Source organism: Melospiza georgiana, chromosome 15, assembly GCF_028018845.1.
Source record: "Melospiza georgiana isolate bMelGeo1 chromosome 15, bMelGeo1.pri, whole genome shotgun sequence".
Classification (NCBI taxonomy): Eukaryota; Metazoa; Chordata; class Aves; order Passeriformes; family Passerellidae; genus Melospiza; species Melospiza georgiana.
Genome location: NC_080444.1, coordinates 1713139 through 1834857, shown reverse-complemented (window position 1 = coordinate 1834857; position 121719 = coordinate 1713139). Strand labels below are relative to the sequence as shown.

At 59.1% G+C, this 121719-nt stretch overlaps 5 protein-coding genes across 5 annotated transcripts; 4 read left to right on the top strand and 1 right to left on the bottom strand.

Moving 5' to 3' along the window:
• The first annotated feature begins 6457 nt into the window (after positions 1-6457).
• Positions 6458-52080, top strand: ABLIM3 (actin binding LIM protein family member 3). Its single transcript, XM_058034920.1, has 23 exons — positions 6458-6735; positions 34162-34299; positions 37278-37461; positions 37548-37660; positions 39787-39913; positions 40000-40093; positions 40839-40926; positions 41370-41428; positions 41677-41748; positions 42082-42237; positions 42942-42971; positions 43390-43519; positions 44193-44291; positions 45835-45885; positions 47176-47295; positions 47735-47799; positions 48066-48213; positions 49507-49536; positions 49900-49958; positions 50759-50819; positions 50988-50995; positions 51445-51525; positions 51825-52080. The coding sequence occupies exons 1-23, from the start codon at positions 6723-6725 to the stop codon at positions 51936-51938; spliced, it is 2040 nt and encodes a 679-aa protein (XP_057890903.1). The 5' UTR covers positions 6458-6722; the 3' UTR covers positions 51939-52080.
• Positions 52081-54781: 2701 nt separating this feature from the next.
• Positions 54782-74739, top strand: AFAP1L1 (actin filament associated protein 1 like 1). The gene is made up of 19 exons (XM_058034838.1): positions 54782-54823; positions 67090-67218; positions 67602-67685; positions 68028-68125; positions 68251-68362; positions 69124-69222; positions 69586-69797; positions 70129-70308; positions 70904-70990; positions 71204-71297; positions 71417-71569; positions 72022-72233; positions 72473-72618; positions 72911-72989; positions 73224-73338; positions 73460-73624; positions 73786-73964; positions 74244-74372; positions 74596-74739. The coding sequence occupies exons 1-19, from the start codon at positions 54808-54810 to the stop codon at positions 74617-74619; spliced, it is 2313 nt and encodes a 770-aa protein (XP_057890821.1). The 5' UTR covers positions 54782-54807; the 3' UTR covers positions 74620-74739.
• Positions 74740-76882: 2143 nt separating this feature from the next.
• On the top strand, positions 76883-87961 carry GRPEL2 (GrpE like 2, mitochondrial). The gene is made up of 4 exons (XM_058034909.1): positions 76883-76963; positions 80889-81057; positions 82126-82207; positions 84136-87961. Exons 1-4 carry the CDS (start codon positions 76896-76898, stop codon positions 84492-84494), a joined length of 678 nt encoding a protein of 225 aa, XP_057890892.1. The 5' UTR covers positions 76883-76895; the 3' UTR covers positions 84495-87961.
• Positions 87962-90324: 2363 nt separating this feature from the next.
• Positions 90325-93265, top strand: PCYOX1L (prenylcysteine oxidase 1 like). The gene is made up of 6 exons (XM_058034908.1): positions 90325-90439; positions 90692-90898; positions 91329-91503; positions 91582-91793; positions 91882-92022; positions 92535-93265. Exons 1-6 carry the CDS (start codon positions 90325-90327, stop codon positions 93191-93193), a joined length of 1509 nt encoding a protein of 502 aa, XP_057890891.1. The 3' UTR covers positions 93194-93265.
• Positions 93266-94438: 1173 nt separating this feature from the next.
• IL17B (interleukin 17B) lies at positions 94439-95021 on the bottom strand. The gene is made up of 2 exons (XM_058035015.1): positions 94765-95021; positions 94439-94643 (listed from the first exon to the last, which is right to left on the bottom strand). The coding sequence occupies exons 1-2, from the start codon at positions 95019-95021 to the stop codon at positions 94439-94441; spliced, it is 462 nt and encodes a 153-aa protein (XP_057890998.1).
• Positions 95022-121719: the final 26698 nt, after the last annotated feature.

Sequence of the window (121719 nt, the reverse complement as noted above, 5' to 3'; positions counted from 1 at the left end):
TTCACCTCTAGAAAAGGAGACTTCCAAAATATTTAATATTCAATTTCCCTTTCAGTCTCTATTTTCTGTATTATCCTCTGCTCAACCCTGGTGTTGTTTTGCCACTGGAACAGAAATAAACAGGACAAGGAGAAGGAAAGATGACAAAGTGAATTTAAATGAACCACTCCATGTAATTCCCACAGCTCAAGCTCCAGCTTAACCATCCAGTGAGGGGATCATATTTAAAGAAATCTTTGGATAGAATGGCGAAAATCAATATTTTTAGACTTCCCTCTGGAAGAAAAAGAGAAAATCTAATTAAGAAATTAATTGCTTATGCTGAACTAGGGTTTTTTTTTTTTTTTTTGAAGTGCTTAATGATCCAAGCTTCTTGTAAAGGTGTTGGTCTCGATGCCATTTCCTTTTAGAAAGCAACAAAGCAGCTCAGCGAGGCTCAGCATCTTGTTTTGATATTTCCAGGCTGGAACATTTTGATTTTTCAAGTTCCAAAGCTTTGCTGCTTTAATTTTTTGTCCATAAAGCCGAGCTGAAATCAGAATGAAAGCTTTCAGTTTAAGCTAATTAATCCAAACACTTTGAATCAAAGCCTGGGATGTTTGCACAGTGGTGTTCTCTGGGAATTTATTTTCAGGGTCTGCATTCCATTTTTAGACTGAGGAATAGAAAAAAAAGAGTGAGGTTTCCTAGAAAAGAGATAACCTGCTGCTTACCTGGGGCGAGCCATTCTGCAGCTTAGAAGTGGAAAAAGAAATTAGCTCTCCTTAATTACAGCATTTGGCCTCCTCCTGAGGACTGGAGACCTGGCCTGAGCTCCAGTTCCTGGAGGTGCCCTAAATTCCCCCAGAACCGCCCTGATTCCTGGTTTTCTCATGGAATAATTTGAGGAAGAAAAGGAAAAGCGAATTATCGTGACAATCCCACCGCAGCAATCAGAAATCAGCAGCATTTCCCAGGTCATCCTGAGCAGGGGTGCTCCCTGAGGAGCTCTGGAAGGAATTGCAGGAGTGCACAGATCCCAGGGCTGGGCTGGGCAAGGCTGTCCAGACGGTTCATGCTGGGCAAGGCTGTCCATGAACATCTCCTGATCCCAGCCCAGGGGGAGGAATTCCTTCTGCCAGCAGCCCTCAACGCTCCAGGGCAACTCAAAGAGAAAACCAAAACGAACCCCGACGTCCCCTGCCCTCCAGAGGGGTGAGAGCAGGGCAGGGACCTGGGGCTGCAGCTGGAACCGAGCTCCCCGTGCCAGGAGGAGCTGCCAGCTGGGCTCAGCAGGGCGGCTGTGCCCACAAAGGGTCCCAGTGTGGCACACACGGGCAAATGGGACAGGGAAACGGGCAACAATTCCTGACACAGCCCTGCTGTGGGACACAGCAACTGCTCCTCCTTTTCCAGAGGGCTCCAGGGTGAAAGATTCACAGGTTTTAGGAAAAACACTGATTTACAATGCCCTGAAACCTTTGCCATCATTCCTGCATCAGTCTGGGCCATGCAGGAGTGATGGCAAAGGTTTCCGGGCACTGAAACCTGGACACATCTCCTCTCCCTGGTGTCCAGGTTTTTCAGGGGGGAATGTGGACATTCCTGATGTGCAGAGCTTCTGCAGGACTTGCCTTGACTCACCTGCTGCTGGTTGGGGAATATTTGTTGCATTTGACCCAGAGGCAGCCTTGGTGAGGATAAGAAGGAAGGAGGATGCAGGAGCCAAGGATGGAGCCAAGGATGGAGCCAAGGATGGAGCCAAAGGATGGAGCCAAGGATGGAGTCAAGGATGGAGCCAAGGATGGAGCCAAGGATGGAGCCAAGGATGGAGCCAGAGGATGGAGCCAAGGATGGAGCCAAGGATGGAGCCAAGGATGGAGCCAAGGATGGAGCCAGAAGATGGAGCCAAGGATGGAGTCAAAGGATGGAGCCAAGGATGGAGCCAAAGCATGGAGCCCTCCCTCGGTGGCTTTGCAGGATGGCTGCAGGTACAGATGGGCTGTGGTGCATCAGCTTTCCCTGGAGCACATCCAGATCCCACCCATCCTCCACTGCCTGGGTGCTCTTTTCACTGCCTCTCTTTGCACAGCACTAAAATTAATGCTGAAAATGAGAGTTTGCTTGAAAATAATCTATCATTTGATTATCACTTTAATGCAGGCAGCCCGGGGAACATCTGCCTCTGCCAGGCTGTGTCTCCTCCTGCTGATGTGGGGAATTGCTGGGAAGGGCTGCTGGGGAAACTGGAAGAAAGCCAAACCACTGGCAAATGGTGGCTGTGAGGAGGAGGAGGAGGAGGAGGATGAGGATGAGAGGGGACCTTTGCTGGACGAGGCCCCACTGCCCAGTTCACTGCCTCTGCTCCCAGTTTCTCTGTGGTCCAGGGACTCAGAAATTAAAATGTTCATCTCCATCACGTGGGAAATAATTCTGCCATCACTGGCAGTGCCAGGCTTTGCACTGGGCAGTGGGCAGCAGCATCTGCCCACCCCTGACCCTGCCCCTGCCAGATGCCACCTCCCAGGGGACCCAGGGACAAGGAGAACGGATGGGAACTGCCCAGCGAGGCAGAATTTGCTCCCTGCCATGCCACAGCCCATGTGCCATGGTAGAATGGGGTCTGCAGCCCCCTTAGGCTCCTCTGCTGCCTTTTGGGAACATCACAGCCCCGGACTTTGAGGCTTTTTTTGGAAAATGTCACCAGCTTGTGATGAGTCAGCCGCGGCCGTGCGCAGCCTGCCCAGCGCTCCGTGCGGGGCGTGGGGCTGTCCCCAAGGCCATTCCCGCTGCTCTTTGCACTCAGATCATCCCGGGGACACGAGAGGCTGTGCCGGGCAGGGGCTGAGCCGGGGGCTGGGCTGCCAGGGCCGTGTTTGGCCGGCTGGAGCCGCGGGGGCAGACGGACACATGGGCGCTGCAGCTGCCATCCCCGGCAGAGGCATCTCCAGCCCGCAGCAAAGGCTGCGCTCCCAAATGACTCCCGGTGGAAGGGAAGGGGCCGGGGCAGCGCGGGGAGAGCGCTGGGAGCTGTGCTGCAAGCAGGGATGAGTGAGAGGGAAGTGTCCAGGTGTGATGGAAGGGACGATCCAGCTCCGAATAAAGCAGAAACGCCAGAGGCTGCTGATGGACCGTGCCCTGTGCCGCCAGGATTTGTGCGATCCTTTTACTCTCCTGACTCTCTCCCAGCTCTGCCATGCGAAATTCCCCTTGCAGCCTCGCCATTCCTCATCTGTCCCCAAATCCCACGGCACTGAGGAGGGATTCCCTTCCCTGGGAACTGCCCAAAATCCCTTCCCAGGGACAGCCCCACATGGAAACACGCCACACAGACACATGGAGCGTACTGAGCCTGATTTCTCACCATTCCTGCTGCAGGTGTGGCACAGGATGTGTCTGAGCCCAGCTCCCGGTGGTTCCAGGTACAACCAGAAACTCCCAGCTCCCCAGCTGGCATCAGGCAGGAACACAGTGACTGAGCAGGTGGGGGAGGTCTGGTTCAGGTGACTCTCAGCATCTTATGGAGGAGGGATAAAAATCCCAGTGTCCAGAGAAGGAAAATTAAATGAAATTAAATTAGCACCTTTTTGTCCTCTGTCCTTTTATGTCCATCACTCCCGTGTCCCTTCTCACTGGAGGGTGCAGGGTTCCCCTTCCTCTGCACAGCCTGAGCTCTGTGGGACCTGCGGGTGCTGAATGGAGCAGGAGCCTTGTGGGAAAAACACATCCAATAATCGCTGTGAAAATTCATGTTGCAGCGCACAGACACAAAGGGATGAAAGGAGGCTGCCTCAACATCCTGACATTTCCTCCTCTCTGACTCCTGTCTCAGGCATCCCCAACATCCTCTCGCGGCAGCTTTCGCCGGCAGCTCCCTCAGACAAAGGAAAGGAAATGGGATTTCCAAAAGGCCCTGGGATGGTGCTGAGGGGCTCGGAGCAGCGCCCAGGAGCTGCTGGCTGAGCTGGGGAGGTGACCAAGTGTCACAGCTCCTTGTGCCACCTCCCCAGCACCAGCACTCCTAGATCCCACTGCAGGGAGCACCTTGCCCACCTGGCAGTTCCCTGTGCCTTCCCCACAGAGCACCTCTGGCACCACCCAAGGGCAGAGGTTCTGCACTGGTGCCTCCTGAGATTCACCAGATCCACCCATCCTCCTGTGCAGCCCTCTGCATCCCCAGCCTGTCTGTGCTGGAGATTTCAAGTTGTTCCAAAGGCAGCAAGTTAACAAGATTTGGAAACCAGGTCAGCGGAAGGAGCTCAATTAGCTGCTGAACCGTGGGGACCAGCTCAGGTCCTGGCTGCTTCATGGACTCCTCTGATGGGGGTCATCGACACCATTCATGTCAGTCTGGCTGGGATGGGGATCTTCCCTGAGGAGGGCACACCTGGACAGGGAACTTTACAGAAGGCCAAACTCAGTGCAGCCTGAGCCATCCCACCGTGCTGTCCCATAGAATCACACAGAATTATAGAATGGCCTGGGCTGGAAGGGATCTCAAAGATCATCCACAGCCAGGGACACCTTCCATTAGCCCAGGTGGCTCTGAGCTCCCTCCAGCCTGGCCTTGGACACTTCAGGGATGGGGCAGCCACAGCTGCTCTGGGCACCCTGTGCCAGGGCCTCCCCACCCTCACAGAGAGGAATTTCTCCCCAATATCTAATCTAACCCTCCTCTAAGGCCACTCCCTCCTGTCCTGTCGCTACACGCTCCTGTAAACAGCGTCTCCCAATCTTTCCTGTATCAGCAGCTCTGCTCCCCCCAGCCCTGCGGGAACCTGCAGGCTCCCACTCCCACTGCTCGTGCTGCTCTTCCCTGCCACCTCAGGGGAGGGCACAGCCAGAGGGGACAGGCGGCAGGGCTGGCAGGGAGCTGGCAGCACCAGCACAGCTCCCTGCTACCTGTCTTGTCACGTCAGCGCCAGCAGCTGCTGCAGATGAAGCCGCAGAGGCAGGGAAGGCACAGGGGCTCTGAGCAGCTCTGCAGCCCCAGCAGTGCAGGGACACGGTGGCTGCCACGCTGCGTGACAAACCTCTGTCATTGTGGCAGGGCTGAGCTCACATCCTGCAGTCACGGCGAGGATCACAGCCTGGGAGGGCAGCACGGCGGGCAGGGGGCACAGCCTGGCTCTGTGGGCACCCAAGGAGGGCAGCACGGCAGGCAGGGGGCACAGCCTGGCTCTGTGGGCACCCAGGGAGGGCAGCACGGCGGGCAGGGGGCACAGCCTGGCTCTGTGGGCACCCAGGGAGGGCAGCACGGCGGGCAGGGGGCACAGCCTGGCTCTGTGGGCACCCAGGGAGGGCAGCACGGCGGGCACGGGGCACAGCCCAGCTCTGCAGGCACCCGGGGAGCAGCCTGGGCATGGCTTTGTTCTGACGAACAGCGTTTCAGCACAAAACAAGGGGCTCAGGGAGCCCTGCAGGGATCCTGAGGTGCTGCCAGCAGAGCAGGCTGCTCTGATCCCGAGGGAAGGGCCCCTCTCTGTCCCACAGCCCTGCAGACACCCTCAGCTTCCTGATCCTGGCATGGGACAGACGCCCAGGCTGCCAGGAGAGCCGGGGTGCCAGCCCAGACAGCTGCAGGAGGGAATCTTGGCACGGGAGGAAATCCAGCACAAATCACATCCCTCTGCCCCGGGACAGCGTCTCTGGGATGCTCAGCTGGACAGCGAACAGCTCAGGGCAGCGGCGGCACCCAGGGCTGGGCAGGAGCCCTGTGGCACGGAAGGACCAGCCAGGGGCTGTGGGCAGGGCAGGGGCTGAACACAGGGCAGCTGGAAGGGCAGGACAGTGCAGTGGGCAGGGCTGGGCTGCGGGCACCGACTGCAGCCAGGGCAGGGCAGCGGGCAGGGCTGGGCTGCGGGCACCGACTGCAGCCAGGGCAGGGCAGCGGGCAGAATCGCAGCCAGGGCAGGGCAGGGCGGGGCAAAGCTGGGCTGGGCTGTGGGCACGACTGCAGGCAGGACAGGGCAGGGCAGGGCAGGGCAGCGGGCACAAGAGGGCATCGGGCGGAGCAAAGCAGGGCAGGGCAGGGCACTGCCAAGGCTGAGCATCCTTCGGCCGCCTCCGGGTCCATACAGGGATCCGTGCCCGCCCCGCCCGCTCCCACCGGCCCCGCCCGTGTCTCCCGGGACTGTCGCTGCCCGCGGGCGGCACCGGGGGGTACCGGGGGGTACCGGGGGGTACCGAGACGGTGCCGGGGCGGTGCCGCTGGGCCGGGGCGGTGCCGGGGCTGGACCGGGGGGTACCGGGGCGGTGTCGCCGGGCTGGGGCGGTGCCGGGGCGGTGTCGCCGGGCCGGGGCGGTGCCAGGGCGGTGTCGCTGGGCCGGGGCGGTGCCGGGGCGGTGCTGCCGGGGCGGTGCTGCCGGGGCGGTCCCGGTGCTGCGCGGCCCCGCCGCCGCTCCCAGCCGCTATAAGCGGGCGGCCGCGGCCGCGCTCCGCAGTGCATGGCCGAGCCCCGGCCGGCCCCCGCCGCTCCGCCGGGACCCTCCCCCGGGCCGGGACCCTCCCCCGGGCCGGTGCCGTCCCCTCCCCGCCGGCCGTGACCTTGGCATCCGCCGGCCGCGGGGACGGCGCCGGGGACAGCGCCGGGGGATGCGATAGCGGCGGATCGCACGGGAATATTCTCCGGGGAGAGCGAGAGCGGCAGCCTCCTCCCGCGGCCGGGGAGCGGCACGAGAGGCGGATTTAAGGAGCATCTTGGCCCCTTTGTTGGGTGAGAAGGACGGCAAGGAGCGGCAGGATGAGCACCAGCAGTGAGTACGGCGTCCTCTCGCCTTGGCTGAGGGAGTGGGGCTGATACCGCACCGAGCTGGCTGGGAGCAATTGGAAAGAAAATGTCATAGCAGCGCTGACAAGCCCAGTGGGATGGATTTTGGGTTATTTTCCTGCTCGCCTGCTCTCTGACAGGCTCTGGCTCGGCCGTGTTTGATGTGGGCTGAGCCGCGGTGCTTATCTCCACGGAGTACTTTTCTTGGCTTGGATTTCTGGGGTTTTGGAGGGCAGAGCATCGACTGAAATGTCGATACGCAACATGGTGAGAGGCAGCCAGGAGCGCTCTGACAGGCACAGCCTCTGCCTGGGCAGAAATGGACGCGAGGGGATGAGGAGAAAGGTGAGGAGACACCCAGAAACCTGAGCGAAGCACAGGTGCAATCCTGGGGGAAAAAAATAAAAGCCCCCAAAGCTTCTGCAGCTGGGGATGTGGGTGTTGCTATTGTGCGTGTGAGACAGGGACGGAGGCACTCATGCGCCGTGGATGAATTTCTAAAGAAGCAGAGCTCGGAAATGTGCTGCATAAGATGAGAACTGGCACCAGGCTGCTCACTTTGGATTCTGTGCCCTTGCTGGAAAGTCTGGGAGGATTGATCAGGGCTGAGCAAGTCACAATCAATTTCTTTTTCCTGCCTGACGTGCTGTGTGACAGCTGTGCCCACCTCGCTGGCACGGCTGTGATCCCCGTCTGTGAGTCCCTGCTGAAGGAGCTGGTGCTGGTGGCCACCTGAGGGGCTTCCTGCTGGCCTGGCCCCTCCAGGGCGGCCCCCCTGGCCCTCCGTGGGTGCTGGAGCTGTTTGGGGAGCAGAGCCCTCCCCCAGGCACGGAACAGCAGAGCAGCAACTTCTCCATTGCACTGGCGTGCTGAGGTTTCTCAATCCGAGGGCTTGGGGTGGTTCCCGAGCAAAACACCGTGAAAAATGCCTTGGCACGCTGCGAGCCAACAGAACAGGTGATTCCAGCTCTGTTGGGCTGTGTCAGAGGCGAGGAAACTTCGCAGGTGCCCTGTGCCCGAGCCACACCTGGGGCAGCGGCGAGGAGCCCCCTCCTCCCGGGTGGGAAACAATAGGGACTGATCCTTTCCGAGCCCGCAGGATGCCCGATAACAAAGGGGCCTCCCTCTGCTCCTCGGGGGGAGCAGCCCGGCTCTGTGCTCAGCCCTGCCGGGGTCTCCCTGCTCAGGTGGGACTGCTCAGCTTCCTCCGGGCCGCTCTTGGCGAACGCCTGTTGGTTCCTTTTGGGATTCCTTCCCGGCTCTTAACGGCAGCCCGGGCTGCTGCTGGAGATAAGGGCTGCTCATGGCACTGCTGTGTTCCAGCTATCTGATGGTGCTGCAAAACTCCCTCGGCTGTGGCCTCCCACGCCCATGGAGGTGCCAGGGAGCCAAACCCTGCCCATGGAGGTGCCAGGGAGCCAAACACTGCTACTCTGCCCATGGAGGGGCCAGGGAGCCAAACAAACCCTGTCCATGGAGGTGCCAGGGAGCCAAACACTGCCCATGGAGGTGCCAGGGAGCCAAACACTGCTGCTCTGCCCATGGAGGTGCCAGGGAGCCAAACACTGCCCATGGAGGTGCCAGGGAGCCAAACACTGCTGCTCTGCCCATGGAGGTGCCAGGGAGCCAAACCCTGCCCATGGAGGTGCCAGGGAACCAAACCCTGTCTGTGGAGGTGCCAGGGATCCAAACCCCCCTGCTATGCCCCCTTTTCTGCCCTGCCACACAGGGGAGGCCCCTGGGCACAGCCAGGAGTCCTTGGGAGCTGCTCCTCTGCCCCTGCCCAGCTCTGCGGCCCTGGGCACATCACTCAGCAGTGCCAAGGCTCTTGCCCAGCCTTCTGGGGGCTTTGCAGTCTGTGCCTAAATTGCCATTCCCCCGTTTGAAGTAGCAGCTCTGTGACGTGTCCTGGTTGGTGGTTTTGGGTCCCTGGAGGTGCCTGGGGAGCACCCCAGGGCTGTGCAAACCCTGCTGGGTGCTGGCTCTGCCCTCCTGTGGAGTGCTCTGAGCAGGGCGGGGATGCCCAAACGCTGCTTCCCCTCTGTTCCAGCTCACTCTGTGAGCCAGGCTGGGCTGTGGGGCCATCTCTGCCATCAGCTCCTTCTGGGACTGCTGTGAGCACTGCCAAGAGCTGCCTCACCCACCTCTGGGCATCCCTCCCCAGCCTGTAGCCCTCCAGTCCATCCACGAGGCACAAACCCCAAATCCTGGCAGCCTTGTGCCAGTGCCACCTCTGCCCTCCAATCCATCCACGAGGCACAAACCCCAATCCTGGCAGCTTTGTGTCTATGCCATCTCTGTTTCACCCCCTGTGATGCCCCTGGCACTGCCCTACTCTGGCATTTCACCCCTCTGCTGGTGCCTCACTGGAGTTTGGTGCCCCTTCCCAGCCCTCCCAGCATGGGCAGAACTGCTGCTTTGATTTTTTTTGGCTGTTTTCCCCCCCAGGACAAGGGCTGAAGAAGCCAGATTGTGCACAAATTTATGATGCCCAGGTGTTCCTGTGCCTGCAGGGCTGAAATTTTGGGGCTGGCAAAGCAAGGAGAGGCACAGCTGAGGACAGAATGGCACCATCTGATCTGTGAGCTCCCACCACTGCTTCCCACCGCTCTGGGTGCGTTTTGTTCGCGCTCCTCCCCTGCCTGAGGCTGATGTGAGGCAGGAAACCTGTGGCTGTGGGCCATGGCTGGCCCTGGGCCACGCTGTGAGCAGATCTGAGAGGCCTCCAGGAGCTCTGGGCAGGATTTGTGGCTTCATCCCCGGAGATGCTCCATGCACAGGAGCCTTGCTGAGGGGACAGGGGGTTTGCACCCTGGATTTCGGTGTCACCGTCTGTCCCACAAGGAAGGCAAAGCCAAATAGAAATTGTGTGTTTGGGGTGATAAAACCACTTGATGCCAGGTGTAAATTCCTGTCCTGGGGCTGCAGAGGAGCTCAGGTGGCCCTGAGGGTGCAAGGTGGGCATGTGGCCTCTGCTCCTGGGCTGGCAGTGAGGGTTTGGAGGGCACAGTGCTGGTGTTTACACTCATTAGGCTATCAGTGCCTCTCGCTAATTGCTCACAAATGGATCCCTACCTTAGCAAACAGCTCTGTGCTGCTGCTTGGCATTCCCATGGCAGCCTGTAGGACAAACCCTTGGCCAAGAGAACATCCCTAAAAATCAGCCCCTGGAATGTGGAATGTGCTCTGCGGGCAGCCAGCACCCCCCTGGCATGACTGATGCTGTGTTTGTGCTGAAAGGGTTAAAGCTGCCCCTGCCCCCAGGATCTCAGCCCCTGGAGTGAGTGGGAAGGATCCTTCTGCTGCTCTGAGGGAGCCAGCAGGGCTGGGTGCTGCAGGTCCCTGGAGTGCTGCTGTGAGTCACCCGTGGCATCTGCACATCATCCATCCCTGCTGGGGTGGCACGGGGGCTGTGCCAGCCTGGGCACTGCTTGTTCTGGGTGAGAGGAGAGGGCTGTGCCAGCCTGGGCACTGCTCTGGGCAGCACCAAGGTGCCCCTGCTTGTTCTGGCTCCCACCCAGGACATGCCAGCCCCTGGGGGTGCCACCCTGGGCAGCTCTGAGTTGGGCAGGTCTGGATCAGTGTGGCACTGGGTGATGGGGCTGGCTCACACACCTGGCATCTTCCAGACTCCCTCCTGTCCCCAAGGTGGGACAAATGGCCAGAGTGTGATGGCAAACCAGCTGAGGGCAGGCTGAGCCGTTTTTCCCCATCCTTGGAGCAGTGGGAGCCTGGTGGAGCACAGAGGGATCCCAAAGCAGGTTTGGGATGCCAAGTGCAGAGTGCCATCCCCATCCCTGGCACCCCTCAGATTCCTGTCCCTGCTCAGAGAGGGAAGGCTGGGCAGTGAAGGATTTGGGAATGAGGTTTCCTGGCAGACCCTGTGCACGCAGCATGTTTGCCTGGTTATTTTTGTCCTCCCTCAATCATGCTTCTCTCAGATCGTGATCCTCTAAGCGTGATTACCCCGTAATCTGCAGGCACATGTGGCTACAAGGTGTTTACCAGCAAACTCCATTAAGGGCTGTGTAATTAAAGAGGAATCTCCGGGAGCTGCAGCTCTGCTCCTGGGGCAGGTGATTGTCCCCACCCAGCTGGGAGGGTTTCCCATGGTCAGAGATGCAGGGAACCCAAGGGATCAGCGTGTTGATGCCATGAGCAGGGAGTTTTCCACAATTTGGGCACTCCCAGACTGCCTGCCTGCATTTCAGTCCTCTCAGTGCCCTGACAAACAAGCAGACACAAATCACTCCCTGTTTTCCTGGGCAGACTAGCAGAGGCACAATCACCCATTGCATTCAATTTGCTGCCAGAGAATTCCAATGCCAGGCAGCAGCTCTGTCCCTGGGCTGGTGGATGGGCCCTGTCCTCTCACCCGGGCTCTTTCAAACCCTCTTTCCTGGCAGCTGGCCCTTGGGGGAGCAGGAGCCACGGAGCCCTGCAGGCTCGGGGAGCGCGTGCTGGAAGGTCAATGGAAGCACTGAGTTCTTCTGAGGGCCTGGCCTGCTCTTCTCGAACAAAAAGCACATTTTCTAATCATCAACTGGCCCTGCTCGAGCAGGATAACAGCTTTGGGATGGGGACAGGGGCCCACGTGCTGCTGCCTGTGCTGGGAAGGAGGGAGGGAGAAAATCCCACCCGGCTCCTGGCAGACCCTGCAGCCCCGTCGGGCTGGGGCCATCACGAAGCGCTGGGAACACCTCGTTGGGTATTTTTAGTTGTGAAATTCGTCAGAGCCTGAGCTGGGAGCGCCGCAGAACCTCCAGAAAGCATCTGGGGGTGGAGTGGTCATGGCAGGAGCTGGGCTGAGGAATGATGGGGAGGGAAGGAACAGGTGCCTCAGGCTTGGGGATTGTGGCTGTGGGCAAGGCTGGCAGGGCATTGGAAGCCTGGAGCAGGGATTGAGGCTGTGGGCAAGGCTGGCAGGGACTGGAGCAGGGATTTTTGTTGTGGATGGGGATGGAGGGTCTGGAGCAGGGATTTTTGTTGTGGACAGGGATGGCAGGGTCTGGAGCAGGGATTTTTGTTGTGGATAGGGATGGAGGGTCTGGAGCAGAGATTTTGGCTGTGGATAAGGATGGCAGGGTCTGGAGCAGGGATTTTTGTTGTGGATAAGGGATGACAGGGTCTGGAGCAGGGATTTTTGTTGTGGATAGGGATGGAGGGTCTGCAGCAGGGATTTTTGTTGTGGATAGGGATGGAGGGTCTGGAGCAGGGATTTTTGTTGTGGATAGGGATGGAGGGTCTGGAGCAGGGATTTTGGTTGTGGACAGGGATGGAGGGTCTGGAGCAGGGATTTTGGTTGTGGACAGGGATGGCAGGGTCTGGAGCAGGGATTTTGGCTGTGCCAAGTCCTCCTGTGCCCAGCCCCTCTGGGGTCGGGGGCTCGGTGCATCCTTTGGGGGGCAGAGCAGCTGGCATGCCCTGAGCCCCACAGCCCGTGGGCACTCGGGGAAGGCTCAGGAAAGGTTTATCAGGCCCAAGGTGATCTCCCCCAGGAGCACACTCAGCTCACAGGTGCCGTTTATCTGCTGGTGGCTCAGGTGTTTGACAGGACCCTGTTTGTGGGTGCATTTTTCAGCTCGGGTGCATTTCTGTGGGTGCTTTATCAGTATCAGCCATGAGCCCTGGCCTGGGGATCGATGAGCTCTGAGCGCTGCCTGGGGCGGGAGCAGCAAGGAGAAGGAGCGGGAGCTGCTGCTGTGCTTTCCTGAGCCAGCCTGTCTGACCTTCCTTTCCTCTTACCCTTGCTGGCCGGGCAAGGGCTGCAGAGCCCAAGGATCATTGGTTTTCTGTTCATGGACATTTGACTGCACTTCCATTTTGAATCAGCTTCTCCCCGAGCCCTGGGAAAGGCTCAGAGCTGGGGAATTTTGTGGGGAGTTTTCTCTGGGGAGCAGGTGCTCGAGGTTTGGAGCCATCCCCTTGGCTTCTGGATTTTCTTGGCATCAAGTGGCGCGTTTGGAGAGCTGGGGAGCAGGAGAAGCTTTGCTGGTGCCCATGCCAGCCTCAGAAACCCTTCCTGAACCCAGGCTGAGTTTGGGCCCCACGGTTTGACCGGGAGCAGGGAGCTGTGTGAGTGTTTCCCAGCAGGATCACACAGCCAAATGCAGAGCAGGACTCGCTGGGGGCTCCCAAATCCCCTGCCAGGCCCTGTGGAACAGCCCCCCTCAGAAACACCTCCCTTGTGAGAGCCCCTGGCCTGTCCTTCCCAACACCCCTGCTGTGCTGGGCTGCCAGCCCTTTTTGGGGATATTTTTGGGGATATTTTGATTTTTTTAATTTATTTTTGGAATATATTTTGATTTTTTAAATTTATTTTTGGAATGTACTTTGATTTTTTAAATTTATTTTTGGAGTGTATTTTGATTTTTTAAATTTATTTTTTAAATATATTTTGAATTTTTGAATTTTTTTATTTATTTTTGGAATAATTTTTGAATTTATTTTTGGAATATTTTTTTATTTATTTTTGGAAATTTTTAAAAAAATTTTAATGGATTTTTTTCTGTTTTTTTTCTTTTTTTTATTTTTTTCAGGGGGGGGATTTTTTTGTGGAATTTTTTTGTGGAATTTTTTTGTGGAATTTTTTTGTGGAATTTTTTTGTGGAATTTTTTGTGGAATTTTTTGTGGAATTTCAGGATTGCCGGGGCTGGAAGGGCCCTCCAAGCTCCTGTAGCACCCCTGGCATGGCAGGGGCACCTTGCACAGAGCAGGGCGCTCCAGGCCCTGCCCAAGCTGGCCTTGGACACTTCCAGGGATTGCTCCTGCTGCAGAACGGGAGCTATTTCTGAACCCCCCTGGGGACTGGGTGGGTCTGGGCCTGGCCCAGAGGCTCCTGCTGGGACACGTGGGGCTCTCCCAGTGCCAGCTGCTGCCAGGGCAGCCACAGAGGGCACAGGGCGGGGGGGTGGCCCAGGGTGGCTCTGCTGCACCCCCTGAGCAAAGCCCTCAGAGCTGCAGGGGAGCAAAGCTGAGTGAGGAGCCCCTTCCTGAGGCACAGCAGGAGCTGCAGCCCCTGCAGGGCCCCCTGTGCCCACACCTGGCTGGCACTGGGGTCACTGTGCCCACACCTGGCTGGCACAGACAGCTGGCACTGATGTGCCCACACCTGGCTGGCACTGGGGTCACTGTGCCCACACCTGGCTGGCACAGACAGCTGGCACTGGTGTGCCCACACCTGGCTGGCACTGTGGGTATCCTTCTCCAGATGTGCCAGCCTGCTTTAGGCTCGTGCCGGGCTGTGCCAGGGTGGCAGGTGGCACCGGGGGGTGTCCTTGGGGTTTGTGGCCAGACTTTGGGACAGAAGGGGGTGGCAGCTGTTCCACAGGGAATAACCAGGTTTAGGGGGGCAAAGAGGGGATTGTGGGGCTGCTGCTGTGCCTGTGGGCATCAGGGAGCCCTCGGTTCTCTCTGTCTGTCTGTCCAGGCTGTGCCTGTGGGAGCAGGGAGCTCTTGGTTCTCTCTGTCTGTCTGTCCAGGCTGTGCCTGTGGGAGCAGGGAGCTCTTGGTTCTCTCTGTCTGTCTGTCTAGGCCATGCCTGTGGGTATGGGAAGCCCTTGGTCCTTCTGTCTGTCTGTCCAGGCTGTGCCTGTGGGTATGGGAAGCCCTTGGTCCTTCTGTCTGTCCCACCAGGAGGGCAGTGGGCTGGGCTGATCCTTTCCCTCTGCAAAAGGAGGTGCTGGATGAGCTGGCTGAGGGATGGAGTGTGGATGTGTGGATGTTCTCCCTCCCCTGCTTCTGAAAAAAACCAAGGAAAGGCAGTGCCTGTGTGCTGAGTTATTGCTGATGACTCCTCCTGATGGGCTCCACATAAAATCCCTGCCTCCCTGAGGATGCTCCCCGTTGAAAGCTTTTATGGCATCTTAAAAATAGCCCCAGAGGGGGGGAGAGAATGAGAAGACGAATAGGTAGGTGGATCCCTAATAAGGAGAGGAGAGGAAACGGCTCGGGAGGGAATGGAAAGACTCTGGTGCACGGCACGTGAGTGGCTGCTCAGGGAGGGGACGGGGTGGCCACGCTGGGCTGTGCCCAGCAGGGGCAGGGAACCCCATAAAAAGCCTGTCTGGGGGGTCTGTGCCTTGCACAGGGGCAGGGAACCCTATAAAAAGCCTGTCTGGGGGATCTGTGCCTTGCACAGGGGCAGGGAACCCTATAAAAAGCCTGTCTGGGGGATCTGTGCCTTGCACAGGGGCAGGGAACCCTATAAAAAGCCTGTCAGGGGTGTCTGTGCCTCGCACGTGCTGGGGACAGGGCTGGGCTGAGCAGCAGCTCGGGCTGTGCCTCCCCCAGGCTCTCCCTGCATTCTACAAGTGGCTGTTAAAAATAATCCCTGCCTTGGCCATGCAGCTGCTGCTCCTGGGCCATCCCCAAAAAGTGCCCATCCCCTCCCAAAAAAAGTGCTCATCCCCAAAAACGTGCTCGTCCCCAAACTGCTCATCCCCAAAAAAGTGCTGAGCCCCATCCCCAAAAAGGGCTCATCCCATCCCCAAAAAAGTGCTCATCCCCAAAAAGTGCTCATCCCCAAACTGCTCATCCCCATCCCCAAAAAAGGGCTCATCTCCATCCCCAAAAAACTTCTCATCCCCAAAAACTGCTCATCCCTGCTCGTCCCCTCCCCGCAGGCTGCAGCTGAGGGATGGGATCACCCCTGGCTCTCCCTCAGGTGCCCTTTCCCCTCTGGGCTGTGCCCTGGGGATGGTGCTGGGCCCCTGAGGTGCCATTCCCCCACTGGGCTGTGCCCTGGGAAGGACCCTGAGGTGCCATTCCCCATCTGGGCTGTGCCCTGGGAAGGACCCTGAGGCTCCCTGTGCTGAGCTTGTGGCAGCTCTCCCCAGCACTCAGGGAGCATTTCCCAGGGTGTCTCCAAGAAATGCTAATTGCTTTGGCTTCCCTGGGTACAGCACAGCCACTGGGCACAAAGGGCTCTTAGTCAGCTCAGGGATCTGCCAGATCCTTGCTCTGGATCTCCTGGAGAGCTGCTGGGCTCTGCTGTGGCCATGCTGATCCCCACATCCCCTCTTGTCCCCAATTTCGGGTGGCACGAGGCACTGTGAGCTCTCTTTGGGGTGTGACACCCCCCAGACTCAGCCCCTGGCAGGCACAGAGGGCTCAGATGCTCCCCTTGAGCTGTGGGAAGGGTGGCTGGAGGGGTGACAGGAGTTTCCCATCCTGGGGATGTGTCAGGAGCCATCAGCTGAACCCTGGGGTGCCACAGCCCAGCCCAGCTCTGCCCTTAGCAGGGAAAGCTCCGTGCAGGAGCCTTGGTTTGGTGCAGGCAGCTGGAAACTCTCCCTGGCTTTGCCCCTGCTCCAACTGCAGGGAAAAAATGCTGCTAACGAGGCTCCAGTGTCACAGCCACCAGCCTGTCACATCCAGGCCATCTCCCTTTGCTTTCTTGCCTTTTTTATCCTTTTTTTATCCCTCTCAGCTAGACAGGAACCCAGGGAAGCAGAGGCTGTGGAGGGTTGGCAGTGCCCATCTGCAGGGAGCAGTGGAGCTGCAGAGCCCCTGCCTGGTGCTGGGGGTGGCTCTGAGGCAGCAGCACCTCCTGGCTGGGGTGTCCATCCTCCTCCTCCTCACCTGCAGGGCTGCAGCCTGCTCTGGGCTCCAGCACTGGCAGTGTCCAGCCTGGGGGAGAGAGAGGAGCTCTGGGATCGCCCAGCTGTGACCTTCCAGTGCCTGAGGAGATGTGGAGAGGGAATTCGCCAGCGATGGAGTGGCAGCACACAGGGCAGGGCTGCACGCTGCCAGGGAGTGGGGTCAGATGGGATATTGGCATGGAATTGTTCCCTGGGAGGGTGGGCAGGCCCTGGATCCCTGACAGTGCCCAAGGCCAGGCTGGATGGGCTTGGTGACACCTGGGACAGTGCCAGGTGTCCCTGCCCATGGCTGGGAATGGGATTAGAGGATCTTTAAGGTCCCATCCAACCCAAACCATTCCGTGATTCTGCCCCTGGTCCCTGTTCCCACCTTGCCTGGGAGCATCCCCTGGGTGTCCAGAGGGAGAGCTGGCCAGGATGGGGACACTGCAGCAGCCCAGGGTGGGGACACTGCAGCAGCCCAGGGTGGGGACATTGCAGCAGCCCAGGCTGGGGACACTGCAGCAGCCCAGGAGGGGACACCTGGAGCTGGTAAGGGTGGGGACATTGCAGCTGCCCAGGGTGGGGACACTGCAGCAGTCCCAGCCCTCTCTGCCTGCTGGGTGCCCCAGATGTGACCGTGCTCACCGGGGTTCTTGGATGAGGGAGGAGACGAGGATCTGACTCCATGTTTCAGAAGGCTGATTTATTATTTTATGATATATATTACATTAAAACTATACTAAAAGAATAGAAGAAAGGATTTCATCAGAAGGCTGGCTAAGAATAGAATAGCAAAGAATGATAACAAAGGTTTGTGGCTCGGCTCTCTGTCCAAGCCAGCTGTGATTGGCCATTAATTAGAAACAACCAAGATGGGCCAATCCCAGATGCCCCTGTTGCATTCCACAGCAGCAGATAATCAATGTTTGCATTTTGTTCCTGAGGCCTCCCAGCTTCTCAGGAGGAAGAATCCTAAGGAAAGGATTTTTCATAAAAGATGTCTGTGACTCTCAGGTGGCAGCAAGGCTCCAGTTTGGGACACAATTCACAATTCGGGCAGGCAGGTTTTGGCTCTCCTAACCAAAAGCGCATCAAAGACCACGCTCATTTTCCCCCTGCTGAAAGGGGACTTGTTCCCGGAAAGTGCCAGCGCTGCCGGGCCCATTGATTGCCCGTTAATTGTCGCTAATGAGGAGCTGGTGAAGTGGCATCCAGAGGCTCTTGGGGACAGACTGTCGCTTCGGCTTGGGAGGGACAGCTCAGCGGGGAAGGCAGCCGTGCCCTGCGTGGGTGAGCTGAGCTGAGCTGAGCTGCATGAATGGCTTTGTTAACGAGGAATGCTCCAGTTCCGTGCCGGCAGCTCGCTTCAGAGGGTCTTGGTGCTGCCCTGTCCCCTGATGGATTTATTTCCACGTGGAGAGTGGGATGGAGAGGGCTAAACCCACCCATGTTTTAAGTGATGCTTTAAGTTTGAGCTTTCCCATTTTCCAGACTCGGTACTGCGTTAGTTTATAACTCTGCACTCCCTATAAAGTATCAGCAAGTTCTGCTCCCAGCTCAGTCCCACAGAACAATCCTTTCCCAGCCCCACAACCAAGGACACCGCTGCAGCTTCAGCCCCAGGAGTGCAAACAACAGGGAATGGAGGGGAGCAACCTGGGAGGGTGGGACTGCATCACCTGGAGCTGGGATTGGACACCCCAGCATGGAAATGGACCCAAACTTATCAGAGTGTGAGAACTCGTGCCCAGGATCCATCTGGGGTGGAGCCACGGCCGGGCTCTGGCACTGCCCAAGGTGTGTCCTGTGAAGGGCTGTTAACAAATCCCAAATTTATTCCTTTACCAGTCCAGTCTCTGTTCTGAAGGCACCAGCAGGACTCAGTCTGTGCCCAGGAGCTGTGCCAGGGCTTGGCCCCTCGCCTGCAGCCTGCCCATGGAAGGAGGGCTGTTGTTCCCCAGCCCCACGAAAGGCACCAGAGGCTCTCAGCAGAGCCAGCCCTGCCTGCTCCCCCAGCCCTGTCTGCCTGCCCAGAGTCCCTCTGGATTCTGAACTGGGGAGCCCCGGTGTGGGCAGGAGGAGAGGAGGGAGCTGGGGGTGCTCAGCCTGGAGAAAAGGAGGCTCAGGGGTGCCCCCATCACTCTCACAGCTCCTGAAAGGTGCCCGTGCTCAGCTGGGGCTGGGCTCTGTCTGCAGCAGCACTGACACAACCGGAGCACACAGCCTCAAGGGAAATACAGGTTGGATATCAGGAAAAAGTTTTTCACAGAAAGGGTGATAAAGTTCTGGAATGGCTGCCCAGGGAGGTGGTGCAGTCCCCATCCCTGGGGGTGTTTAACAAAGCCTGGATGTGGCACTGGGTGCCAGGGTTTAGTTAAGCTGTTGGGGCTGGGCTGGACTCGATGGTCTTGAAGGTCCCTTCCAACCCAGTGATTCTGGGAATTCTGTGATTTCTGTGTGAGTTCTGTAATCCCATCTGTGCCAAGCCCCTGGTGTGCCATGGCGGTTCACAGTTCCAGGTGTGCCTGTCCTGCCCCATCCCTGCCCTCCCCAGCCAGGTGTGGCCCTGCCCTGCTGGCCCCTCTTGCTGGGCACCCCCAGGTTCCCCAGGTGAGGCTCAGGATGGGTCTGGGGCTGTGGAGCCCCCTGGGAGGGTCACACTGGTGCAGAGCTGTGGTTTTACCTGTGGAGATTCCTCTCCCACTGCAGGATCTTCCTGGGTGCCCATCCCTGCCCCAGCAGCTCCTTGGCACCTGTGCCACTCACCTCGGTGGCTCCTTTTATCTCCTCTGTGCTAAAATGGCTGAGCTGCCTCACCAGGCCCTTTTCTGGGTGTTCTCTCTGTTTTTCTGCCACTCCTGCCAGGTTTCCATGGACCTGTGTGCCTGTTCTTGTTCTCACAGCAAGAGGCTGTGTCTGATTCCTGCTCAGCTGCAGGCAGGGCTGCTCTGCAGAGGGGATCTTCCCTCTGGATTTGTTATTTCTTTAGGATAAACAGCCAAGTGGGATGTTATTTTCCATTCCTGCTGAGAGAGGTTGGAGCTGCTGCTTTCTTACCCATCCCTGACGTCTGGTTTTGGATTCTCTGCCTCTGAAGTGGGGAGGAGAAGCAGGAGTGGAGAATGTGGATGTGTTCTTGCTGTACCAGGGATGGGTGGCTGCACCTCTGCCTCCCACCCTGGCCCTGCTCTGGGGTTCAGGGGAGCCCTGAGCCGTGCACAAATTGTTCTGGACTTTGTTTTTCCCTGTTTCCAGGCTCCTTTCACAGCCAGCCACTGCTGTGGATTTGGGACTGGTTATTGTTTTGTTCTGACCCCTAAAATGCCTTTTATGGGGCTCAGGCAGCCCTGCTCCACTTGGGAAGCAGCAGGACAAGGAGCTGGCACAGCTGGGCTGACAAATGTGCCTGGGGCCAGAAATGGGGCAGAGTGGGAGAGGCCAGAGCTGCTGTGATGTGTGAGCTGTGCTGTGCCCCAAAACTGAGCCAGCATCTGTGCTGGGACAGGGAGAGGTGCTGGATCACCTGGTCCATCCATCCATCCATCCATCCATCCATCCATCCATCCATCCATCCATCCATCCATCCATCCATCCATCATCCATCCATGATTCCATCCATCCATCCATCCATCATCCATCCATCATCCATCCATCCACCCATCCATCCATCCCTCCATCCATCCATCATCCATCATCCATCCATCCATCATCCATCCATCCATCCATCCATCCATCCATCCATCCATCCATCCATCCACCCATCCATCCATTATCCATCCACCCATCCATCCATCCATCATCCATCCATCCATCCATCATCCATCCATCCATCATCCATCCATCCATCCATCCATCCATCCATCATCCATCCATCATCCATCCATCATCCATCCATCATCCATCCATCCATCCATCCATCCATCCATCCATCCATCATCCATCCATCATCCATCCATCCATCCATCCATCCATCCATCATCCATCCATCCATCCATCCATCCATCCATCCATCCATCCATCCATCCATCCATCCATCCATCATCCATCCATCATCCATCCATCATCCATCCATCATCCATCCATCCATCCATCCATCCATCCATCCATCCATCCATCCATCCATCCATCCATCCATCCATCCACCCCCAGGCTCTCTGGCACTGTCCCCTCCTGTCCCAGTCCCCCTGGCAGGGGACAGGCCATGTCCTGGAGGGGTCCTGTGCTGGGACAGTGGCAGGACACCGGGGATGTCCCACTGGTGCACTCAGAGGGTGCCTGTGTCAGGGTCATCCCACGGGGAGCAGCCTCCACCCTCCACCCTCCACCACAGCTGATTTCCCTCCCCACAGCTCCCTCCTGCCCCATTTTTGCTCCATGGCTTTTTGCCTTCCCCGCTTTTTCTTTCCCCACCTTCCTCTTCTCTTCCCTCTGCCGTTTCTCTGCTGGCAGCTTTGTTCTCCTGGCTGTGTACTGGGGTTGCCATGGCGACTGCCAGAGCATCCCTGCATCCCTAGCCATGCTCTGTGCCCGGCCTGGCCATGGCAGGGACAGGGCACCCCCTCCTGCCCCTCCCAGGGGTGCCATTCCCTGGGGACATCCCTGGGCACATCTGGGGACAGCTCAGGGCAGGGCTGGCTGCGTGGCACCGCCTCACTGCTGCCACAAACGTGCCAAGAAAACCTTCAGTAAATATTTTTTTAATGAGCAAACACCAGTTGAGGAGAGCAGAGGAGCTGCTGCAGCCCAGGGAGTCCCTGGGGTGAGGAGGCAGAGCTGCTTGTGGCCTTCTGGTGGCGATTTGCAGATGGCAATATCTCCTTGCAGCGTGTGTCACAATTGCTGGGCCCCTTTCAGGAGATAATTAGGTTGATGTGTTATTAGCTGATTACTGGGGAAACATACATTTACTGAGGATTTATCCTGCAACCAGCATTAATCTCCTGTATAGCTGCTAAACCCCCATAAATAATCTGATTTTGATAATCAATTGCTATTGCGAGTTCCCCTATAAATCTCAATTAAATGCACATTTAACAGGCATCAAGGTGCCAAATTTGCTTGTGCCTGTGTGCTGCTGCTTGCCTGGGGCAGATGTCAGGGCTGGGCAAGCTCTGCTCTGCTTTTCCCACAGCCTGAGAGCAGAGAGGGGTTTGCCAAGGCAGAGCATCCCGGAGCAGGAGCTCCTCCCCGGGCCATCCCTGCCATGGGGGATGCCAAAATCCACCTGGGGATTTCAGCAGCGCTTGCTTGGGATGGAAATTGAGAAACTGAGCCAGTCCTGGCCCCCCTGGGCCACTGTGGTGCCTTGTGCAGCCTTGGTGCAGGTGCAGGGCTCAGAGGGTGGGGACACCCTGCAGGGAGAGGTGACCAGCAGGACAAGGTGCCACCAGCTTGCTTTGGAGCTGGAAGGAGATTCCAGCCTTTAATTGGGCTCTGCTTGCTGTTGGGGCATTTTATTTTATTTTATTTTATTTTTTATTATTTTAATTTTTATTATTTTATTTTATTTATTTTATTACTTTTGTTTTTTATTTTATTTTATTTATTTTCATTTTTACTTTCTTTTGTTTATTTTGCTTTTATTTTATTTATTTTAATTTTTACTTTCTTTTGTTACTTTTATTATTTTATCTATTTTTATTTAATTTTTATTTATTTTTTATTTATTTTATTATTTTTAAAAATTCCATTTATTCAATTACAACTTTATTTAAATTGCATTTATTTTTAAATTGTATTTTATTTTTTAATTGTGGTTTTTTTATGTATGTATTATATATTTACTGATTGATTTCATCTCCTTGGTTTTGCCCCGAGTGACCACTCCATCCTGCTGTGTCCCTGGCACTGCCGAGTCCATCCCTGGCACTAGCGAGGGGATCACAGCAGATGAGGATCCAGGTGTTTGCAGGGCCCCTGGGGCTCTCTCAGAGGGCTCTGCAGGGTTTTTGGGGTCACTCTGTGGTAGGGAACTGCAGGAGTGGATTGCACCTCTTCCAGCCCCATAATTTGCAGGAGTTTGGCTCAGGAGGGCTCCGAGAGGTAGGGGTCAGGGTCAGGGTTAGGGTCAGGGTCAGGGTTAGGGTTAGGGTTAGAGTTAGGGTCAGGGTTAGGGTCAGGGTTAGGGTCAGGGTTAGGGTTAGGGTCAGGGTCAGGGTTAGGGCCAGGGTTAGGGTTAGGGTTAGGGTTAGGGTCAGGGTTAGGGTCAGGGTTAGGGTTAGGGTTAGGGTCAGGGTCAGGGTTAGTGTTAGTGTTAGTGTTAGTGTTAGTGTTAGTGTTAGTGTTAGTGTTAGTGTTAGTGTTAGTGTTAGTGTTAGTGTCAGTGCAGGAGGGCTCCAGGGGATGTGGCAGTGCCCTCCCTGTGTCTCACAGAGCTCCCACTTGTCCCAGTGAGCTCCTCCCAGGCTCTGGGAGCCCTTGGAGCAATCTGGACCAGCCTGGGAAGCTCCTGCTGCGGTTCTGCCCCCATCCCAAGCTGTAACCCATCCCCTGGAATGGGGCTGCTGGGTGCTGGTGGCATGGAGAGGGCTCTGTGACAAACACCCCAGCCCTGCAGCCTATTTCTGGGGACATTGTCCCCTCGGTGACGCCAGGGCTCGCTCTGCCAGCTGTCACCCCCAGCCCGAATTCCTATTGCATTAACACCCGTGCAGTGCCTCTGGGTGGGGGTTTGGTTTCAGCTGGCTCCCCGGAGCAGAAAGGGTTAAAAATAGCAAATCCACCACCCCTCATTCCCTGGCTCTGACGCAGACTCCCAGGTTGGAGCTACAATGCCGACAGGAATAGGGTTTAAAATAAAACAAGGGAGTGCTCTGCACTCTGCAGAGGGAGAAAGGACCTGGAGGAGCCCCTGGTTCTGTAAAACAGGCAGGAGTTTGTCTGCCTGGCAGGTAAATGGTGCTGGGTGTTAGAAATGAATACTCCACTTTATAAATTAAGGAAATTTATTAAATTATCAAAGTATAAATTTGGGAAAAGCCACAAGTCTTTTCGACTCTGAGCCAGGCAATCAGGGTTGGGGATACCCAGGATTTGGCCTCTATTGCACCAAAGTCCCTGTGGGTCTCCAAAATGTCATTTCTAAGGGGTCTTCTGTTTTATACAGTCTTTTGGGCAATGGAAGGGGGCTCTTCTTTAGCATATTTTAGCATATTATTGTAGTTTTTAGCAAATTCTTTAGCATATTATTGTAGTTGTTTCTTTCTTGCCGCCATGTTTCCCAGTGGATAATTCCTGGAATCCTGGCGGGTGAAAACTTCCCAGGATAAACTTCTTATGATGCCTATCAAATACCTCCTGCTGGGGCCTTGTCAGATGGAAAAAATCCCTTGAAATAGCCATCCCTGGAGCCAGTGTCCTCCTGGTGTTGGGATCTCCATTCTCTATCACTGTTACTGCTTGTTGCCCGACATTGGCTTGGTACGCAAAATGGTGTGGTTTTAATTTCTTTTAGCATGAATTATTGTATATATAATATAATAATATGTAGTATAATAATATATATTGTAACATATGTCACATATATAATATAATAATATATCATATATCATATATAAAAATCATATATCATATATCGTATATCATATATCACATGTTATATGCTATATATTATATAGTATATAGTATATATCTCATGTTATATGCTATATGCTATATATTATATATTATATATTATATATTATATATTATATATTATATATTATATATTATATATTATATATTATATATTATATATTATATATTATATATAGAATATGATAATATATTATATAATAATATTATATTGTAACTTATATCACACTGGGCACACACAGAGATCAGTGAGAGGGAATTCAGGAGGTTCTCAACCCCAGGGGAACCATGGAGGAAGGAGCTCAGAGCACTCTGCTCTGGAGCTCTGCACCTCCCCAGGGCTCAGCAGGGCTGGTCTCAGCCTCCTGGAGGTGCAGGCAGGGACAGAGCAGGCAGATCCTTCTCCCAAAATTGTTCCCAGACTCTGGAAGCAACAGTCTGCTGCAGGGTGGCGAGGTGCCAGCCTGGCTCTGCCTCGTCCCACGGGGCTGCTGCTCTGATCTGGCACAGAAAATCCTAAATCCCCCACGTTTCTCCCTCTCTCACAGGCTGGCCTAGTTAAAAAAAAAAAAAAAAAGTCAGCTCCTGGCTTTTCTTTTGTAATATTTTAAATATAGCAGCCTTTATGTCTGTGATGGATGCACCATATGTTTGGGAAACGGCCCCGAAATGCACCGGGCTGGTGGGTGGAGGTGAAAGGGAAAGAGCATTTCCACACGGGAAGCTGCAAACACAAAAACACAGCAGCAGCAAACAGCAAATCCCTGCTGCAGCAGCCAGCAATAATCTCCTTTCTGTCCTGCCTGTCCCATGTGAGCAGCAATGAATGTTTCCATTGTGTCACCTCCTGTCCCGGCCACCCTGGCACTGCCCAGCAGGACGTGCCACATCTGACAGCTCCTTTGCCTTTTCCCTTCCTCAGAAATCCCCTTTGCTGCTTTCTCTTTGGGGTTTTTGGGGGGGGTTTCAGCCAGAATGGTTCCTGCTGGAGCTGCTGCAGGCTCAGGCTGTCCCACTGCAGATCCCTGGTACCTGTCCTCAGCCCATCAGGAGCACTCAGCCCTCCCCAGCTTAAAAATGTAAATATTAAATAAGGAACCACGTGATGCTATTGGATTTTACTGGGGGGAAGGATCAGGAGAGAAAATCTTCTGTCCAGAGGTGAATCTGTGTCCCTGGTGCTGCTGCTGGCCTGGCTGGGGGTGGCTTTGGCACCAGGGACAGTCCCTTTCCAGCTGCAGGATTTTCACTTTACTCGCTCAAAGCTCCATCTATCACTTGCCCAGACCTTCAGCACTTACACATTTCCTTCCATCTCCTGTCTGTGTGGTTTAATGTGCAGACAATGGCAGGAACATCCAACAAACAGTGATACTGCTTATCACTCTCACCCCACAATCAGATCTCCCTGAGTTACACATCGTGTTCTTCCATCTCTTTGCATTATCCACCTGGTCCCTGAGCAAAGGCAGCCCCACGAATGGGTTTGTCTGTACTCGAGGCAGAACTGACCACAGCACATCCCAGAGCACTTATTTCCCCTCAAACCACGGCGCCCACCCAGCCAGGGCCGTGTCCCAGCCCCGAGCACAGCCCCTGCTCCTTTTCTCTGCAGAAACCTGGCCCCAGCAAAGGGATGAGCTCAGGCTTTGCAGCTTTTGGCCAGCGCCTCCAGTCTGGATTCTTTACTCTGCACATCCCTCAGCTTCAGGAGCCAAGTGCAGCCCCTTGTGGGGACCCCCCAAAACCTGTCCAGCCCAGCTGGAGCTGCAAAGAGCTGAAATGCTGTGGGATGGGGATGGGTGCAGCCTGAGGCAAAGCCACCCCTCCTGCTCTGCCTGGCTCAGCTGCCTCAGGAACCAAATCCAGGGCAGGGCATGGAAATCCAAATCCAAGGGGTTCTGTCCCTCCAGACCTCCCTGCGGGGGAACTCCTGGGACACAGGGGATGTGCTGGGATACTGGCAAATTCTTGGGATGCAGTGGAACTCTTGGGATAGGGGAATTCTTGGGATAAATTGGAATTCCTGGGATGCAGTGGAGATCTTGGGATTCAGTGCAATTCCTGGGATACGGGCAAATTCTTGGGATTCAGTGGAATTCCTGGGATACAGCGGAGTTCTTGGGATGCATTGGAATTCTTGGGATACACGGGGAATTCCTGGGATACAGTGGAGCTCTTGGGATGCAGCGGAATTCTTGTGATGCAGTGCAATTCCTGGGATATATCTGGGATGCAGCGGAACTCCTGGGATACATTGGAATTCCTGGGATATAGACAAATTCTTGGGGTGCAGTGGAATTCCTGGGACACAGCGGAACCCCTGGGATGCAGTAGAATTCCTGGGATGCAGGAAAATTCCTGTGATGCAGTGGAACTCCTGGGATTTAGAGGAACTCCTGGGATCCAGTAGAACTCCTGGGATGCAGTGGGATTCCCAGGATCCAGCGTGTTGCTGGCCCTGCCCAGCCCGGGTGTCACTCTGGGGAAGCTTTCAGCCCTGCTGTGCCTTCCTGTCTGCACTCAGAGCATCCAACCTCCCTGCAGCTCTGAGAACAGGAAAAGCAACTTTTCCCTCTTTTTCCTGGGGATCTGTGAAGATGCCAGCAGCCCCCAGCGCTTCCATCTGACCCCAAATCCCCCAAGACGCTGCTGGGATGGGGCTGGGGGCTCCTGCAGGCAGGAGGTGCCAGCTCTGAGCCCCGGGGCGGGTTTGGGTGTCCCTGGCACATTCCAGCCCTGCCTGTGTGGGGAGTAAACATCCTGCAGCAGCCAGGTCAGCCCGGGAGACAATCACAGCTTCCTCCACGCTCATTTGGAGAATAATTTCCACAAACGCAGCCAGCAGCAAATTCTGCTCTGCAGGCAGGGCCTGGCTTTATTTTTTGGGATTTTTTTTAAATTTTGTTTTGTTTTGGGTTTTTTGAGGTTTTTTTTGGTGGGTTTTTTGGGGTTTTTTTGTTGGTTTTTTTGGTGTTTGGTTTGGTTGGTTTGTTTTTTGTTTTGTTTTGGGTTTTGGGGTTTTTTGTGTGGGTTTTTTATTTGGTTTTTTGTTTGTTTGGGGTTTTTCTGGGTTTTTTTTTGGTGGTTTTTGTTTGTGTTTTGGTGGGGGTTTTTTTGTTTGTTTTTTTGTGGGGGAGGTTTTTAATTTATTTTCCTTCTATCCCCTTGTTTTTTTCTCCTTGTCTCTTTCCCTCCTTCGTCTCCTCTGGGTGTTTCTCACCTCCCTCCTGTCTCTTTGTGCAGCGTGTCCCCGTGTGACCCAGCTCCCACCCTGGCTCAGTGTGCTGCCGTGCCCTCACCATGCTCTGGCACCTTTTTTGGGCACCTGTGGCATCCAGCCTCACTGCCTGCAGCCCTGCTCCAGCTCAAGGGGGTTCCCTGCTTCCCTCCCTGGTGTGGTGGCAGTGCTGGCCCAGCCCTGTGCCCTCTGCCACGGTGGCACCCTCACATCACCCAGGGCTCCCCTGTGCCCTCTGTCCCACCCAGGCAGTGGGGCCAAGGGGCCACTGTGGGCCAGGTGGGGCAATAATTGGTGCTGATCTAATTAGGCGAGCCGAGGGCTGGATTAGGAGCTGTGACAGGGGAGGGGTTTTAGCTGTAAGCCACAGATGGCTGTGCTGGGAGCCAGGAGAGGCTGCCGTGGGCTGGAGGGGTTCCAATCCTGCCTGGAATACGCTCTGGGCTGGCTGGTGGGATTGGGAACAGCCCAGGGGCTGCTCTGGGTGCTCCCAGTGCCCCCAGGCGCTGTGCCAGCCTCGGGGGTTCAGTGCCAGCACTGCAGGAGCAGCTGGAGCTGCTGCAGGCTCAGGCTGTCCCACTGCAGACCCTGGTACCTGTGCCCAGCCCATCAGGGGCACTCAGCCCTCCCCAGCGTAAAAATGTAAATATTAAACAAGGAACCACGTGATGCTTCTGCATCTTACTGTGGGGGAAGGAACAGGAGAGAAAATCTTCTGTCCAGAGGTGAATCTGGCATTTTCTCCTTGCTGGAAATGGATTTTATCCGAGGGAGCTCCATGGAAGCAGGGGATGAGCAGTGAGATGGTTGTGCAGGGCTCAGTTCACCTCCAGAGCTGAGCATCCCAACTGCTCCCTGGGCCCTTCCTTTACCTCAGAGGGTTTGGCTGAGCCTCTCCTGGTTCTCTCACCCATCTCTGTGCTGCTGTCCCCTCCTTTATCTCAGGGTGTTTTGCTGAGCCTTTCCTGTGTCCCTCACCCAGCTCTGTGTTGCTGTCCCCTCCTCACAGGGACCTGGTTTGGACTCAGAGGTGTTTTCCAGCCTGGATAATTGGGATTTGTGCTGGAGCAGGCACATTCCAGGCCAGGGGCACCCCCACAGGGCCCAGGCCAGGCTCTCCCTGCCTGCTGAAGGAGCAGCACCATCGCCTGCCAGCCCATCCTGCCCTTCCTTCCCAGGGCGTTCTTGGGGCTGCAGCCAAGCCCTGGACAGCAGGCAGGAGCCTCTGGCCCTGCTGCTGATGAGAAAAACCCACATCCCGTGGCCTGGAGCTCCCACCCTTCCTCCCTGCACCCCTGGGACCCAGCTCAGCTCTGCCTGAGGGGAAATCCTCACCCTGGAGCATGTGGGGGTGTTCACAGGGGAGTTCAGCCCCACGGAGCTGTGGAGATTCCTGCCAGCATCACCTGACAGCATCCACTGACATCCAGCATTGCAGGGCTGGATCCATCCCATGGTGACACCCACATGTCCCTAAACACTCCAGGGCTGGATCCATCCCATGGTGACACCCACATGTCCCTACACACTGCAGGGGCTGGATCCAGCCCACAGTGACACCCACACCTCCCTGCACACCCCAGGGCTGGATCCATCTCCTGGAGACACCCACACCTCCCTCAGCACCCCAGGGCTGGATCCAGCCCACAGTGACACCCACATGTCCCTAAACACTCCAGGGGCTGGATCCATCCCATGATGACACCCACACCTCCCTGCACACCCCAGGGCTGGATCCAGCCCACAGTGACACCCACACCTCCCTCAGCACCCCAGGGCTTGATCCATCTCCTGGAGACACCCACACGTCCCTGCACACCCCAGGGCTGGATCCATCCCACAGTGACACTCACATGTCCCTAAACACTCCAGGGGCTGGATCCATCCCACAGTGACACCCACACCTCCCTGCACACCCCAGGGCTGGATCCATCCCATGCTGGCACCCTTTGCTGCAGGTGCCAGCTCTCAGTCCCTGCATGCCCCCTGGCACCCACCAACCTCAGTTTCCCGTGGTGGCACTGCCTCTCCTTATTAATTTCAGGGTGAATGCTTTGCTTTGCCACAGTCCCCTTCACCTGTGGCTCTGCCAGCATTGTGTGAATGTTAATTACTGTTAATTAAGCCAGGCATGCCCATCTTCCTGTGGAGATGCAGTGTGATAATCTGCTGGCAGCAGGGCTGGGTGGGAATTTCCAGCTCCCCTGTGGATAATGATCCAAACCCCACCTGGAGCAGCTCATCCCTGATAGACCCTCCTGGAGGGCCAATGGGCTGGAAGAGGGAAATGGGTGGGAAAGGAGCATTATCTGCTCTGGTCCCAGCAAGGAAGGAGGGATGGAGCTCTAAAAATGCCTCTGGGTGCTCAGGGAAAGCTGCTCCTGGTTTGCTGTGCTCGGGTATGTGGAGCTGTGGGGTTTGGGGCTGCCTGGGGGGACCCAAGCTGCTGGAGGAGCTTGTTCTGGGTTTGTTGTGCCCTGCTGTTTGTGTTGGTGGTGAGCAGCAGCCCCTCCAAATGGAAATTATCCCCTTTATCCTTGCACTCCTGAAGTGCTCGGAGTGTTCCAGAGGTTCAGCATTTCCCCATCCTGCTGGAGGCTGGACGGGGGCAGGAAGAGCACAGGAAACCAAACAAGGTCCTTGACCCTCCCGAAGCCAAGGAGGGCATTGCAGAGGGGAACTGCAGACTGTGAGCCTGGAGCAGCCCTTGGGCAGGGTCCCTGTGCCCTCCTGGGGCTGTTGGGGGCTGTCCCCTGCCAGGGTCACACACTGAATGGTCCCTGTGCATTGGGGGGTGTTTGGGGGCTGTCCCCTGGGGGTGTTTGGGGCTGTCCGCTGTGCCCTGGGGGTGTTTGGGGCTGTCCCCTGTGCCCTGGGGGTGTTTGGGGCTGTCCCCTGTGGGTATTTGGGGCTGTCCCCTGTGCATTGGGGGTGTTTTGGGGCTGTCCCCTGTGCCCTGGGGGTGTTTGGGGCTGTCCCCTGTGGGTATTTGGGGCTGTCCCCTGTGCCCTGGGGGTGGTTTGGGGCTGTCCCCTGTGCCCTGGGGGTGTTTGGGGCTGTCCCCTGTGGGTGTTTGGGGCTGTCCCCTGTGCCCTGGGGGTGTTTGGGGGCTGTCCCCTGTGCATTGGGGGTGTTTGGGGCTGTCCCCTGTCCCCTGGGGGTGTTTGGGGCTGTCCCCTGTGCCCTGGGGGTGTTTGGGGGCTGTCCCCTGTGCCCTGGGGGTGTTTGGGGGCTGTCCCCTGTGCCCTGGGGGTGTTTGGGGGCTGTCCCCTGTGCCCTGGGGGTGTTTGGGGGCTGTCCCCTGTGCATTGGGGGTGTTTGGGGCTGTCCCCTGTCCCCTGGGGGTGTTTGGAGACTGTCCCCTGTGCATTGGGGGTTGTTTGGAGACTGTCCCCTGTGCCCTGGGGGTATTTGGGGCTGTCCCCTGTGCCCTGGGGGTGTTTTGGGGCTGTCCACTGTGCCCTGGGGGTGTTTGGGGGCTGTCCCCTGCCCAGCTCACCCCCTGCCTGGGCACGGGCACCGCTGCCTGACCCCAGGGCAGCAATCCCTGACCGGAGGTGCCACCTTAATCCGGATCATTGGCAAATCTGCCCGGTGCCCACGCAGCAGCCCCGTGGCACTCCCTGCCTGGCTGCACCCAGAGCCCAGCAGGACACGGGCACAGCCCCACAGGAGCCTGCCCTGGGCATGTTTTACCCTGAGAGAGCAGCACAAACCCCTGAATTGTTGTCCCAAACCAGCTCTGGGCAGAGTGGGGGCAGATTATGGCATTCCTTGGGCAGCTCCCACCCCCTCTGCAGGGCTGCTGTGTCCCAGCCCGCCAGGCCCCTAATGCTATTTACGTTATTAGGGGATTACTGGGTGTAATGAGCTTTGCCCCGCTCAGCTGGCCCTGTGCTGGGGGCTCTGGGCTGTGTAATACTTCCTGCACGGGGCCACCAGGCGGGCAGCTGCCGCCTGCACACAATGCCCCAATGTTCCTGCACACAATCCCAGCCTGGCCCGGGATTCAGCACAAACCAGGGAGCTTTGGGCAGCGCTGAGCAGAGCAGGAGGTGCCCCGAGCCGGGTCCTGACCCATCCCCACGGGCACAGCCAGCAGGGGTGGCTCAGAGCCAGCTCTGGAGCACAGCTAAAAGCATCTCTGCCATCCCCAGCTCCTCTCCATCGCAGCAGCCAGGGCTGGGATGTGTTGCTATGGACACCAGGAAGCTTTCCCTGGAGACCAGGAGCCCTCACCAAGCGATGCCTGCGTGCTCCGACACAGACGACTACTATTATTATTATTATTTTATTGTTATTATTATATCTGTGTGTTCTGACACAGATTATTATTATTATTATTATTATTATTATTATTATTATTATTATTATTATTATTATTATTATTATTATTATTATTATTATTATTATTATTATTATTATTATTATTATTATTATCTTGGTCTCCCCCCTTTCTTTGTGATGAATGTTTCACTGTGGATGGATTCCTGGCTTCCCCCCCTGCCTCTGTCCTGTTTTCCCCTCCCAGCTTTGTGCATTTCCATGGCTGTGTCCCAGGGCTTGGCTCCTTCTGGGCCAGGGTGTGAGCAGTAGGTGCGTGGGAGGAAGGCTCAGCTCTGTAACTCTTGCTCTCCTGGAGACCCCTGCAGGGAACATCCCTGATTTATTCCAGCCTTGGGAAATCCTCCTGGTCCCCTCAGGCAGCTGCAGAGCTCCTGGGCACCCATTACACCCGTAACCATCACAGGAGGTGCTGCATTCCTGCTCTGGGGTGGGGGCTCCCTGCTCCCTTCCTTTTGTGTGGGACCTCAGAGTGATTTAGGTCTGGACTGATTAGTCTCTGCTGGGCTTGCTCCAGGCCTTGTCCCTCCTCTGCGGGCACTTGGTGTCCTTTGGGTACCTCTGAGAGCTCTGGGCTTGCAGGGAAGGGAAATCCCAGCAGCTCCTGGAGGTCAGGGCTGGGTCTGAGCAGTGCAGGAGGCACTGGGATCTTCCTCAGCCCATTCCCAGCAGCTCCTGGACATCCAGGCTGGGTCTGAGCAGTGCAGGAGGCACTGGGAGCTCCCTCACAGCCCATTCCCAGCAGCTCCTGGAAGCCAAAACTGGGTCTGAGCTGTGCAGGAACTTCCTCCCAGCCCATTCCCATCAGTTCCAGGGATGGAGCTCTGCTCCAGGAGGTTCAGCCCCTGTGGCTCTGGGCTCTTGGCGCAGGGAATGGGATTTTACTGTGCCACAGTCTCAATGTCATTTTGACTTTTCCTGCCTGGCTTTTGAAGCTGATAATGGGCTGTTTCTGTTCCCTGTCACTTGATCTGCCCCTGGGTGAGCGAGGAGCCTCTGATGAGTGATCTCCTCTGTCCTGTGCCCCCTGTCCCTGCTCTGCAGGCACTTCACAGGCTGCCTTTCAATCAGCTGCTTCTCCTGTTCCTGGGAATGCAGTTCAGCCCTGGGTCAGAAGAGCTCTGGCCCATTGAAATCCTCCTTTTTGCTGCTTGACCTGCCCAGGTTGTGACTCCCTGTCGGAAATCTTGCAGCAAATAAATCCTGTGGTGCTTGGCGTGGTGTCAGCCTGGCTGGGGCTCCTGCCCTGCCCAGCACTCCTGGGAGAGCCAGGGAGAGCAGGAATTGCTCTGTTTGCTCCATGGGATTGGGAGGGAGAGCAGGGATTGCTCTGTTTGTTCCATGGGATTGGGAGAGAGAGCAGGGATTGCTCTGTTTGCTCCGAGTGTTTGGGAGGGAGAGCAGGGATTGCTCTGTTTGCTCCATGGGATTGGGAGGGAGAGCAGGAATTGCTCTGTTTGCTCCATGGGATTGGGAGGGAGAGCAGGGATTGCTCTGTTTGCTCCATGGGTCTGGGAGGGAGAGCAGGGATTGCTCTGTTTGTTCCATGGGATTGGAAGGGAGAGCAGGGATTCCTCTGTTTGCTCCGAGTGTTTGGGAATTGCTTTCAGACACTTAAGCTACAAGAACGTAAAATTTGGTGGGTGGTTGGTTGGTCGATGATTTATCATCATAGTTTGTATTTTTGTTTGGTTTTTGGAGGGGGACCAGTTCTGGGGCTAATTTTATGTTTGTTCAGGGGTGGTTGTAGAGTGATGGTTGATTGTCATTTTTGTTAGTAGGAAATACAGAGGAAGGTTAATTGAAAGTGTATTGACGACAAGTGATTTGGATAATGTAGGGATATATGGTTTAATTATTTGATTAAAAAAGTAAAAATAAAACCCTCCCACAGAGCAGGAGGGTTTCATGTGGAGCGTGGGGTGAGGTTGCTGGGCATCCCCTGTGTGTCCCAGAGGGGTGAGGAGTGCAGGTGAAGCCCAGCAGTGTCACTGCAGGACATGAAAGAACACGAGCTCACACCGCTGTTCTCAAGGTGAAGAAAAAAGGGAAGTTTATTTTCTGATCTAACATTTATAGTTTTCCAAGAGTGACAGTGGATTGGAGGGTGACAGTGCCACCTCTCCAATGACACTGGTCAAACCAACAGCCCATCAACTTCTCTTTTATAAAGGAATGCAAAACAATTGAGAAAGAATTGAGAAAGGATACAGACAGAAGGCTAAAAGATAATAATGAAAAACTCATTATCCCTCCAGAGCTTGACAGTGATTGGTCATTAAGTCAAAACAATTCACATGAAACCAATGAAGCAATCACCTGATGGTAAACAACGTCCAAACACATTCCAAAGCAGCAAAACACAGGAGAAGCAAATGAGATAATTATTGTTTTCATTTTTCTTTGAGGTTTCTCAGCTTCCCAGGAGAAAATCCTGGCAAAGGGAATTTTCAGAAGAAATTGTTTTCATTTTTCTTTGAGGTTTCTGAGTTTCCCAGGAGAAAATCCTGGCAAAGGGATTTTTCAGAAAATGTGACAGTGACATCGCCGGGTGCTGTCCCTCAGCGCTGGCCCTGTCACAGCCAGGCTGAGCCCAGTGCAGTGACACCCGGCCATGTCCCCCACCCTAACAGAGCCCTCCCCTCTGTCTCCTGCTCTCCCCCGTTGCAGTCCCCTACCAGCAGAGCCCCTACAGCTCCGGGAGCAGCTCCTCTGCCATCCAGTGCTACCGCTGTGGTGACACCTGCAAGGGCGAGGTCGTGCGCGTGCAGAGCAACCACTTCCACATCCGCTGCTTCACCTGCCAAGGTAGGACCAGGTTCCCCAAAAGGCTCCTGGCCAGGCTATCCCACAGCCCTGGGGACAGACCTGTAGGTCCCAAACACGCCCATCTGTGTCTGGGGTGGTCATTGTCTCCTTCAGCTGCTCCCAGAGCAGGAGGAGTGTCACGGTGTTCACAGGGGTCTTATGTTGGAGGGAGAGACTGAGATCTGACTCCATGTTTCAGAAGGCTGATTTATTATTTTATGATATTTATTAGATTAAAACTGTACTAAAAGAATAGAAGAAAAGGTTTCATCAGAAAGCTAGCTAAGGTAAGAATAGAAAAGAATGATAACAAAAGCTTCTGTCCCAGAGAGTCTAAGCCAGCTGGCTGTGATTGGCCATTAATTAGAAACAACCCCATGAGACCGATCACAGATCCATCCACCTGTTGCATTCTACAGCAGCAGATAACCATTGTTTACATTTTGTTCCTGAGGCCTCTCAGCTTCTCAGGAGGAAATATCTCAAAGAAAAGATTTTTCATGAAAAGATGTCTGCGACAGAGGAGGAGCAGGGGGAGGAGGCAGTGCCAGTGGGGGAGATGCCCAGAGCAGCTCCTGACAGAGCTGGGGCTGGGTGACACATCCCTGTGACACCCCTGTGACATCCCTGCCACCTGCCCACGGCCTGCAGCTGGAGCTGGTGCCCCCAGGGCTGGCAGGAGTGCAGCAGAGGTTCTCTGGATGCTGCTGAGCAGCAGGAGAGAGCTGCAGGGCTGGAAAGCTCGTGGTGCAGAGCTGCTGCTGCTGCTCAGCTCCTTTATGGCAGCAGCTGCTCTCAGCCAGCTCCTGCAGGCTGTAAAATTCCCCATTCCAGGGCTCTTTAAAAGCCTCTTCCAAGCTCCCTGTGCCAAGCACGATCCCCATCCCCCTGGTCCCCCTCTTGCCAGAACAGAGGGGTTGGCTGCAGGTGACACTGTCCCCACCCTGCTGCAGCCCCGTCCCCCATGGGGGCAGCCCCGGGTTTTTGGGACTGGGATCTGTCCTGGGATGCCCTCAGGGCTGCCTTGCACCTGCAGGGCCCCGTGCTGAGCTCACTGCCCTGCCCCGGCCCGGCCTGGAGGCTGCAGCAGGAGCTGAGCATCCAGACAAAGAGCTCAGACAGCTTCAAAGGGAGCAGGAGCCAGCAGGGAGAGCCTGGCAGAGCTCACTGCCCGATTTCCAAGTGAAAGGGAATAAATAATGAGAGGAAATCCTCCTGTCTCACCTTCCCTTGCAGCTCTCACCTCCTGCCACCTCTGGCTGGCTCCAGCCCCGCTGAGCTGGCACAGGAGTGAGTGAGGGATGTGCTGTTCCACAGCAAACAGGGCACACAGCAGCCTCATTTTACATTGCATTTCCTTCCTGGTGCTGTCCCCAGCTGCTGGCCTGTCCCTGCGTTGCTGGCCTGTCCCTCGTTGCTGACAGGCTGTTTGGGGGACCCAAATTCCCTTCTGGGTACCCCAAATGTGACCGTGTCCACAGGGGTCTCAGGTTGAGGGGAGAGACGAGGATCTGACTCCACGTTTCAGAAGGCTGATTTATTATTTTATGATATATATTACATTAAAACTACACTAAAAGAATAGAAGAAAGGATTTCATCAGAAGGCTGGCTAAGAATAGAATAGCAAAGCATGATAACAAAGGCTCTGTCTTGCACTCTCTGTCCAAGCCAGCTGAACTGTGATTGGCCATTAATTAGAAACATCTAGCATGAGCTAATCAAAGATTCACCTGTTGCATTCCACAGCAGCAGATAATCAATGTTTGCATTTTGTTCCTGAGGCCTCCCAGCTTCTCAGGAAGAAAAATCTTAAAGAAAGGATTTTCCATGACAGATGTCTGTGACACCCAGCCCCGCGGAGCAGCTGGGCCCGGAGATGCCCAGGGCAGGAGCTGCTCCCTGTGCCCCGCAGCTCCAGCTGTCCCCTGCCACCCTGGGACAGGACAGAGGGGCTGAGGGACAAGCACAGACCAAGCTGGGCTGTGCCAGGGGTGCCCAGTCACTCCGGTGTCCCCTCCCCACCCTGTCACCCTGCAGGATGGGCTGGGCACGGTGCCCACCCTGTGCCAGCCCAGTGCCAGGCTGTGCTGCCCTGCAGTCCCTCTGGCTGCAGAGGCCGTGGGAGGGAGGGAGGTGATGCTGAGGCCAGGGCTGGCCACGTCTGCTCGGATTCCTGTGATGGGCTGTGCACCACCCACGCTCCGCACAGCAGGGCTGGACACGTGCAGAAACGAGCAGGGAGAGCTCCGAGTGCTGCCAGGAGCCGCTCCCGTCAGGGCAGGGCTCGGTGGCGCTGCGGCACGGGGCTGGCAGGGACATCCCCGCTCCCCAGCTGTCCCCAGCCCTGCCCTCATCTTCCTCTCCCCGCGGAGCGGCTGAGCCCGGGCAGGGCAGCGGGTCCGGGCGGGGATGCCCGGGCCGTGCCCGTGCCCCTCCGTGCTGCAGGAGCGCTGCAGTGCGGGGGCTCTGCCGGCTGCGGGATCCCTGCGGGAGCGGCCCCGTCCCGCGGCCCGACACTGACATCTGCTGGGAGAGCCCGGAGCCCGGCTGGCCAGGGAAACCCTGGGAGATAAATACCTGCAGGCCAGGGAAACCCTGGGAGACAGACACCTGCAGGAGAGGGGAAACCTTGGGAGATAGGAAACCCTGGGAGATGCCTGCAGGAGGAGAGGGAAACCCTGGGAGATGCCTGCAGGTGGCTGGAGAAACCCTTGGAGATAGGAAACCCTGGGAGATGCCTTCAGGAGGCAAGGGAAACCCTCAGAGATGCCTGCAGGAGGTTGGAGAAACCCGTGGAAATAGATACCTGAAGGAGGCAAGGGAAACCCCCAGAGATGCCTGCAGGAGGTTGGAGAAACCCTGGGACATAGGAAAGCCTCAGAGATGCCTGCAGGAGGTGAGGGAAGCCCTGGGAGACAGATGCCTGCAGGAGGCTGGAAAAGGACCCACCCTGACGGCTGCACGTCCTCTCCCCAGTGTGTGGCTGTGACCTGGCCCAGTCAGGTTTCTTCTTCAAGAACCAGGAGTACATCTGCACCCAGGACTACCAGCAGCTGTACGGGACCCGCTGTGACAGCTGTGGGGACTTCATCACCGGCGAGGTCATCTCTGCCCTGGGCAGGACCTACCACCCCAAGTGCTTTGTCTGCAGCACCTGCAGGTCAGTGCCGGCTGCCGGCCCCTCTGAGAGGCAGGAGCAGCCCCGGGGGTCCCCGCTGACCCCTCCCCACGTGTCCCTGGACGCAGGAAGCCGTTCCCCATCGGGGACAAGGTGACGTTCAGCGGGAAGGACTGCGTGTGCCAGAACTGCTCCCACGCCCTGCTCAGCACCAAGCCCATCAAGATCCACGGGCCCAGCCGTAAGTTGTGCTGTGCTGGCTGCGCACAGAGGGGCCGCGTGTCCCTGCAGGGGTGACAGGGCAGGTTTGGGGTGACAGGACGGGTTTGGGGTCACCCTGCAGCCCTGCGGAGCCAGGGTATCGCCGAGGGGTGGGAGGAGGGACGGGGCAGTCCTGCAGCTCCAGCCAGGATTGCAGCGGTTTTGGGAACTCCCCTGGCCTGCTGGTGACCTGGGCAGGTGCCACCACCCTGGCAGAGCCCATGGGGAGGTTCTGGAGCTGTGTCCAAGCTGCTCCAAGTGGCTGCCCTGGGAATGCTCCTGGGGGTGTCACAGCACTGGCGTTCCTTGCTGGGTCTGCCAGCGCTGAAAGGTTTATTCTGCTCATGCCCTTGCCCTGCTGAACCCCAGAGATCTCCTAAAAGTCAGGTGGAGCGATGGACAAGCTCTTTAGGGTGGGTTTGGCCTTGCTTTTGACCCCAGGTTGGGAGGACCTTCCCTTCCTGCCCTGGGGGTCAGTGCCTGACACAGAGTCCTGCAGCCAAGGCTGGGTGTCACCTGTGCTCCTTGTCACCCAGTCACCACGGTGACACTTCTGGTGGTGGGATTGGTGCTGATGGACCCCTGTGAGCCCCCCAAGCTGCCTCCCTGCCCCAGCCCTGGATGGAGGGGACGTGGCAGGGTTGGACTGAGCCAAAGGACAGGAATTCCCTCATCTTCAGGCCAGGCTCTGCCTCCCTCCCGCCTTCCTCTCCCTCCCCATCCCCTTCCCGAGCTGCAGCGGGGTCACCTGAGGACACCACGCCCTGGGGTTACCTGAGGACACCGTGCCCTATTCACGGCAGCTGCAGGCACACAGAGACTGTCCCTGGTGGCCCTGGTGGCCCTGGCAGTGCCACCAGCAGGGTGGCAGGGAGCTGTGCTGCATTCCACAGGGAAGGCATCCCTAGGAGCAGCCTCTCCCTGCAGGACCCGAAGGAGGGAGCAGATCCTGCCTTTGTGCAGGGCTCAGAAATGTTCCAGGCGGGATTTGGGACAGAGCAGGCTGGGCTGGGCTGGGCTGGGCTGGCTGCTCCTGCTTCCCCCGTGGCAGGGATGGGGTTAAACAAAAGCCCCTCCAGGCAGCGCTGGAGCCCAGGGGAGGGGAGGACAAGGAGGAATCAAGGTCAGGGCTCCGGCCCGTGTGCTTCCTGCCGGGAGCCAGGGGAGGAAGGGAAGGGAGGCTGGAGCAGGGCCGGACGCGGGTGGACAGCACGGCCCTTCCTCTGCCGGACGCTTCACCCTTGGGCACCTGCCAGCCCTCGGGGCCCTCCCACAGCCCAGCACAGAGTGAACAGCCTGGAAAACACCCTGAGGTCATCGAGTCCAAACTGGGACACGGCAGCTCCGCCTCAGCTCAACGCTGGCACTGGGTGCCAGGTCCAGGCTGTGAAACCCAGCAGGGACAGTGACCCAGCCCCTCCTGAGCAGTCAGTGCCCAGGCACTGCTTCAGATAAGAGCTTGTTCCTGGTGTCCAGCTGGCCTGGCTCGGACTGGGCACCCCGAGGGAAGCCCAGGGCTGTGGCTGGGTGCCAGAGGTACCTCTGAGGTCCCAAATTTCCTGCGCTGGGGACAAGCAGAGGTGACAGAAATCCACGGTGAAATGATTCCCACGAGGCTGCCTCAGGAGCAGGGTGTTTGTAACAGCATTGTGGGATTTCCGGGTTCCCCAGAGGGAGGAGGAAGGAATGAATGTGACTCCATGTTCTTAGAAGGCAAATTTATTATAATTTATAATTTATTATAATTTATTATAATTTATTATAATTTATTGTATTATTAAACTATACTAAAGAATAGAGAAAGGATACACACAGAAGGCTGAGATACTAATGAAAACTCATGACTCCTTCCAGAGTCCCAACACACCTGGACCAGCAAAACACAGAAGAAGCAATCAGATAATTATTGTTTTCATTTTTCTCTGAGGCTTCTCAGCTTCCCAGGAGAAAATCCTGGGTGAGGGGGTTTTTGAGAAAATATGATGGTGACCCAGCATCATCCCTGGCTCATCCTCCAGGGCAGGGCTTTCCCCTGGGGGTGAGGGCACTGCCAGGGCTGTCACAGGGGTGTCCTTGCAGTGCCCACATCCCCTCCTGTCCCCCCAGACTGCGCTGGCTGCAAGGAGGAGATCAAGCAGGGCCAGTCCCTGCTGGCCCTGGAGAAGCAGTGGCACGTCAGCTGCTTCAAGTGCCAAACGTGCGGGGTCATCCTCACCGGCGAGTACATCAGCAAGTGAGTGCCACCTGGGGGCTGGGGCGGGGCTGGCACTCCCCTGGCACTCCCCTGGCACCCACCCACCCCTCTGTGCCTCTCCCCAGGGATGGCATCCCCTACTGCGAGTCCGACTACCACGCCCAGTTCGGCATCAAGTGCGAGACCTGCGACCGCTACATCAGCGGCCGTGTCCTGGAGGTGAGTGAGTGCCAGGCCCTGGAGGTGAGTGCCAGGCCCTGGAGGTGAGTGAGTGCCAGGCCCTGGAGGTGAGTGAGTGCCCGGTCCTGGAGGTGAGTGAGTGCCAGGCCCTGGAGGTGAGTGAGTGCCAGGTCCTGGAGGTGGAGGTGGGTGAGTGCCAGGCCCTGGAGGTGAGTGAGTGCCAGGCCCTGGAGGCGAGTGCCAGGCCCTGGAGGGGAGTGAGTGCCAGGTCCTGGAGGTGAGTGCCAGGCCCTGGAGGTGAGTGAGTGCCGGGCCCTGGAGGTGAGTGCCGGGCCCTGGAGGTGAGTGAGTGCCGGGCCCTGGAGGTGAGTGAGTGCCAGGCCCTGGAGGTGAGTGAGTGCCAGGCCCTGGAGGTGAGTGAGTGCCAGGCCCTGGAGGTGAGTGAGTGCCAGGCCCTGGAGGTGAGTGAGTGCCAGGCCCTGGAGGTGAGTGAGTGCCGGGCCCTGGAGGTGAGTGCCAGGCCCTGGAGGTGAGTGCCAGGCCCTGGAGGTGAGTGCCCTGCTGCTCTGGGACCCCTGGCTCTGCTTGCTGTGGGAGGTTTTGAGGAGAGCAGAATGTCCTGCAAGTGGGAATGAAGCCGTCTCTGGTTCCTCCATGGGACGTGGAGGCCTCTGGGGACACCCCAGTTGGTCACTGTGAGGGTGGCAGGGTCACTCAGGGGCAGGGGACAGGGCCAGGCCAGCGTGTCCTGCCTGGCTCAGGCTCCTCTCTGCTCCCCTCGCAGGCAGGAGGGAAGCACTACCACCCCACCTGTGCCAGATGTGTGCGCTGCCACCAGATGTTCACAGAGGGAGAGGAGATGTACCTGACAGGTAACACGGGGGGTTTGGGTTCTCCTGGCACCTCCTGACAAGGGTCTTTGTGTGTGCAGTGCCAGGGATCCTCTCCAGCTGCTGTGTGCACAAATCCCTGCTCGCCATGAGCCCTGCCCCTGAGCTGGGAACTCCTCCTCTCCCTGCACACCTGGGCACAGCCCAACCTCTGCCCACTGAGCCCAAACATGGGGCTGTTGTGGTGTCCCCAGCTCGGTGTCACCCCAGTTTAACCAGCAGCAACTGGTTGGGCCACCCCAAATCCACCTGAGTTTGCTGTCCCAGCTGAGGCTTGGCCCTGCCCTGCTCCACTCCCTCTCACAGACACTCAGTCCTCACTGCCCTGCACGCTCCTGTGGCACTGCTGGAGGTGGCAGGGGGACCTGGCTGTGCCCTGGCAGGGGGTGGCAGTGTGTGAGCAGTGTCCCTTTGCTGCCCTGCAGGCTCTGAGGTGTGGCACCCCATCTGCAAGCAGGCAGCCAGAGCAGAGAAGAAGCTGAAGGTAGGCACCAGGGTGACGGGCATGCCACCAGGGTGAGGGGTGGCACGTCCCAGGTGCCATTGTCCTGTGGCCCTGCTGGAGCTGAACTGTTCTGGCAGTGCCCACAGCTGGGGTGGCTTCCTGGGGCTGCCCAGAGGATGGTGGCTGGGGCTGTGACAGTGACATTCAGCCCCAAGCCATCAATCTGCCTGCTCAGGGGTCCCTCCTTGCCCTGCCCTCACCTGCCCTCCCCGTTTGTGCCTCCACAGCACAGAAGGACGTCAGAAACCTCCATCTCGCCCCCTGGCTCCAGCATTGGCTCCCCAAACCGTGTCATCTGTGTAAGTGCAGCCTGCCCTCCCCAGAGCAGCTGCTCCTCAGTGGGACAAGCCCAGAATTTGGGGACAGCACGGACAAATCCCCCTGTCCCTGCAGCACGCTGTGCCCCCAGTGCCATGGCACAGCTCAGGGGCATAGGAGGGGCACAGCCCTGCCCTCCCAGCTCCTCTGCCCTCCCCTGCTGCCTCCCAGGCCTCTCCTCTGCCCTGTCCCTGCTGCTGGGGTGGCACTGAGCTCTGTCTGCCCTGTGCTGGCTCCACACTGCGCTCCAGCCTCCCCTCCCTTCTCTCCTCCTCTTCCTTTCCATCTCCGTGTCTGTCTCTCCCTCTCCCCAGGCTAAAGTGGATAATGAGATCCTTAATTACAAAGACCTGGCAGCTCTTCCCAAGATTAAAGCCATCTATGAGGTGCAGCGTCCCGACCTCATTTCCTACGAGCCCTATCACAGATACACGTCGGACGAGACGCTGGAGAGATATAGCTATGGGGAGGTACTGACAGAGCTGTGGGGAGGAGCCGAGGCTGCAGGAGCCCTGCTGGGGGGCAGGAACGGGCCCCAGGCTGGGCACAGCTCTGGGGGGCCCCTCCATGCCAGGGGGAGCCGTGCAGGGAGGCAGGAGTGGGGCAGGGCCTGCCCAGGGCCTGGGGAGGGTCAGTGATGGAGCTGAAGGGATGCTGCTGTAGTCAGAGAGATGCCAGTGAGCTCAGGGCTGTGTGAGAGCAGTGATGGGCAGGGAATGCACCCTCACAGCCCTGGCCATGGCCCTGGCAGGCAATCCAGCCTGCAGCACCTCTGGGGCACCTCTGGGGCACCCAAAGTGGTGCTGGAAGAGGATTTGGTGGCAGCAGCACCTGAAGAGGATTTGGGGGCAGCACCTGCAGAGGATTTGGCAGCAGCCCCTCTCCCATGCCCACCCCGATGTTCTGCCACAAGCCTGGTGTCCTGCAGCCCACCAGGAGGGTGCGGGCAGCGTGGCCATGGCCCTGTGTGCCTCCCCCTCTCCACAGAGGTGTCTGAGAGCTGCTGATTGCTCCTGCCAGTTCCTCTCCTGGCCAGCTCAGCTCTGGCTGCGCCCCCAGTGTACCCCAGGCAATCCAGCTGCTGTGGGAGCCCAGTCTGTCCCTGTCCTCCTAACCATGTGCTGTCTCTCTCTCTCTGTGTTTTCCTCCTCACTTTGCCTCCTGCTGCCTGCAGTCCCTGGGGACCCTCTCCCCATACTCACAGGTAATGTCCCTGTGGGCACTGGGTCTGTCACCTGCTGCTGCCCCAGCGTGTCCCCCTGCCCAGAGCCTCTGCTGTCCGTGCCCTGGGCTGGAGGCTGTCCCAGGGTGTGGGGTGACAGGGGAGGGGGGCTGTTGTGTCTGTCTGGCCCCACAGAGAGCAGGGTGAAAGCCCTCCCTGGCAGAATGGCCCCAGTGACTGGGGACAAGTTCAAGGGAAGGGGACAATCTCCAGGCACAAACCTCTGTCACCTGCTCCAAACCCTGGGCTGTGCTGCCCGCGCCTTGGCAGGGCAGGCTGGGGACCCGTGCAGCCTCAGGGGACACTCGGAGCCAGTGCCAGTGTCACACGGGGCACCCCCAGGCAGGGACCCACCCCCCGTGCCAGCCTAACCCCGCTCTCCACACCCTCCCCACGCCAGGACATCTACGAGAGCTTCGACCCGCGGCAGAGGCGAGCCTCCAGCCCCGGCTACATCGACTCCCCCACCTACAGCCGCCAGGGCATGTCCCCCACCATGCCCAGGTCCCCGCACCACTTCTACCGCTCAGGTGAGGATCTGGGCTGCGGCCCCACCGCCAGGGGGAGAGAGGATCACAAAAACATCGCTGCCATTTATTTCTGCGCTTTCTCATCCGGCCAGGGCAGGCGGCCTGGGGTGGCCCGTGATGGCAGCAGTGCCAGCTCTGCCCATCCTCTGTTCTCCACACTCCTGTGAGCAGCAAGGAGAGGCCAAGGGGGATTCGGGGCTCGGGCAGGATGGGATGGGAGGCAGGCGGCCTCCAGCTCTGGTGCAGACCCCTCGGCTGCCCTGGCGGCTCTGCGAGGGGCGCGCAGCCGATGTTTGTGCCCGTCCTTGCGCACGGAGCACGGCGGGGAGCAGAGCGTGCCTGGGCCGTGTCTCCCGTCCTCTGGAGCCGCGGAGGAAGGACTGGAGCCCTCTGAGCTCACCGAGAGCCCCCTGCACGGCCAGGGCTGTGCTCCTCAGTGCCTCTGCAGCACGCTCGGCTGTTCCCAGCCCCGCTCCGGGCCGTGCTCTGCACCCCGGGGATGCGGGACGTGCCCCGCTCCATCAGCGCCGCTCCCGGCCCGCACATCCCCGTCACTGCCGCTCGCCCGGCTCGCCGCCGCTGCTCTAACACCGCCGCATTTAACACCCATTTTCTTCTGCCTCTTGTTCTCTCTCTCGGTCACTCACGGCTGCTTCTGCTGGGCCCCGCGCAGGCACCGAGAGCGGGCGCAGCTCCCCCTACTATAGCCAGTTAGATGTGAGGTCCTCCACTCCAACCTCATACCAAGCGCCCAAGCATTTCCACATCCCAGGTAGGCTCCGGAGCGCGCCGCTGCCCGGGGAGCCGTGTCCGTGGCATGCCCGCATGTGCCGTGCCCGCTGTGTCGCATGCCCAGCTCCGCCGCCTGCCTAGAGCCAGGATCGACCCCTGGGAGAGGCCATCCATAAACAGGACCTTGAACCCTCCTCCTCCTCCTCCCCATCACCACCCGGAGATCCCGATCCTTGCAGCATCCCTCTTCTTCCTCCTCCGCCCTGCCCTCCCTCCACTGCTCCCCACACCGAGATGAGTGTCCTGGTGAGGTCCTGTCCCCATCCCTGCCTCCCCCAGGGTCACAGCCTGTCTGCCAGAGGCCTTTGCGCAGCCCTCCGCTACAGATGACTATTTTATACCCCCCTAGGGCCCGCCGCTCCCTCCCCCCAGCGTGCGCTGGGCTTGCCAGATGCCTGCTCCCCTTCTGCAGGGATTGCAGGGGGCCACCAGGTAAGGGCCGCCCCACCCAGCCCACGGGGACGGGGCAGGAAGGGACAGGGGGCTGGGGAGCAGGCAGAGCTGCCCATTGTCACCCCTCGGCAGGGTCAGACCCCGCAGCGCCCACCCAGCTGGGGCATCTCCCCGTGCCCCGAGAGCCTGGCACCCTCCCCGGGGCATCGCCAGTGCTCTGAGCACACCCGGAGGCTCCTCCAGCTCCGCTCCCACCCCTGCCCTGCTCATCCCATCCCTGCCCATCCCATCCCATCCCTGCCCATCCCATCCCTGCCCTGCCCTGTCCATCCCATCCCTGCCCATCCCATCCCTGCCCTGCCCTGCCCATCCCATCCCTGCCCATCCCATCCCTTCCCTGCCCTGTCCATCCCTGCCCTGCCCATCCCTGCTCATCCCATCCCTCCGTGTCCCATCCCATCCCATCCCTGCGGTGTTTATGGATGGCCCCCTCCCTGCTCCAGCTCGCTTTCCCTCCCGACTCGCTCTTTTCTCTCTCTGTGCTGCGCAAAGAGGCTTTGGCTGACGCTGGCTCGCCCCAGGTAGCTCGCAGGCGGTGCTGGCACCCCCAGAACGGTGCCCGGCTGCCAGGCTGTGCCCCTGCCCCCGGTGCATGCTGTCGCTGGGTGCTCGCTGCATGTCCTGGCACTGCTGGGCAGCCGGGACCGCGCTCTGTGCCAGGGCTGCCGGCCCGGGGCACTCCCGGACACTCCCGGATCCCTCCTTGGGCCCTCCCGGGGCCTTCCCGGATCCCTCCTTGGGCCCTCCCGGGGCCTTCCCGGATCCCTCCCGGAGCCTTCCGGGGCCTTCCCGGGGCCTTCCCGGATCCCTGCCGGGGCCCTCCCGGAGATGCCAGCCCGGATCCCTGCCGGGGCACTCCAGGATCCCTCAGGGAGCCTCCCTGGATCCCTCTCTGGGCCCCCCCGGGTCACTCCCGGTGCACTGGAGGGCCCGGGGGTGTCTCTATGATGGAACCGTGACCCGAGGGTGGTGGCACCGGCAGGACCCGTGTCCTGTGCTCTCCCAGCACGCCCGCACTCACCTCCCTCTCTCCCTTCTTTCTTCCCTTTCTCTCTCTCTTGCCCCATCAGCTGCTGGCGAGAGCAACATCTACAGGAAACCGCCCATCTACAAGCGGCACGGTACAGTCTGTCTGTCTGTCTGTCTGTCTGTCTGTCTGTCCCTGTCCCCCTGTCACCCCTGAGCGTGCCCTGTGCCCAGGGGCTGGGTGGGAGATGGGGCAGGCAGCAGGGTGTGGGCTGGGCTCTGGTGGGGTGTTCCTGCTCCGGACAGCAGGAGGGATCACAGCTGTGACTTTGGAGCATCCCTGTGGTGAGGGATGCAGCAAAGGCCCCAGGGACACCAGGGATGGCTGTGGCAGGGGCAGCAGGGCCTTGGTGGGTGAGGGAGTCGGAGCAGCCTCAGAAAAGGGATGAAAAAAGCAATTTGCAGTTGAAAATGCAGCCCTGGAGAAAATGCAGCCCGTCGTGGGCGGCTGCTCCAGCATGTAACAGGCCTGGGGGTGTTGCAGGCTGGGGAGGGTGCTTGGTGACCCTCGGTGTTGGGTGGCTCTCAGTGCTTGGTGACCCTCAGTGTTGGGTGGCTCTCAGTGTGGGGTGGCTCTTGGTGTTTGGGTGGCCCTCGGGGCTTGGTGGCTCTCGGTGTTGGGTGGCCCCCAGTGTGTGGTGGCTCTCAGAGGGGCTGGCTGGCTCTGTCCTCTCCTGCTCACGGAGGGACAGCAGCTCCGCTGGGCGGTAACTGTGTCTGTCTCCTCTCTCTCCCTGCTCTCCCCTCCCTCCTGCCCGTCTCCCACTGCCTGCTGCTGCCTGCTCCTGCTGCTGTAAGTACTGCTGGGTGCCCTGTGCCTGCCAGGCTCTGCCACCTCCCGGCCCCGCTGCTCCTTCCCCTGTCACCCTCCCGGCCTCTGGTGCAGCAGAGCTCTCCCCGGGCTCCCCCGTGTGCTATCGAGGCTCTGTGCCCAGCCCGAGCAGCCTGTGTGTCCCTGCCATGAGGAGCCACCCCTGCCGGAGCCCCTCTGCCGCCATCTGTCCCTGGCAGAGCCCAGAGAGCCCCGTCCCTGCTGGGCTGAGCCTTCCTCCATCCCCTCTGTCACCTCCCGGGGACAGCACAGCACAGCCTGGTGGCGCTGCTGGCCCTGGATGAGCGCGGTGCAGGACACAGCACTTGTGGTGCCGTGGGCTCTCAGCCATTTGGGTCCCTTCCCAGCCACCCCAGTGACATCCCCTGCTTGTCACTGTCCCCTCTGTCTGCCTCAGCAGCTGGAGAACTGATTATTCCCAGCTCTGTCCGTGCCCAGACACAAATCCCTGGCAGTCCTGGGGAGGGAAGGGGATCTGCCTTGGTTTGGAGGGGATCTCTGCAGATCCTCACCCTGGCTCTGTCCCCTCCTTCTGCAGACACCCCCTCTGCAGCCACCAAGAGCAAAACCAGCGAGGACATCGCTCAGTCATCCAAGTACAGCCCTGCCTACTCCCCTGACCCCTACTACCACTCTGAGTCTGAGTACTGGTCCTTCCAGGGCTCACCCAAAGGTAACAAATCCCCCTTGGGCTGGGAGGAAGGGAAGCCCATTCCTGCTCCACGTTTTCTGGGAGGAAACCCCGCTTTGAGATGGGGCTGGACACAAAACTGGGGTTGGGCTGAGATACCTGCCAAGGTGACCCCAAAACCCAAGGAGTGTCCAGGAGCCAACTGTCCCCACGGAGCTGGGGACTGTCTCCTCCCTGCCTTTTGTCCCCATCTGGCCCCTGCTGTGTCCCCATGGAGCTGGGGACTGTCTCCTCCCTGCCTGTCCATTTTTGTCCCCATCTGGCCCCTGCTGTGTCCCCATGGAGCTGGGGACTCCCCTCTCCCTGCCTGTCCCCCTTTGTCCCCATCTGGCCCCTGCTGTGTCCCCATGGAGCTGGGGACTCCCCTCTCCCTGCCTGTCCCCCCTTTGTCCCCACCTGAGCCCTGTGTGTCTCCCTGCAGCTCCCCGGGCCCGGAGGTTCTCCTCAGGTGGGGAGGAGGACGGGTACGACCGGGGCATGCACAAGGTGAGTGCCAGCCCTGCTGGGCACAGCCAGCACCAAACTGTCCCCAGCTGGCTCAGCCACCCCAGAGGGTGCCACCACCATCCCCGTGGCCTTGGGCCATCTGTCCCCTCCTGGCCACCCCCATCAGAGCCTCTGAAGGAGGGGACAGCATCCCCCTGCCCAGGAGATGCCCGGCCCATGCCAGGGGATGCTGTGCCCTCCTGTGGGTGCCAGGGAGGGCTGGGCAGGCACAGGCAGGGTGGCAGGTGGCTTTTCCCCCCTGGCAGATCCAGAGTGGCATCGGGAGGCTGATCCTGAGGGAGGAGATGAAGGCTCGCTCCAACTCCTACGCAGACCCCTGGACCCCCCCCCGCAGCTCGGCCAGCAGCAGGGAGGCCCTGCACACCGTGGGCTACGAGGGCTCCCTCAATGGCTGTAAGGCTGTCCCTCTGTCCTTCTGTCCCACCCACCACAGCCCCAGCCCCTCGGGAGGGGTGCAGAGGGAGGAATGGGATGAGGAAAGGGCTGATGAAGATGCTGGGCATGGAGCTGGGCATGGAGCTGGGCATGGAGCTGGGCTCTTTGCCTCTCTGGAGGGCCCCATCCACCCCCTGTGCCCCAGCTGGGATGGGGCATTGCCCAGGGGGCACCTGGAGTGGCTGAGGGGTCCCTTGGGGGTCTGGCAGCACAGCCATGCCCAGGTGCTGCCACCTGGTCTGGGATGCCCCCCCAGGGCTGCCTCGCTCACCTTGCTCTTCTCACAGAGCCCCCCGGGCCCCCAGCCCTGCCCCTGGGGCCACCTGAGAGCCTGGCACCACAGCTGGCCCTGCCCGTGCCCTGCTCTCCGGGCAGCACAGCTGGCCATGCCCATTCCCTGCTCTCCTGGCAGCACAGCTGGCCCTGCCCTCCTGGCAGCACAGCTGGCCATGCCCGTTCCACGCTCTCCTCGTGGCACAGCTGGCCCTGCCCATTCCCTGCTCTCCTGGCAGCACAGCTGGCCATGCCCATTCCACGCTTTCCTGGCAGCACAGCTGGCCATGCCCGTTCTGGCAGCACAGCTGGCCCTGCCTGTTCCATGCTCTCCTGGCAGCACAGCTGGCCATGCCCATTCCCTGCCCTCCTGGCAGCACAGCTGGCCCTGCCCGTGCCCTGCTCTCCTGGCAGCACAGCTGGCCATGCCCGTTCCACGCTCTCCTCGTGGCACAGCTGGCCCTGCCCGTTCCCTGCCCTCCTGGCAGCACAGCTGGCCCTGCCCTCCTGGCAGCACAGCTGGCCATGCCCGTTCCACGCTCTCCTCGTGGCACAGCTGGCCATGCCCGTTCCCTGCCCTCCTGGCAGCACAGCTGGCCATGCCCATTCCACACTCTCCTGGCAGCACAGCTGGCCATGCCCGTTCCATGCCCTCCTGGCAGCACAGCTGGCCATGCCCATTCCACACTCTCCTGGCAGCACAGCTGGCCATGCCCGTTCCCTGCTCTCCTGGCAGCACAGCTGGCCCTGCCCATTCCCTGCCCTCCTCGTGGCACAGCTGGCCATGCCCGTTCTGGCAGCACAGCTGGCCCTGCCCGTTCCATGCCCTCCCTCCTCGTGGCACAGCTGCCCTGGTGGAGCTGGCTGGGGGTGCTCAGGGAGCCCCTCAGCCCCGGGAGCCCCAGGGAGGGTGTGTGGGGCTGGGGCTGGGCAGCCGTGCATGGATGGGGCGCTGACAGAGCTCTGCTCTCCCTGCAGCTCCCCGCACCCATTACCTGGCTGACAGCGGTGAGTGCCCGAGCCCAGCCCTCCCCAGCCCCTCCGGGGATCCTGAGCTGAGCTGGAGGAGCTGCTGGGCCCTGGGAGGGGAGAAGGGAAGCCAAAAGGAGCCCTCGAAAGGCTGGGTTAGGACAGAGCTGGTGCAGGGCAGAGAGGATGAGAGGGGGAGCTGGGAGAGGAGAATGGGTTCTCTGGAGGGTGCGGTGGGAGGGTGCCATGGGAAGGGGATTTTGGGGACAGAAATATCAGCACGGGCTGGAAATGAGCTGGAGCTGGGAGGAGACAGAGCTGGGAGCACAGGGGCAGAGGGTGGGCGCTGTCCTGGGCTGTCATTGCTGCTTTGCCCTGATGGAATTGGTGCCTTCTTTGCAGATCCCCTCATTTCTAAATCGGCCTCGCTCCCTGCCTACAGGAGGAACGGGCTGCACAGGGTGAGTGCCTCCTGCTGCTGCCAGGCCTTCCCCCTTGTGCCAGGCATTCCCCCTTGTGCCAGGCCTTCCCCATTGTGCCAGCCATTCCCCCTTGTGCCAGGCCTTCCCCATTGTGCCAGGCATTCCCCATTGTGCCAGCCATTCCCCCTTCTCCCAGGCATTCCTCAATCTCACAGGCATTCCTCCCTCTTCCAGGCTTTCCCAAATCTCTTCTCCCAGGCATTCCCCATTGTGCCAGCCAGTCCCCATTGTGCCAGCCATTCCCCCTTCTCCAAGGCATTCCCAATCTCCAAGGCATTCCCAATCTCACAGGCATTCCTCCCTCTTCCAGGCTTTCCCAAATCTCTTCTCCCAGGCATTCCCCATTGTCCCAGGCTCCTCCAAGCCCCCAGTGCTCCCTTCCCATCACTGGGATCTCCTGTTTCCCCCTCCTCTGCATCCCTGCTGGCACTGCTGCCCTGTGCCAATCCAAAATTGTTATTATCATTAATAATCATTATTTATTGCTGTCCAAAGAGCCCTGTCCAGGCAGTGTCTGCCCTGAAACTCCCACAGAGCAAATCCAGAGGGATGCTGGTGTTGCTTTCCCTCAGAAGAGCTTTGCTTTGTGTCCTGGGGTTGTTTGGGATCAGGAGCTCTGGGCCGCTCACTTCACCTCCCTGTGCCTCAGTTTCCCTGCTGCAGGGTGGGAACCCGGGTGTCCCCCCTGGGGACGTGGGAGGTGCCCCTGGGCTGTCTGCAGGAGCCTCCCTCCCTCTCTCAGCCCCTCTCTCTCTGTCCGTCTGTCCTTCCCTCTGCAGCCTCCCAGCGCGGAGCTGTTCCACTACGACAGCACCAACGCCGTCAACTGGGGCATGCGAGGTGAGGGGGGACACCGGGACACCTTGGGGACACCCTGAGGGGCTGCCAACCCCCCCAGGCAGCTCTGCAGGACGATGGGGTCCGCCCAGGCAGCCCCGGGGCAGGGTGGTGGCAGCAGAGCTGGGGCTCACGTCTGTCTGTCTGTCTGTCTGTCTGCTCTCCCCACAGAGTACAAGGTAAGAGCCTTCTGCTGCAAGGAGAGGCCGCCAGCCAGAGCCCCAGGGATGTGTCCGTGTGTCCCCAGGCTCTGCAGAGGGAAACTCAGCCCTCTGCCTTTGTTCTGCTCCATCCTGGACCTGGCAGCCCCATCCCAGCGCCATGGGGCTCACACCAGAGCCCCTTCCCTCCCCGAGTGCTGCTGAGCACAATTGTCCCCTGGGTGAGGAGCAGAGCAGAGGGCTGTGCTGCTCACACCCCGCCTGGGTCACTCCTGCTGGTTGTTCCAGAGCCACCACAGAGCTCCGGGGTGGATCAGAGTCACCCTGAGAGCAGCTCCCACCTCTCCTTGTCCCACCCGGGCTCTGCAGGCAGCCGTGCCACCCAAGCCCTGTTAAATACAGGGGGCAGGAGGCCTTGCCCTTGTTCCCAGGGGTGCCCCAGTGTCCCTGTCCCTGTCCCTGTGCAGATTTACCCCTACGAGCTGCTCCTGGTGAAGACGAGGGGGAGGAACCAGCTGCCCAAAGACGTGGACAGGACTCGGTTGGAGGTGAGAGGAGCCCTGGGCACAGCCAGGGCACAGAGGGAGCTGATCCCATGGGGGTGGCCCTGGCACGTGGTGTGTGGGGCTGTGTGAGCAGCATCTCCCTGTGTGCTCAGGGGCAGGGCACTGTCACAGGGCTCCTGCTGTCCCCTGTGCCCCTGGCAGGGCCAGGAGGGAGGCAGGTGCCCCCATTCCCAGGGGAGCAGCGCTGGGTTCATGTCACCCCCTTGTGCCAGCGGGCAGGGGATGCCCTCAGAGCCCCTGGCAGGTGCCCAGCTCGGGCCCAGCCCCCTGTTTCTCCCCAGAGACACCTGTCCCAGGAGGAATTCTACCAGATCTTCGGCATGACCATGGCCGAGTTCGACCGCCTGGCGCTGTGGAAGAGGAACGAGCTGAAGAAGCAGGCCCGGCTGTTCTGAGCCAGGGCACTATAAATATATACATACCTATAAATATATACATAGAGAGATCTCTATATGGCAGCTCTGTATGATTCTGGGGGCTGCACGGGCCGCTGGGGCCCTCCCTGCACCCCTGAGAGTGAATTGGAGTCTTGCAGATCCTTTGGTGCTCTGTGTTTCCTTTCCTTTTCCAGTTCTGTAGGGGTCCCTGGGCTCTCCCCTTGGTGTCTGTCACTGCTGCCCACAGGGACACGAGGGGAGGGTGAGGATTCACACCTGATATCTCAACTTTCACAGGGACATAAGGGGAGGATTTTCCAGAGAGCAAGGCTTTGGGATGGGGGCTGTACTGGGGTGTCCCATCCCCTCCTGCTCAGCTGGGCTGTGGAGTTGGGGTGGAAAAGGCCTGGGCACAAGAGCAGGAAAGTGGCATCTCACTCCAGGCTCCTTAAATCCATCCCTGCCTTCACATGGCCAGCACTGGGGGCACTTGAGGATCTGAAATGCAGAGTTTGGGGCAGGGGATAGAAGTGCTGGAGACCCTGAGTGCCTTTCCCTGCCAAGCCTGGGCTGCTCCAGAGCCAGTTTATCCTCCCAAGGTGCCAGGACAGCCACTTTCCATCCTCAAGCCCAGCCCTTCTCAAGTGGCACAGCCAAAGCCACCTCCTGCCTTGTGCAGTTTGCTGCTGCTCTTGGGTTTGTCCAGGGCTGGGCGTTCCAGGATATTCCAGCTGGGAGCTGGGAAGGACACAGGAGAGCAGTGGGAAATGCAGGTCCCTGCTGGACCTCTCCTGGCTGCAGGCAACTCCCTCCTCTGCAAACTCTACAGCTTTGTATCCCAAATTCTACGGGATCACTTTGGGTTTTGCCTTATTTTTCATAAAATGAATGAGGCTGTCTCGACACAAACACCTTCCCTGCTCTCTGTGGTGCTCTTGCAGGATTTCCAGGCATACAGGGATAACTTTGGGTTTTGCCTTATTTTTCTCATAAAATGAATGAAGCTGTTTCCACACAAACACCTTCCCTGCTCTCTGTGGTGCTCTGCTTTCCTGTTTGCTCACCCTGCAGGATTTTCAGGCACACAGCAGGGTTGGACAGTCCCAAAACCAGCCCAGGAACCTGTGGGGTGTCAGCAGAGTTCCTGTGAGGGGACAGCACAGGTTTTACCTCCACTGTGCCCTGAGCCACATTCCGGTCCCCTCTGAAACCCTCTGTGTGCCCATGGAGTGGGTTCAGTGCCATCCCTGCCATCCAGAGCTGCCAAATTTGTTGCCCAAAATCCCCTCAGGAGTTTCCCTTTGCCAGAGGCTCACTCAGGACAGGGTTTTCCCCAGCAGCAGCTCCAGCTCTGGAGCTTTGTGCCAGCCAGGAGAGGGCTGGGCATTGAGGTGAGGATGGCAACGCTGCCCTGGGAGCTGCTCACTGCTCCAGGGCAGCAGTAAATGAGCCAAGCTGGTTTGTAAATGTTTCACTCATACAAACTGGGCTCTCCAAATCAAACTCGACTGTTTGTGGCTGTAGGAATCCTCCCTCTCCAGCAGCAGTTCCAGTGAGGGAGCCTGGGGGATGTTTTTAATGACAGTAATAACACAACAGCAGCATCTTCTCATTTCCAAAGCATTTTATGGGCAGTAACTCTCCTCCACAAGGACCTGCATGGCCAAGGTGGGGAAACCGAGGCAGGGCTTGGTTGTTTTGAGCCGGGGCAGCATCTCCAGCTCCATTCTGGGGCAGCAGACACTCCAAGGGTCCCTGCTGGTGTGCCATTGCCCTGGGGGGAGCAGGGACACCCCAGGTGTCACCAGCTGTCCCTGGCTGCTCTGCAATTCCCAAAGCAGCCTGGCAGCGTTGGCAGCCCTGGGCTGAGATTCCTGCCCCAAAGGAGATCCCGAGTTGAGGAAGAACCCTGGGGCTCAATCCAGAATGGAGAGAGCATCAAACAGCATCCATGCAGGAGCTGGTTCCCAGCTGGACCTGGGGAGATGAGAGGGGCTGAGTTTCCTGGGCTGAAATTGCCCCAAAAAGGGGGATTTCTCCAGGCTGGTTGCTAATTCACAGCTGATATTTCAATTATTGCTCTCCCAGGTGATAATCATTGGGTACGTGTGAAAGCTCATCACATTTCTGTCCCACCCTGCTGTCCCCACAGGGCTCAGCTGCAGCCTGGACTGTCCTGGCAATGCCAGCACCCTCTGTCCTTGCTGCCACGTCTGGGACACTGTCACACATCCCTCAGACTGCCCAAGGGGGACAATGGCAATGCCAGCACCCTCTGTCCTTGCTGCCACACCCGGGACACTGTCACACATCCCACAGGCTGCCCAAGGGGGACAATGGCAGTGCCAGCACCCTCTGTCCTTGCTGCCACACCCGGGACACTGTCACACAGGCTGCCCAAGGCCAGGTGTCCCTGCAGGGCCGTGCTGGGCAGGGACAATGACAGTGGCATGGCCAGGGACAGGAGCAGCAGCCACGGAGGGGATTTTGGGCAGGGGGAAACGAGCAGTGAGGGCTCAGGGCGAGCTGTTCGTGCTACGGGCTGTGGGAATTCGGGATTTTCCCCCTAAACCGGGCAGGTGGAGGTGACCCCCTCACGACCCTCACCCATCTCTGGGTGCCCATGGGCATGCAGGCTGCCAGGGACCCCAGCCCAGGCCGTCCTCGCTGCCGTGCCGTGCCGTGCCGTGCCGTGCCGTGCCGTGCCGTGCCGTGCCGTGCCGGGGCTGGGCGCTGCCGGGCTCCCAGCGAGGGAAGGAGGGAAGGAGGGCAGGAGGGAGGGGCGGCTGCAGGGATTGGCCGCCCCCAGGCAGAGTCGGCCCCGCCGCGGCCGCTGCCCGCTGCACTCGCCCGCCCGCAGCTGCCGGGGCGGCCGCGGCTCCGCACCATGGACCGGCTCAGCGGTAAGGGACGGACACACGGACGGGAGGGACGCGTACCCAATCCCATCCCATCCTATCCCATGCCATCCCTGCCCGGGCACGGCGCAGAGGGCACCGGCGATGCCCGTGCCAGGCGCAGCGAGTCGCGGGTCGCGCGTCCCGTGCCAGCCGAGCGGGCGCATCCATTGTGGGTCCCTGCTCCATCAGGGCCGGCCGGGCACCGACTGGAACCAGTTTGTCTTCGCTGGTGGGACGGGTAAACCACCAGCAGCCTCCTGGCTGTAAGCGCTCGTTAGTCAGGGGAAACTGTGGTGGTGGAAAGGGAGGTGACGCTCCCCGAGGGGGTTCCGAGCTTTCCCTGTCCGGGAGTCTCGCTCGATCCCCGCCCTGCTGGGTGGGAGCGGCTCCTGCCCACACGTGTGGGGCTGCTGCCCGTAGCCGTGGCACCGCCGAGCTCCGGGGCTTTGGTCCGGGACCTGTGTGAACCTGCCGGGGCTCGGGGCCGGCTCTGCAGGGAGAGGAGGTCCCGGCTCTGTGCTGGGTCCCTGCAGGGAGCACGGGCAGGTTTGCAGGAGGAGCAGGCGGTGACACGATGGATGGAGCACGGGGTGCTGGCCCTTGCCCTGCCCTCGGAGGTGCTGCAGAAACACGGGCCCGAAGCGACGGGAGAGCGGCCAGGGCCGTCTCTGGCTGCAGGGACACGCTGGGGTGCCAGGACAGCTCGGGGGTGCTGGGTCTGCAGCCCCGGGGCAGCAAACACACCCGCGGGGCAGGAGTTCGTTCCCCGTGCCCATGGAAAAGGATGGGGCGGCGTTTCCGCGCTGGAAACGGCTCCGAGGGGTTTGGGACCGCTGCGAACACGGTGTCAGCAGCCCGGGAGGGGACGGGGACTGGGACTGGCGTTCCCTGTGGCTGTGCCCAGGGTGGCTTTGCCCGCTCTGGAGGAAGGAGGGAGCTGTGGCAGGAGGGGGAATGCTGTCCAGTAACACTCGATGCCAGAGCTGTCCTCCAGAGGACATCCCTGCTGGGGACACGGGGGACAGAGGGTCTCAGCTTCCCCATTCTCACTGTGTGAGCTGATGGAAAATTTGCCAACAAAATTCCCTGTTTGCACCCCAGAAATCCAAGCTGGGACCTCATGGCAGGGAAGGAGGGGATGCCCAGCTGAGGGAGCCGTGTCTGGCCATGGTTTGGCCTCTCCACAGGTTGACCCTGCCAGGGAAGAGCCGTTTTATCCCCCTCGTTGGTGCCTGCCTGCTTTGTTTTGAGTGCTTGTGATGAATTGCTGTTGGCACCTGGATGGCTCCTCGCTAATGGAAACCCCCCAGCCCCTCCTGCTCATCAGCCAGAGCCGCTGGATCCCTCTAGGGGCTGTGACTCGTGGTTCCCTTCCCCAGTGAAAGGGGGAATGGCGTTAGGCAGGGCTCTGTGCTCATTCCCAGTCTCTGGCAGCCCCTTCCTTCACCTGGAGCTCTGCTGTATCCTGATTTTATCATCTGCTGTTTTTTTCTCATGCCCAGCAGGCTGGGCAGCACTCAGACCATGGCCCAGCTCTGCACCAGAGGCTGACTGGGGGATTGGTGCTGTTGGCAGAGCTGTTCCAGGTTGTCCTGATGGAGATCCCAGCTCCCAAAGTGTGATTTGGGAGGCGATCCCTTGCTCAAACACGCCTGTGCTCACACGTGGCTTCTCCTCCCTCATTAGTGCCTCTTCCCTGACCTTTTGAGCCACCACAACTCAGGTCCTGCCCCAAACTTATCAGGGCTCTAAATCCAGCAGAGCCGGGGAGATGTGTCGGGGATAAACTTGGCTCCAGCTCGCCCACAGGAATGGGGAGGCTGCAGGAGGGTGGGAGGGAGCCGGGATCGTTCCGGGCCGGATATTCCAGCAGGAATCCTGCCTGCGAGGAGGGCTCAGGGTGCTGAGCAGCACGGCCCGGGGCAGCTGTCAGCCCTGCTTGCATTGCAGCCATTCCTTCCATGGAAATCCGCCACCGCCTGTTCCTGGCCCGGGGGAGGTGGGGAACGGCCTGAGATGGCTGAAACAGGATAAGAGGTGGGATGCTGGTGCTGATGAAGCTCTGGGGTTGTTTGTCCCTCTGGATTTTCCAGTCTCCTGCTGTGTGCAGCGCTGGCCATAGCAGGGAATGGCTGAATCCCTGTGGAGCCCCCTGGCAGCTCTGGAGGGGGGAAGGACACTGTGGGATAGTGTCCCCCAGCCCGGAGCCCTGGGGACTGTCCTGTGTGCCTGCCCTGCCTGGAAAACCTGCCTGTTTCCCACTCTTGACCTGGAAATGCTCTTTTCCTGTGCAAACGTGCAGAGCTGCGAGGCCGCCGTGCGCTTTGCCGTGCAGCAGAGCTCCCTCGGGCCTGCAGGAGGTTCCTCTCCTGCCCAGGAAAGCTTTGTTCGAGGTTTGGAAGGAGCTGTCTCATCCCAAGCAGTGGGAAGCCTTTTCAGAGCAGAGCACACGGCTCGACCCAAGCTCTGCCGGCTGTTCAGTGCCCAAATCACTTGCTGGGGACAGGAGATAACAGTGGAGCAGAGTGGGGGATTGAAGTGGTTTCTGGCTTCCCAGACTCGTGTCCTAACCCCTCAACCCTTCCTATTATCTAGTCTGGCACAGCTCACACTCCCTCCTGAGGAGCACATCTCCTCCTGCATGTAAGGAACCTTACAATTACTAACACAACTCTGTGTCCTGTAAAATGTTGGTTAAGTGCCACTGTCCAGCGACAAGACAATGGGGCTGGAAACCTTTCAGTGCACAAACAAGGGGCTGGCACCCCAGCCAGGGCACCCAGGAGGTGACAGAGCAGGGAGGGCACCCTGGCAGGCAGCAGTGCCTGTCACCACCCCGAGGTGCTGAAAGCAGCGGCATTCGGGGAGCTCAGCTCCCAGGGGCATTCTGGGCTGACAGTCTGCAGTGGGGAAGGATAAAATCACCGTGGGGAAGGATAAAATAACCTCTGAGAGCCTCCCCCCGCTGCAGCTCCTTCCCTTGCTGCTCCTGATAAAGCCTGCCGTGGCATCAAAGGCGGCTCTTTGGCAGGCCAGGGGAAACACTGACATTTCGTAATGGTTTGGAACAAAAGCAGCTTTACTGCAAGGGGTTTCCATGCTCAAAATATTTTTTTTTCTTTTTTTTTGAAGTGGTTTTCGTGTGCATTTGATCCTGGAAGTGATAAGAGGGAGCTGGGGGAGACGCTGGTATGCTGTGATTGCTGCCAGTTAGCAGGGTTGATGTGTAAGGAGCACTTTGAAGAATGGCTTTGGCTTTCTCTGGGTGGGTTTTTTTTCTTTTTGAGCATTAAACCCCCCAAGTTTGTGATGGAGGAACAGCTGCTCATTTTACGTGGTCCAAAATTTTGGAAAACCGAGGTTGTGAAGGACAGAACAAGGAATAGAATTTAAGTCTGAGAGCTGGTTGTGGTGTCCCGGGGTGAAAAGCAGGTGAAGCAGTCCCTGCACTGCTGGAGCCACCAGAGCACACTTTGTCACTGGGACATCCCGGTTCTCCTGCCCCTGCAGCCCAGCCCTGCAGGGGTTAACGGGTAGGAAATGCTCTCCGTGGTGGCCTTGCCGCTGCACCTGATGCAAGGGAAGGAAAGGGAAGGGCTGAGAAAATAACGCTCATCCTGCTGGGCCAGCCCCGCACACGGGGACCCTCTGCTGTGCCCCGGCCTGGGGACTTGGGGACAGGGCTGGGGTGGCCCTGAGAGGGTCCCAGCCCCCCCAGCAGGGAGGGGAACTGTGTCCAGCACAGCTCTGAACTCCTGGGCATTGCTGGGGCCAGGGCAGGGATGCCAGGGCTGGGCACATCTCCCTGCCCCAGCCCCAGGATATTCCCCCACATCTGTGGGTTATCTGCCAGGATATTCCCCTATTGGCATCTGTGGGTTATCTGCCAGGATATTCCCCCATTTGCATCTGTGGGTTATCTGCCAGGATATTCCTCCATTGGCATCTGTGGGTTATCTGCCAGGATATTCCTCCATTGGCATCTGTGGGTTATCTGCCAGGATATTCCTCCATTGGCATCTGTGGGTTATCTGCCAGGATATTCCCCACTGGCATCTGTGGGTTCTCCTCCCCCAGCTCTGTAAAGAAGGATCCCATCCTGCTGCTGAAGGCATTTGGGAAAGTGCAGTGGGATTTGGGAAAGCTGATCCTGCAAATCCCTGGCCATGCCCTGCTATGAGGTGAGGGTTGGGATCCTGCTCTCCTGGCCAGGATCCTGTCACAAGCTCCCCCAGGTGACTTTTCCTCCCAAGAAGATGCGCCAGCTCTGGTGGCCTCCCCACATCTCACCCCTGCAGGTTGGGAATTGCATCCAAGGCGTTTTGGACCTTGGCTTTGGGGAATGGGGATGCACAGGACGTGGGGAAGTGTTTCTTGGAGTGCAGAGAGCTTTCACCCCACCACGGGAGATTTTGGGGATGTGGGGGCTGCATCCAGCCCTGGGTGGTGGCATGGAGTGGTGGGAACTGGGGTTTCCCAGTAGAATCTCTGCAGTTAGCTGGAATTTCTGCAGTTAGCTGGAATCCCTGCATTTAGCTGCAATTCCTACATTTTGCTGGAATTCCAGCTCTCCTGGAGGCTGAGGTTTAGAGAACACCAGGGGCTGCAGGGAGGTGACAGCTCCAGATCCCCACAGGCAGGGAGGTGACCCAGGGAGGATTCCCCGTGCTCTGCCCGCCACAGAGGGTGGGCACAGGGCTGGAGCACCATCCCAGGGCCTCTCCCAGCTCTGGAGAGCAGCCAAGGCCAACCTGTTGCTGGAGTTTGTTTGGAAAAGGCCGACACCAAAATTTTGGTTGGAGGGAGCGCAGTTTACTCTGGGTCCTGAGTAATCCTAACATCTCTCCTCTGCCTGAAGCTTGTTTTTTATACATTACTCAGCAGGTCTCGCCCCTGCCTGACTATTCCTTTAAAGGGCATCTCAAACCTCTCCTTTTCATTCATTATTTACATGTGTTCTCCAGCCAGCAGCCTCTGAGCCCAGCTCCCAGGCTGGAGCATCCTGCCATGAGCCTGCTGAGCCTGGCACCGAGCACTGAAGTGTAGTCTGGGGCTGGCACTGGGCACAGAAATATAGTCTGGGCCTGGCACCAGGTTCTGAAATGTGGTCTGGGCCTGGCACTGGGTCCTAAAGTGTAGTCTGCGCCTGGCACTGGGCACTGAAATGTAGTCTGGGCCTGGCATTGAGTCCTAAAGTGTAGTCTGGGCCTGGTACCAGGTTCTGAAATGCAGTCTGGGCCTGGCACAGACTTCTAAAATGTAGTCTAGGAGTACCAAACCTGCTCCCTGTGATTTTCCAGAGCTGATTGTGTTGAGCTGGAGCTGGAAACCCCTCGTGGCTGGGGTTAGGAGCAGTGTGGAGGCTCCCTGTGCCTCTCTGGGGACACAGCAGGGTCACTCAGATCTCTCACCTGGGTGGTTTTATTTGCTCAGCATCTTTCTGTGAGAGGGGCGACCCTGGAACCACCTCCTCCGGGCCAGGGGGATGGGATTTGCTTTGGGTGAGCTAAAGCAAACAGCCAAACCTTCTCCAGGAGGCAGAGAAAGGGGGGACAGCCCTGCAGAAGGGGTGCTGCCCCAGCCCTGGGGGTCATTGGCAGCCTGGCTCGCAGGGAGGTGCCCGCTGGTGATTTAATCAGCTGTTAATCATTACCTGCAGCGCTCAGGCCCTGCTGGGAGGGAGGACAAGGGGTGTTCCAGGGGTGGTGTCACTGCAGGGAGCCTCTGTCCCTGTGGGGCCCCGTGGCTGGGCTGGGGGGCGCTGCCCACACGGGGGTGCCAGGGTGAGGGGCTGAGGGGGGGGTCTCCCACCCACAGCCGTGCTCAGGGTGTGGTACCCCCAGGAGAGCCCCGACCCGGCCTGGGGTGAGCCCAGCGCCGCTCCTTGGGCCGGGGTGGGATCCCAATTAATCCTCGTTCCCGTTCAATCCTCGCTCCCGTTCAATCCTCGTTCCCGTTCAATCCTTGTTCCCATAAATGTAATTACTCAGGGAAGAGGTTTCTGTGCCCCCCGGAGTGAGTGATGGTTCCTGCAGTGTGTGAGCTGCCCGGACACCAGTGCCGGTGATAATCTCTGCCCTCCAGTGCCGGTGATAATCTCTGCCCTCCAGTGCCGGGGATAATCTCTGCCCTCCAGTGCCAGTGATAATCTCTGCCCTCCAGTGCCGGTGATAATCTGATAATCTCTGCCCTCCAGTGCCGGTGATAATCTGATAATCTCTGCCCTCCAATGCCAGTGATAATCTCTGCCCTCCAGTGCAGGTGATAATCTCTGCCCTCCAGTGCCGGTGATAATCTCTGCCTCCATCTGCTGTAACTGCACTTCCCTCTATTCAGGGCTCTGGTTTCCTCCTGCAGGACGGGAGGAGGGTGTGAGGGGCTGTGTCCTGGGGCAGGGCTGTGGGGTCCTGCTTGTGCCCAGCTCCCTGTGCAGGGCAGAGCTGGGGCTCTTCCCCGTTTGAGGAGGTTCTGAGGGCTCAGAGCCCCTCTCTGCAGAGAGCTGGGGTGGGGGAGCAGCTCTGGGCTGGGCTGGTGATAAGGCCATTAGATAAGGCTCTGTGCAGGGTGTTTATCAAGGGGAGAGGAGTCTGAGCTGGCAGGGGCTTGGGACAGGCCCAGGACCCTCTGTGCCACTGCTGGAGTGAACTGGTGCCACTGGAGCTGAGCTGGGACAGCATCCCCAGAGCTGCTGCCAGGGCTGGGTGTCTGCAGCACTGATGGAGCAGAGACAGCAGGCACAGCCAGGCACCCTTTGTGCTTTCCAAGCCTTGTGGTGGCACAGCCAGGGCACCTTTAGTGCTTTTAACCCTTCTGGTGGCTCATCTGCCCCTGTGCCGGGATGGAGGAGCCCTCCAAGCCCTTGTGTTATTTTAGTGGCTCGTTGTAGGGATCTAGCTCATCCTTTGACTCTTTACTTATCTAGTGGCAAGACAATGTTGTTCATTAAGCTGGCAGAAAATTACTCACTGGAGATTCAGAAAGATAATTCAGACAGATGGGAGAGACCAATAAGTGAAAAAGGAGAGAAATCCTCTTGTTGAAAGAATATAACTCTTACCATGACGATGTTTTGCAAACAAAAAAACCCAAGAAAAATGCTTCCCAGTACAGATAGTTTCATAATGATATGATTAAAGGAACTTTTCATATTTCATTAGCCTTGATCTGGTATCTATCTGTGACACTCTATTCCAGAGTTTCAGAAAAAAAGATGGCTTTTTGATTGTCTGTTTTTCAGTATATGTGTAAGTAAATAGTAGAAAGGAGGGACAGCCTTTAGCTGCAAACTAAAGCAGTTTCTTTATTTCAGAGCTGCTGCTCTGGGGGCAGAGCTGGGGTCCTTGTGCCCCCTCAAGCAGTCAGGTTCCACATTCAGCTCCCAGCACTGATTTTCCAAGGCTATCAAATGCGGGTATTAATTACTGCCAGGCCATGGTGAGGGCCCCAGGGCTGTGCGTGCTGGCAGGGCTGAGATTGGAGATCTGAGCTTGCCTCGTGCTCCCCAGCACCCAGGGCTGCTGCAGCCCCAAAGTGGGAGTGAGATCCTGGATTTACCCCAGTGAGGGGCGGCTGGGTGGGTGGCAGGAGCCAGCCCTGGGTGCTCAGTGCTGCTGGAATTGCTGGGTGCAGGGGCAGAGCTGCCCCATCCTCCCCTCTCAAGGGGCCCTTGTTTGCAGGGAGGAGATGATTCATGTGCACCCCCTCAGCAAATCTTCCACTCTCAGGGGATGCTGCCAGGGCTCAAGGGTGAGCATTGATGGTTTGCTCTTCCTGGAACCCCCGGGGCCTGGAGCAGGACAGGAGGAGGAAGAGGAGGAGGAGGATGATGATGTGTTTCCCAGGCTGCTGTTCCTGGCCCTCCCAGCCCATCCCAGTTTGCCCCACGCCAGCAGGTGCTGAGGGATGGCAGCAGAGCCTGGCTGGCTCCTGCCCCCTCCAGGGCCCAGTGCTGCCCCTCTCCTGCCCCTTGGCAGGGCAGTGGCCGTGGGCAGGGCGCAGGCAGCTCTGTCCTGCTGTCCCCTGCACAAAGGAACAATTCTGGGAGCACCAAGAGGCACTTCCTCCTCCCTGGTGGGAAGAAACCTCCCTGGGATGGGGATGGGAACAGGAGCTGCCCTGGGAGCAGAGCAAAGTGGCCGTGGGCTTCCTCAGAGAGCAGCAGTGCTGGGGCTGGAGGGGGTGCCAGCATCTCACCCCTCTGGTGATGCCATCCTGGGGCACCCAGCCAGGCTTGAGGACACGTCCCAGCACTGCAGGGCTCCTGCAGGTGGCTCCACACCCACCTGTGCCCAGGTGAGCAGGGCTGGTGTGCTGCAGAGAGAGCCCTGGGGCTGTTTGTCCCACAGGCCCCTCCCTGCAGGGGTGTCCCTGTGCTGGGCTGTCCCTGGTGCTGTCCCCTCCTGTTTGGGGCACCCCAGGAGCTCTCCAGGTTGGTTTGTGCTGGGCTGGCAGCTGTGAGGAGCCCTGAGCTGGCAGGCACAGCAGCCGAGGGCCCTGCCCTGCCCACAGGAAGGATTTATTTGTGCCTGGGTTTTATTTTAGCTACAAACAATGGCTGTTACTCCCAGCATCCGATTTCCCCCGGCCCCAGGCATCACCTGGCGCGGGAGGAAGCGTGGCCGGAGGCAGGGGAGCTGTGACACAGGATGGGGTCCCTGAGCACCTCCCACTGCATTTCAGGGCTGTGACTGAACCTCTCCCCTCCCCAGGGTACAGGTGAACACAGCATGGGGGTCCCTGAGCAGTTCCCACCATATTTCAGAGCTCTGAACATAGGATGGGGGTCCCTGAACACCTCCCACTGCATTTCAGAGCTGTGATTCAGCCTCTCCCCTCCCCAGGGAGCTGTGAACACGGGATTGGGGTCCCTGAGCATTCCCCACCACATCTCAGAGCTGTGATTGAACCTCTCCCCTCCCCAGGGGACAGGTGACACAGGATGGGGGTCCCTGAGCACCTCCTGGTACATTTCAGGGCTATGAACACAGGATGGGGGTCCCTGAGCAGCTCCCCCCACATTTCAGGGCTATGAACGCAGGATGGGGGTCCCTGAGCAGCTCCCCCCACGTTTCAGGGCTCTGATTCAGCCTCTCCCCTCCCCGGGGCTCTCTCAAGCTTCAGGCTGAGCTTTTCTTGGGGTGAGACCTCCATGGGCTCGTCTTATCTCTCCCCTTGCTAAAGCTGGGTCTCTCTACACCAGGAAACTCCTGCCTTGGCTTGGCCAGAGACTCTTCCTCCTCCTCCTCCTCCTCCTCCTCCTCCTCCTCCTCCTCCTCCTCCTCCTCCTCCTCCTCCTCCCTGCGGGCTGCTGGAGCAGGAGCCGGTTTGTGCTGCTGTGCTGGGGCAGAGCCAGCGAGGCTGTGCAGCTGCAGCCCGTGTCCAGCCCTTATCTGTGTGCTGGGAAGAGGCTCCCTGAGCACTTGTGGGCTCTAAAAATAGAGCTGGGCTGGTGTGGGGGCCAGGGGGGATGCAGGGGATGCAGCTCCCTTGCAGCTCCCTGGCAGCTCCGTGCCTGCTGCTGCTGCCAGGGCAGGATGTGGCAGCGCTGTCCCCATGTCCTGGAGGTGTCACCATCTGGAGGTGTCCAGAGCAGGGTCTGTGTGTCACCTGTGGTCACTGTGACAGCCCAGCCCTCCTCCCCAGAGCCCTTTGCTGTCCTGCTGTCCCTGTGCCCGGGCTCAGAGCACCAGGGGTGGCACCAGGGGTGTGTCCCTGTCCCCTGGGCCAGCCCTGGCGCTCTGTGCTCATTCCCACCAGCTCTTGCAGAGGTGTCTGTGCTGGTCCCTGCCTGCCAGGTGACCTTGGGTGTCCCCCCATCCCTGCTGCCCCCCTGCAGCAATCTCCCCTCGCTTCCTGCAGCCCCCCCATTAATTTCCTTCAGCCTGGCAGCCTAACGAGCATAGGAAATGAGTCCTTGCCTCGCTGTGCTGCCCCAGGCTGTGCTCAGCGTGCCCTCCTGGGATCACAGGCCCCTTTCACTGCCCTCCCTCCCTCCCTCCCCCGTTGTATTTTGGAGGATGTTTAACAAGGGAGACGGAGGGGACAGCTCAGCTGGGGGAACAAAGGCGCCTTCAGAGCCGTGTGTCCGTGCTGAGTGTGCCCAGCTCGGGGCCCTGCTGCTGAGCCCGGCCCTGCCAGCAGCCCTGGCACATCGGGCACCCCAGGGGGGTCCCCGTGCCCCCTCCCTGCCTGCTGGGGCTCTGCTCATGGAAACCAGGCTGTCCTTTGGGCCCTGGCTGGCCCAGAGCCCTGGCACCGAGCTGGGACGTGTCCTGCACATGGCAGGGGATGGGGATGGTGGTGACCCCATGGCCTGGGCTGTGGGGTGACCTGGGAGTGGGGGGGATGCTGCTGACCCCATGGCCTGGGCTTTGGCGTGTTCTAGGAGTGTGGAGATGCTGGTGACCCCATGGGGTGCAGTTTGGGGTGTCCTGAGTGTGGAGGATGCTCCTGACCCCATGGTCTCTGATTTGGGGTGTCCTGGGAGTGGGGGAATGCTGGTGACACCTCAGCCCGGGTTTTGGGGTTTCCTGAGAGTGGGGTGATGCTGCTGACCCCATGGGGTGGGGTTTGGGGTGTTCTAGGAGTGGTGAGGATGCTGCTGACCCCTCAGCCTGGGGTTTGGGGTGACCTGGGAGTGGGGGAATGCTGGTGACCCCATGGCCTGGGGTTTGGGCTGTTGTAGGAGAGTGGGGATGCTGGTGACGCCATGGGGTGGGGTTTGGTGAGCCTGCACTGTCCCTCCCCCTTGTGAGAGCTAGATGACTCCCTACAGTCCCCAGATGACTCCCCAGATGTTTGCAGCTGCTGGCTGGACAGGGGAAATCTGGCTTTTGGTCCCAGCTGCTTCCTTGCAGTCCCCTGGCCTGCCCAGCCCTGCAGGGAGGATGTCTCACCTTGCTGGAGATCAGCAGCAGGAGCCTGATCCTGTCCTGCCTGTGCACTCTGACACATCCAGGGAGCATTTCCCTCTCTTCCCTCCCTCGCTGTAAGGCAGAGAGACCTTGGGGCTGGTGCTCACCCCACGCACGAGGCTGAGCAGTGCCACCATGGCAGGTGTGTGCTGGCAGGGCCAGCGAGCCGAGCATGGCCAGGGCCTGTCCTGTGTGCTGGCTCTGGGGTGTCACTGCAGCTCCAGGAGCAGGAATCCATTCCTGTGCTTGCCTTCTCCTTCCCCAAGGTCTGAGGGGTGTCCAGCCAAGGGCTGTTCTGCTGGAGCAGTGCTGAGGCTTCTGCTGCTGCTGGGGCTGCCTGTCCTGGCTTGGCTGCCTGTGGGAGATGGGCACTGCCCGTGGGAGATGGGAGATGGGCGCTGCCCGTGGGAGATGGGCACTGCCCGTGCAAGATGGGCACTGCCTGTGGGAGATGGGAGATGGACACTGCCCGTGGGAGATGGGCACTGCCCGTGGGAGATGGACACTGCCCGTGGGAGATGGGCACTGCCTGTGGGAGATGGGAGATGGGCGCTGCCCGTGGGAGATGGGCGCTGCCCGTGGGAGATGGGCACTGCCTGTGGGAGATGGGAGATGGGCGCTGCCCGTGGGAGATGGGCACTGCCCGGTGCTGTGGCCAGAAGGGCTGATCTGGGGCTCAGCTTGGCACTGGGCAGGGAGGAGGAGGAAGCAGGAGCTCTGTGCAGGGCAGGGAGGCAGGAAGAGCCCCGTGAGCCACATCCTGCCCTGTGTCCTGGGACGGTGGCAGTTTGGGCTGGCACGTTGTCTGTGTGCCCAGGGGCTCATCTTGGCTGGCCCTGCTCCTGCTGGGCTCCCCTTCACCTTTAAACACCAGCTGCTTTTGTTGTGCTGCTTTCGTTGTGCTGCTTTTGGCCCCACGTTCCTTACACGAGGAGGGAGGATCCCATCAGTGCCTCAGGATCCTGCCCTTCCTCTGGGAGATCCCCTGTGCCAGCCCTGGCTGCTGCCCTGCTGTGCCCAGGAGCGGTGTGGGGACAGCTGCAGCCCAGCCAGGGTGTCTGCATGCTCTGGGCACACACTGTCCCCTCCTTGCAGCCATCCCCATCAGTCTGAGCTGCCTCTGCAGTGACCCTTGGCCTGTGTTGCTGTCCCTGGGCACCCAAAGCCAGCTGTGTGCCACCCCAGCTGTGCTCAGAGGGTGTTTGGTGCCTGCCAAGGGGAGGATCCTGCACTGCAGCTCTTTCTTTCTGCCCCATCCAGAGCTCCAAGTTTGCTGGAGCTCCAGCCCGTTTTGCCTTGTTTAACCCCAGCATCCCCACACTCCCTGGCTGATGGGACTTTTCCTGCTCCCCTCAGTGCTGGACCAGCTCCTGCCCGAGCTCAGCGTTCTGCTCAAGCTGCTGGACCACGAGTACCTGAGTGCCACCACGCAGGAGAAGAAGCTGGCTGTGTCCACCATCGTGCAGAAGCTGCAGCCACCTGCAGGTCTGTGTCCCTCTCTGTTCCCAAAGGCACCGGGTGTCCCCAGCAGGGTAGGGATGAGCCCAGCACCTGCTCAGCCCCCTCAGGGCACTTTGCTTTCCCTTGTGAGCCCCTCCCTGCCCCGGAGCAGGGCTGGCGTCAGCGGTGCCCCGGGGCCAGGAGGGAGGAAACGCCGCTTCCAGAGCCCTTCCTGCCCGGTTTGTGCTGAGCACAGGGGTTTCCTCCAGCCCTGAGCACCTGGGCCTTCACAGAGCCCCCATTCCTGCCCTCCTGGGGAGCCACAGCAGCCCTGGGGGCTCCTCCATCCCTGCTCCGTGTCCCTGGGGTTGTGGGGAAAAGGGGTGGCAGTGCCTGCCCCAGGCTCAGAGTGTCCCCCTCAATTGCAGGGAAGGATGTGGACTACATGTACGTCAACACGGCGTCCCTGGGCAATGGCACCAGCTTTGTGGAGTCCCTCTTTGAGGAGTTTGGTACGTGTGGCTGAGCTGGAGGGGTGCCCTGGGGGTCGTGCTGGTCCTGGGGTCCTTTGGAAGAAGGGTGACAGCTCCATCCTTGTGTCCAGAATGGGCATCATCGCTCTGGGTGCTCGTTCCTGCTGCCTTGGAGCTGCGTGGGGGCTGGCCGTGAGGGAACCTGTTGTATTGCACTAAATCATTTATTGAGTTGTTGTTTTGCACTGCCATGCTCCAGCTGTGTTCAGCAGTGATTCCCATCTCCCAGGGCAGGGCCGTGGAGGGAGATCCCTGCCGGGCACAGCTGGGATGCCCAGCTCTGCTCTCCTGCTCCCCTCACCCTCTGTTCACCCCGTGCAGACTGTGACCTGCGGGACCTGCAGGACATGCAGGAGGAGGAGGGGGACACCAGTGACACTGCTGGCTTGGAGCTGGCAGGGGCCCAGACAGCCAAACCTGTGAGTGCCTGGCTGTCCCCGAGCCAGCTCTGCGTGGGGAGGTGACAGTGGGAGCCTTCCTGTGCCCTGCTGGGGCTCCTGCCCTGCTGCTGCCTTGGCTAAAGCTGGAGGTGTTTCTGCCCTAGGTTCCCGTGGATGCTGCTCCTCCTCTGCCCACCACTCCCCCTCCTGAGGATTACTACGAGGAAGCTCTGCCCCTGGGCCCTGGCAAGGCCCCCGAGTACATCACCTCCCGCAGTGAGTCCTGCTCCAGCTGGGCCAGCAGCGGGCTGGGGGGAGCCCCAGGGGCTGCCCACGCATCCCTCACCTGCCTGACACCCCAGGCAGCTCTCCGTGGTTCATCCAGTCAGATGCATCATCCCTGCCTCTGTTGGGCCATCCCTGCAAATACAATCCATTGGATGCCTGCATTCCAAATGATTGCTGTCACTGAGATCACAGGCTCATAGAATTATGGAATGGTTTGGGTTGGAAGGGACCTTAAAGATCATCCAGTTCCAACCCTGCCACCTTCCACCGTCCCAGGTTGCTCCAAGCCCCATCCAGCCTGGCCTTGGACGCTTCCAGGGATCCAGGGGCAGCCACAGCTGCTCTGGGAAATCCATTCCAGGGCCTGCCCACCCTGCCAGGGGAGAATTCCAGCCGGACTGAGCTGGGATTGCATCCCAGGAGATGCCAGGGAAGGACAAATCTTCCGCGTGTCATCACAGCCACCCCCACCACCCACCAAAATCAGGGTCTTGCTTTGATCTTTCCAGCAGCACCTCTCAGAAATAAATATTTCTGGGAAGGAATGGTCGCTGCTCCCACCAGCAGCACTCCTGTCCCACTCCCTCCCATCCCACTTGGTACTGCAAGGAGTTGTCTGCTCCAGGCAGACTGGGAATGAGGTGATGGGAGGGATCAGAGCCATGGGATGCCCTGGGAGGGTGTGCTTGGCTGTGCCCCATGGGGGAAAGCAGGGTGTACCAGCCCCAGCCCCTGTGCTTCCCCTGCAGACAGCTCCAGCCCCCCCAACTCCATCGAGGACGGCTATTACGAGGATGCAGACAGCAGCTACCCTGTCACCAGGATAAACGGCGAGCAGAAAAGTTCCTGTAGGTATCTGGGTGTCCTCAGCAGGGAGGGGAGAGCTTTGGCAAGGTTTGGGGCTTGAGCAGTGGGCTGGGGGCTGCTGGGGTTGAGGCTGGAGAGCCGGGGTTTCAACGTGTGAGCCTTGCAGAGAAACAAACCCGCCCAGGGCTCTGGGCAGAGGCACCTGGGGCTGGCACTCAGCCCACGGGCATCCTGCTGGCATTCCAAGGGAAGTGGAGGTGGCTGCTGCCCAACGCTGCTGTTTGCAGAGGATGCCAGGGAATCCACCTTTCCTGGCATCCAGCTCTGTCTGGAGCCTGCTGGGCACGGGGAACCCTGGCAGGGCGTGTGGCACCTTTTGGGGTGACTCCCCTGCTTCCTTGCAGACAATGACTCGGATGCCATGAGCAGCTCTTACGAGTCCTACGACGAGGAGGAGGAGGAGGGCAAGGGCCAGCAGCTGACACACCAGTGGCCCTCGGAGGAGGCCTCCATGAACCTGGTGAAGGATTGCCGGATCTGCGCCTTCCTCTTGCGCAAGAAGCGCTTTGGGCAGTGGGCCAAGCAGCTCACCATCATCCGGGATGGCAAACTGCTGGTGAGCCTGCCCTGGGGGGCACAGACACCTCCTGGGGGGTCAGGAGGGTGGCTGTGCCCAAGCTGGAGGGAAAAACAGCACCATCCAAACAAACCCGTGCCCCAAGGCTGCCGCACAAGCGGCAGCTGGCCTTGCTTACCTTGCAAGGGAACAGACAGCTCCCCTGTTTTTGGGACACCACAGAATGAGAGGGAACCCTCAGATGAGCCATCTCCATCTGTGCCACCAGCGAGGGACCCTGAGACCCCGTGTCACCTGTGGGACCCCCCAGCACAGCAGCCAGCCAGGCAGGTTTGGCTGAGCCCTGAGCAGTTCTCTCCGCTTCCCTCAGTGCTACAAAAGCTCCAAGGACCGGCAGCCACACGTGGAGGTGCCCCTGCCCACCTGCAACGTCATTTATGTCCCCAAGGACGGGCGGCGCAAGAAGCACGAGCTGCGGTTCTCGCTGCCGGGCGCCGAGGCGCTGGTGCTGGCAGTGCAGAGCAAGGAGCAGGCTGAGGAGTGGCTCAAGGTACCAGGGGCATGCACAGAGCCCCCTTGGCATCCTCCCTGCCCGGGCTGGGGAGGGGGCTTTGCTCCTGTCCCTTATCGGCCGCTTCCCAGGGCTGGGCGGCTCCGGCGCTGATAGCCCCGGCTGGGGGATGTTTGCTCTCCCCTTCCTCTTCCCCAGGGCCCTTTCCTGCCTTTGTTCAGGGCCGGGAAGTGGGGGCTGCGGGGAAGGGGTGGCGGGTGGGAAAGGAGCCTCTGAGCGCAGCTCTGACACAGCTGTCACCCCAAATGTGGGAGAATGGGGGTTTTACACACCCAGGGCACACCACGCCTTAAAACGGGGGTCACAAGGTGTCCTGTGCTGGCAGGGTGATGCTTGGCACCTAAGTCTGTCCGTTCTGAGATTTCCACACTCCCTGACAAAATCCACAGAAGTGGTTGAAGTTTTGAAGGGGCCAAGGTGTGAGCAGTCCCAATGTGGGTGTGCTGCCCTGAGCTGTGGGGACCGGGACGTGTCCCCCTGGCTCAGCCTGGCTCTGGTAGTGAGGGAGCTGAGCCAGGAGGGCAGCCCTGGCCCTCGGGCCATTTTGAGGTGACAGCTGGGGCTGTCTGTGCAGGTGATAAAGGAAGCCAGCAGTCCAGCAGCAGGCGGGATGGAAGCCCCCACCTCCCCAGTGATGCCGTGCAAGATGGAGCTGGACAAGGTGATGGTTTCTGGGGTTTTGTCCAGGGGCTGTGGACAAAACTGGGGAACACGGGGCCGGGGGACCCCAAATTCCTGGGGCTGCACAAGGAGCCTTTGCCATTCTCACAGCAGCTCTGCAGGGCTGGGAAGGGGAACAGGAGCTGGAAATCCCAACCCTGTGCAGGGGGATGAAGGGCTGGGGTGGTGCTGATGGGATTCTGCTCTCCCACAGCGGCTGTCCCAGGAGAAGCACACCTCAGACTCAGACAGTGTGGCCGTGGGGGACACCGGGTCCCCGGCCAGCCGCAGGGAGCACGGCGAGCACGGTACAATCCCTGTCCCCACTGCCCAGCCAGCTGCGTGCCCCCAGCTGGGCAGCATGCTCTGCAGCCAAGGGGGATGGCAGGACACGCACCAGGGTCACACAGCCACCCTGTCCTTCCAGGGAAAGGCAAAAAGAGCGGCCTGGCTGACCTGAAGGGCTCGATGAGCCGGGCGGCGGGGAAGAAAATCACCAGGATCATCAGCTTCTCCAAGAAGAAGCCGTGCCCTGAGGACACCCAGACCTCCTCCACCGAGGAGGAGATCCCCTGCTGCGGTTCGTGTGGGCTGGGGGCAGACATGGGGCTGGGAGTGGATGGGATTAGTGGGGTGACATCCCCCAGTGTTGCTGCAGGGGTCAGAGCTGGGGGCAGAGATGGGGCTGGCAGTGGATGGGATCAGTGGGGAGTGACATCCTGCCCCCAGCATGGCTGCAGGGGTCTGGGGTGGGGACGAGCTCACTGGAGGGGAAATGCTGCCCAGGCCTGGCTCTGCAAATTCCAGTGATGAGTGGGCAAGGAATCACCCATGTCCCCAAAAACAGGCTTGAAGGGACTTAATGGTAGGGAGCTGGCAGCTCCCCTGGGCCCAGCTGGTTGTCTGGGGGGAAACTGAGGCCCAGAAGGGCTGGATGAGCAGGAAGCCATGCTGTCAGCTGTGTCCTGTCAAAGCCTGCCCGAGGCACAGCCGGGCAGGCGCTGATGCCCTTCCCTGCCCTGGCACCCCCAGGCTACCTGAGCGTGCTGGTGAACCAGTGCTGGAAGGAGCGCTGGTGCCGCCTCAAGGGGAACACGCTGTACTTCCACAAGGACCGCTGGGACCTGCGCACGCACGTCAACGCCATCGTGCTGCGGGGCTGCGAGGTGCTGCCCGGCCTGGGCCCCAAGCACCCCTTCGCCTTCCGCATCCTGCGCCACGGCCACGAGGTGACGGCGCTCGAGGTGAGCAGGGGGCTCTCAGGACAGCATTGCCAGGCTGGGGGAGCAGCCCTTGGGGTGATCAGCACCCGCACGTAAGCAGTGCCTTGTTTTGCCCTTCCCTGGAAAGCTCGGGGCACCTCTTGGGTGAGCTGGGGGAGCTGCACGGGGACTTGGTGCACAGAGGGGGATTGTGCACAGCAGGCAGCAAGCATGAGGGCTGGGACCTGGGTGTGCAGCCCAACTCTTCCTCTGTCCTCCAGGCAAGCTGCTCTGAAGACCTGGGCCGCTGGCTGGGTCTCCTCTTGGTGGAAACAGGCTCCCAGACAGCCCCAGAGGCCTTGCACTATGACTACGTGGATGTGGAGACCATTGCCAATATCGTGACGGCCGTGAGACACTCCTACCTGTAAGGCTGTGTGCCACCTGCAGTGCCAGGGGCTGGGTGCTGGGCTGGGCAGGGTGATCCTTGGCCCTGTGGAGTCCCTAGAACGGGCGCAGGCTGGGCTGTGGTTGGTGGCATCTCAGGGACAGGGTTGTTCCCTAGGGCAGCATGGGAAACTGAAAGAGTTTCATCAGTGCTGATGGAGGGTGTGTTAGGATGGGGTCGTGAGATGCAGGAATCTCTTTGAGCTGGAAGGGTTCCCTGAGGGGCTGGCAGTGATGTTCTGGAAAGGAAGACCCCACCCCTCCTTCTGCAGGTGGGCCAGCTCCTCCCAGGATCAGCGAGCAGACTCCTCTCGGGTGGTCTACGATGACGTCCCCTATGAGAAGGTTCAGGTGAGCACGACTTTGTGGCTCATCCTCTCCCACCACAGTGGCCCGGGGGCTGGCATGGCCCTGCAGGTGTCTCAGCAGGGAGATGCCCTGCAGGTGTCCCATCAGGGAGATGCCCTGCAGGTGTCCCAGCAGGGAGGTGGCCCTGCCGGTGTCCCATCAGGGAGATGCCCTGCAGGTGTCCCAGCACGGAGATGCCCTGCAGGTGTCTCAGCCCTCTCTCCCCCCTCCCAGCAGGCGGAGGAGGAGCCGGGGCGGCCGGGGGCTGCTCAGGTGAAGCGCCACGCCTCGTCCTGCAGCGAGAAGTCGCGGCGGGTGGACCCGCAAGTCAAAGTGAAGAGACACGCATCCAGTGAGTCCCCGGGCCACAAACCTCCCCAGGGCTCCTGGCCAGAGCTGGAAAGGGCTGCTCCCCACAGGGATGTGGGGGTACCATCAGTGCAGCCCTTCATGGGCTCTCCCCGTGCCTGCAGGTGCCAACCAGTACAGGTACGGCAAGAACCGGGCTGAGGAGGACGCCAGGCGGTTCCTGACGGAGAAGGAGAAGCTGGAGAAGGAGAAGGCGTCGATCCGCAGCGAGCTGATGTTGCTGCGGAAGGAGAAGCGGGAGCTGCGGGAAGCCTTGAAGGGCAGCACGGGTAGGTTGGGGCCGTGGGAGCTGCCAGGAGCTCGGGTACCGAGCACAGGGACACGGTGGCCGGGAGCTGGGCTGGCTGCGGCGCTCTGGCAGCCCCATCTAGTGTCGCTGTGCGAGGATGGGTGCGTTCCCCAGCGCTGAGCCGGGCTGTTGTGCGAGCAGGGCCGCGGCTGCAGGAGCTGGAGCAGCGGGTGGCGGAGCTGGAGGAGCGCTGCCGGCAGAAGGAGCAGTCGCGGGTGGATCTGGAGCTCAAGCTGACCGAAGTGAAGGAGCAGCTGAAGCAGTCGCTGGCAGGAGGGCCGGCCCTGGGGCTGGCCGTGACCAGCAAGGCTGAGAATGGGGTATGCATCCCTTTTTCCTTACTCAGAACTCCAACTTCTGCAAGAAGCAGTGGTTGGGGTATTGTGGGGAACGGCACAGGGGAGAGGGGACATCCCTGTGGCTTTGTCCCTTTGAGGACAGAGGTGTGTGAGTTGAATTTGGTCACCTCAACTTTTTTTTTTTTTTTTTTTTTTTTTTTTTTTTTTTTTTTTTTTTTAATCTGGTTGTCAATGCTTCCTGGCTTTCCTGAGCTTTGCCTTTCTTTCCTGAGCTTTTTCTTTTCTCCCCCTTTTCCACAGGAAACTACAAACAAGCCAAACGGGAGCCCCCCGGAGCACTTGGTCCCTGTGAACTGTGCAGCAGAGCTGAGGAAGAGGAGCCCCTCCATCATCCCTGCCAACACGGGCAGCGTGCTGCGGAAAGCCAAGGTCCTGCTCAGCTCTCCCTCTCCTCCCTGGCCCACTGGGAAATCTCAGTTTTTGCCCCTTGTTTAACCATGGAATCATGGCAGTGCGGGGCTGGGTGGGAGAGGGAAATGCTTGGAAGATGCTGGGTCCAAAGCCCCCAGCAGGGAGGGATGCCTTAAAGTGTTCCTTTTCCAGTGATGTCCCCTCATCTTTTTTTTTTTTTTTTTTCTTCCTTTCTTTGCAGGAATGGGAAAAGAAGCAGACTTAAGTCAGCCTGCCAAGCCCTGAACTCACAGTGGGGATCACGGAGGAGCTGCCAGCCTCCTTTCTCTGAGACACTGGGAGGGTGCTGGAAGGCGTGGTGGGAGAGCCGCGCTGCCAGCCCCACCACCATGGCACCACCACCACCATAAACCAGGGGAAGGGGATGGGAGGGGACTGGGGAGGCGGGTGGGGAAGGGAGTTCCTTGTGGATCAGGGTCACAAACTACTGGGAAACCCAGCTTTGGGGGAGCCTGCCCCGGAGCCAGGAGTGTGACACAAACTGTGGGTGCAGGAGCAAGGAGGGGAGAGCCTGGGCTGGCAGGTGGCACTGCCCAGCAGGTGCTCCAGTTTTGGGGATCAGCTAACGTCTGCCAAAGCAACCATGGACTCGTTGGGGTTTTTGGCCCCTTCGGTTCTGGGTTTCAGGAGCTGCTCAGGACCAGCCACTTCGGAGATGCCAGTTGTTCACCCTGCTCACTGCTCCCAGCTCTGCAGGGTCTCATCTCAGGGTTCCTCACGGCTCAAGCTTGCTGTGCCTCAACCAAGTGCCTTTGTCCAATATTTCCTTCTTATCCTCCAGGCAGTAAGGGTGAGGGCATGCTGCCTTCCCTTGGAATGAAGGAAGCTCAAGTGTCAGCATTAACAGTGGGCACCTTTTACCTTTGCTAAACAGCTTAGAAGTGCTGCAGAGGGCTGGGGATGGAGGCAGGCCAGCTTCCTGCCCTGGTCCCATGCTGGTTTTGTGGGGAGCAGGGAAGGGGACAGGGCTGTCTCCTGGCCAACAACACATTCACACTGGCTGCTGCACTCAGACACAGGTTGGTAATGCATGTGATCAAAATGGAGTGAAGGGAAGTCTAAAAATTAAAAAAAAAAAATCAGCAGGGCTGTTGGAGCAGAAAAGTGAAATAGAGTAAGGTCATTCAGCATAGGCAGAAACAAAGGACAGAAATGGAAAGGCCCCAGCTTTTGTGCTGGGAACAAGGGAGTCACCATCAGCCTCTCATGCCATGGACTGCCACAATTAACCTCTGGAGCTCGCTCTTCCACAGCCCTGTGTTAGCACCTAGGTAAGCAGCTTTTAATAAAAACACTGGCACTGGCCTGCCCGGTCCTGTGGCTGAGGAAACAGGGTGGGAATGCTGCTCCTGCTCCCAGGGAAAGAGGCTGGGCTGGGCTCAGCACCGCTGTGGCAGCAGCTGCTGGGACAAGCAGCTCCCTGAGAATCCCAGACTGGAGTGGGTTGGAAGGGACCTTAAAGCTCATCTTGTTCCAAGGGTCAGGGACACCTTCCACTATCCCAGGTTCCTATCTACTCCATCCACCCTGGCCTTGGACACTTCCAGAGCTGGGACAGCCACAGCTTCTCTGGGCACCCTGTGTCATGGCCTCAGCATCTTCACAGGGAAGAATTCCTTCCCAATATCCCATCTAACTCTTGGCAGTTTGAAGCCATTCCCCCTCATCCTTCACCATGCAGTTGTTCGCAACTTTGACCAAGGCTTTGGGCTTTGGTTAACGTTTATTCATCACAGTTAGGGAACACTCGCGGTCTCTTCCAGTCCTTTCCTGAACTAGAGGTGAAACCTGCCCTGTTATCACCTTAAACTTGTCCAGCCAGCAGTGGGAGCTGTGTTCGGTTCTGAGCCCTATGGGGACCAGGTCCGAGCCCCAAGGGACAGAGCCATGTACCCATGTCCGAGCCCAGGGACCCGGAGCTGTGTACCCGTATCCAGGTCCGAACTCCACAGGGAGAAGGACCTCGGGCCGGGGCTGAATCAGAGTACCGGGGGATGGAGAGGTGACCGGGGCCGAGCTCCAGGGACCCGGTGTTTCGTGTCCAGCTCTGATCCTTGGCACACCGGAGCTCTGTCTGGGTCTCAGAGCCGAGTATAGGGGCAGAACGGCCGTGTCCGGAGCCAAACCCCAGGTCCCGGCCCGCTGTGCCCGGAGCACAGTCCCGGGTTCCCGGAGCCAAACCCCAGGTCCCGGCCCCTTGTGCCCGAAGCCGAGTCCTGGGTTCCCGGAGCCAAACCCCAGGTCCTGGCCCGCTGTGCCCGGAGCACAGTCCCGCGTTCCCGGAGCCGCATGTGCGGCGGCGGGCGGAGCGCTCTCCGCCCCCCATTCCCTCATGCCCGCCTTCCTCTCATGCCCGCCCGCCTTCCCCTCACGCCGCCCCCTCGGCCGGCCCGCCCGCGCTCGCAGGGCCGTGTGGGAGCTGTAGTTCGGCGCTGCCGCGGGCGCACCGCCGCCGCCTGCTCCGCCGCTCCGTGCGGGGCCATGGCCTCCCGCTCCCTGCGGCGCCTCGGGGCCCTGCTGCCCGCGGCCGGCAAGGCCGGCACCGGCAGGTACGTGGGGCGGGCTGGGACCGGCCGGGCCGGGATGCGATGGGGATACAGGGGTGGCCCGGAGCCGCGGGGTGTCGGGGACAGACGTGGCAGCGCCGCGGGGCCGGGCCCGGGCGGGCGCCGCGCCGGGGGCGGCAGCGGGAGCGGATCCACACCCGGAGCCCAAGCACGACCCGGGCCCGATCTGGACCCCGACCCCAGCCCGCAGCCAGACCCCGCCGGGCTCCATCATCCCCTGCCGCTCCCCATCTCACCCCCGAAACCCCGCGCTGCCGTTCTGCGCTCCTCAGAACGCCCTGGAGCAGAAATAACCCCCCACAATCGAGCTCTTTTCCCGAAATAGTGGTTTTTTTGGAAATTAATGTTCATTCTTAAGGCAAAGCGTTTCCGCGCTCGATAAGTCACGTTGGGAGGTGGTTTCCTGCCACTGTGGGTGGGTTCTGTGTCTCGCCCGGCGGAACCATTTATTCTTTAATTTATTCATTAATTATTCAGGTTTAATGTGCTCCTCGGGTTTTGTTTCAGGTGGTGAGGCAGCCCATGTGCTATCAGTGTGTTTTGGGGGGTCGCGGGAAGAGAATCCATTTAATTGTGTCAATATTTAGACAGGAACAATGTCCACTCATGCTCTTTTTTACATCATGGAATATAGCTTAGAAAAGAAAAATCCATAAAGATACTTTGGTTATTTGGGTAAAGTGTGGGCAGGTGAAAAGAAAAAAAGCCAAAATGCCTGTTAATTTTTTTGTTGTTGTTTTCTAGAAGCATCACTAAAATACTGTTTAAATGTAATATAATAAATCTGCAGCACATAGTAAAGGCAGCTGTGTTTGGGACTAAATGTAGATGCGTGTCAGGAAACTCTCCCTCTTACGTGAGTGAAAACTGCTTTGCCCCCCTGAAAAATATGCAATGTGTCTTTCACCCTCCTGTGTGTCCCTCTCTAGGAGCTGTAGGTCTTTCTCACATCCTGGCACCCAAAACTGCCCCGGTTCTCGAGGTGCGGCCACCCCAGAGCGGGACCGTCCCCTCCCTGCGCTGTATTATCTCTGCAGACACTCCCTGATGAAACAGCGGGGAGGAATTGGCAGTAATTACATTTCCTTCCAAAGCAGCCTCATCAGAGCTGAATCCAGTGCAGATGTTCCCGTGTGTCTCGGCACTCGAGAGCTTTGTCATGCTGATTTGGGAGGAGGAGGAGGGAGTGTTCCAGGAGGGTGGGGAAGGACCCTTGAGTTAGAGAGAGCTGATTGTCACTTCGGAATGGTCGGGTGCTCCAGAAAGGGGTGATGATACCACTGTAGCTCCGACCAGAAGCCCTCTCTCATCACTGAAATATTAATCTTGAAGGACAATTGGCTTAAGCCATATGGCTGCAATCAACTTCTCTCCTCTCTTTTATCTCTTTGGCTTTCTGTGACATCGCTTTGTAAATCTTTCTGTAACACCAACTTGTGTAACTCCCTTCACACGCCCCGCGACTTCCACGTGTCTGTCACTTCGGGATCTGTCAGCTTCCTCCCGTGGGATCCATGCCTATTTTTAGGGCAGCTGTGATCAAACTTTGGAAGATGGAGCCCAGTCACTGGACAGGCTGTAAATAGCTCCTGCCACTTGTTGGGGAGAATTCCTTTCATCCCGCAGCAAGGAGTCAATCGAGCGGCATTTTCAACCCCGCATAACAAACCTGAAGAATTCCCTTTGGAGTCAGCTGGGATTTCTTGGCCATGATTTTTGCAGGCAGCATGTGACTGCCGGGGCATGTCCCTGCTCGGGGATTTGGGATTTGGGTTCAGAGGCTGCACAGAGGAGTCCATGCAGGCAGCTCCCTGCTCCACGTAGGCAGCAGGGACCGGCTGCTCCATGCCCCTCTCCCACGCAGAACACACCCATCCCTGCCAGCAACCACCGGCAAGGGAAAAGCCTCCCCAGCTTTGGCATCTGGGGGGCAGAGGAGTTAACTGAGCTGCACAGCCTATTTTTAAAACGCTGGAGTTTCACCTCTGAGGGGCCCAGCGAGATTTCTCAGCTGCGGTTCAGGTTCTTTGGTTCAGCTGTAGCATGGCTGATTTGCATCCCTGCAGCTCTTTGAAATGAAATGTGAGATGATAAAGGATAAAGCTTGGAGCTGCTGCTTCCCATGGACGTTTTTATGTGCAAACAAAGCCTCAGATTGATTTTTGAAGGTTTGGTGAAGGGGTCCTGCTCTGTCCTCCCCTCTAGTTTAATGTACTTTCTCTAACTTTGATAAAGTGCTGTTAATCAGTCAATAAAATGAACATGACAGGAATCTTAAAAATCATTCAAAATAAATCATTCAAGATGGGGTCTTGTGCCCCAAACAGCAGCCAGGGATGAAATGTGGGGTTTTTCTCCTGTATTGCCATTCCTGGAACCCTTTAAAGATTAGTCTGAGGAACATCCTCCTCTAGAGCAAGTGTAAGTAGACAAAGCACTTTGAGGTTTGTATCTGGCACATAATTTGTTGAAAAGGAGTGGTTTGACATACAGGTGATGCTTTAAGTCCCCACTTAATAAAAACTGTACATGCAAATGTCCTCAGGTGGGGAGAGGAAGTTTGTCATTAGTGCTGTGGGACATTTAGCACCCTGCTATTAAGGATTTAAATGAGGAAACATCTGGGCTGTTAAACAGGGCTGGGCGGAGATGCCTGGTGGTCTTGGGGCAGATACAGATCTCTCGAGCTGGGCTTTGAGGGTTGAGCCAGTCTAAACCCTCAGGGACACCTCCTCCCTGCCCCACACCTCACATGTTTGGCTTCTCTTTGGCACTGGCACTTGCACTGATCTGATCTATCAGCAGACCAATTCAGGGACGCTGAGAGAAAAGTCCTCTTGTTTTATAGGGTTTTTTTTCAGCTTGTTTAACTCCTTGAGACTCAATTCTGCTCAGCTCCAGTACTGGAGTAAAGGGGGCAAAACAGCTGAAGAGCACTGAGGCTTCATGATAGACCCCAGAACAAACTCTGTGCACTTGTGTGACATTGAACCTGAGCACTGCAGCCTTGCTAGAGAGGAAGAATGCTTCATGGTGCAGGCCTGGTAATGTGAACTCAGCTCAATCGATTCTGGGGTCTAAATTAGCATCTCTGTGCAGAGTGGAATTGTTCTGTACAAGCACAGGGAGTGGAGCTGCTGCCAGCACAGGGATTTCTGGGCTCTGCTCCCTTTCACGAGGTAGATATGCACTTAATAAATGGAAAATATTGCACAGAGGGGATATAAAACATTGCACGATGGGGGTGTTGAAAGCTTTGCTCAGAGGAAGAGCCCAGGTATTCCCAAAAAAGTAGAATACACCCTCCCTTGTTAGGTGTGCACTGAAATGTTTCCTGGGTGGAGCTGGTTTGAAGTAAATTCTCCTTTGTTCTGCAGATTCTTCCTGGTGTGAGGGAGGTGGAGCTGAGGCTCACACTGGCAGGAATGAGCCCTGTCTAGGTTGGTTTGTAAAAGCAAGTGTAGTAAGAGGGGAGTGAAACACAGTCAGGGAATCACAGAATTATTTATGTTGGAAAAGACCAGGGAGGTGGTGGAAGTGTCCAAGGAATGACTGGATGTGACACACACAGCTCTGGGCAGGTGACAAGGTGGGGATTGGGTACAGGTTGGACTTGGTGGCCTTGAAGGTGTTTTCCAACTTCATTCTGTGTTTCTGTGAAAATCTGACTCTTTTGAAGGTATGCCAAAGAAGTGGAGTAAAGCCTCTGTGTGCCGTGTTAGTCTAAAATAAAAGAAATTAAAACCACCTCTTTGTGTTTCTTTGCTGATTGTCTGTGTTTCCCAAGAACTAAAATTGTGTGTAGAATCCTGTGTACCTCTTTTAAGAGAGCCTGCTTTTAATGCTGACACTAATCTTGAATTCTCATGGACCCTGAAGTTACTCAACTTTGTTTCTGTGTCCCTAGTTTGTATTTCAGAGGGTGCCCCTGTGCTTTCAGCACTGCAGCTCAGCAGAGGAGCACAGGAGATGAGTGTGGCCCAGAGGAGCCCAGTGAGGAGCCCAAGCACCCCCTCTCTGACTGTGCCTTGGAGCACAAAGCCATCAAATTGGAAGAGCAAGTCCGGGATTTAACTGTGAGTGTGCTGGGTGCCTTTGCTTCAGTCCCCTTGGCTTGGTCTGTTTTTCAGCCCCGGATTTTTCCCTAAATGCTGTGACACACACACACAGAGCTGCAGAGCAGCTGTGCCCTGCGTGTGAGAGGGTGAAATTCCACCCAAAACACCATCTGTCAGCAGGGCACTGATGATGTGGTCCTGGCAGGAAAAGCTGTGTCTTGGAGCTGGTCACTTCTTCCACAGCCTTGTGGCAGTAGCTTCGTGCTGGTTAGTGTCGCATGTTGGCATAGAATCATGGAATATCCTGAGTTCCCACAGGATCATCCTGGCCCTGCACAGACCCAGAATCCCAGCCTGGGATCCCTGGAGTGGTGTCCAAGCCCTGCTGGAGCTCTGGCAGCCTCAGGCTGTGCCCATCCCTGGGGAAGAACCTTTCCCAAAATCCGCCCTGACCCTGCCCTGGCCCAGCCCCAGCCCTTCCCTGGGTCCTGCCCCAGAGATGGGAGCTGCAGCCCCCAAGGAGTCTCCCCTCAGCCTCCTCCAGCTGCACAATCCCAGTGCCCTCAGCTGCTCCTCCATGGCCTCTCCAGACCCTTCCCCATCCTCATGCCCCTCCTTTGGACACTCCTTAACAGCTTTATGTCACACTGGATCCAGATTATCCGAGAAGGGAAGCCCTTTTAAGTGCCTGTGTGTGATGGAAATCAGGTTCTATATTGAAGAGCACACGTGACAGAGGGAGGATTAAATGCCACAGCACTGGGCTGTTCTGGAGATAATCACCCTGAGAATGCTGCCCTGAGTGAGAAATCAGCTGTCACAGAGCTGCCTGCTGGAGAGAGCAGGATCTCAGCAGCAGCCTGACCATGGCTGTTCAACTGAATTCAGCCATTCAGTGCCCAGAATATTTTTTGGCCTTGAGTCTTGTGAAAGAGTTGCAGTTTTTGGTTAATCAGTGGAAAGACTTGTCTTTGTATGAAAACGCAGCAGCCCAGTACAATCTTCTCTCTTTAAAGCCTTCCTGAGGGATTTGCAGTGTCAGAGAGGGTTTCACCTGCAGGTTTGATGTGTCCCCTCTGCTTACAGGAGCGATACCGCAGAGCTTTGGCAGACTCTGAAAATGTCCGGAGGAGAACACAGAAGTTTGTGGAAGATGCCAAACTCTTTGGTAAGCAGAAGAGCTGTGTTTACTGCACTGGCCTGCCTGAGCAGAAAATGCTGATCAGCAGCTTTCTGTCCCCCTGTCCTGCCCTCCCACGTTTATTTCAAAGCCTGCTGTGATGCTTGGCCTGGACTCTTGATATCTGGGCGTAATCACTGTTTTTTTCTCTGTGTCCAGCTGTGTCCTGTCCTATCAGGTTTACCCACAGAATCACAGAATTGGGACTATTTTTTTAAAATAGTCCCATTGCAGCTGAGTTTAGTTCTGCTGACTTGGTTGAAAATGCAGGCTCTGCTGTGTGCTGAGGATTGGCTCTGGCAGGGTGCATTTTATACTCAGCTGTGTCATCAGGTTGTGATCTCCTTTTCTGTATTAACAGCCTCCTGTGCTTCAGTTCATTGGAGGTAAATGCAGCCTGGGGCAGTAGTTGTCAATCTCTAGATTAGATGTTTAAAATGTCTTAAGAGAAATATTTTAGCATCAGTGAAACGAGCTGGATTTGTAGCTTTGGCAGCAGAAGCAGGTGAGGGAGGAAGAAAGTGCTGTTCAGGCATTGCACTGTGCCAGAGCCATCTCTGAGAATGAAAAACTGTTTTTCTCCATAATGCATGAATCTCAAGAGGTTTATTGTTAGCTAATTCTAGCAGCCTTGAAATTAGAGCTGCTGTATTTTCTTACTTTCCACCCATGGTGCTATAAAATGGCTGCTGAGTTTGGAGATAATCAACAACAGGATGATTGATTTTGGAGGGTTTTTTTTAGCTTTTGGGATTTGATATGTAGCATGAAGAAGAAATAAGTTCTTTATTAGAAATTGCTCACAGAGTGAGACTTGGAGATATATAGATAAGAGGAAAATCTGAAAGGAGATCATAGCAAGGTGGGGTTAGTCTCTTTTCCCAATTGATGAGAGGTAAGACAAGAGGAAGCAGCCTCAAGTTGTGCCAGGGGAGGTTTAGATTGGATTTTAGGAGAAATTTCTTCACTGAGAGTGTTGCCAAGCACTGGCACAGGCTGCCCAGGGAAGAGGTTGGGACATCATCCCTGGAGGTGTTGGGAAGGCTGTGAAAGGTTTAGTGGTGGCCTTGGCAGTGCTGACTTGATGATCTTAAAGGTCTTGAGCAGCCTGAATGACTCTGATTCCATGAAATGAGTGGTAATTGCTGGGCTTCTGTCTGCTGCTTTGCTGCATCTCCTTCCTCTCCTTTGTTCACATGTACAGCTGCAGACAGCACCTGACTATTGCCTCATTTTCTCTGTTTCCCTAATGTGTCATTCCAGTCAGGGAGTTATGACATTTATGTAACTGAGGGAGGCAGCTTTTCCTGGAATTTCTGCACTGTGCAAGAAACCACTGCTGGAAATGCAGCCAGTCTAACCCTTTTGTCAGTATTTTCAAATGACAAAACCTGCCTGGCTTTTCATGACCAACCCAAGGACCATTTTGGTTCAGTCCTTCCACAATGGTTTTAAGCTATGAATAAATTGGGGATTTTGTACTTCTGAATAGCCATGCATTGTTTTTGCTTCCCCCCATTGTGTTTATTCCCTGTGGAATGGGCATGTGTGTGACAAAATTATGTCAGTGGGACTGGAGCAGGGGATGTGGAGCAGAGTCCTAAATGACAAATCTGAGTTGCAAAAAACTGTTTGGAGTGAGACATTAATGCTCTGTTTTGTCAGGAATACCAAATATATATATGGTCATAGATGGATGTGCATTTCCTGCATATACCTTGGTTTGGGGAATCTTTAGATTACTTTTAATGCTGAAGCTTTGGTTCCAGCAATCAAAAGACACTTCCTGGTCTTGCTAAATTAACTTCAGATCAATGAGCAGCTGTAAAGCTGCCTTCAAACCACAGTGCCTTTGTGTGCCCTTGGTGCTGGAGCTCTGGATGTTGTGTAAGGTGCCCTTCACTTCCTTCCTGCAGGCATCCAGAGTTTCTGCAGGGACCTGGTGGAGGTGGCAGACATCCTGGAGAAGACGGCCGAGAGCGCCGCCGGCCACGCCGAGGAGCGCAGCGACCCCAGCCCCGCCCTTCAGAAAATCTACGAGGGGCTGTCCCTCCTGGAGGCCAAGCTGCAGAGCGTCTTTGCCAAGCACGGCCTGCAGAAGATGAACCCCGTGGGGGGCAGGTACGACCCCTATGAGCACGAGATCATCTGCCACGTGCCAGCCGAGGGCATGCGGCCGGGCACCGTGGCGCTGGTCACGCAGGACGGCTACAAACTGCACGGCCGCACCATCCGCCACGCGCTGGTCGGCGTGGCCGTGGAGGCACACGAGTGACAGGGCTCCGGCGTCTCCACTGGGACCTTGCTGGGCTGGGGACAGTCGCAGATTGTGTATTTACTTATTTATTGAGCTGCGTTTGCGTTGTGGGATGGCTTCGGGGTCGCCGCCGTTCCTTCTGAGGTACTCGCGTATTTAATGATCCTCCTTGGAGCTTGTCCTGCTGTTTGTCAGAAATTCGGGGCGCTGTAGCCTCCTCCTTCTCTGCTTATTTCTCCGTGGTTTGTATGGGGAAAGGGGAGATGTGGAGAGAAAGGGAAATTCTCTTCAGGAGATGTGGAGAGAAGGGGAAATTCTCTTCTTGTCTCCCTGTTCCATCTCCTGCAGTGGCCTCCAGGAAAGGAACTTCTCTGCCTCACTTTCCACAGCTGTATTAAGGGACTGTTAATAATACTGACCTACCTCACAGGGATGTGGTGAGGCTTTTCATGTGCAAAGCACTGGGAAAAGTCCAGAGGGATGAGTATTATTGTCACCTGGATTTGATGTCTTCCCTTGTCCCCACACCCCTCAGATGGGGCGAAGATGATCACTTGAAATAACATTTAGGGGCAGCTTTTTCTTATGTTGCTTCAGGAAAACAATCTGGAATTCATGGCATCTCTGTTGTACTAGAGTTGAATAGAGATGAGGGTTTAAAAAGAATTCACTTGTTGGGTCAGACTAATGTTAATATTCCTTCTCCAGGTAAAATTCCAGCTTGACTCTTTGTTCCCAAAGGTAAAACAGGGAACGGTGATTTGCGGTGGAGCCAGAAAACTGTCCTCACATCTCTTAATCTCCAACCCAAATGTATGTTTTAGAGGAGAGTAATTTCTCTTCCCTGGTGGGTATTTGTGCAGCTTTCAAGCATGATAAACTATGTGCTCTTGTTGCAGCTGCTGGCAAAATGGAGCTGTGCCCTTAAGCAGGAAATCTGCACTGTTCTATTTTCTCAGCTCTCCAGTAGAGATCCTCAGATTACACCAACTTCCAGTCCATATTCTGATTCTACTTTCAATGATCCTAGTAAATATGAAACCTTTTGGGTTTTGATGCAAGGAGAAAAACCTTCTTTGCTCCAAAGTCTCAAGTGCCCTTGAACCAATTTTAGCAGCAGTGACAAGAAAGCAAGAGAAGCAGAAGGCTGAGGAAGTGAAAGCTGACCTCGAGCTGTCCTCCTGGTTGGAGGCATGTTGTTGTCACAGCACATATGTATTTCCCACTGGCCCTATTGCCTGGGAGTTCATTTATCTCAGCTGAAAGGATGCAGTCATGAGGAGGATCAGAATTTAACCCTTTGCAGAGCAGCAAGCAGTCAAATGACAGAAGAACAGTTAAGCCACAAAACCGGGAGTGGTTGGTTTTCAGCTTTTTTTACTGATTTGTTCATTCCTTCCTTTTTACTTTCTGGAATTGGTTCCATAACCTGACAAATGCACTTCCAAAAGTGCTTTACTTTTAGAGTGGATGCCATCCCTGGTTTGGAAAAAAATTTGTTATTCTTTTATTCCTTTAGACGCTTCAGCTGAAAAACCCTTTTGTGGTGGACTTCAGGATTGTCACGGCCTTTAATACTGCCAGTCTTTCACCTGGGGAGGCTGTGTGCAGTTTAGTGGGTTGGCACCCCAGAAATTTAAGTAACTTGCACATTTCTAACCTGCTCTGTGCAACCTTTTTTAGTGGCAGATGTGATGTGAGTCTGCAGTGGATCCTTTTTGGAGTGTGGGTTTCTGCCTCTGTGCAGCAGGTTCTGGAGATTTCAGCCCTGAAACAGCACTTCTGGCAGCTTTAGCTCATGGGCAGACCTTGTTCAGTGTCTTGTATCATTGCCGTGTTTTTGGAAGTTTCAGAGATAAACAGGACTTCCTATCCATTGTTGTGCTGAGCAGGTCACCAGGGTACGCTGTTTCTCCAGAGAAGAATGGTAAAGTATGAAATGTGACACTACAAATGTGGCTGTTCTTCCTCAAAAGTGAGGAACCCATGTCCTCAGCTGGAACAGTGTGGTCTCTGCTGCCTCTTCAGCCCCTGCTCTATCAGCTGAGTCTTGCAGTATGAGGGGAGAGCTGGAAACCAACTTTGAAAGTGAAACTTTAGTTGTAAAGACCCAAACAGAAGCACAGGCATTTTACACTACAGACAGTTTTCTGTCACAGAGAGGCTGCAGCTGAGTGTGACCAGGAGTGATGGGATCCAAATCCTCTTTAAACTCACCCATGGAGCCACTGGACTGTGAAAAAAATGTTACAGCCACTCCAACCTGGGTTTGCCAACTCTGCCTGTCTCCTCAGCCAGTGTTCACCCACTTCTGCCTTAAGGAAATACCCTCAAATGCACTCCAGACCTCCTGTCTGTACTGAGAGATGATTTATCAGTTTGTCTGTCTGCGGGCACTGCAGTGTGGCTGCATGCAGCTGGGCTCTGAGGGATCCAGCTCCTCTGCAATCTTCCCCACCCTCACAGAGGCCCTGTTTAATTTGGGGCAAGTTCTTCTCCCAGTGAAACCTCCAAAACTTCTCCAGGATCGTGTCAGGTTTTATGGTTCCTGTGAAACTGAGGCAATGCTGAGACATTCACAGATGTTACCAAAGAGATAAATCCTCTAGCTGTTGTTTGTCCCAGTTTCTGCTTCCTCTGAAAGGTGAAGTGAAAATGAAATAACCAAACCTGGATTCCATCACAGAATCTAGATTTCACAGGTAAAATTTGATTCTTTTGCCTTTCAAGCACACTTAATGATGTTTTTTTGTCCTGGATGAGATTGTGGAAGGGTGGGTTGAATTTCTCCTTGGTTCTTGCTGCCTTTTCTGCTCTGTTTCTGTAACTCCTGCAGGGAGGGCACTGAGCTGCTCCTCTGCAGTCACTTTATCCAGTGCCTGTTCAGTAAAACACAGGAATACATGAACAGGGCAGGAACAGCAGAGGAGAGAAGTGTCATGTACCTTTTAGTCATTTCCACACCTGGACAAGTCTCCAGAGGCACTGTCATGAGCATGGCAAGATCTGAACTCTGACCAGGAGCAGTGCAGAATGAAATGTGAACATGAACTTCCAATGCTTCAGCAGCAGCGCTTCTGTTGGGAGAGCTGTGATCACTCAATAGCTCCTAGCAGTACCTTAATTAAAAAAAAAAAAAAAAAAAGTATTTAAGTTTTATATTGTGAATATTGTAGTATTTTTTTATTTTAAAACTCGAGGTGTTTTGTTATTATTTGCAAAGTCAAACGAACAAAGCGCAAAGCGTTGCTAATGTCCAAAAACCCAAGGCCATTGAGGTTGGAGGAAAAGGTGTATATGTTGTAATTTTTGTGTGTTTCTGTGCTCTTTGTTTACCCAAAGGTTCTGGCTGTATGAAAGACAGAGATGTGTGGGAGCAGTGCAAGAAATTGACAACAACATTTGAGTTGATGTTGGAAAGGTCTGATTTCCTTTAGCTGTCCAGATCCTGTCAATTTGCTAATAAAACAGAAGAATTGCAGTGACTTCTCTTGCCTTTTTCCCTGCCCCAAACTGTTGCTCATTCCAGCTCCAGCCAGCTGGGGCTGCACATGGGAAGGTTTGGGGCTGTTCTGGTCCCATTGTCTGTGACAGAGCCACAGCAGCATTTGGCTGAGCATTTTATTAATGGTGTTTTAGGAGGACTGCCAGAAATGCACACACACAGGGATGGTGTCAGTGATTCCTGCACTGAGAACACACACAGGGATGGTGTCAGTAGTTGTGTCAGTGATTCCTGCACTGATAACACACAGGGATGGTGTCAGTGATTCCTGCACTGATAACACACCCAGGGATGGTGTCAGTGATTCCTGCACTGATAACACCCAGGGATGGTGTCAGTGATTCCTGCACTGATAACACACACAGGGATGGTGTCAGTAGTTGTGTCAGTAATTCCTGCACTGATAACACACAGAGGGATGGTGTCAGTGATTCCTGCACTGATAACACACACAGGGTTGGTGTCAGTGATTCCTGCACTGATAACACACACAGGGTTGGTGTCAGTGATTCCTGCACTGATAACACACACAGGGATGGTGTCAGTGATTCCTGCACTGATAACCTGCCCAGGCATTTCCACACCTTCTGCTGTGTCTGCTCCTGGACGAGAGTGGAGAGAAATGTTTTCTGCCAGCCTCTGGTGGTGGTTGGTTCAGCAGAGCTCTGCCAGCAGCTGAAATCTGGATCTCTGGGTTTATCTTTGCTTGGCACTGCCCCTGTGTGTGCTGTGCTGCAGCAATCCAGGGATTGTGCAGCACTGCAGTTAAGGGTGGGTTAATTTACAGCATACCTTCACACTGGTACCCACAGGCAGGCTGTGATTTCAGGGATTTGTGGGAGGAAAGACGAGGCTCTCTCTGTGAGGGTGTGTTTGTAACAGACTTCCTTCTCTGCAAAAATAGCTGGGCCTCCATTCCTGCTTTCACCGTGGCACTTGGTGTGGGTGGGCCTTGTTCTGCCACAGCTCCGGATGCCCCCGGGCACTTCTCCCTGCAATAGAAAGCATTTGCAAAAGACCATTTACAAACAGCCTTTACGGGGGTGAGATCAATATTTCCGTGCTAAAGGTCTGCCAGCAAAGGGGGGATGGCCCATTACAGGGCTTTTCCTCATCCAGCCCAGGAAATCCTGCTGCTGCCATTAGGCAATTTCTGGCTCTGCTGGTTCTTCTCTGCAGCAACAGTGAGAGTTGGGAGTTCTCAAACCATGTGCAGCAAAGCCTCAGGGCTTGGGGCAGAGCATTTTGCTTATGGCATGATAAAATATCCAAACTCCTGCAAGCAGGGTGGGGACTGGGAGCAGTGCTGACCTGCCTGGGAGCCCTGCTGTGTGCACAGCGCATTTCTTGTCGCCCACAGCCCTGGGGAAATCAGGCTGGTTAAGTAAGAGCCTGTTAAAACCCGAGATGTGCTGCAAAGATATTTGTGTGCTGTGCTTTGAGCTGCTTGGGATCATCATGTCTCCATCCCAGTGTGATCCTGCCCATTGTGAGGGGAAGCTGAGCAGGGGTAATTTTTGTCTGTGCCCACCCCAATATTCAGCCTTGAGGTTCAGGGTTGTACGTGCTCCCCATGCAGAAAGTCTGGAGTGGCTCCTGGCTGGGGAAAGGAAGGGGCCTGTGCTCGTGTTGTGTTTCCTGGAGACAAAGTGATGAATTCTCCAACAAAATTCTGTCCCTTGGTAAGGAGCCAGCCCTGGGCTGGAGCAGGCTCTGGGTCTGTAATTACATGTCCAACCTGTTCGAGAGTTTTTACTCAGCCTTTGCTATCCTTTGGAATCCGAGGAGCAGCGGGCTCCCGTGGGATGCCCTTGGCACAAACCGCTCGCTGTCAGGCTCCTTGTTTTGCCCAGGGCAGAAAGTCCGAGCGAAAGCTGGAAACGCCTTTGCTGCTGCATGAGGCGGGCAGGACCCAGCCTGCTCTGCTCTGCCGGGACCCGAGCTGTGTGAGCATTACCTGGAGCACATGGAGCCATGGAAAACCTCCTCTGGCAGCACCAGGGCTCGAGCTGTGTGAGCATCACCCGGAGCACATGGAAAACGTGCTTAGGGTGCTCAGGCAACACCGGGGCCCTCGCAGGAGCGCGGTGCTGCCGGGGCAGCTCAGGCCGGACCCTCGCAGGGGGATGCCGGCAGGGGATGCTGGCCGGGGGATGCCGGCAGGGGCTGTCGCAGGGTGTCACCGTGCCCCGTGTCCCCTCAGCGCCACTCCCCGCCCTGCCTTGCCCGGTGCCGCCTCCCGGGCCGTGCCGGGCTCGGGGCGGGGCGGGCGCGGGGGGCGCGGGGGCCGAGCCTCGGGAGGGGCGGGCCGGGGCGGGCGCTGCCGGCGCCGCTCTCCGCGCCATGGCCCCGCCGCCCGCCGCGCTGCCTCTGCCGCTGCCGCTGCTGCCGGCCCTGGCCGCGCTCCTGGCCGCGCTCCCGGCCGCGCCCGCCGCCCGCGCCGCGCCGCGCTCCATCGGTACGGGGGATGCCCGGGTGGGGTGGGCATCCGGCAGCACCGGCAGCACCGGGCCGCCTCCCCGCCCCGCCGGGGCCGGCGCCGAGCGTTCCGTACCCCTCCTGCATCCCCATCCTTCCGTACCCCTCCGCAGCCTGCATCCCCGTCCCCGCGCATCCCCGCATCCCCATCCCCGCCGCGGCCGGGGGAGCGGCGGGACGCCCTCGGCCCCGGGGCGCTGCTGACCCGGCCTCGGGCCGCTCTCGCCCGCAGCCGTGGTGGGCGCCGGGCTGGGGGGCTCGGCCTCCGCGTACTTCCTGCAGCAGCACTTCGGGCCGCAGGTGCAGCTGGACGTGTACGAGCAGGCGGGCGTGGGAGGGCGCCTGGCCACCGTCACCGTCAACAAGCAGCAGTATGAGAGCCGCGGAGCCTCCATCCACGCCCTCAGCCTCCACATGCAGGACTTCGTCAAGATCCTGGGTGAGATTGGGCATCCCAGCGCTTGCATGGCCTGCCTCGCTGGGCTGGGGTGTTTGGACACCCCCGGGCTCTGGGCTTGGGGTAGTGGGGAGGGTTTGTGCCAGTCCCCCTTGGCAGCCAGGAATGTGGTGATCCCCTTGCTGTCTCTCCTGTTGTGCCCAGGAGAGAGAAGGGGACAGGGTGGTCACCATCAGGGGTCTGCTGGCATTAGTGTTGGGTGGTTGTTCACAAACTCCTGCCAGTCTGTCCCAGTTGGCAGCAGCAGCTCCATGGGACACCCCAACATGATGTGGCTGGGAACCCGTGCCTTGGGGTCCCTCATTCCTGATGCTCCTCCAAGAGCACCCTTGCCCCTGTCCCTGCTGGGATGTGTCCAGTGGTGCTCTTTCCCAGGGTGGGACCCAGCCACACGCTCCCTGTGCTCCCGCAGGCCTCAAGCACCGGCGGGAGGTGGCCGGGAAAAGCGCCATCTTCAGCGGGGAGCACTTCGTCCTGGAGGAGACCGACTGGTACCTGCTCAACCTCTTCCGCCTCTGGTGGCACTATGGCATCAGCTTCCTGCGCCTGCAGATGTGGGTGGAGGAGGTGATGGAGAAGTTCATGAGGTAGGACAGCCCGTGGGGCTGGGGGGGTGTCCCTGGCACCAGGGCATCACCGGTGCCCCCTGCTCCTGTCCCCTCCAGGATCTACAAGTACCAGGCCCACGGCTACGCCTTCTCCAGCCTGGAGGAGCTGCTGCGCTCGCTGGGCGGGGAGGCCTTTGTGAACATGACCCAGCGCTCGGTGGCCGAGTCCCTGCTGGAGGTCGGTGTCACCCAGCGCTTCGTGGACGATGTCATCGCCGCCGTCCTGCGCTCCAGCTACGGCCAGTCCGTGCTGGTGCCCGCCTTCGCAGGTGAAGCCACCTCCCCTTGCTGTGTGACACTGCTCAGTGTCCCCTCTGCGGCCACGCTGTGGAGCCACCCTCCTCTTCCTCTCTGCAGGGGCCATGTCGCTGGCGGGAGCCCAGGGCAGCACCTGGGCCGTGGAAGGAGGGAACAAGCTGGTGTGTTCAGGGCTGCTGAAGCTGACCAAAGCCAATGTCATCTCAGCCAGGGTGACAGGCATCTCCCTGCACGGCTCGGGTGAGCCTGGGCACGGCTGTGGTGGGAGGCTGGTGGCGGCAGCATGGGAGTGCTGTGGCTGGAGGGCATCCTGGTCCTGGTGAGGCATTTGGGAGAGGGCCTCAGGGTCTGTCCTTCTCCCTTTGTCTGATTCTGCAGTGGGGACCCTGCAGCTCCAACCTCAGCCCTGAGGTTGCCCTCCCTCCCTCCTGAGGTCCATCAGGTTCTCTTGTGGCACCATCCTTGTTGCAGGCTCGCTCCCCCTTCCACCACAGCAGAAAAATATCTGGGGCTTGGGATGTGGCCTGTGTTCCCCCAGCCCTCTTTGCCCCACTAGACTGGGCCTCTCTGGAAACATTTTATGTCTTAATGAAGCCTTTCTGCCACCCTAAGGCATCAGAAACTCATCCATAACCATCGGGTGCTGTGGTATGTGCTGGAAACCAAGGGATGGAGGTCAGGCTGGGAAAAAGAGTCAGGGCAGCACCACCGGGGCTCAGGGCTGCTCCTGACTGTCCCCTGTCTCTCTTCAGAGGGGAGAGCCCTGTACCAGGTCCACTACGAGAGCCCCGAAGGCCAGGGCTCGGCTTTCTACGACCTGGTGGTGCTGACGACTCCGCTGCACCCCAGCAGGAGCAACTTCACCTTCGACAACTTCGACCCGCCCATCGCCGACCTGCCCGGATCCTTCCAGCCCTCCGTCACCTCCGTGGTGCACGGCTACCTCAACTCCTCCTACTTCGGCTTCCCCGACCCCAAGCTGTTCCCTTTCACCAGCATCCTCACCACCGACACCCCCGAGCTCTTCTTCCACGCCATGGACAACATCTGCCCCGTCAACGTGTCGGCGGCGTTCCGGCGCAAGCAGCCGCAGGAGGCGGCCGTGTGGCGCGTGCTGTCCCCGCGGCCGCTGGACAAGCCCCAGCTGAAGACGCTCTTCAGGTCCTACTACTCGGTGCAGGTGGCCGAGTGGCCGACGTACCCGCGCTACGACGCCGCCAAGGCGCTGCCGCCCGTCGCGCTCCACGAGAGCCTCTTCTACCTCAGCGGCGTGGAGTGGGTGGCCAGCTCCATGGAGATGACGGCCGTGGCCGCCAAGAACGTGGCCCTGCTGGCCTACAACCGCTGGCACCAGCAGCTGGACAAGATCGACCAGAAGGACTTGATGCACAAGGTGAAGACGGAGCTGTGAGGCCGCTGAGGGGTGCTGGGCCGGGAGCTTTGGGGCGTGTGGTAGTTTGGGGAGTATTTATTGCCTTGGGGAGGCCGGGGGGGGCTGGGGGACAAGGGACAGGCTGTGTCCCAATGACTTGAAGGCCTTCAGGAATACAGTTCCTGCCCAGTGTTGCTGTGTCTGTGCTGTGTGCCTCAGTTTCCCTGCTCCCTCACCCCAGGCTCTGCTGGAAAGGAGCCTGTGCCTTCTCCTGAGAAAGGGCCGCAGTGTTTGGGAGGGATCTTGGGGGGCTTTGGGAGGGATCTTGGGGGGCTTTCAGGGTTGAGGCTGTCTGGCATTGGCAGCAGATGGGTCCCCCCGAGCTTCCCAGCTCCCACCAGTCTCTGCTGCCTTCCTGGCTTTGCCCTTGGGAGCCTCACAGGGAGGGCTGGAGATGCCAGGGCCTCTCCCATGCCTGGAGCCCAACCAACCCCGCTCCTGTGCCCCAGGGATGCAGGGAGGGCTCTCACAGCTCCTGCCAGGTGCTCTGTGCTTCTGGGGGTGTCCAGGCTTGTGTCTGGGGCGCAGAAGAGCCTCTGTGGGAGAAGCTGGGCAGGACAGAGGGGCAGCGTGAGGGGCCAGGGCAGGGGCAGCTCAGACCAGGGCCAGCAATGCGCTTTATTGAGACCTCAGAAGCTGCCCAAAGCACCAGCAGCTTGCCCAGCTCCTTGGGCTGCCCAGCCTGGCACAGAGGAACCTGTGGGAGGACTGGAGAGGACAGGAGAGGTCCGGGAAGGAATGGGAGGACTGGAGAGGAATGGGATGGACAGGAGGGCTGGGGAGGACTGGGAAGGACGGGAGGGCTGGGAAGGATGGGAGGGCTGGGAAGGACGGGAGGGCTGGGTGTTGCCAGGAGCTGTTGCAGCAATGGAGCAAACAAAGGGAAGTGGGGACTTTGGGAAGGGAGGAGGCCTGATCCTGATCCTGATCCTGATGTTGATCCTGATCCTGATGCTGATCCTGATGCTGATCCCAGGGCTGTCTCTGCCCTGCGTGTCCCCAGAGCAGTTGCTGGGGCTGGGGCTAGGGCTGACAGATCCTGCAGGGGGATTTTGAGGAGCTCTTGCACAGGGAGCTCCCCTCACCCTGCTGCCTCTCCCAGAGGGCCGGGCAAGCTGGGCAAGCAAGAACAAGCTGGGTAGAACGGCCAGCACTGGGAGAGCTGCAGGGTGTGAGCTTTGCAGCCTCAGAAGATGCAGGTGCAGCCCACGGCGATGGTCTCCATCACCATCTGGTACTTCTTGTGGCACTTCTTGCCCCGTGCCCCGGCGGGGCCGGGCAGAGCAGGCGGCGCACGGGCAGGCGGCTGAAGATGGGGACGCTGGCCATGCTGCGGTCCTCCTGCCGGCTGAAGGGGTTAATGCAGCCGCCGCACAGGCACCGCGCCTCGGGGATGTCGGCTGGGATCCGTGAGGCATCGTGGTTTATCCTGGAGGAGAGGGAGACAGGACGAGGCTGCAGAGATGGTGCTGGGGTGAAGTGGGTTCTGCCTCACAGCCTGCCACAGCCACCACAGCTGGCACAGAGCCACTTGGCTGTGCCCAGCTCACCTGTAGGCCCAGGGGGACAGGCTCCTGCGGTTGGACCTCCAGAGCCTCAGGTTCACCTGGCACTCGGTGTCCCCCGGCTCGGAGCCGTTCCTCAGCTGGCGCACCATGTCCTGGATGCTGTGCTGGTACTGTGCCATGCTGCTGTAGGGCTCCTCCGGGGCCCAGGCCAGGCCAGGGGGGGCTGTGGGTGCCCGTGCCAGGCCCCTTCTGCCCCTGGCTGCCTTGCTCTGGTCCTTGGCTGCGGGAACCAGGACCATGGCAAAGGTGAAGATGCAGAGGAGAAGCTGAGGAAGAAGGAGGATGAGGATGGTGAGAGGCTGCTTGTGCTGCAGGACTGGCATGGAAGGGGAGCCCTCCCTCCTCGCAGGGGTCACCGGGTGATGGCAGGACCACATCGGCTTTGAGGTGGCGCATTCAGTGCCCAAAGGCAGTGCTGGCCTGCAGGTGAGAAACACCTGAGGGCAGTTTGCAGGGGTGGTGGGCACGCTCATGATGAGCTGATGTGTGTGGCTGCCCCTCACCCCGCTGGCAGCTGGCAATTGGTGTTCCCCAAAGTGCCCCTGCCTGTCCTGCCCGAGCCGTGCCCTGTCCCCTCCCTGCCCACCCTGAGTGGGGAGTGACCCAGCTCAGGCTGTACCTGGGCAGCCTCTGCTTTAAAAGGAGCCTCACAGAGACGACACAGCCAATAATGAGATCTTTATCCGAGCCCTCCCTCTGTGCTCTGAGGACGGTGAGAGAGGAAAGATGCTTTTTTCCCTTCCCTTCTCCCTGCAGCCTCGCAGCCGTGTGCTGCCGCTGGCCGGCAGGCTGCCCAGCAGGGAACAAGGTTCCTTTCTGTAATCCTGCTCACTGCTGCTCGTGTCCCTGCAGCGGCCCAGGCTGCCCCACAGCCTGCCCGTGGGTGTGCAGTGCAGGGGCACGGAGGCTCGGTGGCCGGAGCCGCACTGTCCGGCTGTCTGTCTGTCTGTCTGTCTGTCCATGGCTCTGCTCTCCCAGGCTGCTGCATCCTCACCCTGCAATGGCCCTGGCAGGCCACAGCAGCACCTCCAAAGCAAACAAACCCAGGTAAACAAGCATGCAAACCATTCTGTTAGGGAAGGAAAGCGAGGAGCAAGCGCCGAGGTTTGGGGAGGCACCTACCAGGTTCGGAGCCCGCTCCATGGCCGCTCTCTGCGCTGTGGCCGCTCCCTGCCAGCCGGGCAGCTAAAAAGGGAAAGCCCCAGCCCCGGGCTGTGCCCTGCCAGAGGTGTGTCCGGTGCCCAAGGTGCCAGGGAGCCTGGGAGCAGCCAGGGCAGGGGGCCAGCGTGGTCTGGGGCTGGGCCACCCGTGCCCGCCCCGGCGCTGGCCGTGCTGCCCGCGGTCAGTGTGGTCAGCGGTGGGTACCCTGCGGAGCAGGCAGCCCCCAGGGGCTCTCCTGGCAGTAACATGCTCTGGGGAGGGCGTTTGGGCTCTCTCGGTGTCACCAGCACGGTCACAGCCCTGACAGACCGGAGGGACACGGCTGCGGGTGGCGGAGCAGGGGCTCACGGCAGGAGCGTGGTGGCTGTGCCCTGTGCTGGCAGCAGGGCGAGTGGGTAACCTGGGGCTGAGGGCCTGCTGCCATCTGTGAGCCACCCCAGCACAGCTCTATGTCCCCAGGAGCCCCCAGGCCCCTCTGCCCAGCAGTGAGGTGGTGGCATCCATCCCTCCCTGCAGCCCCGGTCCGTCTGTCCCCAAACCCTTCCCTTGTGCTGTCCTGCAGCTCCTGCTTGGGGACACAGCAGCTGTGCCACAGCTGGCCCTGGGGCTGCGGCGGGCTGGCTGTGCTGGGCCGGGCACCGCGGTGCAGGGTGCTGCGGCGGGGGAAACTGAGGCACGGGGGTGCTGGCTGTAACTCCCCGTCCAGAGGACAAGGGCTGGCATTGCTCTCCCTGCTCTGTCGCTGTCCGTGCGCTCAAGAGCCACGCGATGGTGCTGTCCGCCACCCAACCGCTGCCAGTCCTTCCCGTCTGCATCCCTCCTCCTCCTCTCCATCCCTTCGTACATCCCTCCGCCCTCCGTCCCGCCCTCCATCCCTCCGTGCATCCCTCCGCCTCTGCATCCCGCCCCTCCATCCCTCCGCCCCTCCGTCCCGCCCTCCATCCCTCCCTGCATCCCTCCCTGCATCCCTCCTCCTCCTCTCCGTCCCTCCTCTCCATCCCTTGGTACATCCCTCCACCTCCATCCCGCCCTCCATCCTGCCCTCCATCCCTCCTCCTCCTCTCCCTCCCTGCCGTCTCCTCCCCTGCAGCCCCAGCCTCAGGCGGATGCCGCCGCTGTTCCCCACGCTCTGCCCTGCTCCCTGGGATGTTTCCTCCTCCTCCCGCCTCCCTGTGCATCCCCAGGGATCCCAAGGCCCCCGAGCTTTGTAGGGCAGAGGGAAATTTCCACCTCCTTTTCCCATGCATGGACTGTGCCTCTGGGAAACCCCATAAATGGGTAAAGGTCTCTGCACCCCCAGCTGACGCTGTCCCCTCCTCCTGGCAGCCCTGGGGTGCGGCAGGGACCAGCCTGGCTGCTCCCCCTGCCCAGCCCACACTAGCACCCCCAGGACAGCCCAGCACAGCTCCAGAGGCTTTGCTGTGCGCTGGGCTGGCATCTGAGCACACAGTGTCCCGTTTGTCACCTCAGCACCTGGGCTGGCATCTGAGCACACAGTGCCCCGTTTGTCACCTTGGGATCTGGGCTGGGATCTGAGCATGGAGTGTCCCGTTTGTCACCTCAACACCTGGGCTGGGATCTGAGCACACAGTGCCCCGTTTGTCACCTCAGGATCTGGGCTGGGATCTCAGCATGGAGTGTCCCATTGTCACCTCAGCACCTGGGCTGGGATCTCAGCATGGAGTGTCCCATTTGTCACCTCAGCACCTGGGCTGGGATCTGAGCACACAGTGTCCCGTTTGTCACCTCGGGATCTGGGCTGGGATCTCAGCATGGAGTGTCCCATTGTCACCTCAGCACCTGGGCTGGGATCTGAGCATGGAGTGTCCCATTGTCACCTCAGCACCTGGGCTGGGATCTGAGCACAGGGTCCCGTTTGTCACCTCAGGCCCTGCCAGGGGAGCCCTGCACCCACCCTACTGTGCTTCAGGTGTAGGACAGCACCCGGCCTTTGGCCAGCAGCAGTTCTGGGGTGCAGAGCCAGCCCCTGGCTGCACCCGGAGCCTTCACCCCGTTGTGGCAGAGCCGGGGGCAGCCCCGGGCGCCTGCGTGTGCCGAGCCAGGCGAGCGTTGTGTCAGCGCTCGGCAATGCTGTTTACACATGAGAGAGGCGCAGAGGCATCTGTGCCGGCAGCCAATTACCCAGTTTTGATCTTTTTTGGTGAAAAGGAAACCAGGCCTTGTCAGACATGGCCAAATTTGATAAGCTGGGGGAGGCGGGGGCGGCTGTGGGAGGCTTTTCCCCCTGGCCTGGCCCAGGGAAGGGGCTGGGATGGGGAGGCTGGGCCATGGCCAGTGTGGGGGCTCCGTGTGCCCATCCTGGCTGCAGCGCCATCCCTGAGGGAGCAGGGCTGGGGTTACCCACAGGGGACAGGAGAGGTGTTCTCAGGTTTGGTTTGTGCTCATCTCTGCTGCTGTCACCACTTTGCCACACTGCCACGGGAAATTTGGGTGGAGAGCAAGGCCTGGAGATGGGGAACAGGGATCCAAAGGGGGCAGGGGTGGATGTGAAGATAAGCTCCACCTGCCCTGAGTAAACGCAGGTGTTTACTTGCCAGATAAGCCTCGTGGAACCCACCCCAGCCCCAGAGATGCAGGGCATCTGTGTGGTGCTCATGCTTGGCAGCAGGGATGTGCTGGCAGGGATCGTGTGGCAGAGCACACCACAGGCACTGCAGGTAAGGGAACAGGGGGAGGTCAGGCCACAGCTCCAGGCTGGCAGAAAACAGCTCTGTGCTGTTTCCCACATCAGGAATGTCCCTGCAGGGGTGGCAGCTGCTGGAGTGGGGGCTGCGTCCCCTCCATCTGCACTGGGCAATGGCTGGTGCCACTCTGCGATGGCTGGTGCCACCCTGCAGGGCACGGCCACGTCTCTGGGCACCGGGCTGCCCCAGGGCCCAGCTCCTCGCGGGGTTTGTGCACACCTGAGCTCAGCACACACCCAGCCCAGCCAGACAGGCGGGTCTGGCAGGAGGCTCCAGCACGGCCTCATCCCTATCTCTGCGTGAGCAACATTTTCCACTCATCAAAGCAAAGCTGCAGGCAGCTGTCGTGGCCAGAGGCAGCCCTGTGCCGTGCTGGGAGGAGGGTCAGCCCCCCAGAACCCCCCTGGCAGGTGCTGCTGGCCCCGCCACAGCACGGAGCTCACATCCTTATTTGCACAACGGCTCCAGAGACAGCCGAGCCAAAAAAGCTTATTTTAAGCTTGCTGGAAAAAGAACATTGTTTGGTGGGAATTTAAACTCCCCGTTCTCAAAAAAGGCAAAAACAAAAAGTGCTTCATTCTGCCGGCTCCTGCCATTGCATAAACACAGAGGCAGGCACGGCTGGGCGGGGGGGACAGGAATTTATCGCCGGCATCGAGCAGGATGGGCTGTGGGACAGGGACCCCTCCTCTTCTGTGCCCCCAGTGCCCCAAAATCCCTCATGCTGGCAGGGCAGGAGGGAGGGAAGGGGCATTGCCCCACCGTGGTGCCCGTGCTGCGGGCAGGAGGGGTGAGCACGCTGGCAGCCCGAGCTCTGGCTCGGCATCGTGCACAATATTATTAATAAATATTATTTATACAGCCCCGATCCAGCTCCCCGGGCGGGCAGCGGGCCGTGCTCGGGGCTGCTGTAAATCACGCCCTTCGCATCCCCGAACAGCAGATTCGGGTGTCGGGAGGCAGAGCTGAGCTGGGGGACAGCAGCACCCGGACAGGAGGCTCCTGGGGGGCCCGGGGCCGGGGAAGATGCGCGTCCGTCCGTCTGTCCGTCCGTCTGTCCGTCCGGCACATCCTGCGCGGCCCCTCCGGCGCATCCGTCACCCGCCCGCGTTTACAGCACGTCGCTGCTTTTACACGATCCAGACGCGCAGGTTCCTCCTGTCCCGCTCCTCCAGCGCCCTTTGTTTGCTTTCGCCTCCTGCTGCTGGAGACAGCGCAGCTGATGGAAACAGCCTGTTCTGGAAAGGGCCGCTTCCTTCCGTCCCTGCCGGCCCCGGCCCCGCTGCTGGCTCTGCAGGGCACGGACAGACCCGCTCTCAGTGTGGGACAGTCTCAGGTTCCTGTAGGACCGAGGGGGCACAACCACGGTGTCCTCCAGGACCTGGCCATGGGTCCCCCATCCAGCCTGGCCCTGCTCCCTCCATCCCCCTGTGCTTTCCCTCTGACCTTTTCCAGCCCTCTGAGCTCCTGTCCCGGCTGTGCCCCCTGCCCACCAGCCCAGAGCATGGGCTGGGCAGTGCTGGCTTTCAAATAATTCAGTTTTCCTTCCCCCTGCAGCCCCAGGCAGTCAGACACCAAACCCCGAGTGCTTTGGAAGGGTGGCTTCATTTTGTGCTGGATTGCAAAGGTGAGACAGCTCTGCCAGGCCAGGGGATCCCTGTGCACCCCAGCTCCTGGCTGAGGGAAGGGCCGGTCCTTCAGCCCCGCGTGGGACACATGGAGCAGCCTGGAGCCATCCCCACCACCTTCCCTGCCAGGCCAGGGGCTGGGGGATGCTCCCAGGGACGCGCTGCCAGGGCAGCAGTGCCCTCCGGGTCTGTGAGGAGCAAGCCTCTTGCTTGAAGGGCTTTGGTGACTTTTTCTGGCGGGCAGGAGTCCAAGCTGCCAGTTCCCAGGGCAAGGCGAAGGAGGAGGTAAATGCAAAGCTCAGCAGTGGCACTGACGTCTGTCCTGGAGCGCTGTGACCAAGCCAAGCTTCTCTCCGTGCTCCTGGGCAAGGGATCCCATGCAGGGACCCCCAAACTGCCGGGGAATCATCCCCAGGTGGGAATTGGTGGCTTGGAGTCAGAGCAGGCAGTGCCCTGCCCTGCTCCCCATGCCCTGCTCCTGTGTGCTGCGGTCAGGGAGGGAAGGGATTTGCAGGGCAGCCCTGGCCCCTCCTGAAGGTCACCTTGAGAGCTGCTGCAGCCCAGCTCCCCGTTCATCACTGCCCTGGCCCTGCAGGGGCTGAGGGAGCAGGGGCTGTAATCCCACACGGGCTCAGATATGCCCTCCTGCCCTCCAGCAGCCCCCTCTGGTGTCAGGCAGCAGATGAAAAGGTTCTAAATTCGGTGTGTTTGGACGTTAGCAGGGCTTGTAGGAGAAGGGTTCCTCTTTGCACGCCCCAGGCTCTTGGGAAGGTGGGAGCAGCCCAGGGCTCCCTTTCCATCCCTGCCCTGTGGCATCACAGCAACGATCCCCTCCCCACCTGCCTGGGGCAGAGCTGCCACTTGACCCTGCCCCTACGCCCAGCCAGAGAGGCTGGAGGTCAGGAAAAATGTCACTTTAGTGGAGATACTGAAACCGAGCCCGTGCTGAGCAGGGATGGCTGGGCAGCATCTGAGTGAAGGAGTAACAAAAACAAACCCGCGCCAAGGAATCCTGCTTTGCCCCAAATGTTTTTCTTATGGAGTTGTAATAAGACAAGAGCTGTAAAGATAGTAACCTCCTAAACATTACCTTATTAAGGCTTCTCAGAAACCGCAGGGCACGACCCCTCTGGGTCATGGAACAAGAGCGCAGCATCCAGCGAACAAACAGAGGCTAACGTTACATTTTTCACTTCATTTAGGGAACCTGGTTTCTAATTATAGTGCTTGTTTAATGGCTGTGCCTCACTGCTAGCCAGCCCTCCCAGAGCACAGGGAGAGGGGAGTGGGAGGGCTGGGACATCTCCCTGCTGGCTCCCAGGGGACTGAACTGGGGACAGAGAGGGGCTTGGAGGCGGTGAGGGAGGGTCAGTGCCCAGGGAGAGCCCCTGGGGACACCCCACAGGTGCTGTCCCTGCTCCGTGCCATGCAGCAGGGGCAGGGGGTGCTGGGTGTGCTGGGTGTGCTGCTGCGGCTGTGCTCTGTGCAATTCCCATTGCATTCCAGTCAGCCTGGGCCCATCTCTGCCCTGCTAACGACAGGCAGAGCTGCTGGGCCCTGGCAAAACCAAGGCTTGTGCTGCCAGGGCCACTGCATCTCTGTGTGTGCAGCAATTCAAAAAACAATTGTTTTTTTCCCCCCAAGCAGCCCGTGGGAAGTGCTTCATATTGCAGGTACGTCACAGGTGACTCTGGCTCCTCAGAGGCCGCCAGGTGTGGGCATGCTGCTGGCAGACCCAGGCCCTGCTGCTCCATCCCTGCTCTCCTGGCAGCTCCCTGGTGCCTCGTCCAGCACAGGCTGGTTCCCTGCTTCTCCTGTCCTGCAGCTCCCTCTGGGATCAGGGATTTCCCCAAAGTGCTGAGGGCATGTCCAGCTCCTGCAGCACTGGCTCTGGTGCCTAAGTCTGGGGAGAACCTCGGGGATGGCAAGGACTCCACACCATCCCTGTGCAAAGCCTGGCATGATGGCTCAGAGGCCTTGGCCCTGCCTTTGGGGCTGTCCCCACCAGCTCAGGGGTCTGAGGGTGGTGGGAGCCTCTCTGGGATGTGTTTCTGGTGGAAGTCCTGCCCTGCCTGACTCCTACTCCACATTTGTCCCCATCCAGGTTACAGCAACCACTGTGCCTGTGCATGGCTCAGGGTCAGCCTCCTTCCCACAGCCAGGATGCTCTGATGGACACAGACCCCGGCTCAGGGGATGTCACCACCTTGAGAACCAGAGCTGAAGCTGGCAGTGTCTCCCTCAGTAATTTCACGGGGCAGAGGCTGCTCCTGCTGCTCCAGAGCGGAGCCCTGTGCTGGATTCGCTGCCAGTGTCACCCAGCAGAGCAGCAGGGACAAACCCCCTCCTGCCCTGCTGGGGCTGATGGAGCAGGGGATGAAGGCTCTCAGCGCTGGCTGTTCCCTGCCCAGCTGCCAGCCTCTGCTCGTGGTGGGGCTGGAGGCCATACATGGACTCACACGGGCCAGGAGGGGCTGGGCTGGTGATGGAGCTCCCACCCAGGCTCCCACACCCTGGAACCAGGACGGGCAGCAGCCCTGCAGCCCCAGCCTCACCACCACCACCTCATGAGTGTCCCAGCCCTGGGGTGTGGGATCCTGGGCAAAGGGGTTCCCCAAAATCTGTCCCTGTAACTCCGTCCTGGTGCTGGGCTTGGTGGGCTCACCCAGCTCTTCAGATGTGGGGATGGACCCTCTGGGACTGGGGGAGGATTCGCTGCCTGCCCTGTGGATGTCTGGGGTGGAAAATCCGGGAAGGTGGAGGTGAGCCGGGCGGGTGGGCTCCTCACAGAGCGGGGACATGGAGCCCCTGCCTGGCTGCTGTGCTGCTGCTCCTTTTGGGAAAACCAGGGGCCTCACCCTGCCCTCCCAGCAGAGCCCAGGGCTGCTGCAAGGCCTTTTCCCAGGCCAGATGGAGCTTTTCAAAGTCAGGGCAGTCATGGGAGCCTCCAGGCAGGCCAGGGAGCGTCTCCTCCTCCTCTGCTGGCCTGCACACCACCCCAGCTCCTGCAGCCATCCTCCCCATGGGCTGGGGGATTCTTCTGAATCAATTCTCCTCCAAGGAAAACCCACGAACCCAAATGAAGTGAATTAAGGGCTATTTAAAGGGGGTACAGCTCATTTAAAAAAGAACGCAATCTCTACAAGTGGATAAACATTGATTTCCCAATTATGCTGTGGGCCCTCAAGCAGCCGTCAACAAAGAGTGTGTTAAAGCTCTACACTACAAAAATATAAGAACTTTATGATTCCCTACCCATGAACAGGCTAACCTGTATTGAAACAGGAGAATTAATGCTAGAATGGAGTAACCAGGGTCCATACATGAAACCGGGAGGAAGTGAGTTAGCTATTCCAAGTGAGCTATTCCAAACGAGTTATTCCAAGTGAGCTGTTCTAAAAGAGCTATTCCAAGTGAGTTCTTCCAAGTGAGTTATTCCAAGTGAGTTGAGCTATTCCAAGTGAGTTATTCCAAGTGAGTTGAGTTATTCCAAACAACTTTCTCCGGCCGGCATGGCCCCGGTTCCCAGGCACAGCCCAGGCCGCTCTCCTCCCCCTCGCTTCCCCCATCCCTCCTTCCCTCCTCTCCCCCTCTCCGCCTTAATGACTTCCACATGGGCCTCTGGCGGCCCGAGCCAAGCCTCCCAGCATTGTCTGAAATCTCCAAATTTAGAAGAAATATGAAAATTGTCAAGCGGCCCTTCCTTAGGGGGTAAAAGCAGCGCCGGGCCCCACGTGACGGCCCCCCAGCCAATGGATCCCCCCGGCGCCCCTGACAGCGCTGCCCGCCGCGGCCTGGCCTCCCCCGCCAGCTCATATAAGGTAAAAACAAAAAGCTTTTTCCAGCTTCTCGGGAGCCTGCGAGCAGTTCTGCACCCCGGGCTCCCGTGCCGGCCGCTTCAAAAAGGCCCGAGCGGCGTGCCCGAGGTGGCACTGGCGGGTGGCGATGGCCACGAGGAGGTGACGGGCACGTGGCCGTGTCCCCGCGGTGCCACAGGGCGGCTGTGGGCTCGCAGGTAGGCGGCTGTGGGTGGAGGGGGCACGGGTGGGTGTGTGGGGCACTGGGGATGGGGAGGTTGGTGTGGGAGAAGTGTCTGAAACACAGCTCGTCCTGCATGCCCTCTGTCAGGGTGGGATGCTCAGCAGAGCTCTGGGGAGCTGGGTTAGGGTTATGGACACCAGGAGCTGAGTGGAGCACAGCCCAGGGTGCTCAGCAGCAACTTTGGGGAGCTGCACTCCAGAGATGAGTGGAGCCCAGCCATAAGCAGGGAAATCTGCTGGGCATTGAGTGGCCGAAGCCTCCTCAGGGTTAGGGGATCCTGGGCAAAGGGGTTCCTCAAAATCTGTCCCTATATCTCCGTCCTGGTGCCTGGTGCTGGGTTTGGTGGGGCTCGCCCAGCTCTTCAGATGTGGGGATGGACCCTCTGGGGCTGGGGGAGGATTCGCTGCCTGCCCTGTGGATGTCTGGGATGGAAAACCCAGGAAAGTGGAGGTGAGCCTGGGCAGGTGAGCTCCTCACAGAGCGGGGACATGGAGCCCCTGCTTGGCTTCCTCCTTTTGGGGAAACGAGCTGGGGAGGGAATGGAGCTGGGGCTCAGAGCCCAAGGCTCGCAGGGCGTTGGAGCCGCCGTTCCCACACACTCACGCCTGGGAGCATCCTGGTGCTGCTGCCCGCCGCTTTTGGGAGCATCCCACAGCTTTTGGGAGCATCCTGGTGCTGCTGCCCGCGGCTTTGGGAGCATCCCACAGCTTTTGGGAGCGTCCTGGTGCTGCTGCCCGCGGCTTTGGGAGCATCCCACAGCTTTTGGGAGCGTCCTGGTGCTGCTGCCCGCGGCTTTTGGGAGCATCCCACAGCTTTTGGGAGCATCCTGGTGCTGCTGCCCACGGCTTTGGGAGCATCCTCCTGCTGCCCACGGCTTTTGGGACCAAGGGGCCGCGCAGCCCTGTCCTGCCTCTCTCTATCCCCCTGGAATGGCCCCAAAAATCGCATTTTCCCAGCCGGGGCCCTTCCCTGGCTCCGCTGCTCTCCCGGGGAATGGTGGCTGCATCCTCAAGCCCCCGGAGCTGCCGTGGTGGCTGCACAGTGAGTGACCCTGCAGGGTCAGCAGCCGAGCCCTGTCCTGGTGCAGGGGAGGGCAGCAGGTGGTGGCCAGCAGGGCTGGTGGCCTTGCAGAGGCTCCCCGGGCAGTGCCTCGTCCCTCAGGGCCGCCTCTGTGGGCTTTGGGGCTGGCTCTGTGCTCCTGCCCTGCTCCCCAAGCCCTGGCAGGGGCTGTCCCCTCCCTGGGTCACCCGGGGACACTGCAAGGTGCCACGTCCTCCTGCCTCCTTCTCTGCAGGACAACTGCCAGGTGTCATTTGGGTACAAGGACAGCGGGTCCAGCCAGGGCACAGTGCCATCCCTGGGGGTACAGGAGGCTCTGTATGGGCTCTGTGTCCCTCTGCAATGGGCAGTGACAGTGACCAGGGCACTCACAGCCCCAGTCTGTCCCCACTCTGCTGTTCCTCAGGGGTTTCTCACTGCTGCTGGCTGTCCCTGGGGAGGCTGCAGCATCCTGGCCCTGGCATGCTGCACCTGGGGCTGGGGAGCCACTGCTGGGATGTGAAAGGTGTCCCCATCCCTATGGCAGTGTCCCTGGCACTGCCATGCTGCTCCTGGGGCTGGGGAGCCACTGCTGGGATGTGGAATGTGTCCCCATCCCCATGGCAATGTCCCTGGCACGGGGCTGTCCTGCCTGTGCCCAGCCTGGCTGCCCAGAGCCCGGGCACCATCCAGGAGCCCTCCCAAGGACAATGGAGCTGCCTCTTCACTGCCAGCTGGTGGGAGAGAAGTCAAGTCCAGCACACACAGGCAGAGATTTCCCAAGCAGTTACCAGCAGGAGCTGGGGAAAGGCTGTGTCTAGACAGGCTGCAGCTCTGGGTAGTGCTGGATGGAGTGGCATTTCCCTCCAGCTTGTCAAGAGACAGCCTGCACATGATTAAGATCCCTTTTTTCCTTCTTGGTCTCCTTTTCTGTCCGAGAACTTCCCCTGTCCCTGATCTGGCTCTTTTGAGGTTTTTTCCTCTGCAGTGCCCGGGTATTTTCTATGAATCCATTTCCCACAACCTGCCTTTGCTCTTCCCTGGCATCTGGGGCTGGGTGGGCACAGCCAGTGCTCGGTGCCTGGTGGATCATCCTGCAGGGGGTTCTGGAGAGCAGGGCTGGGATGAGCTTTTCCCTCAGCCCATGGCATCTCTGTGCCCTGCTCAGTGACAGCTCTGGCCATGGTGGGTGCTGTGCCATGCCCTGGCAGTGCTGTGGCACACACAGGGCAGCGCAGGGGCTGTGCCATGCCCTGGCAGTGCTGTGGCACACACAGGGCAGCGCAGGGGCTGTGCCATGCCCTGGCAGTGCTGTGGCACACACAGGGCAGCGCAGGGGCTGTGCCATGCCCTGGCAGTGCTGTGGCACACACAGGGCAGCGCAGGGGCTGTGCCATGCCCTGGCAGTGCTGGGCAGTGCTGTGGCACACACAGGGCAGCGCAGGGGCTGTGCCATGCCCTGGCAGTGCTGTGGCACACGCAGGGCAGCGCAGGGGCTGTGCCATGCCCTGGCAGTGCTGTGGCACACGCAGGGCAGCGCAGGGGCTGTGCCATGCCCTGGCAGTGCTGTGGCACACACAGGGCAGCGCAGGGGCTGTGCCAGGCTGGGATCCCACTGTCCCAGGGCAGCCGCAGCACCTGAGCCTGAGCAGGGCAGGGGCAGCAGAGGTCAGCAGTGAGGCCAGAGGCTGAAATCTGAGTCTGGGCTGTTTCAGCACGGCCTGACCTTGGCGGGGAGCTCAGAGCAGGCCACGGGAGCAGAGCTGCTGCAGCCGCAGTCACGTCCTGTGCCTCAAGGCCGGCGGTGCTGGGGGTGCTCCTGAACCCCAAACCCGCTGCCTGCCAGGGCTGTGTGTGCTCCCGGGGCTCATGCCGGCCCTGGCTCCATGCCTGCCTGCTGGGAACGTGCTGCCTGCCCGCTCTGGGAGCGCTGGGGCAGCGTGTGCCCAGCACAGCACCCACAGCCGGGCACTGGGAGGGCACAGGGCAGTGGGGTCTCCTCCTCCTGTAGTGGCCCCCAAAGGGTCCCTGGGTGGGAGGTGCTGCTGCTCCCCCAGCCCTGGCTTAGGGCAGGGACAGCAGGGACAGGGGCTGGCATGGGCATGGACACAGCTCCATGCAGGGGCAGTGCCAGGGCTGCAGCTCTGGCTGAGGTCAGGCTGGAGCTGCTTTGTGGACAAGCTGGGGATGGCCATGCTGTCTGTGGGGAGGGGGCTCTGGCAGGCCCATGGCCAGCCGTGTGTGCCCAGTGTGCAGCTGTGGAGGTGACAGATGTGTGTGTGTGTGCTCACCCTGCCCAGGCTCTGCTGGAGGTGGCACATCCAGGCAGGAGCTCCTGAGCAGCAGCATTGTCCCTGTGCCACCCTCACTAAACCTGCAGTGTGCAGGGCTGGAGCTGCAGGGCATGCCCGAGGTGCTGGGGGCTGCCCAGGGCTCTGCCAGCCCTGCAGGGTGGCACCAGTGCCACCAACCCCAGTGCATCTCGGGGGGGCTCGGCCCCTTTGGGCTGGACCCTGCTGGGATGAGCAGCTCCCCTTGCACAAGGGATGGCAGCAGGGCCTGGGAAGGGGCTGTGGGGTTTGGGGTGCCCCGTGTGGGGCAGACGGGGCTGTGGGCTCTGGTGTGCCCTATGCCCCGTGCAGGGCAGATGGGGCTGTGGGGTTTGGGGTGCCCCGTGCAGGGCAGATGGGGCTGTGGGGTTTGGGGTGCCCTGTGCCCCGTGTGGGGCAGATGGGGCTGTGGGGTTTGGTGTGCCCCGTGTGGGGCAGATGGGGCTGTGGGGTTTGGTGTGCCCCGTGCCCCGTGTGGGGCAGATGGGGCTGTGGGCTCTGGTGTGCCCCGTGTGGGGCAGATGGGGCTGTGGGCTCTGGTGTGCCCTGTGCCCTGTGTGGGGCAGATGGGGCTGTGGGCTCTGGTGTGCCCCGTGCAGGGCAGATGGGGCTGTGGGGTTTGGGGTGCCCTGTGCCCCGTGTGGGGCAGATGGGGCTGTGGGGTTTGGTGTGCCCGTGTGGGGCAGATGGGGCTGTGGGGTTTGGTGTGCCCGTGTGGGGCAGATGGGGCTGTGGGCTCTGGTGTGCCCGTGTGGGGCAGATGGGGCTGTGGGCTCTGGTGTGCCCTGTGCCCCGTGCAGGGCAGATGGGGCTGTGGGCTCTGGTGTGCCCGTGTGGGGCAGATGGGGCTGTGGGGTTTGGTGTGCCCCGTGTGGGGCAGATGGGGCTGTGGGGTTTGGTGTGCCCCGTGTGGGGCAGATGGGGCTGTGGGCTCTGGTGTGCCCCGTGTGGGGCAGATGGGGCTGTGGGCTCTGGTGTGCCCTGTGCCCTGTGTGGGGCAGATGGGGCTGTGGGGTTTGGGGTGCCCTGTGCCCTGTGTGGGGCAGATGGGGCTGTGGGCTCTGGTGTGCCCCGTGTGGGGCAGATGGGGCTGTGGGGTTTGGTGTGCCCCGTGTGGGGCAGATGGGGCTGTGGGGTTTGGTGTGCCCCGTGTGGGGCAGATGGGGCTGTGGGCTCTGGTGTGCCCTGTGTGGGGCAGATGGGGCTGTGGGGTTTGGGGTGCCCTGTGCCCCGTGTGGGGCAGATGGGGCTGTGGGCTCTGGTGTGCCCCGTGTGGGGCAGATGGGGCTGTGGGCTCTGGTGTGCCCCGTGTGGGGCAGATGCTCCGTGGTCACCCTGCTCTCACTGTGGCACCAGCTCGTGGCCACTGGTACCCAGGACAGTATCTCTCTGCAGCTTGGCCTTTTTAACTGGCACCCCTCACTGCAAATTTGTCTTTTGTTTGTTCCCTTTCCCTTTTCAATCTTATTTTTTAATTTGATTCTTCCCCACCTGCAGCCCCACAATTCCTGCTGGAGGCTCTGCAATGCCGGTTGCACCAATCCTGGTGGAAATTTGTGCTCCCTGTTTTTCCACATCTCGTCTCCCAAGTGCTGGGAACTGGAGCCATTTAGGGCATTTTATTTATTTTATTTTAGTGCATTTTATTGTTGAGATGGCTGGGCAGCTGGGAGCCTGTGGGAGGGATGTGAATTCCAACCTGGCCATGAGATAAGCCGATAGAACCTGGAGAAGCAGCCAAAGCTGTGCAGCTGAAGGAGCACAGCACGGCTGGGGCTCTGCCCCAGGAGGCAGCTCCAGCTCCAGGGTGTGGGCAGCTCCTGCATGCCCACCGTGCCAGGGGTGCCGCCAGGAGCCCTGCGGGAGCGGGGTGAGGAGCAGAGCCCGGGCTCAGGAGGATGCTGGAGCATCTCCCCGCTCTGCATGGGAACATGGGGAGCTGTCCCTGCACAGCTCTGGGTTCCCACCAGCCCTGCCTGGTGACGTGCTGGCCTGGCCCCTCTGGGACTTCACCCCTGCACCACTTCCTGCAGCCGGGAATGTGACGGGTAAACAGAGCGGGGAGGCTGCTGCAGGCTGGGCTCCCACGCTCCGTGAGCTCCGGGGCCAGCCCTGTGCCCCAGTGCCATCCCTGTGCCATCCCTGTGCCCCGGGGCCATCCCTGTGCCATCCCTGTGCCATCCCTGTGCCCCAGTGCCATCCCTGTGCCATCCCTGTGCCATCCCTGTGCCCCAGTGCCATCCCTGTGCCATCCCTGTGCCATCCCTGTGCCCCAGGGCCATCCCTGTGCCATCCCTGTGCCATCCCTGTGCCCCAGTGCAATCCCTGTGCCATCCCTGTGCCATCCCTGTGCCCCAGTGCCATCCCTGTGCCCCAGTGCAATCCCTGTGTGCCCCAGTGCCATCCCCATGCCCCAAAACGCCCTCCAGGGCTGGTCTGGGCAGCAGGCACAGGGCTGGGGCTGGGGGGCAGCTCTGTGGCAGGAGAGCAGCCAGGGAGGATGGGGAGTGCTGATCCAAGGGCTGGCAGCAGCAGGGCAGGGCTGACGCCATGGGGATGGCAGTGCCCAGGCTCCTGTGTGCCCGGGCTCTCCTGCAACTGCCACGGCTTCTTCCAGCCACCAGTCCCTGCTCTGCTGCTCCTCCTGGCCCTGCTGGAGCCTCCTCAGCCCAGGCCAGGGCCTGCAGCTGGGGGGTTCCAGCCCCTCAGCACAGCATTGGCATCGGGGGTTCTGCAGGGCACGGCCGGGCACAGCGGTGGCCAGGCAGGGACGGTGGGGACACTGCCCTGTCCTGGGGTGACAAACAGAGAGGGGGCAGAGGCCTTGTTTGTCCCCGGGCTCCCTCCTGCAGTGCCGTGCCATGCCGTGCCGTGCCGTGCCGTGCCATGCCGTGCCATGCCATGCCGTGCCGTGCCGTGCCGTGCCGTGCCGTGCCGTGCCATACCGTGCCGTGCCGTGCCGTGCCGTGCCACCGGAGCAGAGCGGCGCGTGCAGGATCCCGGCTGTGCAGAGACACCAAACTCGGTGATTCCTCCCCAGCTGCAGCCCCACAAAGCAGATGCTGCGTCCCCTGTGCCCCCAGCCCCCGCTGCAGCCCCCCAGAGCTGCTCCTTTGTTCCTGGCGCTGCGATCCATCCCCCAGAGCCCCGGGAGCCGCAGCAGCATCCCCTGGGCCCCCTTGGCCGGTGCCCAGCTCGGAGGGGATGGGGGAGATGGGGCTGCTGGGGCTCCCAATGTGCCTTTTTGACCATAAAAGGGCAGGCACGCAGCCCCGCCGGGATGGGAAAGGGAAGGCAGAGCTATTTATAGCCCAGCACCGGGGCCTCGGCCTGAACCCGGGGTTAATCAGCCTGCCACCAGATTAGGATCTCCCCTGGCCCCTCCATCTTCTCATAAAGCTGTGATTTAATACCAGCGCGGGGAGGGAGGCAGGGAGGGAGGGAGAGGGGAGGCTCCTCTCCTCTGCAGAGGCCTCCGTGGGCTGGGGGGACGGGATGGGGACACGGGGGACACTGAGGGATGGATGGGGACACTGAGGGACGGATGGGGACACTGAGGGACAGATGGGGACACTGAGGGACGGATGGGGACACAGGGGACACTGAGGGATGGATGGGGACACTGAGGGACAGATGGGGACACTGAGGGATTGATGGGGACACAGGGGACACTGAGGGATGGATGGGGACATTGAGGGATGGATGGGGACACAGGGGACACTGAGGGACGGATGGGGACACTGAGGGACGGATGAGGACACTGAGGGATGGATGGGGACACAGGGGACACTGAGGGATGGATGGGGACACTGAGGGACGGATGGGGACACTGAGGGACGGATGGGGACACAGGGGACACTGAGGGATGGATGGGGACACTGAGGGATGGATGGGGACACAGGGGACACTGAGGGATGGATGGGGACACTGAGGGACACTGAGGGACAGATGGGGACACTGAGGGACACTGAGGGATGGATGGGGACACTGAGGGGTGGATGGGGACATTGAGGGACGGATGGGGATGCTGAGGGGTGGATGGGGACACTGAGGGATGGATGGGGACACTGAGGGATGGATGGGGACACTGAGGGACGGATGGGGACACTGAGGGACACTGAGGGACAGATGGGGACACTGAGGGACGGATGGGCATTGGGGCTGTCCTGGCACCAGCCCGTGCTGCAGAGTGCCAGGGAGCAGTGTCCTGTGTGATCGCTGCCTGCAGGCGCCCAGCACACCCTGCTCTCAAGGGCCCTGCAATCTCTGGAGCTGAGCGAGTCCCTGCAGCCAGGACATGCTCTCCTGCATGGTGCCAGTGCTCAGCACCCAGGAGGGGCATCCCAGGGCGTTCTTGGGCAGGATTTGCCTGGCCTGGTGCTGCCTTGGTGCTGCCATCAGGGCTGTTTGGGAAGCTGATGGATCACAGCCTGTCTGGGGCAGGGGTGGGGCCCCGGATCAGGATTTTGGGGGCCAGGAGGAGGGGAAAGGGACCCGAATGGGGCTGAGCATCACCCAATGCTCCTGAGAGCAGCGAGCTGCTCACAGCAGAGCTCCCCTGGCCCGGGGGCTCAGACATCCCTGAGGAGCCCCAGCCTGGCCTGGCAGGGCTGGGGAATTTCAAGGAGGAACAAATCCCAAGCGCTGTTAAAAAAGGACATTTCCTGCAGCCTGGAGAGGGGAAAGGGCGCAGTGTTGTAACCGCGGGGAGGGCCGAGCTCTGACTCAGCCCAGCACGGCCGGGAGCAGCTCCTGGGGTGGCCACGGGGCCCTGGGAGCCCTCACCCGCTCCTCCTGCTCCTCCTGGGGCAGCAGCAGGGACACCGGGGACACCGGGGACACCAGGGACACCAGGGACACCAGGGACACCGGGGACACCAGGGACAGGCGAGGCTGGAGGTGAGCGGTGGGTCGGGGCATGGGCAGTGCCAGCTGAGCTGCTGTGCCATGGGAGGTGCCAGGGACTGTCCTGGCCGTGCCCTGAGCACTCTCAAGCCACCCTGACCAGGAGGATGTGCCATGGGAGGTGCCAGGGACTGTCCTGGCCGTGCCCTGAGCACTCTCAAGCCACCCTGAGCAGGAGGATGGGCATGGCGGGTGGGTGCCCAGTGCTGGCAGCACCACCCAGCCGTTCGTCATTCCGGATCATTCCAGCCCCCGTGTCACACTCACGCCCTCAGCAGTGGGATGGGCAGCCTGGGCTGGGCTCTCCTGCCCCAGGAGACACTGGTGTCCCCACGGGAGGTGCCAGCAGCAATGGGAGTGTGGGCACCGGTGCTGTGCTGGTGGCAGTCGTCTTTCCTTGGGAATTTGGGGGAAAACCACGAGTGGAATCAAGGGGGACAGGGCAGGCCCTGCAGGGCTGGGGTTCTGTCCTGCTTTGGGGACACTGCAGGGAGTTCTGGGGTGTCTGTCTGTCTGCCTGCCTGTCCTGAGAGCGCCTCGGGGCAGGGCAGGGGGAGCTGTGCAGATGTTTTGCCTCCATCCCTGCGGGATGCACAGCCCAGCATTCCTCCCCTCCCTGGGGACAGGGACAGAGCTGAGCTGTCCCAGCCCCGCTCCAGGGGCACACAGGCTCTGTCCCACCAGGGATGGTGGCAGGGGAGGGCAGGGCCATGGCCAGGCCCAGGACAGGGCTCCCACACCCCTGGCAGGGGGACCTGGCAGTCGCTGCCAGGAGAGGAGATGTGTCCCACACCGGTGGCTTTGGGCACACAGGGCTGGGAGCAGCAAAAGGAGGGTTTTGAGTGGCTGTTGTAGGGTTTGATGCGTGCACGGAGCTGTCCTGGCATTGCTGTGGGCACGGAGCTGTTGGCACTGTTGTTATCAGGCCCAGGGATGCTGAGCACCCAAAGGAGCCCAGCAGCAGCTGCCCAGGCCTGGCCCAGTGCCATCCCTGTGCCCCATGCCCGGGCCCCAGTGCCATCCTGACCCAAAGCTCGTGGCTGCACGCTGAGCCCCTCACACCCTGCTGACCCCCCTGCTCTGTGTTTTACAGGCCCAGCTGAGGCTGCCCCTGGGCTTTGGAAGCTGCTGGACACAGGAGGGGATGGCACAGCTCCGACACGGCCACCAGGAGAGAGGGCACAGCTGATGTGCCACCACGCTGCCACACGGCCGCCACCACCATGGGCCCTGGCCTGGGCACGGGCAGGGACAGGCTGCCAGCCATGCCAGGGGGATGGAGCCCAGGGCTGGATCCCAGGATGGATCCCAAGGGATGGAGCCCAGGGATGGATCCAGGGAGGGACCCCAGGGGTTGGAGCCCAGGGGCTCGATCTCAGGCATTGGATCCCAGGGATGGATCCCATGGTTTGGATCCCAGGGATGGATCCATGGTTTGGATCCCAGAACCCACAGCAGCCCCTACTGGGGATGAGCAGGGCCCAGCAGAGGCTCTGCACAGGCTGGAGGGTCCGTGCAGCCCCTTCCCTGCTCTGTGTCCCTGTGCCTGCTGTCACACTTGGCCCGGGCCCCGTGCTGGCCAGGGCTGCTCCAGCCTCGTTCCTGAGCAGGGGATGCTGCAATGCTGGGGCTGCACAGGGGCTGCAATGCTGGGGCTGCAATGCTGGGGCTGCAATGCTGGGGCTGCACAGGGGCTGCAATGCTGGGGCTGCAATGCTGGGGCTGCACAGGGCTGCAGTGCTGGGGCTGCAATGCTGGGGCTGCACAGGGGCTGCAGTGCTGGGGCTGAACAGGGGCTGCAGTGCTGGGGCTGCACAGGGCTGCAATGCTGGGGCTGCACAGGGGCTGCACAGGGGCTGCCCAGGGCTGCTCTCCCCTCTCTGTGCCCCAGGGAGGCAGGGGCAGCGGGGGGACCCCAGCCCTGAGGTTCCTGTCCCAGCTCCCAGCTGGGTGAGCGTGGCCGGATGCAGGGGCTCGGGGCAGAGCTGCAGCATCTGCTTCTCATCAGGCTGCTGGGGCTGCTGGGCCGTGATGGATGGGCTGTTTATCAGCCTCGGCCCGCTCAGGATGTTAGTGTTCGCCTGGGGAGGATGTTTTTGGGCTTGGCTGCTCCCTCCATCCTCCCTGGCCTCTGCCTCCCCCCGGATCTTCGCTCCCAGGCCAGGTGGGCTGAAGCCTGGCCAGACCCAGGGGAGGAGATGCACGGAGCTCCTGTCCCACAGCCCAGGGGATGGGCTGGGCTCTGCCAGCCTGGGAATGGGTCAGGACATGGTTTGGGCTGGGGAAGGGAGGTGCTGGGCAGCTGCAGTGCTATCTGAGAGGATGGATCCCAGGGATGGATCCAGGGATGGATCCCAGGGATGGATCCAGGGTTGGATCCCAGGGTTGGATCCAGGGTTGGATCCCAGGGTTGGATCCCAGGGTTGGATCCCAGGGATGGATCCAGGGATGGATCCAGGGATGGATCCCAGGGATGGATCCAGGGATGGATCCCAGGGATGGATCCAGGTCCCCCCTTTGCCTGTCCCTGGAGGTTGGGGACCCCCCTTTGCCTGTCCCTGGAGGTTGGGGACCCCTGTTTGGCCGTCCCCAGGCCCGGCCCCGCAGCGAGGGGGTCACAGACACGTCCATGTCTCCCAGCCCACGGTGCAGTGCTGCATCTCTGGTCAATTGGGAGTCTGAGATGAAGCACTGTAGCTCGGGAAGGGAGGAGCTGCACGCCCTGGGGACCCCCAGGCGCGGGGACGAGTGACACAAGGACAGCTGGCTGCAGGACAAGGGCTCATCCCAGAGCTCCCGAGCAGGGATGGCAGGGTGGGGGCACAGCAGGGACACACCAGGATGGTGACTGCCCTCATCAGCCACCCACGGACCCGGAGAGCGGCGAGGACGCAGGGCTGGCACAGAGCCTGGCACGCCGTGTCCTCAGGGTCCAGTTTTCCCAGGAATCCCTCGGGCACTCGGATGGGGATTCCTGGAAATACTGTTCTTGGGGCCACGGCCCTGCAGCCCCCAGGGAGCCCGGATGGAGGAACGGAGCCAGGAGTGGAGGTACAGGGAGGGAGGGTCAGGGGAGCCCCATGGGGTGTTGGGTGTGCCCGGGGGTCACCACCCCTGCCAGGGCTGTGCCCCATGGGCAGGGGCTCCAGTGGGCTCAATAAAGGTCTCCTGTCCCCAGTGACTGTCCTGGGCTGTCCTTTGGGGTGGGAGCAGGGTGGGGCTGACGGGCTGTGCCAGCACAGGGTGGGGGGACAGGAGCCACCTGTGGGGCACAGCCTGGGGCTGCTGTCCCCCAATGTCCCCCAGTGCCCCCGTTCCCAGCCCTGCCCGGCACTGATGGGCACTGATGTGGGATCCTGTGGGGCACCGGGGGCACTGCAGCTGCCTGGGCATGGGCTGGGGGCTCTCCCTGCAGCCCCCCGGGCACCCTGCACTGATCCCTGCTGCACCCAGTGCTGGATGGCACACAGGAATCCCAGAACCCTTTCACTTGGAAAAGCCCTCCCAGCCCATGGAATCCAACCTCTGCCCCGTCCCCACCCTGTCCCCAGCCCAGAGCACCCAGTGCCACCTCCAGGGATGGGCTCTCCAACCCTCCCTGGGCAGTTCCAGTGCCTGAGCCCCCTTTCCATGGGGAAATTCCTGCTGTGCCCACCCTGAGCCTGCCCTGAGCCCCCTTTCCATGGGGAAATTCCTGCTGTGCCCACCCTGAGCCTGCCCTGAGCCCCCTTTCCATGGGGAAATTCCTGCTGTGCCCACCCTGAGCTGCCCTGGCCCAGCAGGCAGGTGCAGGTGAAGGCGCAGGTACAGGCTGGGCAGGCCGGCAGGTGGCACTGGTGGCTCGATGGCAGCAGGCAGGGAGAGCCCAGCCCTGCCCATCCCACCCCATCCCATCCCATCCCATCCCATCCCATCCCATCCCATCCCATCCCATCCCATCCCATCCCATCCCACCCCATCCCACCCCATCCCATCCCATCCCATCCCATCCCATCCCACACTGCCCAGATGCCACCCTGGAGCCCCCGGGCTGTCCCACAGAGGTTCCCCAGCCCTGGCAGCAGCAGCAGAGCTGTCCAAGGGGACGGTGACACAGGGCCAGGACTCCCCACACACCCCATGCAGGACCTGGGGACTCATTTGAGGAGATTTAATGGGATAAACCCCACAGCGAGGTTTGGGGTGCTGGGATGGGCAAGGAGAGCCCCAGGAGAACCCCCAAACGCAGCCAGGGGAAGGCAGCGATGGGCAGAGCCCTCCGTGCCCCACAGCAGAGGGCACAGCGGGAATCACAAAGGATGGAGAGCTGAAATGCAGCCCTGCTGCTCCCCTGCCAGCCCCGGGGCTTTGCCCGGCTCAGCCTCTCTGTCTCAGCACTTGCCAAGCATTTGTTTGGGTTTGGGTTTGGGTTGGTGAGGGCCTGCGGGACATGCCGGGGCACGAGGGAAAGCCACGGCTGCTCTCACACGCCCAAAGTAAAGAAATGTGGCACTGACTGCAGGAAATGCCAGCTCAGAGAGCCTGGAGTGTTGCTTTCTCTCTTCTCCTCTCCTCTGCCCTTTTTTCCCAGCCAGAAAATCTGCCAAGGTTTTCCATGTCCCTGAGAGAGAGTTGGGTTTGGACAATATCAGTCATTTTAGACCAGGAAAAACTCTTTAATTGGAGAATTCCAACTAAACTCCAAGGGAAGGGAAGGGAAGGGAAGGGAAGGGAAGGGAAGGGAAGGGAAGGGAAGGGAAGGGAAGGGAAGGGAAGGGAAGGGAAGGGAAGGGAAGGGAAGGGAAGGGAAGGGAAGGGAAGGGAAGGGAAGGGAAGGGAAGGGAAGGGAAGGGAAGGGAAGGGAAGGGAAGGGAAGGGAAGGGAAGGGAAGGGAAGGGAAGGGAAGGGAAGGGAAGGGAAGGGAAGGGAAGGGAAGGGAAGGGAAGGGAAGGGAAGGGAAGGGAAGGGAAGGGAAGGGAAGGGAAGGGAAGGGAAGGGAAGGGAAGGGAAGGGAAGGGAAGGGAAGGGAAGGGAAGGGAAGGGAAGGGAAGGGAAGGGGGTGGCCCCCGGAGCAGGCAGGGGTGGCACCGTGCCAGGGCAGTCCCTGCCCAGGGGCTCAGCCTGCCCTGCTCCCTGCACCAGGCTGGGCTGGCAGGCAGTGCCTGCTGACTCAGCAGCGGGCAGGGCGCTGCCGCGTCTCAGCCTGGCACACCCAGCCCGGTGCCAATCGCAGCTGCCAGCGCTTGGCTGGCACAGGGGAGGCGGTTTGGGCACTGCCAGCACCTACCCACACCAGGGGTGGCAGTGGGAGCCACCAGCACAGCCACAGGGTGCCAGAGCTGAGCCCACCGTCAGGCCCAGAGCTCAGCCTGGGGCACAGCTGAGGGCCCTGCTGCCCTGCCAGCGGTGCCCACGGGCTGCCACAGCCAATATTGACCCAAGGCACAGCTGCACGGGCCTGGCTCCAGCCTTATCTCCTCCTCCAAGTCCTCCCAGCAGGTCCTGAGGCTGCCCCAACCCCACCAACCCCACCCTGGGCAGGGTAAACCAGCACGGGAGCACCAGAGCAGGGCAGTGCCAGACCAAGGGTGGCACCCAGCAGACCCTACCTGGGCAGCAGGAGGGCACAGCTGGCTGTGCTGGGCTGTGCTGGGCTGTGCTGAGCTCCAGCTGGACTTTGCCCACGTTGCTGGGATGCAGAGGCTGCAGCTGCCCCTCCATCCCCAGTGCTGTGCCTGGGCACTGCCAGCCCTGCCCGGGGCAGGAGAGGGATGGGGGATCCCTGTGAGGAGTTCACAGGGGTCTGAGGATGAGGGGAGAGACGAGGATCTGACTCCATGTTTCAGAAGGCTGATTTATTATTTTATTATATATATTATATTAAAACTATACTAAAAGAATAGAAGAAAGGATTTCATCAGAAGGCTGGCTAAGAATAGAATAGCAAAGAATGATAACAAAGGTTTGTGGCTCGGTTCTCTGTCCGAGCCAGCTGACTGTGATTGGCCATTAATTACAAACAACCAAGATGGGCCAATCCCAGATGCACCTGTTGTATTCCACAGCAGCAGATAATCAATGTTTGCATTTTGTTCCTGAGGCCTCTCAGCTTCTCAGGAGGAAGAATCCTAAGGAAAGGATTTTCCATAAAAGATGTCTGCGACAGATCCCCTTCCAGCAGGGACACCCAGACACACAGGGGGGACAGCAGAGCCCACACTGTCCCTGTGCCCTGGGGTCACCCTGGTGTCACCTCCCAGCAGCAGCAGCCAGCCCGAGGGCAGGAACACGCTGTGGGCTGTTCCCCTGCACCACGGAGGGTAAAACCCCATCCTGCCCCCTGCATCCCTCCATCCCTGCCTGCCAGCAGGCACCAGCCCGGCTCCGCTGGCCTCTCCTCCTGCACACGAGCCAGGGCTGGGCTCTCACACGGCCCTGCAGGGCAGAGCCAGCCCCAACCTGCCCTGCTCGGCTCCTGCCCTGCCCGGCCCTGGCAGCTCCTCAAGTGGGTCTGACCAGAACAAGAGAAACAGAACAACTTTGTGCCTGCCCTCAGTTAATGAGTGACCTATTTAGAGGGAAATCTGGGCTAAGTGGGATGAAGGAGCTGGAGCTGGCTGCTTGGGGGTGGCACAAAGCAGCCTGAGCCCTGCAGCTGCATTGTCACTCGGGACAGAGCAGCCAGGGCACAGCGCTTCCTGAAGTGCCCTGGGATGGGACAGATCCCTGGGAACGCCGCCGGTTCAGAGCCACAGAAACACAGAATCACACACAGAATCACAGAATCACGGAATCACACAGGATCACACAGGATCACACGCAGAATCACACACAGAATCACACAGGATCACACACAGGATCACACAGGATCACACACAGAATCACACACAGAATCACACAGGATCACACACAGGATCACACAGGATCACACACAGAATCACACACAGGATCACACACAGAATCACACAGGATCACACAATCACAGAATCACGCAATTCCAGAATCCCAGAATCACAGACTCACACAATCACAAGAGTCACAGAATCATCACGGAATCACAGAATCACAACCATACAATCACACAGAATCACACACAATCACACAATCACAAAATAACGAGGTTGGAAGAGAGCTCTAAGATCATCGAGTCCAACCTGTGCCCCAACACCTCAACCAGACCATAGCACCCAGAGCCATGTCCAGTCTTTTTTAACACATCCAGAGATGGTGATTCCACCACCTCCCTGGGAAGAGCATTCCAGTGCTTTATTATTATTTCAGTGAAAATTTTTTCCTAATATCCAACCTATCCCTTCCCTGCCGTAGCTGCAGGCTGTGTCCCTGGCTCTGTCAGAGACCGACCCCACCTGTGTGCAGCCTCCCTTCAGGAAGGTGCAGAGAGCAATGAGGGCACTCTGAGCCGCCTCTTCTCCAGGCTGAGCACCCCCAGCTCCCTCGAACCCTCCTCACAGCTCAGCTCTCCATGAGAGGCCCCTCGGCTATCGGGCAGGGCCAGAGCAGCCTCAGGGCGTTTATCACACCCTCCTGATGGCAGCTCGGGCCCTCCCTGCTGCTCTGTGTGGGGCTGGGGGGCTGTACAGGGCAGCCAGGCCGAGCTGTGCTATGCAGACATGTGCTTCCATGTATTTCCTTGTATTTCCCATAGACACAGGGAAATAAACATATGGAAACACACGGAGATACACATGGACACACAGGGACATACATGGACACGCAGGGACACACATGGATACACAGGGAAGGCCATAAACACAGGGAAATACAGGGAAACACATGGAAACACATGGAAATACATATGGACACTCATGAACACACATGGAAATACACATGGACACACGGGGACAAACATGGACACATGGATACACAGGGAAGGCCATAAACACAGGGAAATACATGAAAACATTTCCTTGTATTTCCCATAAATACAGGGAAATAAACATATGGAAACCCACGGAGATACACATGGACACACAGGGACACACATGGACGCACAGGGACACACATGGATACACAGGGAAGGCCATAAACACAGGGAAATACATGGAAATACATATGGACACTCATGAACACACATGGAAATACACATGGACACACAGGGACACACATGGACACACATGGACACACAGGGAAGGCCACAAACACAGGGAAACACAGGGAAATACACCTGGGAAACACTCCCAGCACTCCACTTAAAGCTGACATGCAGAGCACCACAGGCACTTGCTTGCACCCCAAATTCTGCACCCCAAACTGCATTCCCAGGTGGTGCAGGCAGGCTCCCAGCTCAGCTGGCACACCCCAGGAGATGCCAGCCCTGCCTGGCCCTGCCACACTCTGCCAGTGCTGCCAGAGCCCTCCTGGCACCTTCAGCAGCCCCAGCACCAGCCCAGCCTGGCACAGCTGCCCCTCCAAACCCCTGCGCACCCAGAGCCCTGCCCAGAACATTTCTGAGGGGGGTCAAAGGCTCTGACAGCCCCCGAGGAGCTGCCCTGGGCTCAGGGGCCGTCACGGGCCCGGGGTGACCTCGAGGTGCTTTGTGATCACCTGAGCTCCCCTGAGCTCATCCACGCTGGGCTTTAGCACAATCAGGGCTTTTCCCAGAGCTGCTGGCTGGCACACAGCTGCAGGGCCAAGGTGAGCTGTCCCCAGCTGTCCCAGGCCCTGGCACGCTGCCCCGCAGGCTGGCGGCGGGCAGAGCCGTCACCAGCTCCAGTGTCCCCACCCTGGGGGCTCCCTGATGCTCCCCCACACCAAGGAGAGGAGCCAGGCAGGGCAGGGGGAGCGGGGGCAGCTGGCACTGAGCTCAGTGCACGGATGTTCACATGGAAATACATGAAAATACACGCGAACACACGTGGACACACAGGGAAACACAGCTGAGAGCTGTTTGAGAGCTGCTGTGGGGCTGGGCCAGCCCTCAGCTCTGCCAAAATAAAAGCAGCCACAGAGCCCGGAGGAGGCTGCCCTGACCCTCCAGACGTTTGGGATTTGGGCACAAACGCTTCTTTCCTGGAAAGTGTATCCTGGCATTTGGGATTCCTCCCCGTGCCACAGGGCTGCCCTCACATCCCACATTCCTGCAGGAGCTCAGCTCGGCCCCTTAACAAACACCAGCAGCTGCGAGGTTAT

Bases quoted from the DNA above. Each gene is read 5' to 3' on its own strand.
- GRPEL2 (XM_058034909.1), top strand. From the start codon at position 76,896: ATGGCCTCCCGCTCCCTGCGGCGCCTCGGGGCCCTGCTGCCCGCGGCC. The intron at 81,058-82,125 runs GTGAGTGTGCTG...CTCTGCTTACAG, and splicing joins AGCAAGTCCGGGATTTAACT to GAGCGATACCGCAGAGCTTT. The intron at 82,208-84,135 runs GTAAGCAGAAGA...TCCTTCCTGCAG, and splicing joins GGAAGATGCCAAACTCTTTG to GCATCCAGAGTTTCTGCAGG.
- IL17B (XM_058035015.1), bottom strand. From the start codon at position 95,021: ATGGTCCTGGTTCCCGCAGCCAAGGACCAGAGCAAGGCAGCCAGGGGC. The intron at 94,644-94,764 runs GTGAGCTGGGCA...CCTCTCCTCCAG, and splicing joins CTGTCCCCCTGGGCCTACAG to GATAAACCACGATGCCTCAC.
- ABLIM3 (XM_058034920.1), top strand. The intron at 44,292-45,834 runs GTAGGCTCCGGA...TTGCCCCATCAG, and splicing joins CAAGCATTTCCACATCCCAG to CTGCTGGCGAGAGCAACATC. The intron at 47,800-48,065 runs GTGAGTGCCAGC...CCCCCCTGGCAG, and splicing joins ACGACCGGGGCATGCACAAG to ATCCAGAGTGGCATCGGGAG.
- AFAP1L1 (XM_058034838.1), top strand. The intron at 71,298-71,416 runs GTACAATCCCTG...CTGTCCTTCCAG, and splicing joins CAGGGAGCACGGCGAGCACG to GGAAAGGCAAAAAGAGCGGC. The intron at 73,625-73,785 runs GTAGGTTGGGGC...TTGTGCGAGCAG, and splicing joins AGCCTTGAAGGGCAGCACGG to GGCCGCGGCTGCAGGAGCTG.
- PCYOX1L (XM_058034908.1), top strand. From the start codon at position 90,325: ATGGCCCCGCCGCCCGCCGCGCTGCCTCTGCCGCTGCCGCTGCTGCCG. The intron at 90,440-90,691 runs GTACGGGGGATG...TCTCGCCCGCAG, and splicing joins CGCCGCGCCGCGCTCCATCG to CCGTGGTGGGCGCCGGGCTG. The intron at 91,794-91,881 runs GTGAAGCCACCT...TCCTCTCTGCAG, and splicing joins GCTGGTGCCCGCCTTCGCAG to GGGCCATGTCGCTGGCGGGA.